This window comes from Mesocricetus auratus, unplaced genomic scaffold (assembly GCF_017639785.1).
Source record: "Mesocricetus auratus isolate SY011 unplaced genomic scaffold, BCM_Maur_2.0 Super-Scaffold_100023, whole genome shotgun sequence".
NCBI lineage: Eukaryota > Metazoa > Chordata > Mammalia > Rodentia > Cricetidae > Mesocricetus > Mesocricetus auratus.
Window position 1 is genome coordinate 21018097 of NW_024429204.1, and position 121896 is coordinate 21139992.

The window sequence follows — 121896 nt, forward strand, 5'->3', positions numbered from 1 at the left end:
GAAATGCAGAGTTGTGGAGCCCAATGGATAAATTTATAAATCTACAATTCCCATACCTAAGGCTCACAGATCACTGAGGAAAAGTGGCTGCCAAGACTGTGAGAGCCAGAGGATCCGGGAGTTGCCTGTGAGATTGTGTCTCCTGAGGATGCCAAAAGAAATGTGCACAACGTCTTACCAATGTGACTCCCTAAACGTTATGTGAACAAGACAGTAGGCATGCTGATATGACTGGGGGTGAGGAGTAAAACCTCACTCAGCCTCACACAGAGAGTGGCGGGCAGCTAAGGCGCAATGACACTGGAAGGTAGAGTCCTTCTTCTTCCCCGGCAGGGAGGAGGACATCAATCTGGCCACCCAATACTCTGTGGTCAGCACGGAGCTTCCAATAGCTCATCTGCTGTCCACTGCATTCCACAACCTCACTAAATCTTTTGCCAATGTGCTGGGGACCAGGAGTGTAGCTCAGCTTGTAGAGTGCTTGCGTGTGGGCACAAAGCCCTGGATTCAATCCGCAACATCATGTAAACCAAGCGTGCACACCTGCAATCCCATGATTCTAGAGGTGGAGTCAGCAGGGTCAGGTGTTCAAGCTCAACCTCAACTTCATGGAGAGTCTGAGGCAGCTTAGGATATATGAGACCCTGTCTCAAAAAAAAAAGATTAAGCTAAAATATGGTTAAAGTTGAGCTGTTCTTCCTACATAAAGTCTCTATCAATTATAACTGTCAGCTCAACTCTACTCCAATACACACGATATATGGTTCACTGTGACTCCAGATAAACGATGGAGTACCCTGTAAGCACCCAGAAGTGTCTGTCCATATCAATGGCTCATCACTAATGAAACACACTCATAAGAGAAGCCATGGCCTAGGTGTTTCCAAAGTCGATTCTGCCGCCATCCTCCTTCCTTGCCTCAGACCTCCAGATCGCCTTTCACGGATGGATACCACCGTCTAACAATAGCTGGACAAACAGTAGGGCGGTTGCCTGTTCTCGAGTGCCGATTGCTTTCCATGTGACTGTAGAGAGTGCACTGTGCGAGTGGAGTCTTCATCGCAGATTCCTGACAGGGTCAGAGAGAGGGTGAGTTGGATGTGCTCTGGTATCCACTAGGGCACCCGCCCAGGAGTAGTCAGCTGATGAATCTAGGTTCAAATCCCTAAGGTCAGACCCCAGAGCTAAGAATCTCTGCACCCTGTGCTGTCTACTGACAGTCTTGGACCTTTGTATTACCTGCAATAGTGCAACACAGGGGATGTCCAGACAAGCATCCCATTTCCTGTCCCACCTTGCTCTTGGTGCTAGTACGCTGAATGTTTCCTTTTAAATGAAGTATAAGAAACTGCCCGCATCCCTCCCAGGCTGGTACTGGGGAGAGGTGAGCAGGATTCTCTTCTGCCATCCCTTTTCTCCCCAAGATAGTGAAGCCTGACGTTCAGCTGTCTGTGGAGGAGAGTCCTCTCCCACCAGGGACACCTGCACTGAATTATCGTATGACCAAGCAACCAAGGTCTATTGTATTAAGCCGTTAAAATGTTAGCTTCTGTTACTGAAGCTAATGGCACTCTGATGGATATAATATTGATGTGTCTTGATTAATGATTGAGATGAGAGAGCCCAGCTCATTGTGGGCGGTGTCACCCTGGGCAGGGGCGAAAGAGAAACAGGCAGAGCTAGCCAGCAATCAGCACTCCTCAGTTCCTGCCTCCTGGTTTTTGTCCTGAGTTTTTACCCTGACTTCCCTCAGGGTAAAACGACAGATTGTGACCTGAAAGTTGTAAGATGAAATAAACCCTTTCCTCCCCAGGTTAAAAAAAAATCTCTGCCCCTACAGCTAGAAAGTGGGCTTCCAGGATCCATCCCAACGACCTCACCTACTGCTGCAAGTCTCTGACCCAGTGTCCCTTTTGCTTAGCCTGGAGGAACTTACTGCTCTTTCATGTGATTTCTGCTCCCTCTTAGCTGCTCAGGATATGCATGATGCCCAGTTTTTCTCACCTTCTCTGCACAGCCAATATCACCATCTTCCAGACTCAAAATGTCATCTTCTAGAAAATCTACAGCTCCGCCACTGAACCCTCCCTACAGTTAGCAAGCTTCCTTCTGGTTGCCAGAGTATCTTCTTGGCATTGCTAATACACATTACACTTCATCCTTGGCATTTAAGTGGGGGACACAGCAGTGCCTGCCTCTCGAGGACTCTGAGAGAAAACATCTACGTGGGGTCCACGGGTCGTGTGTCACACCTTCCCTCCGCACTCGTCTGGGAAACTGTGGCATAGCAGCCTGTCTGCCCTGCAGACCCATGACTCAGGTCAAGGCTTTGTCTGCCACACCAATGACAGATTCTCTCCCTGGTTCCTCTCACACCCCTCAACTGATGTAGTGGGCCTTTGTGGGCCTCACCAGTGGAGCACAAAATGCACCCACGTGCTGTGGAGAGCCCCTCCATCAATCAAGGCCTAAAGAACGACAAAAATGCGTCCTAAGACCAAAATAAATAATTGCCAAATTAATCATCATCTGCGCCTGGTTGTCACTAGAGACCACGTGCCCCCCCATCCCACCTCTGCCTGCTCACCAGGCACAATGAACTCCCAAGAAAAGGGCCTGAAGTAGGATGTGAGAGCCTTGAGGACTCAAGATGGACTGAGGTGCTGAGGAGCTGATGGAATGATCAACTCAGCTGACACAGAGGCTGGCTAGGCGCTGAAGACGCAGCGGGGACAGGTTCTCGGTTAGAAAGCTGAACACACACACAGGCTCAGAAACAAGATGGACAGCTTTGGCTTGGTCACGTAGCCTAGGAGACACTACTGTCCTTGGCCCTTGTTCAACTCTGGCATACGGTGAGAAGCAGGTTACAGTTACAGAAGGAGGAAGCAAGATAATATTTACATGAAGAAAAATAGTGTTTCCTGTGAGGAGCCGCCCTCGCTATCGCTATTGCCGTTAGAAGATGGCGCTGACATCCACTGTCAGTTGGAGTTAACTGTCGCTGTCAGTTGGAGTTAACTGTCGCTGTCAGTTGGAGTTAACTGTCGCTGTCAGTTGGAGTTAACTGTCGCTGTCAGTTGGAGTTAACTGTCGCTGTCAGTTGGAGTTAACTGTCGCTGTCAGTTGGAGTTAACCGTTTAAACTGTGCCTCTCCCGTGACGTCATCTGGGGTGATGTGCAAACCACCAATCCCGGCTCTACACATCTCACTCGGAGCTCCTAGGCTTATATAAGGGGCTGGGTTTCTTAGCTTGGGGTCTCCCTCTAAGAAGCTGATCATCTATCTCTCAAGATGCATTAAAGCTTTACTGCAGAAGGATCCGAGTGTTCTGCGTCGTTCTTGCTGGCGAGACGGTAGCGCGGGACATCTGGTGCCGAAACCCGGGAACTCTTCAACATCGCCGGCGCCGCGGGAGACCCCTCGGAAAACGGGGCGGATTCAGAACTGCAGGGACGTAGGTTCAGAGAGGTATGCTTTATCCTGAACAACCCTTTTCTCGACTTTGGCCTTAGTTTGTCATCACCGTGGGACGGGTCAGTGGAGGCTTTGGTGCTAGTCCTGTTTGTCCTTCTCCTTCATCGTGGCTGGTGCTGACAGAACGGCGCTGTCCATCTGGCGCTGTCCGTCTGGCGCTGTCCATCTGGCGCTGTCCATCTGGCGCTGTCCATCTGGCGCTGTCAGTCTGGTGCTGTCAGTCTGGTGCTGTCAGTCTGGTGCTGTCAGTCTGGTAACGGAGTTGAGCGCGTTTTTTAGATAAGCTGTCAGCGCGATGGGGTCGTCACAGTCAGTGGTTACAGCCTTACAGACTGTGCTAAAACAAAGAGATCTTAAAATTGCACCACGAACACTTCAAAATTTTGTGAAGGAGGTAGATAGAGTGGCACCATGGTATGCTTGTTCCGGGTCCCTCACTGTGGCCTCATGGAACAAGCTAGGTAAAGAACTAGACAGGAAGCATGCAGAAGGAGATCTCTGCTTAGGTACCAAAGCCATTTGGAAGCTAGTTAAAAACTGCTTGGAGGATGAGGCCTGTCACCCTGCTATAATAGAAAGTCAGGGAACCTTAGAGGAAGTTCAGGATAGCATGTCAGAAACTGAACGGAGTGAGAGAATGGGAGCTCGCAAAAGAAAAGACATGTCTAAGAAAAAAGGCCCTCCCCAGGAAGTTAAGAAAGGGGGAGAGAAAGAAGGGAGTTATCATTCACCCCTTAACAAATCTAAGAAAAAGAAAAAGCCAGAATCTAGTCTATACCCTGCAGTAGAGCTAGAAGCCTTGGAGCTAGATAATTCTGATTCTGACACTCTGGATTCTAGCGAAGAAGGTGGTCTAGAGGAGGAGGTGGCACGGTATGAGGAAAAAGATATCACCCTGATAGACACCGGCCACTGAAAACAAAAATGAATGTGAGGCCACCGCCTATAAATCCGGCGGGCTCACGCCTCTCAGCGCCTCCGCCATATGAGCTTCGGCTGAATACTGGTACTGACTCCTTTTTACCTTTAGAGGAACGGAGAAAAATACAAATGGCTTTTCCAGTATTCGAGAATGTGGAAGGCGGAAGAGTACATACCCCCGTAGATTACAATCAAATTAAAGAATTGGCCGAATCCGTTCGTAATTATGGGGTCAATGCTAACTTTACCACATTACAGGTGGAAAGGCTTGCTAATTTTGCCATGACTCCCACTGACTGGCAAACGACAGTGAAAGCAGTGCTTCCCAACATGGGACAATACATGGAATGGAAGGCTCTCTGGTATGATGCAGCCCAGGCACAAGCTAGAGTTAATGCCACGGCTGAAGATGAGAATCAGAGGCAGTGGACATTTGAAATGCTGACAGGTCAGGGTCAACATGCCCTTAATCAAACCAACTACATCTGGGGCGTCTATGGTCAGGTGTCGGCCGCCGCTATTAAAGCATGGAAGGCCCTCACAAAAAGGGGAGAGTCCAGTGGACACCTTACAAAGATTGTCCAAGGACCCCAAGAGCCATTTTCAGACTTTGTGGCCAGAATGACAGAGGCCGCCAGTCGCATCTTTGGTGATTCAGAACAAGCTATGCCCCTGATTGAGCAACTTGTCTATGAACAAGCAACCCAGGAATGTCGAGCGGCTATCGCCCTCGCAAAAGCAAAGGTTTACAAGATTGGCTCAGAGTGTGCAGGGAGCTGGGGGACCCCTAACCAATGCAGGACTAGCTGCCGCCATTTTACAAACGCACAGGTATAGAGATTTATCTAATCGAAAAGCTTGTTTTAATTGTGGGAGAATGGGGCACCTTAAGAAAGATTGTCAAGCCCTGAAAGAACAAGAGAATCGAAGCTTTGCTATCGTTGTGGTAAAGGTTATCATAGGGCTAGCGAATGCAGGTCAGTCCGGGATGTAAAAGGGAGGCTTCTGCCCCCTATTGAAGAATCCAAGGTACCCCAATCAAAAAACGGGTCACGGGGCCCATGGTCCCAGGGCCCTCAGAAATATGGGAACCAATTTCAGAAAAGCAATCAAGAGGAAGTAGAGGTTTCCGAGGAACCTCCGGAATGGACTTGCGTGCCGCCTCCGACTTCTTACTCATGCCCCAAATGAATGTTCAACCGGTCCCAGTCCATTCCCCTGGACCTTTGCCCCCTGCCACCATTGGGCTTATTCTGGGCCGTGGCTCCTTAACTTTACAGGGACTCATTATATATCCTGGGATTGTTGACCCATATCATAAAGAGGAGATTCAAGTTCTCTGTTCTAGCCCTCGGGGTGTATTTTCTATAAAGCAGGGAGATAGAATTGCACAACTGGTGTTGCTGCCCTCCCTCGGGGATGGAGAAACCTACACTTTACAAAAAAGGGCTATGGGATCTTCTGGAAGTGATTCAGCCTATCTGGCTATACCCCTAAATGAGAGACCTACAATAAAATTGTTAATTAATGGAAAAGAATTTGAAGGGATAATGGATTCGGGAGCAGACAAAAGCATTATTTCACTCCATTGGTGGCCGAAGTCTTGGCCCACTGTTGTTTCATCTCATTCTCTACAAGGTCTTGGATACCAGTCCTCTCCTGCCATCAGTGCCTCAGCCTTAACCTGGCGGGATGCTGAAGGCAAACAGGGATGTTTTACCCCCTATGTGTTGCCACTCCCTGTAAATTTATGGGGACGAGATGTGTTACAAGCCATGGGCATGACCCTAACTAATGAATACTCCCCCAGGCATCAGCCATTATGGCAAAGATGGGGTATACAAATGGTAGAGGCTTGGGTAGGCAAGAACAAGGCAGAATAAAACCCATTACACAACACGGAAATCGGGGTAGAAAAGGACTGGGTTTTATTTAGGGGCCGTTGAGGCTTCACGACCCATACCATGGAAAACAGAGGAGCCGTTATGGGTCTCTCAATGGCCTCTATCCTCTGAAAAATTAGAGGCTGTCACAAGATTAGTGCAAGAACAGGAACGGCTGGGGCATCTAGAGCCTTCTACCTCCCCATGGAATACACCAATTTTTGTTATTAAGAAGAAATCTGGGAAGTGGAGATTACTCCACGACCTGCGGGCCATTAACAATCAGATGCATCTTTTTGGCCCTGTTCAAAGAGGCCTTCCTTTGCTTTCTGCACTTCCTCAAGATTGGAAGCTTATTATTATAGATATTAAGGATTGTTTCTTCTCTATTCCACTTTACCCACGGGATAGACCAAGGTTTGCCTTCACTATCCCTTCTCTTAATCATATGGAACCAGACAAGAGATTTCAGTGGAAGGTACTGCCGCAAGGCATGGCCAATAGCCCAACAATATGTCAGCTATATGTGCAGGAGGCTTTGGAGCCAATTAGGAAGCAATTTACATCTTTAATCGTTATCCATTATATGGACGATATTCTTATTTGTCACAAAGAGTTAGATGTTTTACAAAAGGCTTTTCCCATGCTGGTGGCTGAATTAAAACAGTGGGGATTAGAGATTGCCTCAGAAAAGGTTCAAATTGCAGATACAGGGCTCTTTTTGGGCTCAAAGATTACTCCCAAAAATATAGTTCCTCAGAAAATAGAAATTCGCAAAGACCACTTACAAACATTAAATGATTTTCAGAAACTTCTGGGAGATATAAATTGGTTGAGGCCCTTTTTAAAAATTCCATCTGCTGATCTAAAACCCCTCTTCGATCTCCTGGAGGGTGAGCCTCATATCTCCTCACCCAGAAAATTTACCCCTGCCGCCCACCGAGCCTTACAGATGGTGGAAGAGGCCTTACAGGAAGCACAATTACAACGAATTGAGGAGTCACTACCTTTTAATCTGTGTGTTTTTAAGACAGCTCAATTGCCAACTGCAGTCCTGTGGCAACATGGACCATTACTTTGGATTCATCCAAATGCTTCCCCTGCTAAGATTATTGACTGGTACCCTGATGCTGTTGCACAGCTCGCGCTTCGCGGAATAAAAGCAGCTGTTACACATTTTGGCAGGGATCCTGATTCCTTGATTGTGCCTTATACTGCTGCACAAGTTCAGACCTTGGCAGCCACATCTAGTGATTGGGCAGTTTTAGTTACTTCCTTTTCAGGACAAATTGATAATCATTTTCCAAAGCATCCAATTTTACAGTTTGCCCTAAACCAGGCTATAGTGTTTCCACAAGTGACAGCTAAAGACCCACTCCCAGATGGGACTGTGGTGTACACTGATGGATCAAAAACTGGTATGGGAGCTTATGTGGTCAAGGATAGGGTTATATCTAAACAATATAATGAAACTTCACCTCAAGTTGTAGAATGTCTGATAGTACTGGAGGTTCTTGAGGCTTTTCCAGGACCCCTCAATATTGTATCAGATTCCTCTTATGTGGTTAATGCAGTTAATCTCCTTGAGATAGCTGGAATAATAAGATCCTCCAGCAGAGTTGCTAACATCTTTCAGAAGATACAAGCTGCCTTGTTAAATAGGAGATTTCCTGTTTTCATTACCCATGTCCGAGCACATTCTGGACTCCCAGGTCCCATGTCCTTAGGGAATGACTTAGCGGACAAGGCTACAAAGCTGGTGGCCGCTGCCTTGTCTACCCATGCACAAGCAGCAAAAGAATTCCATAAGCGCTTTCATGTGACGGCTGAGACCTTGCGCCGTCGTTTTGCTCTATCCAGGAAAGAGGCTAGGGAAATTGTTACTCAATGCCAGAATTGCTGCGAATTCTTACCTACTCCCCACATGGGAATAAACCCACGTGGCATTAGACCATTGCAGATGTGGCAGATGGATGTTACTCATATTCCCTCTTTTGGAAGGCTTCAATATGTTCATGTTTCTGTTGACACCTGTTCTGGCGTAATGTTTGCCACACCCCTAACAGGGGAAAAGGCCTCATATGTGATTCAACATTGCCTTGAGGCCTGGAGTGCTTGGGGAAAACCCAGAATTTTAAAAACAGACAATGGACCAGCATATACCTCTCAAAAATTCCGACAGTTTTGTCGGCAAATGGATGTTACCCATCTAACTGGCCTACCTTATAACCCTCAAGGACAGGGCATTGTGGAACGTGCCCATCGTACACTCAAATCATATCTGATTAAACAAAAGGGGAGTATTGAGGATGTTCTACCCTCGGTACCAAGAGTTGCTGTATCCATGGCACTTTTTACCCTTAATTTCTTGAACTGTGATGCCCAAGGCCACACTGCGGCTGATCGCCACAGTTTAGAGCCTGATAGGCCAAAAGAAATGGTAAAATGGAAAGATGTCTTGACTGATCTCTGGAAAGGCCCGGATCCTATTCTTATAAGATCCAGGGGAGCTGTGTGTGTTTTTCCACAGGAGGAAGAAAACCCCCTGTGGATCCCTGAAAGACTCACTCGAAGAGCTCCTTCACAACTCCAGAATAAGAAGGATGGAGGCCAAGTGGGTGATGAAGACTCTCCTACTCGGGATGATGGTTCCTAGTATGATGGGAGAGTTACGGTGGGCCATCATGTCTACCTTCCCCTACCGATGCCAGTGATGCAGAATGCCCAGGTGTTCCCTAGATTTTTCACAAATAATAGAGAGTTGGGGCTTGCCTTTTTGCCTTTAGATCCTCAGATACAGAGTTTTCAGGATGAGAGAACCTTGTCATTAGTAGGAAGCTTGTGCTTTACTGTGATTTCTTCATTAAAGGATAATTTTATTCATATGGATCCAGAAAGATCTAATGCTAATCCTTTTGAATTAATGGAAGCTGTACTGATCTTTCTCCTATGATAGTGAGAAGGGACAGATTACTTTTGATTGGAAAGGGGCATTAGGCAACAGTCTGAGTGAGGGACAGAGCTCTGGATCATCTGATTGGTCCTCCTCCAATGTTAAGTATACCCCTTTTAAGAGAACTAATTATTCAGCTGCCCTTTATTTGGGTTGTGAGTAATGATACCTTAGGTAAGAATCAGAAAGAAATAAATTGTTCTGCTTAGAATTGTTTTTATGCATTATGCTGGGATGCTATTAAGCACCCTTTTGCTTTGGTAATGCGCATGCCTCGATTTATTCCAGCTCCTGTTGAGGCGCCAAGTAATTTGAGTTTGTTTAGGGAAAAGCGAGATTTTTGGGATCTCTGCTATTATTGTGGGCCTGATAGCCACCGCCGCGGTTACTGCTTCGGTTACCGCCTCGGCCCTTGCACTTTCTGCCACTGTGCAGACAACTCAAACCATTAATGAACTATAGGCCACTGTGACCATGGTCCTAGATAAACAGGCCACTGCCAATTCTCAGATACAAGGAGGCCTGATGTTGGTAAACCAACAGATTAATTTGGTTCAGGAACAATTGGATATATTGTGGCAGATGGCCAAATTGGGATGTGAACAAAGTTGCCTGGCCTTTGTGTCACTTAGTACAATATGAGAATTTTACAAGAGCAGCTAACCTGTCACAAGCTCTGTCTCAACATTTATTACAGAATTGGACTTTTGAGTTTGAGCAGACACTCCGTGAGTTGAGAATGGCGATCCTGCAAGTGAATTCGACGCATCTGGATCTTTCTCTGATGGAAGACCTCTCCCCTGGATTTCATCTGCATTTTCTTATTTTAAGGAATGGGTGGGGGTAGGATCATTTAGCCTAGTTCTCTGCTGTGGAATAGTGTTGATGCTTTGGATGGTGTGTACGCTCAGAGCCCAAACAAAAGGAGAAAGTGGTGGTGGCACAAGCACTTGCTGCCTTAGAACACGGAGCATCCCCTGACATTTGGTTAACCATGTTAAAGCAATAGGTCGCTGGCCTCCCAGCTCTTGCACCCCACGAGGCTAGTCTCATTGCACGGGATAGAGTGGGTAGGCTTCAGCAGCCCAAGGAGTTGCAAGGCTAAGCACTGCACAGGAGAGGTCTGCGGTATAACGACTTTCTCCTGGGAGATAAGTCATCTTGCATGAAGGTTCTATGTCATGATCTCCTTCCCCCAGAAAAAAGACATCGGACTGGTCAGGACTTCCTCTGGGGATAAGACCCTGGAGAGGAGCTTTGTACATGTTCCGAATTTGCACATGGGGATTTGACCTCTATCTCCACTCCAAAGTTGTGGGTGTCCTATTGCTTCAAAAATAAATGAATAGGGGGAGATGTGAGGAGCCGCCCTCGCTATCGCTATTGCCGTTAGAAGATGGCGCTGACATCCACTGTCAGTTGGAGTTAACTGTCGCTGTCAGTTGGAGTTAACTGTCGCTGTCAGTTGGAGTTAACTGTCGCTGTCAGTTGGAGTTAACTGTCGCTGTCAGTTGGAGTTAACTGTCGCTGTCAGTTGGAGTTAACTGTCGCTGTCAGTTGGAGTTAACCGTTTAAACTGTGCCTCTCCCGTGACGTCATCTGGGGTGATGTGCAAACCACCAATCCCGGCTCTACACATCTCACTCGGAGCTCCTAGGCTTATATAAGGGGCTGGGTTTCTTAGCTTGGGGTCTCCCTCTAAGAAGCTGATCATCTATCTCTCAAGATGCATTAAAGCTTTACTGCAGAAGGATCCGAGTGTTCTGCGTCGTTCTTGCTGGCGAGACGGTAGCGCGGGACAGTTTCCTCCTTAACCACTCTATGAGTAAAAACTCACCAAACAATGGTAGTGGACTAGAAACAAAACAAAGAATCAGTTTGAGGGACCAAGCCCATGGTGGAAAGTCATGGAACTGACTCCGCTAACCATAGCATAGCTGAGCTCAAGAAATGTTCCTGGGGTCTCAAAAGACACAATAGATCTACCATGTTTCGGGCTGTACCACTGCTAGGTACTGACCAAGGCACCAGATCAACGCATCGCAAACACACTTGCACATCAGGGCTTACTGCAGCACGACCATGCTAGCTGCTACAGAACCAATCTGAGCGTCCAACAACAGAGGAACGGACTGAAAGTGTCGACCACAGTGGCTTCCCCTGTGAGACCTCAACGATTCCGACGTCAGTTGACATTCCAACGTAGACGAAGAACGAGTGTCATGCAATTAACCGCTAAGGGAAGGAGAGTTGGCCTTCCCTGGAGAGGAGCACCCTGATTGGTTGTCCCATGCCACGTGGCCAGTCCTAGAAACAGGCATTTGCAGGGGATAGTCAATGTACTCAGCAGGTTGTACTGTGTTTACTCGTTTATATGTATGTGTAACAGCGATGGCTAAATAAGAGAGGCCATGAATTTCAGTCAAGGGGAAACATGGGAGGGGGAGGGAAGGAAGGCAGGGGAAATGATGAAACGATATTTTAGTCAAGGGGAAACATGGGAGATGGGGGAGGGGAGGAAGGTGGGGAAATGATGAAACGATATTTTAGTTAAATTAAAAAATTCAAACCTGAAATTAGGTTTTTCCAAAATTATGGCTATGGCTTATATACACAATGGTAGGTTTTGTTTTTGTCAGTCGTAAGTAAAACTTACAGGGAAATGGATGAAACTGTAAATAATCAATCATATTAAGCAAATTAAGCCAGTCTCAGAAAGACAAATAAACTTGTGTTTCCTAGATCTTATAGGGACGCATAAAATCGTGTAGGAACATGTGACATGAATTTATCAGTGCAATTGTGTAGGGGACAAAGGTAACTCATAGTGGGCAGCCCGGTGAGGGAATTGAGGCTAGGATGCATGGAGGCATAAGCTAAGAATGCAATAGATGCTTGAATGGAAATTGTAAATCTAAGAGTAATAACAGAATTATCCCAGTGAGATGATTATCCTCAGAGCCGATTCCCTTCCTCCAAACCTCAGAGGGTAGCCCATAAATTAAACTATCTTCAAAAGTATCTACAGTCTGGGTCCTGGTTCCCCCACTTGTGAGTGGAAAGGCTCATCTGCAGCTCCTGAGTCCTTGTGGGGAGTGGGGATGTGACTCACAGTTATTCAGTGTCTGCTGGGTGGCTACGCTATGCTCCAGCTGTTGCCACCATGGCAATGAGCAAACCAAACTTTTACAGCCCCATCCTCCCAGAGTGCAGAAAGTTGATGAGTCTCAAGGTCAACTATGTAGGAAAGCAGACGGCCTCCACGTGAACGAAGCATTCGATACAAGATAGGACCCGAAATAAATGTTCTGCGCTTATGCTAAGGGAGATACGCTCCTTCAAATCCATGTTCACCGACACGCTGGGCTGAAAGAAGGTGGGGGCGGGCGGTGTCTTAAGCCCCAAGATTCACTACTAGAGGAAGCCAGGAGACTTTCTGGCTTGTAGTCTCAGTCAGCACCATGGCAAAGTAAAAAGTTCTTTGAAGAACAATGGTGGAGATAATTTTGTCACACAACCCCATCTCTGATGTACTTTCTCACTGAATTCAGTGCTCCAAACACCCCCAAGGCCATCTTGCATAAGGGATGGAATTATGTTGAAGTGTAACCTAAATAATTTAGGTGCGGGTCATTGGAACTGGGACTGGGAGAGCCATGAACACTGGAACCAAAGCTGGAACATATCTACCTTGCAGCAAGGCCACCAGATTCCAAGTCTGCAAATGAAAACCAAAGAGCTTCCCAGATTGTCACAGATGGAAAGAGGGCTGTGTGACCATGGACCAGCAGCAAGAAGGAGGGCTATGTGACCATGGACCAGCAGGCTTCCGGTTGGGCTTCATCAACAGTGAGCCGCAGGTGTTGATCTCCCCCGGGAGGCAGTGGGTTGATGCAGCCCCCATGGAGACTGCGCACAGGCGTCTTCTGACCCGTCACCATCAGCTCCAGGAAGTGCTCTTTTCTGTTGCTTGTCCAGGCCTAGAAATAGTGGTAGCTGCTGGCTGGCCCTGTGCTCTGAGTGGTAGCACTACTCTTTGGCTGATTAAAAAAAAACATCCCTATCCTACATTTCAAAAACAACTCATTTATTAGACATTCATCAAAATAACAAGAAATTCCAGAACCCTGACTGACAGAGACAGTGACTAATAATGTTGGCAGAATGAACTCAAATTGATTAGCAGTCTCAAATTGCATTCTCCTGTTCACATGTCATGTCATTATAATCCAAATGAAAGATCCAAAATCTGATTATTATAATAGCCTGGAGGACATGTTAAACAAATGTGTGTAGGTTCATCCCAGAGGCATCTAGAGACAGGGTCCTAACACTTCAGGCTCCAGATAAACTATGGACCAGATGGCATTAACTTCCTGGCTCACTGGAAACTGTTAAGGCTTTTGTTGACCCTGTTGACTCATGGGTAGTTGGGGGGGAGACCTCACATTTCTTTCTTCCCTGAGGAAAAGGGTAGGAAGAAGAGAGGAAGCCCTTTCTCCCCTCATGGGGGGACCAGTGTTGATGAAACGAAGCCATGGGACCGGGAAGGGTGGCTAGAGGTCTTCTATCATGAGTGCGCCCGTCACAAGGAAGAGTGTTCTGCACAACAAAGTCTTGGGAGCTGCTTCTGAAGGCCCAGCAAAAACACACAGAAGCAGTTTGACTGGGAGCCTACTCTAGAGTCCGCCCTGTCTTACTGGCACAGTGGGGACGGAAAAGGGGTTCACTTCCTGTGAATTAGGACTGCCTGTCACACGTGTGGATGCCTCAACTGACTCACCATGATTATACCAGGATGGATTTGACACTCTCCCTTATTTCCAATGGCAATCCATTGGCTGGAACACGAGGAGGGCCTGGATCCTGGGAAGAATTTGCTCAGACTTCCGGCTGATCCCCGGCTGCAGGTTATCCTTGGAAACACTCACCTTAGACCCGCGGCCAGTGCTTCAGCCCGGCCACCGGATCCCTTATCCCATCTGCTGTCAGCTCCTTTGCAAGGTGAGCTCTGAACGAAGGGATTGATGAAGGAGAAAGAGAGTTTTCAACACAGCACATGCCTCTGAATTTGCTCTCAGGAAAGCCCATCCATTAGCTCAGAGATTGAGTCCCTTGGTCTGCACCAGAAGCCTGCGGGGACCTAGGTTACCGCTGACACGGATGTGGCCAGCAGCGAGCCCTTTCTGAGATGGGAAAGGGAGGAGAGCCGACCCCTAGGCTGGGAAACACAGGCTCCATACATCTGCCCTGAGCTATCTACCTACCAGCAGCAAATAAACAGCAGTAACATAGTCACCTAATGTTGCTTAACATTTGTCATTTTCAACGCCATGAATTTATGAACTGGCTACCGGTATCACTTCCATTTTAGGGCTGTGAGATTAAGAGACCCAAAGGTAAGTGAGTACCTTAAGATCACAAACGAGTAACTGCCTGGCTGTGTCCAGTGCCCAGGGAGTGATCTCCAGGCTGTAAATTAGCCCCATGGGAGCAATGACAGTGTCTACGCTCTACCTGATTTGTATCTAGCCACTCACAGAGTCCTCACCAAGGCCTCCGGGGTGCTCTGTTCCACGTAGTGACTCAGGAAGGACACAGAGATTGAAGGGGCAGAGCTAGCATGTAATCCTCATCTCCCCATTCCAGAACGGTCTTTATGAAGATAACCGGGAAACTATCACCAGGGGCTAATAGCAACAATGTCTGCTACCTACTACTAAAATCATTAGGAAATGCCAGACTCCAGTGCGACCTCATTTGACTCTGATTCGGAAAGAAACAGATGCAGAAGGTACCATGAGCCCACAGAGCGGCATTCACCCCTTCCTTATACTGGGGAGCTGTGAAATCGAGGCTTCTTCATGAGGAGACCATGTAACTCCCGAGACATACTTTCCCATGGCCTCCTACCCTGTCCCTTGGTTAAACAGCCCCTCCTAAGATTCTCAAAAAAACAGAAGGGGACCTGTTTCTGGCTGCATCTGTCATCTCTGTCTCTAGCTCCCAAGGACACAGGTTCTGCAGGACCCAGAGACCAACTGGGGTGCCTAGACTGATTGGCATCTGTGTGTGCATCCCATCACGTTCCGGCTTCAGGTGGGGCCATGAATGGCTCCCAGCCGTGGATTCAGCTCTGCTTAGCCAGCTCCTATCTGCAGGTCAGGCTTCAGCCAGACTAAGCTGGGTAGGAACCAGAGTCACAGATACTAGCTCCGGATCTGTGAGCTCTGGCATTCTCTATAGCCATGGTGTTCTAGTTTCCTTCCTGTTGCCATAATGAAGTGCTCTGACCAAAAGTAGCATTGGAGGAGGGTACTGACTTATCCTTCAGGTCACAGTCTATGATTGAGGGGAACTGGGACAGGAACTCAAGGCGGGAACTGAGGAGGAACACTGCTTGCTGGGTCCATGCTTAGCCAACTTCCTTATATCACTCAGATCCACTTGCCTAGGGACTGTCCACAGTGGGCTGGATCTCCTGCATCCATTAATAGTCTTGCCAACACCCCGACCAGCCTGGGCCCTCACTTGGGTTTCACTGGGCTCTGTTTCTGACAGAAGCAAGGGGGCTCCAGGCCTCTGTCCTTTGCTCACAAGACCCCTCTTCCTGGAATCCCTCTCTCTCTCTCTCTCTTCCTCTCCTTCTCTTCCTCCCTCCATCCCTCCCTCCCTCCCCAACTCAGTCTGGATAATGAAAGGCCATTTTCATGCAAGCGTGTAATACAATGCAATTTCTCTTAATAGAATAGAAATGCCTCCATCCGCGAGCGCCCCATTCTGAGTCAGCTTCCCGAACATTCTCACAAGTCAAATGCTTCCGTTCCTTCCTGGGGTGGGGGGTCCCCATGACACTTGATTCTAACCACTTGGCATTTCCCTGAGGTTGTTTTCTCTCTTGAATATGGATTTCTTCTTCTGACTTCACTGCCAGTGTGAAAAGGTCAGAACGCCATGCAGATAGAGCTGGCACACGGCTTCTCAATAACATTTATACAATTATGGTTGGGTTGTCAAGGTGGGACTGTATTGGACTAGAAGTATCAAGTACAAGTGTAGAATGGGGAGTTTTTAAAAAGCTCCTTAAGGCTGGGCAGTGGCGGTGCACACATTTAATCCCAGCACTCAGGAGGCAGAGGCAGGGGCATCTCTGTGAGTTCGAGGTCAGCCTGGTCGACAGAGTGAGTTCCAGGACAGCCAGGGCTGTTACAGAGAAACCCTGACTCAAAAAATAAATGAACAAACACATAAGTAAATAAACAATGGTTCCTTAAGATTTGTACACTTATTAGATAGGACATAAGACAAGTGGATCAGAGAGGCAATGATAAAACTTGTGTCTCCTCTTAAAGTTATCCCTCTTGCCTTGGATCTGAGTCTCATGCCCCGCCCCCACAACCGGCAGCTCACAATTGCTTTTCGCTCAAGGCATCAGGCGTTTCTGACCTCTGCAGGCACCTACCCTCATGTACACATCCAACACATGTAGACACAATTAAATATAAAACAATTATTTTGTAAAGGCATGGTTTCAACTGGGTGTTGCCAACTACAGATTTTGTGACAGTCCCTAGCACCTTCCTCCTACCGTGGCCACGATAAGCCTGGGTGGGCAGTGGGAGTCAACAGACATCCCCGGGGCATAGAGACCTGCACAGCAGCCTTCAAAGCCCGAGTGTGAGTGGCTACCCCTCGCCTCACTTTACCTCTCCCAGGAAGAATGAGACCTTTCAACTCTTACAGACGTGGACTTTTATTCCCCTCTGTGTCCAGATGAGTCATTTTGAGAGAAAGAGGAAGGAAACCCATGTGTCACTCTTGGGATTAGACACACATTTGAGCAGTACATCAAGTCACAGCTTAAACAGTGTGAGACTTCTCCCGCTGCGGGTCGGACGGAGGGAGAGTTGGTGAGTGTCCACCCCAGTAAATCTCAGAATGTGCAATATGGGGAGTGGGGGAGCTCCTCAACCATTGTGTGTCACCTTGAAGCTCTGAGAGATCGCTCCGAAGGGTTGCCACCTGCCACACGCTGTGAGTAGAGACTGTCACGGGGGAGATGTAGAGACCAAGATTGTTACTGCAAGGCCTCAAACCCAGGCGTACAGACTTTTCTTCAGGAACCTTCTGATGGGAACGACTTCCGTGTCCTTCTGGAAGAGGAGACCAAGCAGGAACCAGGTCCTATTTCCCCCTCCTCCAGCAAGCTCAGGGGAAACGGTCTCCAAGAATATGAAGAAACCAACCCACTTCAAGTGACTGTTGGATCTAGAACCCTGGAGCCCTGCCGGGCTCTCCACCCTCTGCTGGCTCCACTCAGATCTGTCTGTGAGACTAGGACGAATCCCCCAGCAAGGGCAGCAGAAATCCTGCCCTTTCCCCCAGGAGTAGAGCCACAGAGGGCGCTCTCCCCAGTGAACCAAAGGTACTTCTGGATATCCCCCCTCTCCTGGTCTTCCTTGTTACCACACGAATGTGACAGCCCAGAGTTCCCCTCTTTAAAACCTGTCCCAGTTGGACTAGCTCTTCCATCCTGAAAGCAGAGTCTAGACAGTCGGACAGTTCAACACAGTACAGATCTGAGCAGTGACCCGATGACCCAGAAACCAGACAGCAGCACGATGGCCACCCTGTCAAAGACCCTAAGGTCACCAACCAGGCTCCTAGTCGTTGACAGCCAGCTAACATCCGTGCCCAGCTTCTGCCTCTTGAGAAGCGAGTCCATGAAATCTTGTGAGCTCACGGGATCTTTATTTAGATTAAGGACAAGGCACCCTAGGGGACATAAAGGGGACACCTTCAAAGGAGAGGTGTTTCTTCCCTTCTGCTCGTTTGTGTTTGTTTTTCTGCTTGATCCATTGCTTCTGGGCATGACTCACCAGGCCTGGCGAGGGGAAACATCTGCTGCGTTGTCAACAGAAAAGATGGGTCTTGTAGCAGTTTAAAGAAAAAGCTGGCATAGACGCTTATATGTCTGCCTCCCGCCCATGCAGCCCTCCAGTGAAGGAAAACACTCTAGTGTAGTCAGATCGATCGGGCAGAGGACCATGCACTGGGTTTACAGGTAGCAACCTCCCTCCCCCTTCCTCCTGGTTTGAAGTTCTAAGGCAAGTGGTGTGGGTGGCCTCCCCGAGGGTGGCCTGGCTAAGATTTGCTCCCTAGAGGGCATTTGCCCCGCTACAGGTCTAACCCCACAGGAGACACCTCCCCTGTCTGGCTCTGTCAACTCCAGTGCAGGTGTGTGAGTGTCTGCAGCAGGGATGCTCTCGACCTTGATCTCCTACCACTTAGACTTAGAAAATGAGCTGAGCAAGTGCTCAGGGGACAATGGACGTTTGTCAGCTCTCTGAATGAATGCGTGCAGGTTGCAAACATCAGGACCCAGAGGTTCCACTTGGTTTTGGATCTGTGCTGTTTTAACAGAGTCTCCGAAGAGAGCTGGTCAGGCAATGTCATGATCACATATTAGTTCCCATGTTAGGTTGTCTTGATGGCCAAGGTGGTTTTGGCCATCAGTTCTGGAGCCGTCTTGGGAAGCAGGTACTCCTATCTGCCTCGCAAGTGCCAACACTGAAACATAGGCTAAGTAATCAGCCTCAGCTACTGACTCATGGGCTGGACCTTCCCCTCCAACCTCATCCTACAGACCGACCTCCGCCCGTCTCACCTCTGCTTAGATCACAATGCAGTAGAGTCACCCTACTGAGGGTCTCTTTTCTCTTCCCTCTCCTCCTCTTCCTCCCTGAGACAGCCTCACGTGTCCTAGGCTGACCTCCAACTTGCTCTGATTCTCTGAGGGTGGCTTTGAACATCTGCTCCTCCTGCCTCCATCTCCCGAGTACCGGGCTTACGGTCCTGTGCAACCACGCTCAATCTACCCCATGCTGGGGATCAAACCCAGGCTTCACCCATGCTAGACAGACACTCTGCCACCCGAGTCACCTCCCCAGCCCCTCCAGTATCATTTCTAGAATCCCAGCGTTCCACCTGAGCTTAAAGGTGGGGCACATAGCCCCTGATGGCCAGGGAGGAGTGGGTCCATTCTCTTTCCTCTGGCTTGTCTTAAGAACGGGGGTGGGTCATCAAGAAACATTATCAACCCATGCTAGCTACAAGCCGGCCTTTAAAGGCTATGTCCCCGAGGACAAAGGACAGGGGCTGCCTCCAGAAGCAGCAGGTCCTGGGCATTTCAGTCACTTTTGCTAGTCCTTGGGGTAGGGAGGGCATCTCACTCAGGCTCTGGGTTTCCTGTGACTGGTGGGCTGTCAGGAAGTGTTTGTTGGGGGGTAGGGTCCCCTAGTCTTGCTCTTACATGTGCAGTCACCATGAGCACATGTTGGTGCCCTGAGCAATAGGAAAGACCGGCACTGGCACCCTGGCCCCGGCTTCCGCTTTTCTGAGAAAGTCTGAATCACAATAGAGCTCTGTGATTCAGATGCCGCGCTGAGACGTCAAAGGTCACAAGAAAATAGTCATCTCACGCTTCCCGGAGGGGGGGCTTCTCCCTAAGCACCTGTCCTAGCTGTGGTGGCCACACTCAGAGCTGAGGGTTTCACTAGGAGAGGCACGTCAATCAGTGCAGCCTCCCGGACACAGGCTGGGTGTTTGGGTGCACTGGTTCATCACGTAAAGCCTAACAAGACATGAACTTGCAGGAAGCCATTTGACTGGATTTGAGAGACTCTAATTTCCCTTTGGGTCTCAAGTTAACACACACATCAGAAACCCCCCAGGGTCTGTTGTAACAGCTTGCTGGCTGCCAATCCAGATTTCAAAGTCAGTATGCTTGAGGTATTGCCTATCCATAAAGCTGCCCAGTGATGAACTCGCTGCAGGTCCAAGACAGAGTCTGAAAACGCCTTCAGCATAGAACTTCAGTTTCATAAAACACAGCCACGATGGAAATGGGCCTGACAGACAACACAGAAAGAGACTGTAAGGTATCCCCACTCACTGACTTCTCTGGCTGGCACACATACACACACACATATACATACACACACACATACACATAAATGTACACACACACATACATACATACAGTTACACACACACATACACATACACACACATACACACAAATGTACACACACATACACATACATACACACATGCACACATACACACATACACATACATATACACATGCACACGTACACACATATACACACACACACACACACACAGAGAGAGCGAATGAGAGAGAGAGAATGAGAGAGAGCTAACGCCTCCACTCACTGATGAGCAGGCATGTTCTTGGGAACCTCATAGGCTTCCACTCTGCAGAGAACAATACTCCCTGAACAAGCACTAACCCAGTGGCCTCACCCTCCACAGGGTCAACAATCGGATATCCTGCATACCAGAGATTTACATTATGAACCCTAACCGTGGCAAAATGACAGTTCTGAAGTAGTGACGAAAATGATTTTATGGTTGGGGGTCAGCACACCAGGAAGAACTGAGTTGAAGGGTCACAGCATTAGGAAGGTTGAGAACCACCACACTAAAGCATGGTTTCAATTTATGCCATTAATATAAGTTGGACTCCTGTGACCTCAGAAAGCCCTTTCTCTGCTGTTTGGTTTCCTAGCAACCTAAACATTAAGGCACATGGACGCACTCAACTGGTTCCAGGAGGTCAACACTGGAACAACCCCGCCAGGTGTTGGAAGGGCTCTCTATGTCTCAGAAGAGTCTCAGCTACTGCCAAAAATAAATAAATAAAGGTCTGTGTCCCATCCACAGCAGTCCACGAAACCACAGGCAAACGACAGCTTTGTCACCAGCCCAGTGAAAACCGCAGTCAAATGTCTAACCAAGCTGCTGTCAGAGACACCAGCTCAGCATGTGTAATCAGAAAGAAAACCGGTGTTTTTAAACTTTCAGGTCTGGGAAATAATGCCATGTTTAGAGGTCAACGGTGTCAGGTGACTGCCATCTGCCAGGTCATGTGAGATGGACCAATCTGCTAACCGTGGCCCAGTAACGGCTGATGTTTGAAAGGAAGTGGGAATGTAGGGTTTGGACTCAGCCCAGAGTTCAAGGGCCAGCCTGGCTACTTGACCTTGTGCGTATCTTCCCACACCGAGCCATCACCAGGGCTGGTGAGATGCCATGGGGAGAGCCATTTGCACAGTTCTGACCATCTGAGATCCATTTTTGGACCCCACAAAACGGGAGGAGGGAACCAACTCCTGGGAATCGCCCTCTGGCCTCCAGCTGTGCACATGGCACGCATACTCGAATATTCTGCAAGTTCTGTTCCTTTGGAGAACCCTGACTAATACAGCCCACCTGGCCACTGCAAAGACTTCACCTCCACCCATCCTCCAGGGACTCATGGGACACTGGACACAGTAACTGTCATTCTCCCTCAGACACAACAGGTTCCCTTCCACCTGAAGACCTTTGACTCACTGTCCCCATTCCCTGGAACACTACCCCAGGTCTCTGCATGGCCAGCAACTCCCTGCCATTCACCACATCCGAGCTGCTAAGTTTAGATTACGGAGCAACATCACCGGTATACCTGCTTCCATCATCGCCACCCACAAGTCCGCTCTCCTGACAGCCAGTCTCAAACAAGGCAGTGATCCAGTGCCTAAGACGTCAGACAAGCACACTGCACATTTTTAGAAGACAACGCTTGGGTCGTTTATTGATTGCCTGTATTACCCGTTATTTTCATCGTATTTTGGGTCTGTAGGATAAAAATATCATTTATCACCGAAATTTGAAGGTTCTTCGAGTGAAAGGTTGTGCTAAAAATAGCAGGGGTTAATGATCCAGGGGCTCACAGTAGCCCTAGTCATCCATCTTCTAGACTGGGATGTAAGTTCCATGAGAACAGGGTCATGGCCCCCACCCCCACCTCCCACATCTACAACAGTATCTGGCACACAGTAGGTGCTCAGTAAGTAGTGCTGAGAGAGTATCAACCTTTCTGGTTCCGATTATTTTCACTATGGAAATTAAAATCCTAGGTATGGTCATCTTAACCTAGGATAAATGAAAAATAAGTCACAAATATCTTTTGAGCCTCAATAAGATGGGGGTATATTTTCTGCTGTTTCCTTGGAGACCTAAGTTTTAGAAGAGGCCATAATCCCTAAAAGTGAAATTCAGAGCCGGGGTAGTGGTCTAGTGCTGTGGGTCTTAGACAATATTTTTTCATTTCATTTGTGTGTGCCTACGTGTACACGTGTGTGTGCGTGTGTGCATGCGTGCGTACATGTGTGTACATGCCCGTGTGTGTCTGAGCATGTGTGTGTGCATGTGAGTGTGTATGCGTGAGAGTGTGTGTGAGTGTGTGCACATTTGTGTCACAATGCCTGTAAGGGGGTCAGGGGACAAGTTGGACTTTGGTTCTTTCCTTCCATCATGAGGATCGCAGGAGTGAAACTCGGGTCATTGGTCTTGGTGGCAGGCATTTCACACTCTGAGCCATCTTGCCAGCCCCTGGTCCAGTGTTCTGAAACCCAGTTGAATCTGAGAATCACATGGGTGCGAACGAAATCGCCTGGGGTCTGGCTCAGGCCGGTTCACGGCATTTAGAGTTTCTTGTGGCATTCTGACACACACAAAGGCCTAACATCCCTGAATTAAATAAGCCTGCACTATCATTGTTCTCATTGTGTGGCAGAAGTGACATAAGGACATTGTTTGGCTCATAATCTGGGAGGGAAATGGAGTTGAAGAGGTCAGAACGAAATGCAGGGGGAGGACCAGAGTGTGGTTCCCAGCACCCGTGCCGGGCAACTCACCTGTCACTCGGCTCCAGAGGGTCTGATGCTATCTATCTTCTGGCCTCCACAGGCACCTGCACCCACATGTACTGTTGTGTGACAAAATTTTTCCTTTGTTGCTACATACACACCTACTCACCCCAGATAGGGAACCCACAACACACCGATGGCCAACTTGGTGAACCACTGAGTTTTGGAGCTCTAAGAGGAATGTGGGTGAGGGGTTGCTTACAGGAGTAGAAACAACTCAGAAACAGCTGCCTCAGCAAGGCCCACCTCAGCATGGGTGACAGCTCACAAAACTTAGGAGACCTAGAGTGTAGATGGAGGTTTCTGTCCTACCTGATCCCGCAGCCGATTTGCCCCCAAATAAACACACGGATGCTATATTAACTATAAAACTGTTGGCCGATGGCTTAGGCTTCCTATTGGCTAGCTCTCTCTTAACCCTATTAATCTGTGTATTGCCATGAGGCTTACCTGTAATCCAGCATGTTTCTCCTTCAGCAGCTTGGTGTCTCCTCTCTGTGTCCTCTCTCCAGAATCCCCCTCACGTGGTAGCCCCGCCTATACTTCCTGCCCGGCCAAACAGTGTTTTATTCATCAACAAACAAGAAAAACAAATACACAGAAGGACATCCCCCATCTCTAGAGCGCACTGCACAGTCTGCTGCACCCCAACAGGCTGGAGATCGGCCTCTCCACACGACTGTGTTCTAAACCTCTCTCCAGGCAGCAGGGCTGGTTTCTTTCTGCTTCTTCCAAGAAGTTCGTCCGCTCTCAGAATCTTCTTTGCGTTAGCTCTTTTGGTCTGCGAGGGTTATTCTCTGCTTTTGTTGCTTACTCTGGCAGGGAGGGGCCCGATGACCCCGGTCAATTTCAGGGACTTCCTGAAGCTGTTTTGTGTTGTTTGTCTTCCTGTTTAAGGAGATTCCCTGAATGTTTCCTCTCAGAGGAAACGTATACAACATATGTGTATATTAAAAATATTTATTTTTAAAGGGAAATGGTCCATTATAGTGGGGAAGGCATGGAAACAGGATTGGAAGGTGGCTGCTGGTACTGAGTCTACATAGCATCATGATCTTTAAAACAACACAAGGTATCCCTTATTATCCCTGCTTTGGGAAGTTTGAAGCCAACAGTTGAAGTAGCAGTTGGTTGAAGGTCATATGGCTACTGAGTAGCTAAACCAGATCCTGGATTCAAATGGTCCAGTAACTTCTCCTCACCACACTGTCAATACCTGTAGGAAGGAGTCTATCCAGTAAGAACTATATAAGATGTTCTAAGCTCTATAATAACCTCCCCCTTCCTGCAGCCAGTCACTGGGCCCAGAAACCCCAAACCACGGGCCCCTGGATCCCAGGAGACAAGCTGTGCAGGCACAGAGGGATGGTGGGGCCTAAGGAGTGGTTACACGCCACAGGCCAGCCAGGCAGGATCCAGCTCAAACATCTCAGCCGGCTGCCTGTAGTTTCCTTGAAGATGCGCAGCGAACAACCAGCCCTGGCTGCGGCGAGACCTGCTCACCGAATTCGCTCTCATGACTTCTCCTCCTGGAGGCCTCGGGCTCAGAAAAATGTAGTAAGAGAAGAACAGAAAGGAACAGCAGCTCCCCAAACAAATCCTGAGATCCAGTGCAACCCGAGAGCGGCCCTCGCTTCGTCCAATGACGCCAGCCCACGCGAGTAGCCCTCGCTGCATCCAATGACGCCAGCCCGGAAGTGGTCCTTGCTGCATCCAATGACGTCAGCCCGGAAGTGGTCGTCGCTTCGTCCAATCATCTTACATTCATTGCTGCAGCTCTCCTAGGGCTACATGGGGACCGACAGGAAGCTATTGTCTGGAGAGCAAGTCTGAAACCACCGCTAAGCTGTCAAGGCTCTTTAAAATGCAATTCCGTGCCTGGGGAAATAACATAGACAGTAAAGGGCTTGCTGTGCAAGCATGGGTTCGATCCCCAAAACCCACATAAAACCCAGGTGTGGTGGCCTGTGCTTGTAGTCCAGCACTGGGAAGCAGAGGCAGGAGGATCCCCAGGGCTCACTGGCTAGTCACCCCAGGCAGATCAGTGAGTTCCAGGCATGCAAGGGACTCTGTCTCAAAAAACTAAAACAAACGAACAACAAATCCAAGATGGACTTCTGAAGAATAACACCCAAGGTTGACCTCTGGCCTCCACACGGGCACATGCACCCGTACCTCTACACACACACACACACTCCTCCAGTTTAGACCTTCTATTTAAGCCTCTACCAAGACAGAACTCGTAAGGAGCGGTGACTTGCGGGCTGGAAGAGGTTTTGGGATCCAAGAAGCGCAGATCTGAATCTGCCTCCGTGTGGTAGGCGCTATGACTTTCGTTGAAGGATTTCTGACAACATGAAATGAGATTATGTTCCAGTGTGGCGCATACAGCAGGTGCTCATGTAAGAGTCGTAGAACTAAATCTTGGGCACATGTAGGCCTGTTCCTGGCTGACACAGCTGTCCTGCCCTGGAAGTCAGCAGTCTGTGGTGGTGGCATCCTACCCATCCTGGTTTAGCTGATACCTGTTCCAGGAAGGAGTTCTTGATTTCCAAGACAAATGAGACAACAGACACAGACATGGAAATATAGCCATGAGGTGATCTTATGCAAAAGCATTGTTTGACTCTCTGTTGCCTAGGCAACAGAGTCTAATCTTCTTAGGGAGGACAGCGAGGCTCTTCATATTTGAATCTTTGCCTCCAACCCCCCCCTCCTTTCTTTTGCATTTCAACTTCACACATCTGTGGTTTTCTCCATAAAACGAGCAAACTCCCTCAGCTACGTCCTAGGGACAGCAACCCGGAAATAAAGGTGGGTGAAGCAGCCTGCACTTGGGACTCTGGGCCGTGAGTCATGCCGTATCCCTGCACTATGTGTTTTCACTCAGCAACAGCTGAGCTAGTGGAAAAGGCCTCCGTCCCAAGGGCAGTGTGAAACTCGAGGGTTCTGCCATCACACTGCGTATTACACAGTATGGTGCCAAGACGCAATCAGAACTGACCTTGTCACTCTCCAGAAATGTCACCTGGGTCATGTCTGTGAAGCCCTGTTTCCTCTAGAGAAGAAAAATGGGAATAACACTCCAAGATATCATGAGGATGGTCTCCGGGCATATCGGGTACTCAGTGAATGGTTACTATTAGAATCTCTGGGGCAACAGTTCCTCTGATATACCACTGGAAGTCATTAAGCATTTGGGGTGAATTTTATGTAACGCCTGAGAGACTAAGCCAAGCATCGCGGATACATCTCCGCTTAGCATTACAAGATCAAAGTTCCGTCCCCCACCCTCACCTCTCCTCTCCAAACCTTAGTAGAAACTGTAGAGTTGGTAGACACTTCTTTGGAGGTCATATTTTGCTCTTGGGGAAACTGCTTAAGAATTCCTCTGCTCCCACCTTGACTCTTGGGGTCTTGTTGTGTGGATGAAAAGGTCAAGAGTCAAGAAAAGGACCTGGTGTCCAAGCATAGCTGGTTAGGAGCGTGCGGCTAGGAGCGTGCGGTTAGGAGCGTGCGGCTGGTTAGGAGCGTGCGGTTAGGAGCGTGTGGCTGGTTAGGAGCGTGCGGTTAGGAGCGTGTGGCTGGTTAAGAGCGTGTGGCTGGTTAAGAGCGTGTGGCTGGTTAAGAGCGTGTGGCTGGTTAAGAGCGTGTGGCTGGTTAAGAGCGTGTGGCTGGTTAAGAGTGTGTGGTTAAGAGCGTGTGGCTGGTTAAGAGCGTGTGGCTGGTTAAGAGTGTGTGGTTAAGAGCGTGTGGCTGGTTAAGAACATGTGGTTAAGAGCGTGTGGCTGGTTAAGAGCGTGTGGCTGGTTAAGAGCGTGTGGCTGGTTAAGAGTGTGTGGTTAAGAGCGTGTGGCTGGTTAAGAGCGTGTGGCTGGTTAAGAGTGTGTGGTTAAGAGCGTGTGGCTGGTTAAGAGCGTGTGGCTGGTTAAGAGCGTGTGGCTGGTTAAGAGCGTGTGGCTGGTTAAGAGTGTGTGGTTAAGAGCGTGTGGCTGGTTAAGAGCGTGTGGCTGGTTAAGAGCGTGTGGCTGGTTAAGAGCGTGTGGCTGGTTAAGAGCGTGTGGCTGGTTAAGAGTGTGTGGTTAAGAGCGTGTGGCTGGTTAAGAGCGTGTGGCTGGTTAAGAGTATGTGGTTAAGAGCGTGTGGCTGGTTAAGAGTGTGTGGTTAAGAGCGTGTGGCTGGTTAAGAGTGTGTGGTTAAGAGCGTGTGGCTGGTTAAGAGCGTGTGGCTGGTTAAGAGCGTGTGGCTGGTTAAGAGTGTGTGGTTAAGAGCGTGTGGTTAAGAGCGTGTGGCTGGTTAAGAGCGTGTGGCTGGTTAAGAGCGTGTGGCTGGTGTTGGCAAAACCCCTGGGCCTCTCCGCTCCTCAGACTCCTCATCTGCAGGATGGGGGTCAGCTGCCTCTGAAGGAAGGCAGTGAGAAGGTAAGCCTTTGAAATCTATGAAGTATGACTCAGGTCTAAGGTTCTGGAAAGTGCTTCTTTTTCCTCTTGGCCTACTTTACTACAAGCTAAAAATGTCTATTTCTACATTCCAGAATGTACAAACAACTGAAAAGCAGTAATTTTATTTTTGTAACTCATCCGGTAGCAAAACCTGACCTGAGTTCCCATGCGTCTATTAACAGGACTGCCTGCCCACCCCGTTATATCCATATTCACGTTTTGCTAAAGAAATGCTGTGTTTGAGTGGCCGTCATTCCCCCTGGGGGTGTAGGTGATGTACAGCATGGTCTATTCTGGGACACATCCAACCCACAGTTTTGCTTCAGATGTCATGGGCTTATCTTCTCATAGTGTATCCCAAGCTGTCACATTCGGCATCACGGGCGTGATGCTATTCCCTTGGTATTACTGTGTGCTCCATACATTCTTCATTGAGTCAATTTTTAGACCTCATTCAAGTGAATTGTTTAACTAAAGTATAATATAACACATATCTGACTATACATAAAATGTTGGTCTATGTGACAACCCAGTCACCTACATATCACTGTGGAATATACCCCATGAGTTTAGTAAGGGGCTGCGAGACTTCAGTGACACCATTGAGGTCTGAATTCACCCTTGGCATTTGTAGTGACCATAAACAACAGCACACAGTTCCACAGAAGACTGTATACAACCATATCAGATGCAAAGTTCTGTCAAAGAGCTACAGAGAGGCCTGAATGGATGGAAAGCACATCCCAGCTTTGGACTAGCCACTCACAAAGCATCTCACATAGACTTGTGTTTGAACACTTGGCTATCAGCTAGTGGCACTGTTCTGGGAGGTTGTGGAAGCTTTGGGAGGTACAGCATTGCTGGAGGCATGCGCTGGAGGAATGCTCTGGAGGAATGCACTGGGGGAATGCACTGGAGGCATGCACTGGGGGAATGCACTGGAGGAATGCACTAGAGGAATGCACTGGAGGCATGCTCTGGAGGAATGCACTGGAGGCATGCACTGGAGGAATGTGCTGGAGGCATGCTCTGGAGGAATGCACTAGAGGAATGTTCTGGAGGCATGCACTGGAGGAATGCACTGGGGGAATGCACTGCAGGCATGCACTGGAGGAATGCACTGGGGGAATGCACTGCAGGCATGCACTGGAGGCATGCACTGGGGGAATGCACTGGAGGCATGCACTGGGGGAATGCACTGGAGGGACACACTGGAGGCATGCACTGGAGGAATGCACTGGAGGCATGCACTGGGGGAATGCACTGGAGAAATGCGCTGGAGGCATGCACTGGAGGGATGCACTGGAGGTAGGCCTTAAGCTTTACAGCTCAGCTCTACTTCTCACTGCTTGGAGCTGAGGAATCCCAGCTGGAGGATTGTGTGGCCCTAACTTCCCCACTGCGATGGACTGTATCCCCTCAAACCATGACCCAAAATAAACCCTTTCTCCCTGGTTCCTTGTCAGGTATATGCTCATAGTGACAAGAAAAGTAACTAATACATTCCTTCACAGTCATTTGCATCTGATCCCCGTCTTCACAGATAGCATCAGTACTCCTAGTGCAATTTTAATATACAAGTCCAGGGTCAGGCAGGTTAAGCACTTGCCCTATGGGCTGGGAAGTTACAGACGAAGCTAAGAGTCAATTCAGTCCCTGCTGTCCCCAGGGCTCTCTGTCACAGCAACCTGCCATCTTAACTGCCCAGGCCACTGGTCTTTACTTCCGGAGTCACAAAATCAGCAGACTCTCAAACTAAAACATACCCCGGTTTCTCAGCAGCCGTCTGTTCCCAACTTTCTAGGACAAGACTCTTCTTTGGTAGTGGTGAGGTTCTCAGGGTTTATGGAGTTTTTCAATTCTTTACAGGAGACTGTGAGGAATTCTCAACTGTCTCGTGCATTTCCCCAAGTAAGGAGAATGGGACTTGGTGAAAACAGGGCAGAGGATAGAGAATGTGTTCGAAGCCCACCCAGGGCACCATGATTCGGCCCCTGTATCAGCATTAAAGATGAGAATGAAACTACGATGGCTGGAGGAATAGAGAGCTTGAGATTATCTGAACAAGAAGAAAATGGTGATGGTCAGTTCTGATTGTCTGTGTGGCAGCATTTGGAGTCTGTGACGTAGAGGGGTATTCCAGAAAAGATCCACTGAGGGAACGCTCTAGCTCGGCATGGGTGCCACCTTCCCACAGAGAGACGTCAGGGGAGAGCAGCAGCGCTCCAGTGCCTGCTGGTGAGTAGGGCTGTGGGTGTGCATTTAGAAAGACGTCTGAAGGCTGCACCATCAACCAAAAAGTGGAAGGAAAGACCCGACTCCACAAAGCTGTCTCCTGACCTCCACATGCCTGCTGTGCCACGAGTATCCACATGTGCACACCACACACATACACACACCACACCATGCACACACATACACACACACATACACACATACACACACACACATCACACATACACCATACACACACACCACACCATACACACACCACACCATACACACACATACACACACATATATACACACCACACACACACATACCCACACATACACAACACACACACACTTACACATAACACATACACAACACACATACACCACACACACCACACACACACATCACACATACACCATACACACATACACCACACACACATACACCACACACACACACACACACATCACAAACACACAACACATACACAGATAAGTTTAATTTTTTTCCAAAGGTCTAAGGAGAAAGCATGCTTGCCTGGCTGCCTTCACGTCTTGTTAATGGATGCATCTCTTGCTGTTGCTGCTGCTGCTGCTGCCACCACCCTCTGCCAACAGTGGACTCCAGCTTCTACAAGCCTCCTGACTGAAATCGGGACTCCAGGAATCTTCCGAGGCAGACATCCAGCTCCATGGACTGAGCTCAGCTCAGCCTGGGCAGCTTACACGTGGGCACCGTGGGCTTAGCCAGCACACATCGTATAAACCAATCTGGTACGTCCCCCACCGCACACACACTCTGTAGATTCTGTCTTCTAGTGACACTGCCTAGTGCAGAAAGATGTCCCGCCATGATTTTCTCCCCTCTGTTTTTAAAATCATAACTGGTTGGTTGTTTTTATGCTGTGGTCCTGGCATTATTGTAAGGAAGTCTGAAGGCCTGGTGAGATGGCTCAGTTGATTCCCAGAACCCACATAAGGGTTTCTGTTGCTACAACGAAACGCTGTGACCAAAGATCAAGTTGGGGAGGGAAGGGTTTATTCAGCTCACACTTCAGCATTGCTGCTCATCACTGAAGGAAGTCAGGGCAGGAACTCAACAGGGCAGGAACCTAGAGGCAGGAGCTGATGCAGAGGCCGTGGAGGGGAGCTGCTCACTGGCTTGCTCAGCCTGCTGGCTTACAGAACCCAGGATTGCTAGCACAATGCTAGCACAACGGTGGAACCACCTAAGATAGGCAGCCCAGTCCCCTGTCCATCACTGATTAAGAAACGCCCTACACGCCGGGCGGTGGTGGCAGCTGTTGCATCCGGTGATTACACACTTGTCTCCCAGAGCAGCGTGACCGAGGAAGCTGCACACATTCCGCCAGCCTAGACACGCTATTCCCGGGATGCCCTGAGGATAAACCGGAGAGCGGCATCTGAAATGTGGCCTTTTCCTTTCTGTGAGCAAGGGAATCGGAGGAAACAGGAATGAGTATTTCCTGCAAACAGTTACCGCGTTCATCTGCATCTTTGACTTCCTGGATACTCCCCTTTGATCGGAGCTTCACAGAATGGCCTCCCCATTACATCTTCAATGGAGGGAAACAGCCCAGGGTTAAGCAGCAGGCAGCAAAAGGGGACAAGAACCACTTCGGCTAGAACTCTGCAAACATGGTGTTGCCCAACTGCTTGTATCATAGGAGTTTGGGTGACCCTAAACATACAGACGCCAGAAGAGAATACCTGGGGAAAGGTTTGAAAATACACGTTTTGATGAGTGCCCTTGGTACAATTTTGAAAAGCACTGACATTGGACCGTGGTATAACCACACAAGAGATGCTTCGAGCTATTAGAATATCTCCTAGTGTCTGCATCAGAATGCCTGGTAAAGAGATGCAGAAGACAGGAAACCTAGCAATCGTAGAGTTGGTTAATGCAGGTGAACACAAGGTCACGTGTCCCAGAGCACAGTCAGTCAGATAGTCTGAAGGAAAGAAGTCAGTGAGGGAACTGGGTCAGTCAAACGTCACCATGGAAGGGAGAAGGCCAGTTAGTCCCCATCCCTCCTGAGGAACTGGTGACAGTTAATGGCAGCACGCAGGGAAGAGAGGTGGGACATCTGTGGAGCTCACAGGATAACCTGCAAGTTGGCTTTCTCCTGCCTCGTTGCCTCTGGGGTCAAACTCAGGCTGTCCGGCTTGGTGGCAAAGGCCTTTACCTGCAGAACCATCTCAACAGTCCCTAAGAGGTGACGGTTTCTTCAGTGCTGTGGTCACTGGGAAGGTGCCCATGCTGCGGTGAATAACCTCTCACCCATGCTCACGCAGCAACTTTAACTCAATTCACTGGGACATGGACACGGACACACATACACACACATACACAGAGAGACACACACATATACATACACACACATACACATGCACATACATACAGAGATACACATACACAGAGACACACATACAGACACACACATACACACACATGCACATACATACAGAGATACACATACACAGAGACACACACATACAGACACACACATATACATACACACACATACACACACATGCACATACATACAGAGATACACATACACAGAGACACACATACAGACACACACATATACATACACACACATGCACATACATACAGAGATACACATACACAGAGACACAGACACACACACACAGAGATATACACAGACACACATACAGAGACAGACAGACACATACACACGCAGACACACACACACAGATACAGACACAAACATTCACACACACAAACACTCCCATGCACACACAACATCAAAATAGGAGGAGAACTTGCTGGGAAGAAATTTCACAGGAGTGGGAATGAGAGAAAGTAATGGGGGTAGACATTGCTAAAATTCATTGCATGGACTATGAAACTGGCAAAGGGTTAGAACTCGGCTGCTCTGAAGAGCTGTGGTGGTCTCTGTGTGACTGGAGGGACAGCAGGACATGTCTCAGCTGCTCTGAAGAGCTGTGGTGGTCTCTGTGTCACTTGAGGGACAGCAGGACATGTCTCAGCTGTGCAAGCTACTTTCCTTCCTTCGGGAAAGAGGCAACGTCAAGTTTCTATCATTAAGATGCACGAACAGGTATCTCAACTCTACTATGCCTTGGTGGTTTTCTCTCTTCCTGATCCTGTTGCAAATCTCAAACAGAAGCTAAAAATAGCTGTTGATGAGCCCGCTCCATTTCCGCTGTCGAGTCTGCCTCTTCAACTGCGACTTATGTTCAGGATGAGTTTAGTCAGTTAATTTCAATCAAACCCACCAGGCATTTTCCGCACACACGCACTTATTCTTCAGAAGTATTATTATAACTGGTTTTGTGATCTACTCTTCCGTTGAGTCGATGTATTTACTTATCTATCATTGCATAACAAAACATCCCCAGACATCACAAACGAAAAGACCCATTTGCATGTCCTCACTCTGTGAGAGTCAGCCTTAGCTAGACAGGGCTTCTGCCAGGCTTGGTGGCTGGTGGCTGAGGCTGTCTAGGAATGGGCTGGCTTGGGGCGGAGCTCATCCTCAGATGCTGGGAGGGTTAGGGCTTTTACTGACCTCTTCACAAGGTTCTCCAGCAACAGAGAACCCTTACAGCTCATTATTGTCATATTACAGAGAGAGGGGGAGAGAGCAAGCGAGGGAAGGAGGGAGGGAGAGAGAGAGAGCACACGCAGTAGATAGCCATTTTGAAATCCAGCCTGGGGCAGGTCACCCCATTCCGTCTGCTCTAGAGACAGCTGTGGTCCCTGAGGGTGGTTCTGCACCATTCCTGACACTGGCTTCCAAATATTCCTTCTTTTAGGAAATCAAACAGCTTATTTCTATGACTAAATAGATTCCCCATCCTGGATCCTGCGTTTTGAGTCAAGAGGCCTCTTTTCATTTTTAAATGTCTGTTCTTTTTAGTCCAATTCTGGTGTGTTCTCTCTCTCTCTCTCTCTCTCTCTCTCTGTCTCTCTCTCTCTCTCTCTCTCTCTCTCTCTCTCTCTCTCCCTCTCCCTCTCTCCCTCCCTCCCTCCCTCCCTCCTCTCCCTCTCTCTCTCAGTACTAAGTCTTGAACCACAGCCTCATTCATGCCAGGCATAACCTCTGCCACAGAGCTAAGTCCTCAACACTCTTTTTACTTTTTTGATTTTCCAGACGGGTCTTGCTAAACTTCCCCCGCTGGCTTAATCTCCCTCTGTAGCCCAGGAGGACCTTGAACTCTTGATCTTCCTTCCTCAGCCTCCCAAGAAACTGGGATTACAGGCTTGTGCCACCAGGCCTGGCTCTGGTTTGCAAATAAGATTTTAGCTCAGCAAACGCATGGGAGACTCTTATGAAGCTTTCCAGGCTCCATTCCATTAGGAAAGCGCTGTCAGATTTCAACGGCAATAACCCTCTCCATCCATACGCAGGGTGCCAGCACTGTGGGAAGATGCCCTTGTATTCTTAGAAGCAACTGAGTCTAGAGGCTCGACGGAGATCCACTCCCAGTAGATCTCACAGCCCTGGCTTCAGGAGCAATCCCGTTATCCCTGGGCTTTGGATTTGAGCCCCGCCCCCATCCCTCTACTCCCCAAGCAAATTTGAGAACTCTGCCGACTGGAGTGATAGGCTGGTTTCTTTACTAAATCCATAAGACCCGAGCTGGAAAGCCATCTGCTTTCATTTTCCATGCTTTTCTCTGTCTTACGTAGCCAAAAGCAGGCAGCGAGCACTTGCTACATTGTGTCTGGAAACAGTTTCTTAGGCTAGCAAGTTCTTTGGCCATCTTTTCTGTCTTCCAGAGTCAACAAATTGCCAAACTTCCAACTGCTGCATACCATAGGTTGTCTCTCCTCCAGACGCTACACTACTTCCTCACAGGCTTTCAGCCTCCACTGGGGGTCCCCCGTGGCTCCCCCAGATCCACCCACTACCCAGTTCCAAAGCCAACAGTACCAGTTTTGTGTTGTTATGCAGCTGCCTACATCCAACTTCCTGTCTCTACTGGCCAATGAGTGATTAATTCATCAACCAATAAGGAAAACATATACAGAAGAGTATCCACCATCAGCAATGGTTTTACTTCTTGCCTTTCTCTAACTTAAAACTCTCCACCAGGTTCCATATTTTGTTCAAACATTTTATTACCAAACTGAAATGAAAAGAAGATTCCAGAGGGATCACAGCAAGTGGCCACCTCCTTCTCAGAGAGAATGAGCTGTCCAGGGCATCACCATAAATGCCAAGGACAGAGAAATGAATCCACCAAGAACGCCATTGCACTCAGGAAACAGGCTGAAGCCTAGCGTGAACAACATAGAAGTGTATTAGTACCAGAGGCCCACAGGTCTAGGGGGACTTAACACGCATTCAAATTGATGTCTTGCCCTGGGAAGCTGCCCTATATTTCACTTATACTTTTCCTAAAGTAGAGTAATTCCAGAGTTGCATTTAATAGGTTATTTTACATTAGGTCTTTCAGCAAACTACAGATTAATACAAATTGAATCAAGAGAGTTCACTGCCCAGTATGTTAAATTATACAAAAGGAAGAAACTTTAATGTATTCCAAGATCTCACACTGCGAGCTGTGTGAGGCAGTCAGAATACAGAATTGTGGGGCTTGCAGAGTGTGGAAAGGTTGTCAAGCTCTGTGCCAACATGCTCCCGGGGACAATTTTGTTAACCCACTCCTCACAACACTGAACACACAATAGGGCGAGTGCAGAAAACGTCTGTTGTGGACGGAGCTGGGGGGTTCTTGCATTTTGCAGAGACAAAGAAAGGCAGAATCTCAGTTAAGCTACTTATTGGCTTTCAGATGGGAAGGATATTGCAGGCAGATGTCACTACGGAATATGAGTGTAGCCAGCACCCAACCCCAAGATGTAGCCTATTGGGAAAACATGCCAGACCTCAGGTTGCATGCAAGAGTGGTGTGTGCTAACCATAGAGAAAACACACTGAGACGGAAAGCCTAAGCAATCCAGAGCCGCCCACTCGACTCATCTACAACAGGCTTCTGAGCTCACATCCGAGCTCAGAGACGGAAAGGAACTTAGGAAAAATTAGTTAGGATGGTTTTAACTTTGGCCATCGACTGCCCTCCCAAAGTGGTTCATTTTCTACCCAGAGAAATACAAACTGATAAAAACCTGGTGCTGATCTGCAGAATATTCACCCGTGAACTGAAAGCCCCGGGTTACCCACCACTCCTTAACTGCTGAACATACATGCTATCACCTTAGAATTATAAAAGCATTTTAGACATGGATCAGGAGAGTGCCAGTCTGCACTTCCACTGACAGAGAGTCTGGGAAACAGGAAAGAACCTAAGAGATATACATGGTACCCCAGAGAAGAGGAATGAGGCAAGATCTTCTGAAAAGATGGGGAACACGGCGAGGGGTGGGGGGGAGTGGGAGCTGGGAAGAAGAGATGGGGAGAAGAGGAAGAGAGAGTAGGTCATGGGGGAACAGGAAGGTTGAGTGGGGGGGGTAGAATAGGGGGAAGAGGGAATCATAGGATCGAATACAGATCAGGTAACAGTGTGACCTCTAGTGATCTAAAAGGATGACACCAACTGGCAAGCTAAGCAATAGTGGAGAGACCACCTCGAATGCCCATTCCTGATAATGAACTTGATGTCTATAACCATCCGGGAGCCTTCATCCAGTGACTGATGGAAGCAGAGGCAAACACCCACAGTTAAACACTGAACTGAACCCATGGAACCCAGTGACAGAGAGAGAGGAGTGATGAGCAAATTGGCAAAGAATGGGCTGGCAAAACCAGCAGAGACAGCTGATCTGAACAAGGGGGAGCTCTTGGACCCCAGACCGACAGCTGGGAGACCAGCATGGGACTGATCCAGACCCCCCGAATGTGAGTGTCAGTGAGGAGGCCTGGGCAACCTATGGGGCCCTGGGCAGTGGATCAGTGTTTATCCCTGGCATACAAACAGACATCGTGTGTCCATAACACAAAGAGGGATGCTCTCTCAGCCTGGACTCTTAGGGGAGTGCCTGGACCCTACCCTGAGTGAAATGACAGACTCTAGATATCACGTATGTAGTGGCAATAGGGTGGGAGGCTGGGGGGGATGGTGGAAGGGTGTGGGAGAAGGGGAGGGAGAGGGAACTGGGATTGACATGTAAAACAAGCTATTTAAAATTAAAATAATAAAAAAATTTAAAAAAGAATTGTAAAAGCATGAAGGGAAGGGAGAGGAGGGACAGAGACAGACTGACTCGGCTATCTCTACAGTAGCAATAGATTGTAGCATGATCCATGGCTTCTGAGGTTACATTGCTCTCAGGATGCAATTTATAACATTATGTAAGTATCAAGCCAACTTCAGAAGTAAGTAAAGCTCTACGAGCTGACTGGCCTGTTTCTCTAAAGAACCTCGGTCAGTAACTGGAATCTCCAGGCTTTTAAGAACTTACTGTTTAGGTTTGGGGAGAGAAATGGGAGTTACACTCAAGGCTGCAGATACTCTGGCTCTCTGTGAGGACAGCCAGTTGATTTTAACACCCCTGCAGAGATGCCCCTAGAACAGTGGTTCTCAACCTTCCTAACACTGCGACTCTTTAACACAGTTCCCCATGTTGTGGACACCCCCAATCATAAAATTGTTCTCATTGCTACTTCCTAACTGTAATTTTGCTACTGATATGAATCGTAATGTAGATATCTGGTATGCAGGATATCTGATAGAGGGCTCCTGTGAAAGGGTGGTTTAATCCCCAAAGGGGTCGTGGCCCACAGGTTGAGAACACAGCTCTAATGCTAGAGCAATTCTGTGGAAGTTTCTAGACTTCAGTGACCAGGAAAGCCAAGCAGGTGCCAGGTGGAGGCATTTCATTCTCCTGCACCCTTAACTTCGCTCAGAGTAATCTGAAACCGACTATCAGACTATCATAGGAGTAAAGGGAGCAATTTCAGGTGTCAAAGAGCTTTCTGGGCCAGTTGTGGTGAGATGTGCCTTCAGTCGCAGCCTTTATAACATGGAAGGGGGAAGGTCAGGAATCCAAAGCCAGCATCAGCACAGAGTGAGATCATTCAAGGCCAGCCAGGGACGCATGAAACTCTGTCTTAAAGGAACCATCCCCACCCCAGCACGGCATCTGGAAGGTTCAAGGACAGAGAACAGTGTAGACAAACCCTGCCTCAAAAATGAAATAAAGATAAAGTTAAAAAACAAAACTCAGTTGATTGCTTCAGCAAAGAAAAAGCAGTTTATAAAATCTAGTACCCATTTATGATTTAAAAATAAACCTCATACCAATAGGAAGTCCTGTTACTCTGAAAGAAACATTTTTTAAAGCAAGCAAACAAATAAAAACAAAAACCTATAGCAATATGTTGCAGTGAAATACTGAAAATTTCTACTCTGAGGTCCTCCTGCTCAAAAACTAAAAGGCCCACAGTATATTAAGACCTCAGCCAAACTACTAAGCCAAGAAAAGTGTCTTAAAATAGAAGAATCAATGTCTCAAAACCAGAAGGTCATGTGACTACACGTGAGGAACAGAAAAGACCACACCAACTATGTAAACAAGTAGCTTAAGCAAAGCCATTGCACACAAGTCCGATTAAACACACACACACACACACACACACACACACACACACAGAAGCTATAAACAGAAAAAAAATGAATGCTTTTTACATATGACAGGAACAGTAAATAGCCAGAAAGAAAAATCGTGGAAGAAACAAATACTTAGAAGAAAACTAGAGACCTAGTTTTACACACACACACACACACACACACACACACACACTCGTACACAAGCACGCGTATACACAGACACGCCTATGAACTGCTATTCAAGATGAAGGATGAATTGTGCACAGGGAGTAGAAGACTTGTTGAAAAAGCCTGCCAGTCGGTGGTGGTGCACACACTTCCAGCCCAGAGAGTCTCTGAGTTCGAGACCAGCCTGGTCTACTAAGCAAGTTACAGGACAGCCAGGACTACACAGAGAAACCCTGTCTCAAAAAAACAAAACAATAAGAAAAAAAAAAGAAAAAGAAAGTATACATATCTCCCTAAACTAAGTTGTGAAACAGTGCAGTGATAAAAAGTGTCAGTATGTTTTTGTTGATTTGTTGGGTTTTAATCTTCAACTGGGGGAGGCAGGCTGGTAATCTGCAAGTTGACTTCAAATTGTATGAAGAAACACAAGGGACCAGTTGGGGCACTAAGCAGTGTCAAAGAATTATTTGGCAAAAAATAGCTAAACTAACTAGGGAAGGAACAGAAAATCCAGGGGGTCAAACGTGCATGGTTACCAGTTTTCTACGTCACTCATGAGTATTACCCATTGCAAACACATTGACTCGTGGGTTGTAGGTCAGAAGCCTTGTGGACCTGGTGTGTCCCTCAGCATCAGGTTTCACTAGGGCAAAACCAAGGTGGTAGGGATTGTCACTTTCGGGGGGGGGGCTCTAGAAACTCCAATCCTTATTCCTGCAGGTAGCTGGGGATACAGGATGAAGTTCCCTGTTTCCTTGCTGAGTCTCAGCCTCTGGAAGTTGAGTATTCCTTAGATCATGGCCCCTTTCCTCCCTCCTCAAGGCCAGTATCAGTGATGGGGTCCTCCATGCTTTCTCTATAGCATCTCTTTCAATTCAACATTGGACAATCTACCATTAACTCCATATGCAAAACCATGTAATATAACACGTCCCCAAGGTCCAGGGATTAGGACGTAGCATGCTCAGTGTGCAGAAAGGTGTAGGGCATAACCCTTGTTGACCTTTGGTTTCCCTTGCCCGACTTCTGATGACCTACAGAGCCCTCTTCCCGAGAGCTCCTTGGCCCTTGTCTGTTCTGTGAAACCTTCTGCTTTGCTTTCCTTTCCATCCTACACAGCCCCTTTTCCAAGGTTCCCAAGGGGAAACCACAGCTTGGGACTCACTGGTGTTTCTACCAAAGCACTCTTGGTTTCCTGAAGCCAGCTTTTAAAACGATGGTGTAAATATAAGACTGGTATTGGGGTTCAAGCTTCAAGCTGGAGATCAGAAAAGCAAAGCAGCCGGGCACCAGCTCTCACCTCTCCCTCAGAGCTGATCCAAGCTCTCTAGCAAGCCTCAGACTGCTGCCTCTCCTCAGTGTGGCCGGAGAGAATCCTGAGACTGACTCCTGAAGAGTCTGCTCCTATCTCTTATATATCTCTAGTGCTGGGATTAAAGGCATGAGCTCCATTACTCTTTTAGACTGATTCAGTCTCGTGTAGCCCTGGATGTCCTTGAACTCAGAGATCCATCTGTCTTTGTCCCCTGAATCCTGGAACTAAAGGTGTGTACCACCATCGCCTGGTCTCTATAGCTTGAGGCTGACTTTGCTTTCTGAATCCTCAGGCAAGCTTTAATAAATCATAAACAATATATCACCACGTGATAGAGCCCAAACCACCAAGGAGAGCCGAAAGCCTCCGAGCTGAAGGCAGTCATAGAAGCCATCTCACCCCTAGATACCCACCCATATTAGAGTCTTCCCTGTATCAATTTCTTCAGTAGATGAGCCCTAGACTTTAGCCAGCTTTTGCTGGATAGTCGTGGTAGATTTTTTCTGGGTGATGATCATTGCTACAACTAGTGACCACTGTATCCCCACTCCTCTGCCTGGATGGAAATTGTTACTGCATGCTGGGTGTGTTGGACCAGTTGTTTTTCATGTGTGGGTTACCTGACACCAAGCGACCACACAGGACAGGACTGATGGCGTTCCTGATAAACAGTCACTACTCAGAAACTTGAGCCTTGTCCCAGACAGGTGTCTTCACAGAGGGGACAGGTGAGACATGAATGTGGCAGTCACGGGGGCAGATTTCAACACAGCTAACTGGCCCTCCGAGGTCCTTCTAATTCCTTGCTATAGGCTTGGTCATCCAGAGTGAAGACATCTGGAAACTTGCAGATGTAAAGTTGAGAGATGTGATGTGTCAGGGTGATTTAAGTCATTTGGAACCATTTATCTTTCTATATTCCTTCCTCCTGTGAAACATGGATAATGCTGGGACTCAAACTGTTTTAGGTCATGAATTGCCTTTATGATGAAACAACAGGAATCTAGGTCTTAGACCTCTCTCCAAAGTGTAACCCCTTTACCAGCGCTGGACAACATGGCAATGTTACGCAAGACACAAGTTTTGGTCTTCTTTCAGCCATTGTGTTTCTGGAGTTTTCTTGTTATATGATCAGGACAGGTCAAACCACAGTTCTCAAAGCAGAGATGTGTTCTGCGGAGTTTCATTGTTTGTGGTTGTTTCAAACCGTTTGTGAATTCAAGACATTTTCCCTAAAGCAGCAAGGCATTATTACTCTTACACTGGCATGAGCGAGCGTGTGACTGAAGCTAGGAAGGGTGAGGCAGACGGCCATGAGCACAGGAATTTGAGCTCAACCTGGGAAACTCAAATTGATAGGAGAGGAAGGAGGGAGGAGCAAGGGAGAGAGGTGAGGGAAGAGGGGGGAGGGACTAAGAAGTGGGGGCAGGGGGCAGTGTGGATCCCAGCAGACCATGTGCGCTGAGTTTGGGCCCAAACATACAGTCAAACAAAAGACCACTAATATATACTCATTCCCTCCTTCCTTTCGCAACCAGGTATCTGTGTGAGGTTTTCTCTTCCCCAAACCAAACAACATCCAATGGATCAAAACAGATGAGAATCCAGCTGTCTCTAGCAAGCCAGACGTCAAAGACACTTAGAAGAAGTATAAAATTATCCAGTTCTCACTCGCTTTTGAAAAATAACTTCCATAATATATGCATCATTTACATAAACATAAAGTTGGTTTGCAGTTATACTAATAATTTTTATAACCTGTTAGTTGCCTCTCCAACACTGTTAAATATTCATAAAAGCTTCATACATAAAAGCCATTCGGGGAACCTCAAATGTTTGGAGAATAAAGACATCTTGAAAACAAGAAGCTTAAAATCTTTGGTTTGTGGTACTAAATTTAAAACATAATCGCAAAACTGTTTTCTTATGAAAACACACGCGCTGCTAAGCCTAAAGTGGAGAAATAACAAACACGGAAAGGGGTTGGGGAATGGGAATGGGAACGGGAATGAGAATGGGAATGGGAATGGGAATGGGAATGGGAACGGGAACAGGAATGGAAATGGGAACGGGAACGGGAACGGGAACGGGCAGTGTTTCAGAAGTGTAGATCAACAGCCTTGGTGTGAAGCTTCAGGGAGACAGAGACCAAGTGCAAACAGAGTGGTGGCCACTGGCTCCGACATACATGCACTGCAAATAAACCAGGAAGGTACTTTCCTTGAATAGAGGGTCTCACTACGCAGCGCTGCCTGGCTTGAAACTAGATGTGTAGACCACGCTGGCCCTGAACTCTCAGAGAACTCACCTCAGAGCCTCCGGAGTGCTGATTAAAAGTGTGCACCATAGTGCCTGCCCTTGACACTGACTTTTAAATAGGGAATGCATGTACATACCAAGTTTCTCATTAGGCATTTGATTACCTGCAATAAAAACAATGGCCCAGAGAGCTGCCTGTGGAGTAACCAGCCTCCCTGAAGCAAAATGTGAAAAGGTCAGAAGTGACAGAGAAGGTGACACAGGAAATGAGACAATCTTAGGATGGACACAGAATGCTCCAAAGAGCCGGTACCAGGGGAGAGAATCAGAGTCACTCAAATAGCCAACTGAACATCTAGTAAGAGCCAGGTGCTGTGCAGAGCGCCTGGGGTCTGTGAGTAGGGGGGAAGCGTCTCTTTCTCAGAGATGAGATTTACAGCCCAGCTAATCTTTTTCTTATGAAATGTGGGCTTTTTCTCTGCATCAATGTAGAAGAAAGAACAGGCAAAAATGTTAGTGAAATAACCACATTAACTTTCATTTGTTCTCCCCCAAGAAGGAAGGAAAGGAGGGGGAAAGTTTGCTAGATTGGTGTTTTTAAAGTCACAGCATGTAACATAAACTGTATCCTAACCACTGCTTTTGTTGTCCTGAGGTTGAGGAAAAGAAAGCAAGGGAAGAAGAGAAAGATACACAAGACATACAACAATGGGATTTGATGAACGACAGGACAGAGGAGAGCGGTGCTGCAGGGATTTCTGGGTCAGCAGTGCAAACAGGAAACCAAGGTCCCTCCCTCCCCACCTGCTTTTGCATTAGCAACCTTTTAAAGCCCATTCTGTGCGGCATCTACATGGCGTGCTGTGCTAAAACACTACGCTAAATGCTACAAACCCTACAGCTTGCTTGCCGTTAGCAAATGCCAGGTCAGCTAAATTTCACACTTTCCACATATCCACTTCATCCAACTACTCTGGAGGGTCCCCGCTGACGTGGGAAGTCCTTCTGTGTTTGTGTAAATAAAGCACTGTTGGCCAATAGGGAAGCAAGATAGGTGGGACTAGGAGTCTAGGAGGATTCTGGGAAATGTAATGAAGAGAGTCGTCGCCATGTGCTCTTCTGGGAAGAGGACGCCAAGTCTGCGTTCTCAGAAAGATAAGTCATTATAAAAATATATATTAGTAATTATGGGTAGGTAATTAAGTCAGAGCTAGCCGATGAGAAACCACAGCAAACAGCCAACAGCTTCATAATTAATATAGTGTCTTGTGTGTTATTTGGGGGCTAAAGCGACAAGGGGACCCAGGCAGAATCCTGCAGCACCCCGTACCTTCTCCCTCACATTTAACCATTCAGTTAAACAATTGTGAAAAGACAATATACGAGCCTTTTAATCTTCAGGGAGGTAAAGGGAGCTCTGGGACCTTCCCACCTGAGCTTATGGAACGTCACTGGCACCATGCAGTGCAGTGAGATTCCACACAAACACCAGCGAGGAGTCTGTGTCGTCAGGAGACCCTCAAACGGAAACACTGCACGTGCCTGTCTTGATTACTCCCCTACTGCTAAAAGTAAAACAAACAAAAACAAAACCAGCCTAATTCTAACGTCAGTCCTAATTCAGGTATCAGCCGTGCACACTGCTTTCCTGAAAACAAGCGACTGCTACGTGGTCATGAGCACGTGACAAACCCTAGCTACTTACAGACTATCTATAGACTTTGTATCCCAACATCACTTCTCATGCTTCGGGGTCACTTTTTCTACTTGTATCAGTTTAATGTCCCACGGATATTCATCCTATCACTTGTGTGCTACTATTTAGGGTTAATCCATCTGCCTAGTGAAACGGAGAAAACATTCACAATGTACCCCAGGGTGAAATCATAAGCCTGAGATTTATCATCGGTTTCCTGGGACGCGGCACGTTCCTCTGCACAGACTTTTGTACTGTGTGCTCACTTCCCCCAGGCTTCCCTGGTAACCCCGTTTATGATCACTGGCCTCTTCTCACCCATGTCAACCAAAAGATTTTTTAAATTAAGTATGCATTTATTTTTATGTTTTCTTCCCCAACCTTTGCTTCCTGAAGAATGAATGTTATGAAGACAGAGGTACCAAGCCTGATTCCATGGCGCAGGCCTGTAATCCCAGCACTCCAAAAGCGGAGCCTCGAGAGAGGCCCAAGTTTAATATCAGCACCGCGAGACCTAACGTCAAGGAAAGAAAAGGGAAAAACAAAAACACCTCCCAAACAAACAGTAGTTATTGGTGCCTTGGACTGTCCCTAGCATACCATATGTAACCAAACACCAGACTTTATCAAGTAGACCTTGAGATTTCAAATAGGAATATGCTGTACACAGGACATAACTAATTCAAGTCCACTGGTAAGCAGCGATATACCTCCACCATGCCTCGATCACTCAGTTTAAAACAGGATAATGGCACCAACAACACTGTTGTGATTAACTGTGGCGATGTGACACTGCAGCACACAGCAAACAAGGCGGTGTTGGTAAGAAGGGGTGGCAGTGTCGATGCCACCATCATCACATTAGAGTCCAAAGCCCGTTTACCACTTCCAAATAATTCGTGGTAAGAATGGGAATCCACTGTCTTAGTCCACGCAACCAAACCAATCACACAAAAGCAGATTAAGAGTTTCCAGAAACCAGAGCACCTCAGAAGAGGTGAGGGAGGTGGAGCATGATAAACTCTAACTCTATTCACAAAAGACCTCATTACAGTAAAAATGTCCATAAAGAAAGTGGAATTCTAAAATTAGGCAGATTTACTTCAAAACAGTTTACTCAAACTTCTGCTGTAAAATAGAAACTTCTATTGTCCTTGTTAGCTGCTGGGAAAGGAAGGGCCAGTTTCTCTAAGAGCGAGTATCGCTAGCCCCTGATCAATCAACCACACTCCAGTGGAAGGCTACACAGCCAAGAATTTTGGCAGCACAACTTCGTGGGGGGGGGAGGTGACGGGGGCTCGGAGTAGGGAAGAAAAAGAGCCTGGGAAGTTTGGGAAGGGAGTGTGAGTATGATTGAAATGCATTTGATGACATTTGCAAAGAACTCATAATTTAAAACTGTTCCACTGCTTTCCAGCGTCCTCCCGAAGAGAAAAGCGTGATGTGACCTGAGCGGTCCCTGCACAGCTTGGGCTGAAAGCACCTGGCCCTCTGACTTAGCAATCACTCACAGCTGTCTGATGGGGTCTTTCCTCTCTCATACGCCAGAGGATTCCATGTCAATGGAGAGAGAGAGAGAGAGAGAGAGAGAGAGAGAGAGAGAGAGAGAGAGAGAGAGAGAGAGAGAGAGAGAGAGAGAGAGAGAGAGACTGCTCCAAGCAGCGTCTGTTTGTCACCTCATAACAAACCTGAATTTATCAATCCTGTTTCCTTCAGTGATAGAATAGCCCAGGCCCTCTTAGATTAAGAAAACCAAATTTTAAAATCAAAGCCACATTCCAAATGTCTTAAAAGATATTTTTGTTCAATTCTTTCATAAAAACATTGGTCACTATTTAACATACAGTGGCAACAAAATGTACCCAGTTTACATGCATCAACAGGTCAGTAAATGATGACGCGAGAACGACACGCACTCTGAGCAGGCAGTCCTCCCCAGCCGTGATGTGCTCGCTGGAGCTGTGGTGCTGACAGAGAGCAGCTGCCATGAGGCAGGGGTCCAGTTTCAGCTGACGTCAGATGCTCTGGGATGAAAACACTGAACCAGGGTCCTATGGAGTCATCAACTTACGGGGAGGGAGCCATCTTCAGAAATCACACTGTACAAAGAACTGAGTGAGATCGGGCGAGAGCTTGACTGGCTGAGGACAAACGGACTTTGATGACGTATGTCTGCTTTTGAAAATTAAGGATTTTAATGATTCAAAACACTCTACTGATTAAATGTGATTCCATGTTTTACCAAAGTTTTGAATGTCTTCCAATGTGAAAGTTACATCTTTCCTGTGTTGACAACTGAGACAGCTGAAGATTTAACGACACTGGCTTAATTCTGTTACCAGAGATTCTGGCAGTAAGGACTGGGATGTATTTAAGAGAAAGAAAAAGGAAATCAGCGATCAAAAGTCCTTCCTAACCTCCAAGACAGGTTTCTGGAAATGGGATTTAGTAAGAAGGGAAGTTAAGCACCACAATACAACACTTAAAAACAAAAGCAGATACAGGAAAGCCACCAAAACCCAAAGGACAGACACACACTCACAGAAAATGAAACAACCTGGAATCCTCTTCCTGGTGTCCACGTGTTACGTGGAAGAAAATACAACACAGGTCTGCCTGCAATCTCAAGTCCTGCAATTCTAATTTGATCAAAGGAAAATGTTACTTGAGTACGTGAGAATTGGATGGTTTTTGATACTATTTTTTCTTAAACTCTATGATAAATGGACAATACTAAGTCATCCCAAAGTGCAATAGGGACAGTATGTGACACGTTTTCTTACGGAAGAGAAATCTTCTTTAAACAGAGCTTGAAGTAAGTATGTGTGAACCAAACCCCGAAACAAGGTTTGAAAGGCATAGGCATGCTAACTTAGTGTTTTTCATCTAGTTAGCCAACATGGATCATTTTAATTCCCCCAAAGACTGAATCCTAACTTCCTTTTCTCTCTTCCATATGTCCAATTACTCTGTGACATGCAGCATGTCAGCATGTGTGGGCTCCATGGGAGAAAACTTAGGACTCCCACGTGATTTAGGTCAGACTTACAGGCACAGACACAAGTAGCTTTCACCAGCCATGTGCTACAGTCACCACAAAGAAAAAGGCTCCAGAATGGGAGAAAGGCTTTCTCCTCATGGTATGCTTGACTACAGTATACAGCAAAGAGCAAAATATGAAACACATTATTTTAAAAAAATCCAAAAAAAAACCACAGCACAAGATCTAATGAGATTAGGATTCTGAGCATGGACTACTTAGACTCCTTCCCTTCTGAAGAGATAATAGCATGTCAGGGGGAAACCCTCCCAAAGTAACAGAAGAAATGCCTCGGGAACCTTCCAGACACCACCTGACTCTGCCTCATTCTCTATAACCCTCCTTGAAAGTTTCCATTTTCTATCTCCCTCCAAAAAACCTAAAACGTAGCATATTTTCCAAATGCCATCCCAAATTCCTTAGTCCACCCTAATTTCTTAATCCCTGTTTCAAGGATAGTAAGCACTGACACTGTCTTTCCCTCACAAACCAGAGCTCACGGTGAGATTATTCAAAGCTGGGAAATTAAAGGGAAAACGTCAACTAGAAATAAGTACACTTGTTAGCATATATGGTATATGTAAAAGGAAGGCCAGCAAATCGATCTTTCTGGTTAACCTCTGGCCCTTAAGACAGCATGGTTCAAAAGGAAAATGAACCCGATATACTTAAAACACTTACAAATCTCTATTCATTTCGAATAGATAGATATGAAAGCTTTAAAAATGAGTGAAATTATGATTGCAAATGTTTACTGTGAAGTAACATCGAAGTGATGCCACCAGGCAGGGTTAAAACTTCAACTGATATTGAACATCTGAAATAAATTGGAGAAACCCTAGCATAGAATTATAACCACCAAGAAAAAAAACATAAATAGGTATTTCCATGCATGTACATATTACATAACAAATAAGCAAACCTCAAGTCAGTACAGTACAGTATCAATGACTACAAGTTAAATAATATGTTGATACACAGAGAGGAGGAAAAGATAACATGTTGACCGCCACTGAGGAAAAGCATCCCAACAATTGACATAAAATGATACCAAATGGTTTTTAAAAAGATGTCTTAAGACCAAGCCACAATAAGTTAGTGTTTCCATAATACATGCTGAATGATTTGATCCCGTATCTATACACTGCTACTGTCTTCACCACTAAATGCTGTGACAGTATTTTTTAATGACTGAGGTACATTATAGGTATTCTAAGATGACTAATTTGTTGTTTCCAGTTTTTCATCTTCTTCACCTCCTCCAAAGAAAAACAAAGGGAACATTCCTAGAATGCAGCCAATAGTCACGCCAACAGCCTTGCCCTAAGGAGACAAAAGAGAACATTTCTTAAATGTCCTTAACAGAGGTATCATTGCATAAACACTGATGACAACAGTCCATTGCCACCACTGAAACTGCCACTACAACTATATTCCTGTTGATTATAGAACCTAAGTATTAAAATAAGCTACCAAGTACACAACTTGCCATTTTAAGTTCAGAGAAACAAGAGAAAATTCATCATGAACATGACATCAAAGAAACATCCAAGTAGAAAATACTTTTTTAATCGCGTATATATCCAATGTCAGGAGACAAGAACACAGGAGGGGAAACATCCCACTATTCTCAGTGTATCTGGATTTGATATCCTTGTACAGAGTCCTTCAGTACCAACCCCCACCAATGCTTAGCTATATGAAGATACAAACAGAAACAGTGTGGCTCTCGGCCTCAAGCAATCTACACTGTAAAACCAACATTGTGAAAAGTGTAAAATTTTAACTTCCAAAACTGATTCTAAATTTTGCATTCCTATGATGACTATCAATTTTAAATTAAATTTTCTTTTCTTTTTGTTAATGTTTCTTTTAAAGACAGGGTTTCTCTGTATAGCCCTGGCTGTAAATTCTCTTTTTTAAAAAAATACCTATTGTATTATTTTTAACTATTTGTGTGCATATGTCTTTTGAGTGGATATGCACATATGAGGGCAGGGGGTCCACAGAGGCCAGAAGAGGACACTGGATACCCTGAAACTGGAGTTAGGGGCAGCTAAGAACACTGAGTGCTGGGAACTGATCTTGGATCCTCTGTAAGGAGTACTCGTTCCTAACATCTGAGCCATCTCTCTGGCCCTTCAATTAAGTTTCCTTTTTTCATACAATCATTCACTGAGATTCTGTTACGTACTAAACTCTCTGTGCTCGGTAATCACATGGAGTTCTCTCTCCTCTGGAGCCCCAGTTAGAAACACAGAGACAAAAGAAGTCCCATTTGACATTACAGGTGCTGCGCTAGCTACATAATCTGCAGCACTGAAGGGAATGCTTCCTCCTGGATACCATGCAGTAAGCAATCAGAGCGTGGAGCACCCATAATAACTTTCAAAGTGACATCAATGTTCTGACAATAGTCTATACAACACCTCTTCAATCTGTTACTATGGCATTTTGTCGTTTGCTATAGTGGTAGTACGCCTGTGTTTAACATTAATTGTTAACTCTGTCAATCTCACTATGTGACTATTTTAAAAAGAACTACAGTTGCAGAAACATAACAAGAAGAAACCTGCTCTTTCCAGACACTAGCAAAACCAGTCCTCAATTCCTTACTTTGATCTCATATTTTGCTCGTTTATATTCAACACAGACTATTCTATTTGGCTCCTGATTGCCCTAGGACATAACCGCTGCTAAAAGCCCCCCCACCCACTCTGTTAAAATGCCTTTCACTATGACCCAGGGTGACCAAGGGTCCCTACTGCTCCCTTTAGAAAAGCTGGAGCAGGGTGATCCTTGCCTTTACTAACGTCTAAGTCCACTACTATTTGATTTTCCTCCCCATCAGTCCACAGAAACGCTCAGGAGTGAGCACCATGGGTAACTACAGTATAATGGGGATGAGTTCCAGAATAACCAATGGATAGCAGAATCTCACGGTGCTCGAGCCCTTAATTAATCAAGCTGGGCAATGTTTGAAAAAAAATCAAGTGTATTTATGAAAATAATAGGGCGGTGGTGGTGCACGCCTTTAATCCCAGCACTCGGGAGGCAGAGGCAGGCGGATCTCTGTGAGTTCGAGGCTAGGCTGGACCGACAGCCTCCAAAACAATCAGAGAAACCCTGTCTCGTAAAACAAAACAAAAACAAAACAAAACAAAACAAAAAGAAAATAATAGAGAACAAACTATTTTTCTGACAATATCCAAGGCCTGGGTAACTTTTCGTAGCAACTCCACTCAAATCAATTACAGTCTCATACTGCCATGCTAACCACCAGCTTCATGCTCACAAGCCATGCAACTTACCAGATGTGTGCTAACACGAGTTTGCCACATGTCAACTTGCTTTGGTGTGAGATCAGGAATTGATAAACCTAACCTGGAAGCCAAGGCCTCAACATAACCTGCAAGGCTTCAAGAAAACAGAAGAAAGGAGAGTTTAAAGAGGTTTGCAAATGTCTTCATAGAATAAAAACCAATCACTACAAAGGGAAATGGGAGTTTTGTCTCTGTAGTCATCACTCCTGACAAACGACAAAAATTCCACAACTTCTGTTTTTATTATGTATAGATTAACTCTGGTTTAAAAATAGTTTCAAATTCACATTTAAACACAGTGACTCAGAGTATCTATTCTTTATCATTATCTTTAAGAGATCAATTAAGGTACATACTTTTTTATAAATAATTAACATGCTGTACTTACTACAAACTCAAAGAAAAGTATGTAAACATATGATTTAATTTGATAACTATGATCAGAAAGTAACAGTTTTTAAAATTTGTCAGACGCCTAACACTTTTAGCCTAACAGGGGATTCTAAGTTACCCCCACTGTTGGATAGAATCTTGTTCTAAGTACTGTCAGAAGAAAAGAGCCTGCGAGTTACACACACTGGCAATCACAAGGTAGGGTCTGGCTTCAGATGTGAAGTGCTTTGAAAGTGAGAACACATAAAATGTGGTATTTAAGCCGGGCGGTGGTGGCGCACGCCTTTAATCCCAGACTCGGGAGGCAGAGGCAGGTGGATCTCTGTGAGTTAGAGACCAGCCTGGACTACAAGAGTGAGTTCTAACAGTTGACTCTACTAACACATCAGAAAGCTACATAGAAGCTGCAGTATTGTCAATATTAAGCTTGAAGTTTGAAAATGGGAAATGGAATGTCAAAGAGGCTGTATCAAGATAAGATTTATGTTAAGAATTCTAGGATTATAAAATCCCAATCATGGCCCTGAAGAAAAAGACAAAACGAAACTTAGTTTTGGCCCCAAATTCAAACCCAGATCCTAATACTGAGGGTCAGATCACTTATAAAATGTCTCCGCCTACTGTGCCTAAAATAGAGTCCTACTAGATCCAAACCCAAATCTCAAAATATACCACTTGAGTAGCCAAGAAAGGAAGCCAGTGTCAGTGACAGAACGAGAGAGATGTTTGTCCTAATATTTCATGCCAACTTCTCAGCTTCCCCAAGCCCGGGAAGCAGCCCAGGCCATCTGCCACCTGGAAGAAAGTGAGAATTGGGCTTCTCCAAGAAGCCATCCTCCATTTGTGTTATCATTCCTGCCATATGAAAAGGAAATGGCCAGGAAAACATAGGCCTTGGAGGCTGGGGTATGGCTCAGTGGCAGAACACACCCTCAGCATGCATGAAACCACATTTTCAATCTCTTAACATTGGAGGGAGGGGGAGGGGCGGAAGAGTGGAGGGAGGGAAGGAGGGGCGGAGGGAGGGAGAGAGAGAGGGAATGAGTAGAGGGAGGAGGAGGGATGGAGGAAGAGGGATGGAGGAAGAGGGATGGGGGAGGGGGGAGAGAATATTGGACATTATTTCCTTTGTAGGTCAGAACCTTTAAATCTCTTCATCTATAAGGAAGTAGGAAAACGACAGAGGTTTACTTTTAATCCTCTGTTCCCATCGGAGATGCCACAAAATAAATCTTCAGTAAACAGAAATTCCATTCTGCTTATATTTTTATCATTTTAGGATATAACAGTGTATGTAACATAGTGACATAGTTTTACCCATTTTTTGAACCAGTGATTCAGTTTTATACACTCATGGCTGACAACTATATTTGATTTCCACCAAATATTTAGTATTACTAACTTAGAAAAATTAAACTAAAAATTTTAGTTTTAGACCCCAAAGAAAAATAACTGCTTGTTAATTAGAGAAGAATGAAGACAAGAACATACAAGTACGTAACTGCAGAAACGAATCATGAATGGACCTACCCAAGTCCAGCTAAATCTGAGACAAGATTTCCCAAAGCAGCAGCTGGAAATTTGAAAAACACACAATGAGTTGTCAAAACAAAGCCAGCAGAGAGATCACGGCATTACATCATGTGAGAGGCACTGAGCTCTGGTCTGCTGGGGCTAACATATTTCTCTGCTGTTACAACCATATTCGAAGCAGCTCAGGGATAGCTTTAGGTGCCAAGAGTTTAAAAGAGCACGATCCTAAAACTGGAATACCCAGGCTCCATTATAGAGTGGCTACCTGTAGAGCAGAAAATTTCCATTCTTACATCAACACTAAAATTTTGTAATTATGTCTTTAGTGTGATATTTGTTTCCAGGAATTTGGATATCGGAAATTTAAAAGCAAAGCTGTATAAGCAACTCCAAGTTCAAGAAAGTAAAGGAAGGAAAATGCTTCATTTAAATGTTCAGTGGTAACACTGAATTACAAGAAAAACTTGCCTTCACATAGACAATTTAGTTGAAGAGTGTTACCCACTAACTAACATAAATTAGTTACAATTTCTCAGGGGAAAAAATTGCTATATATAAGAAAACTAGGAACCAGAAGAGTAGGATTGAAGATACCTAAACAAACAAACATCTCAGTGAACAAATTCATTTCAAACAAATTGTCTTCTAAACCTAACTTACTGACCTTTTAAAACAACATGCAGACAAGAGAATTTTAATATTAGCTATTATCACATACCTGCCATTGTTGAAATCCCCAAAATAATTCCAATAGATAATTCAATTTGGGTTCCCTGAAAAATAATTGGGGGAAAAAATCAAAGCTGACATGACTATCAAAGATATCAATGTGCTAATAAAAACAGACTGTGTGGTAAAATCAACACGCTTCTGCAACACAATCACACACAAACACCTGTAAATGTGCACAGCATGAGGTGACTCACTCAATTCTTACACATATACACATTCATGAAGAAACAACCACTAACATTTCATCCACTAAAATTGAGCCTTCCTAAAAATAAACTGCAACACATGTAATACCCAATTCTTCACTAAGAATCTGATCTCTACATTCTTAATTCTACTTTGTTTCACACAGAAATATGCTTTAGAGCTCCTTGAACCGAAAGTTGAACACATGGATGCTAAATTCTGAAACATACTGTGCCACTAGCTACTCTATCAGGGTTTGAAAGACTGAACGATTTTCTAGGAAAACTGCCATTAGTAAGACCTTCCTCAAACTGTTAAGCGGTGCGCTATCATTCACATTTAGTCTGGCAGGCCCTCCCTCAGTAAGAATGAGGACCGCTGCATTCCACTGCATTTACTTACTGGCCATCAAAGAGCCCCACATTTATCTTCCCCTTGGGGAGAGAGGAGGGACTCGTGTGTCCCACCCACTTTACAGAGGTGGAACTGAAGAGACTCCCCTAGGCTGTCACACAGAGGAGGAGGCCCTAGGTCTACTTTGCTAATTCAGTTCAATCCTTCACGAATGTGAACCCAGTTTTCAAGAGCTCCCTAGAAGACTGTCTAATGTGCTATATAAATTTTTCCACTGCCCGGTCAGTACAGAGCATAAAATCTGGGTGACATTTTCCTCAATTCTCTTGTCCCTGCTTTCAGCTCTGCCTCTGAAAGACACAATTCTTGTTGAATATGACCAAACAGCCTGATGCGCCACTCTTGCAGACACAAAAAGTTATACACTTCTAAAGATACCTAAAATAACAGATTTATGAGGGGAAAAAAAGGAAGCACAAACAGAAAAAAATAACAAGACACCTATCTTTCTTATATAAATGCTAAGATGGCAGAGCACCACTACGTCAGGCCACAGAAAATAACAAATTTGACAGCACCCTCAACAGCCATGACTCACTGTCAATGACCCAAGAAGAGGCTCTTTAAAAGCATGCATCTGAAGACCATTTGTGTGAGCTGGACACAGCTCTGTGGGTAAAGTATTTGCAAGCATGGAGACAGCTCTGTGGGTAGAGTATCTGCGAGCATGGACACAGCTCTGTGGGTAGAGTATCTGCGAGCATGGACACAGCTCCGTGGGTAGAGTATCTGCGAGCATGGACACAGCTCTGTGGGTAGAGTATCTGCGAGCATGGACACAGCTCTGTGGGTAGAGTATCTGCGAGCATGGACACAGCTCTGTGGGTAGAGTATCTGCGAGCATGGACACAGCTCTGTGGGTAGAGTATCTGCGAGCATGGACAAGGTTCCCGGTTGGAGCGCCATCATCCCCCACAGAGTAACAGTAAGTATTGTGTGCTTATCATTTGGTGAAGTTTGGCCTCAAGGCCCTGCTAAGAATGTAAAAACTTCATAAAAATTCAAAGATGTTTAGGGGACAATGCCCTACTTCTTTCCTTTGCTATGTATTTCAAAAAATTAATACAGATAGGAATTATGAATAAATCTAACAAGTTATCAAAGCAACACTTTATCACCTTAATTATACTTCTCTTACAATTAATCTGTTCTAAAAATGAACCTATCCTAAATTGAATTATAAAGCAAAGCAATTCTTCAAATGACTAAAATATAAATTATAAAAAGCAATTCAGCAATATAAAAGTATAATAAACTATATAACCGAAGGCTGAGTATTCCTAAGTCTACTTCACCCTATTCTAACTGGCTATAGAGAAACTTGTTCTCATGACTACAAAGAGGGTAGCAGCCAGGAATGTACATCTAACATACAGCAGGACAGGGCAGAAGACTCAACTTGTCCTGTCTGAGAAACTCGTATCTGCTCCACAATGAGCTTTGAGACATGATACAGGGGCAAAAACAAAACAAACAGGAAAAACCGCATTGCTAGGACAGTCGTGACTACTCGTTCCTCTCAGAGATTCTGTCACTGTGTTACATATCCACTCTAATGTCTGGAGTCAAATAAGTCACCTTACTGGAAGCTGTCACCCTCTCTGAAATAGCCTTCAGCTACGAGGCAGCCGAGACCATCACTCTTCACCTGGTGCTGAAGTCAGGGACTTAAATGCTTACTGTCATTCAGTGTAAACAGGTTATTGGTAACTTGGAGTTGAGAGTCTCGGGTCTGGAAAACCATTCTACTCTGATATACTAAGAATGAGGCTCAGGCCTGAAGAACACAGAAGGACAAAACCAAGTGACTGCAGTCTCTCAGTGCTCTGCTGGGTTTGGTCGAGTCCCAACAGCTGTCTACACACAGACATCTCCTGAGCTTCCTACAAGACAGGGTCTGAGGACAGCTAGAAGTCACTAGCTTCCATTCTCTTCACCCTTCAGACTATCCCTACAGCCTTATCCAAAGTGTACGTCTCCACAACTCTCCCTATAGCCTTATCCAAAGTGTACGTCTCCACAACTCTCCCTACACCCTAAAGTGTACGTCTCCACAACTCTCCCTACAGCCTTATCCAAAGTGTACGTCTCCACAACTCTCCCTACAGCCTTATCCAAAGTGTACGTCTCCACAACTCTCCCTACAGCCTTATCCAAAGTGTACGTCTCCACAACTGCCAATAGCAGAGGGCAGTTGTCAACAACCGAGTGAAGTGTGCCTTTTTAAGGAAGTCTGTTACAATGGTGCCTCGAGCACTAACATGTGAGTGAAATCATGGGAAGTGAAATGTTTGACACAGAAGTGCTCTGCACCCTGCTCACGGCACACAGTCACGTACAGCTTATAAACCCAACACAAAGGAGCAAACTACAAGCAGGTATGTTAGCAGCCCGAGAAGAGCAGTGAGGTTTTAAATACTTAAATACTCTCAGACATTTGTATATATGCACATCCATTTTATTCTTATATGTGTGCTAGGAAAGCATCACAATCCTAAAATCTTGACTATTCTAGAATTACATCTTAGGGGCACTAACTTAATGTGCATCGGCCTTGGGAAGTCGGGACTTTGCCACAGCAAACCCTGCAAAGGAGTTTATGACTCCAAGTTGTGCACAGGCCAGAGTCACTCTGTGACTGTCACCAGCAGCCCCTGAACCTTGCTTAAACCAGGAGCAGCTGGACTCTCTGGGGACCAGGTCCTCATTTATCTGGATGCTACTCTGTAGAAACCAGATCATCTCAAATAAACTGACTTAGATACTCCAAGCAACACCTGCAGCCTATAAAATAATTACATAAATTACTTTGTAAAATCTCTATTTCATAACTAAATCTATTTATGTTCATTCATAGTGCAGGTAAATTCTAAAATACCAAAAACAGACTCTTCCATCTCCCCTACCTTCCCACCCCACACTTCTCCTGTCTCTCATCTTCTGAGTGGTTTCCTCAGTAATAGTTAACAGAAAATTCTTACAGTTTGACTCTGTGAGGCTCAAAGCAAATTCTCAGCATTCTAATTCAGAGAAGCTTTTTTTTTCAAATGAGTCTAAGAAAAAAAACAAAAAAACTACCCTTTGGACGCCCAAACTGGTACCCAGAAAGCAATAAGTAATTTATGCTTTCTCTTCTTTCAAGGGTTTAGGAGGCCCTCCATCTCTTTAATGTTAATATCCAGGAAAGACGGCTGCATGAAGCGTCCTAAAGGCACATTTAAAAGTTACTGCCTTGACTGAACTATGAAAAAAAGCATTATCTTTCTATAAAATAAAACAAATCAGCATTGGGAAAGTCTTAACACACTTGTGTTTCAATCATTAATTTGTCAGGAAAGTGTACCAGACACTGGTATCCACTAACAGAGAAGAAAGGCAAAGCAGGCCCTCCTGAGATTGCAGTGATCACAGCAAAGGGGAGTTCTTTACAGCACTGCACATATACCATAATACACCACACAGCATGACAAAGGCAGAGGGTGCTGATAAGTGAATCTTAGACATTTTGGGTTAAATGTTGAGACTAGATTATGCCCCAAAACACTAAGATATTCTAGAGTGAGAAAATGGAACAAGGAACTAATCAAAACCCTCTATATGTGATGACAAGTACCAACACAACTAAAAAACACCATTTTATATACATTTGTGTCTTAATAAAAATGTTAAAATAGAACAGAATAAACCATACAGAATAAACCATAAGCATTTGTCTACATGCTTTGTCAAAAGTTTATGATTAATACACATGATACTCTAAAACTGAACTTGCTCATTGTTAATTAACTTGATAGGTATAATATATAAATTACTAGAAATATGTAGAGCACACTAATTTCTTTATTAACTCAAAATAGAAGTGATGAGAAGACTTACTGCAACAATCATAATTGCATTATCCAAAAAGCCAAACCCTATGAAAGGTATCGCATTGTGGAAGAATACTGAAAAACATCAAAACACAGAAAAATATATTTTAAAATTTTGATAACTTTAGAATGACCAAAGCAGGCTGCGTAATTAAAGCTTCCAAAGAGACCTGATAGCAATCACAGACCCTTTTGTTGCTGTAAGTTTACTTACAGAAGCTATGCAGGGACACAAAACACAAACATGTAACACATAAAAACAATCTTAGGCCTTTATGTTTTCTTATCAGCAATGCAAATACACACATGTAAACATGTGATGACCCCACTTAACCCGCCCACATCAGTCTATTTCTCTTGTGCTGAGGACCAGCACAACAGTGCTAACCTCTGTATTTTAAAAATGCCCACACTCAAATTCTAAGCAAGTTATTTGACTGCTTTTATTTCCTAGTCAACTTTTTAGTAAGTTTTAGGAAACAGCAGTTGCTGTCATCTGGCATCTATGGGCAGTCTTTAATACCTCAGAATTCCTAAATGCCACTGAAAACTGTAAAAATCGGTATTTGTTCAATATCAAACTGTGACTTAAAGGCCTCTAAGATAATTCTTACTTCATCTATCTGATATATAACCGGAAACCTGGGACATTACAAGTCAAAGCAGGAAAAACGTGCTTTGTTTTGTTTTTTATACTCTAGCTTCATATTTTCAAATTTGTGTCTTCAACATACTGTGCAATGCTGAGTACGTAGCTGACGATCACTAACCTACAAACGAAGCTGACTCCATGTTCAGACAATGATTAGAAGCAGGGAACAGGAAGACTACTCTATGTGATCATTAAAACCTCAGGCAGAGCCAACATCAGCCCAACTGACAACTTTCTTCAACAAACATCAAGAATCTGAGCTTTATACTATATTTAAAAAGTCCTCCCTTAAGCCAGTTGACTGCATTTATTAGTGACTTCAGATTCTTTTTTCTTTTGGTGCAGTTAAATATGTGATGTAACTAAAACATAATCCAGAAGTTATGAAAATGATATTCTATGGTATGACTTCTGCACCATCAGGGAAAGCTAGTAGGCAGTAAATTTTTAAAAATTAACACTTCTACCCACAACTGCAATTAGAGAAATATCATCTTCAGCATAGTAACATGCACCATCATGTGTAGATTATTATAGTTACATTGGTACGATGCACAGTACACAATGGATATAACCAGTCATTTCTGGTCTCTGCTTGTCACAGTAGTAATGTTCATGATGAAAGATCAGGATACTCCACTGTGACTATTATTGCGAAAGCTATCAAGATGGAAAAAGTCAAACGCACGTCTGTGAGATGGGATTCAACTTAAGAGCCCACCTTACTTCTCTAGCTTTTCACCTAAGTCTGTTAGGCACCTACTGAATACTTGACTTTTTAGAGCAGGCAACTTCCAAAACACATACACGACCCTACCTCCCACCTACAACATAAACTTAATAGGCAAAACTTAATAGGCAAAAATAGGAAGTTTTAAAGTCATCCAAAGAAGCCACACGGCGAAGGAAAACCTGTCTAGGCATATCTAGACACAGCCTTCTCCGTGGTTTCTTAAACACAAATATGGCAGAATAACCAAGAAATCAGCTGAGGTGACTTAGTATTGGAACAATATAACAACATCTCTAAAATTAGACAGTTACAAATACCTTACAGCAAGGTGTTAATGGCATTAAGATTGCACTAATAGTTTATCCTGGTAGAAGCCTGGTCAGTAAAGCTAAGGCATACGGTCACACTAGTCAACTAATGAACTATGAAGTAGGTCTTTATGTTTATACTTAAATAAATCTGCCATATAAATAAAAAACTACTTTTAATTCAAGTGGGGAAAATAAAGTTTCTCAAAGAAAAAGTATGTACTGGGCGCCCTACTGGGAACTCGAGATATAAAGACATATAAAACTTGGTTTCCACATTTAGACATAGAAACCTAACCACATAAACAGTTAATCTCACATCACCCACAAAAAATGGTAACAGTACTGTATTCACTATCAGTACTGGGTTAGGAGTCTGGGTTGGGAGCATCAGTAAAGATTACCTGGCAAGAGAGATCTTAATGAATTCTCAAATGTTTTGATGTTTGAGGGAAGTTACTAATTCCTAACAATTATATTCTACCTATGAGAGGGGAAAAGGATCATCACTAGTTTCTTCTTAGTCATTTGAATTTGCCTTCCAGTGAAGAATGGTCTCCCATCAATTCACTATTTCTTTAATTCCCTTTGGCAAACACGATTCTATAGCTAAGCAGTTGTTAGCAAATCACATCTAATATTCAATTACCTACTTAATTACCACCTACTCAAAGTTACCGCCACACAGGTAAATGATTCTCTTCTACTGTCTTTTACCCAGACCCTAAGCTTTCACATCACTCCCATACTCCAGGCCAGAAAACAAAGAACAGCAGGGCTCACAGTGAGGCTACCCAGAAACATTTTCTGCATCAGAGAACACTTAGCCTGAATCTAAAACTAAGTTCTGCAGTTACCCAACTTAAATTTTGCCTAGGAAGTAAATATAACACATATTTTCCTGCAAATTAAGAAAACTTGTAACAAATTTACTTTAATTACTACATAAGAACATTAAAAAACTAATAGCTATCCCATATTGTGATATGTCTTCAACCAAGTTTAGAAAGTACTCCTACATGAAAAATTGAGATAATACATTCTATCAGGAAGGTTTGATTTATTGACTTTTGCGCTATTGTAAGAAACAGCTCCTTCAGGTTCAAAAGAGAAACGCATATTAATTTAACAATTATAGAGCCATTACCGTATCTCAGCTGTCCTGGAGTGGGTGGTAGAGCTTCCAACTTTTCTAAAGGGGTAGAAAGGGAATGGAACAAGAGTTAGTTACTATTGTATAGCAACAGACTTACAAAATGGAAAGATATGCTTAGGTTAGTTGATCAAAATTATCCATTTTAAAGAATATTGGTTTGGAGTAAATTACAAGACTAGGGGCTAAGCAGCTTCAGTCAAATGCTGGAGGTCACACACATGGAGTTCTCTTTTATTTACATCATGGCATCACTGTGCAGGGAACCCATTTGCATCTATTATAGCAGAGTCACTTGTCTTCAAATGGAAACTCTGGGTGACTTAACAAATACACACAAACCAATATCAACAGCAGAAAAAGAGACACTCAAATATACTTATATTAGTTTGCTTATTTATTTAGAGACGGTCTTATTATGCAATCCAAGTTGGCCTGGAACACTCAATCTTCCTGCCTCTACATTCCAAGTGCTGAAATAAGAGCCCTGTACCACCACAGCCACTTGGTAATTACATTTTAAAAGCAATGTCATTACAACAATGGTTTTACTGGCTTGTATAATGTCCATTTAACAATATGCTGAACTTTTGCATTTTCAAAACTATACTACTAGAATAAGTTGTCTACACACTGAAACAACCAAAAAAGGTATAGTGTTATTATTTAAAATAACAAGTAGTAATATATTATTTATAAGGTATGGCAGACATTTGATCTTTAGTCAAAAAACCAAGAGGCAATATGTAATGTATGACCAAGTTTTCCAAGTATTAACAAAAGTATCACGTCTCATGCATTTAGAATAACAGGCAAATATAGATGGTTTAAATAGATTTTGAACTATTACAAAATGCAAAAAGGTCCGTCCCTCAATCAGAGCGTCTAACCATGTGTGAAGGCAGAAGCGGTCAAGACTCTTACCCCTCCCTCCTCATGCAGCCATGCAGAATGAGGTGCCTTCCCCAGAGGGCTCCCACTGGTTCCCAGTGCAGCAGTGTACCGAGGTGGGACGCTGGGGGGTGACTGGGTCCCTGGGCCCTGAATTTATCAAGTAGACCCATCCTTTGCAGAGCTGTGGAACCGTGGCACTGCTGGGAGGTGGTGGCAAGTAGGACAAGCTCGGAAAGGTCTACCTTCTGGTGCCCAGCCCCCCCCCCAGCCTCTGCTTCCCCACCACCACAGGAAACAGCTCTGCTGGTGTCCTTCTGCCCGGTCGCTAGTCTGTCTCATCGTCACACAGAAACAATGGGTCAGCCAACCACAGACTGACCCATCCGAAACCGTGAACCAAGATGAATCTTTCCCTCAAGTTCTTTTTCGTACATTTGGTCAAAGCAGAAAATAGCTGAATAATACAGTGGAGAAATATTTTACAGCACATTTTGAGAAATAAATACTAAAAACAAAGCCCAACAAATAAAACCAAAATCAAAAGTTACAGGGCTAGAGATCTAGCTCAGAGATAGAGTGCTTGTGTGTCAGGTACAAAATGTAGGTTCGGGACTGGGGAGGGTCAATCTTTGCAATCAAAGGGAGGAGGAAAACTGAAAATTATAGACCAACTTCCTTCATGAACACATTAATTAGTAGTAGTACAAATACTAAAATACTTTAATATTAAGAAACTAACCCTGCCAGGCAGTGGTGGCATACACCTGTAATCCCGGCACTCGGGAAGGCAGAGGCAAGCAGATGTCTGTGACTTTGAGGCCAGGCTGGTCTACAGAGTGAGTACTGGGACAGTCAGGATTACATAGAGAAACCCGGTCTCAGAAAAAGAAGGAAGGGAGGAGAGAGAAGAGGGGGACTGATTCCTGAGAATGCCAAAAGGGGGCTGGAGAGACAGCTCAGAAGGTAAGAGCAGTGGCTGCTCTCCAGATGGGTTCAATTCTCAGCACCCACTCGTGACTCACAGTCACTGTAACTCCAGCCCCCTGAGCTCTGGCGACCTCTTCTGACTCCTACGAGAAGTGATAGGCATAGCTCATGGACACACATATCGGCACAACACCATACGTGTGAAATAATACGCCTAAAATAAGAGTTGATTTTTTTAAATGTAAGAATGGAGAACCCCCGTTTTCTAAGTGACCGAACAAACCAGGAAAGCTTACCCAAGGAATGGCTCATTTTTATTCCCTGATGGCTGAGATTTACACTGCCCGCCATTAGAATTCTCACTGGTGCTGAGTTACCACTTATCTAAGAAATGTAAAACTGAAGGGGGCTGCCACACAAACCACACGTGAATCAGAAGAGAACCTTTCCCCCTCCTACTCCAGAAATAAAACTCCGTTTAACCCAGATGCTTTTGAATTTGTTATATAAATATGTAAGCAGTATACTATGTTCATGTAAAGAAAATGGCAAGTTAGACAAGAGGGGGACAAAGGAAAATGAGAAACAGAAAAATGCAGCTTTTTTAAGGAAATAATTGGAGGTTTGATATCAGATAGCTTTTTTTGAAAGCTTGAGAAGAAACGCAGGCAGCACAGGAAGCAGGAGCCTGAGGCTCCGATGCTGGAGCACAGGTTTGTCAGCCCCTCCGCTCCATCTGCTTTGCTGCTCAGTCATTCAGAGCTCTCTGGCCATTGGGTCGGATCACAGCGCAGTGCAGATCACCTGAGACAGCAGAGAAATCACCCCAGCTGCACCCACGTGTTGCTGGACACTAAGGTTCCAGAACCCCTTGGTTATGTCCTAAAGAGTTTACTTTGAATTCTCTCTCAGCCAATTGTTTAGTTGTTTTTTTCTTCAGTATCTAAAGTGGCATCCGATGAGAGAGGAAATTACTAACTGTAGGTTAGGTTCTAATGAACTGAACTCCAGTTAATTAGGTTTTTTATTTTTCTATACTGGAAAATGTCCAAGAAGCTCTTCCAGCAGCCTAAAGACATCTAGTGAACCTGCCTTTAAAGCCTGCACTGCACTCAGTGAGTGAGGGAGCAGGATCTCTGCAGACAAGACCAGCCAGATCTACACAATGAGAGCCTGTCTCAAATAAATAAGAAACAAATAAAACCAGGTATGGTGGCACACATCTTTAATTCCAGCACTCAGGAGGCAGAGAGAGGCAGGTGATCTCTGTGAGTTTGAGACCATCCAGGGCTATGTAAAGCAACCTTATCTCAATAGACAGACGGACAGAAGATAGACAGACAGCCAAGATCCAAAGACATATACCAGAATGAGGGCAGTAATATTTGACCTGAGCCTGCACTGTTGTAGACACCGTGTGACATAAGCACCGTAAAGCAAACATTTCCACTTTACTGCTCACATCTGCTTCAACCCCAGGGGGCACCCACGAGACACTACCCATAACACCAACCCCAGGATGCACCACGAGACACTACCCATAACTTACAGCTGAACCGTGACTCTGATGAAAGTGTTTTACCACTGACACTGAAATGTACCCTTTGCATAAGAACTCAGATTACAGTGGAAATGCACGTGGCACTGTACTCTACAGGAACGGAGGCGCCCGTGAGGGAGGCAGGCATACGAGTGCTGCTTCAGGTCAGAGCCTTTGAGAAGCCTGAAACGGCAGGAGGACACAGGCGCAGCTGCACTGCAGGAGCAGATAAAAGTCTGCCCTATCACTCACAGTGGACACTTGAAGAACAGACTGGAGAAACAGTCCTAATGTCAACCAACGCGACTGTGAGAGGAGAAAAAACAAAAACACTAACAGCTTTCATAGCAAACAGGGCTGAAAGTTAAAGAGCTTCTTTACTGTCTTGGCAGTGGATGGTTCTCTATGATAAAGCACAAAAAGGACAGCCTACTCTAAGAATCTATGCGGACACAAGTCCCTGGGGCTTAGTGCTTCACTTTCAGAAACCGGAAAGGGATTATCACAGAAAAAAATGACAGATTCAGAGGCACTGCTTTCTCTCAAGGAAGCAAAGCCATCCTCGAAACCCCACACACACACACACCAATAGACATACATACACGCCACACACACACACACACCACATAGACATACATACATACCACACACACCACATAGACATACATACATACCACACACATACCACACACACACACACCACAGACATACATACATACCACACACACACCACACACACCACATAGACATACATACACACCACATACCACACACACGACATAGACATACATACACACCACACACACACCACATAGACATACATACACACCACACACACCACATACACCACATAGACATACATACACTCCACACACACACCACATACCACACACACACACCACACACACTACACACACACCACATAAACATACATACACATACCCACACACACATACACCACACACACCCACACACACACATAGACATACATACATGCCACACACACACCCCACACACATACACCACATTCCACACACACACACACACCACATAAACATACATACATACCCCCCCACACACACACATACACCACATATCACACAAACCACATACACATATACCACACACACACACCACATACATACACCACATACCACACATACCACACACATACACCACACACACACCACATAGACAAACATACCACACACACACATACACCACATAACACATACACCACATACCACACACACCACATAGGCATACATACATACCACACACACACACACACACACACACACCCCACACACATACACCACACACACACCACATAGACATACATACCACACACACACAATACACTACATAACACACACACCACATAGACATACATACATACATACCACACACACATACAATACACACAATACACACACACACACACACACACACACACACAAGGGTCTGGGGACAGATTGAGCATGCCATGCCAACATAGTGTCTTTGACATGTGGTTACAACATATATAGATTATTTTCCCTTATTGGTAAGGCAATATTTATCTTCCTGGTTTTTTATATAGCAACACAATAGAAATACAAGAAAGAAATTTAAATATTTTCAAGTTCCAGTGGTCAATTTTTTAAATGATTAGACTCTAACCAAAATAAAGAGAAACCCAAGGTTACTGTAAGATTTAACCTATATAATATCCCCTTTTTCATATTTTATCAATATTAATAAAATTTATAGAATGTTTAGAATAAGCTGTGCTTGTTGGTGTATTTCTTTTCCAAACGTTCTACAAGGCATGTTTTAAGACTGAATCAAAGGACTGTAGTAAGAGAAATGTGAGACCGCTACAATTTCCATGTTTTACTTTCCACTGTTGAATTATAAAATACATTTTCAGCAACTGGCTCTGGGAAGCAGGAATGTAGTTCCAAGGCATACAATAACCGTTATTATCTAATAGTTACTTTAACGTTAAGCCCACATTAAACTTAACCATACTTTCTACCATATAACTCTAAGCTTGAAATGATAGATGTTTCAAAAAAAAACCAAGTGTCTTAGTACCAACTCTATTTGGTATTGTGCTCTCATCACAAGATAATTCTTAATAAAATTGTTTATTTCAGTCTGTTTGCCATGACTGTTAAAAATATCAGGAGAGACGTTTTTTCAATCATCTTTAGGAAGTTTAAATAGCAAAGCGGCTGAGGGCAGATAGGTGTCTGGCCTTCTGAACACGGCCTCTTCCTAGTCCACCCAGCCTTCATCCCAGGGAGGAGAACCAGCAGCAAAGTCTACTAAGGAACTCAGGAGGGGGAACTAAGACAGAACTGACGTTTTAAACAGACTAAGACTCTAGGCATAATGAATATCTGTTTAGGAACAGAAAAATCAGAAGTGCATGATAAAATTCACAATAATACGTTAGAGTACAAATTGCAAACCATGATGCAGGCAAAATAATTTAGCTAGTTATATTAGATAACAAAAAGCCATGCACCAAAAAAAGGATTTATAACACTACACCAATATGGCTAGGTAAACACACTTGCAAGAAACAACAACAGCAAAGAACACTCTTTAGAAACAACAAAGAACTCAACTGAGCTAGTCAAGTGTAGTTAACACGTTCTTCTGTACAAAGGTTTCAAAATCGTATTTTAACTAAATGCTTTGGGTTAAACCCATGAAAGTATCTGAATGTTGCCCTGTAATGTTATTTAACAATTGGAAGTGTTTACTGTGAGATATGTATTATATTAGCAAAGATACTCCTCCTCAGAGCTTAGCAGAACTGCACATGCCCGCAACCTTCTGGGGAACCTGACTGGCAATGCAAGCCTGGACTGCACCCAGCCTACCAGTACCCAGGAGCTCCTGGCCAGTGACAGCGCCGCTAAAACAAGAGCTGACCTGGTGTTGACAAGGTTACAGTGCTCAACTAGACACTAATGTACTGATCTATTCAACTCTACCTTAAGTAATAGTTACCATACTAAAGACAAAATCACTTTATCTTCCTCCTGTCTTTCATTTCACAGTGTCTGTCTTTTAAGATAACCAAACATACTCTTGGTGCACAGTTGCCTTTACATACGCAGCTATGTACGTGCAACAGTTAACAGATGTTTCTTAATGCACACTCCCCTGCCTTTTTGCTTATGAATAACAGGAAATTATTACATGTAATGTTTCCTTTTTGCAGGCTAATACAGTAAAGCAATTGACTTTAAGAAAACTCAGATCCTGCTACTTTTACTTACAGTGGGCATTAGCTTTTTCTTTTTAAAAAAAATCATATTGGGATGTATATTGCAGATGAAAAACTTAAACTGAGCTAGAAAATCTACCTATTGTAAAATACCACAAATAGTACATCTGTCTGCGAGTAGGGTTACACAACCACTCCCTAAGACATTCATTTTACAATAAAACCAGAAAAAACAGAGATTGTTTTCAGGTGATTACTACCCTTTTCTCTTTCTGTCATTCCTAAAGTAAGGATTCTTTCACAGAAAAATGAGTGGCCAATGGACTCTCTGAAGTAAAGCTCGTGGTTCTCAGTGGGATGCTGCTTCCCCCAGAAGCACATGCACGGGTATTTAGAATATGATTAAAACAATGGGAAATGCTACTATCATCAGGGATTCTAAACTTTTTACCAATACCGAAGAGTCCATCACAACTGAGAACTATCCCATCTAAAAGCAAGGAGCATGGCCACCCGGAAGTGTGGACAGAATTCTGTGCTCTGAGGATGTGAAGATGGAGCCACAGAGATGATGACTTAATCATGCTGTACAGCTAGCTGGTCTACAACCTAGACTCTAGGTTCAAATTCCCTTTGATTTAATAAACCTCCAACAGAAAAATAAGAACAGTTAAAAAATAACAGAATGCAAATATGTAACAAAGACATTGGCCATGCATTTGTACTTCAAACAAGGAAGAAAACTTCAATTAGATACCACTATCCTCTTCAAGCGGCTTTCCCTCTCCTAAGATATAATCTCTCTCCATGTAATTCTCAAGCATCTGCAATTTAAAAGAAATGATAAATCTGATACACCTCACTGCCACTCATCATGAAAAGGGAAATAAAAAGCCGTATGACTCACCATGATCACCAAATAAAACACGACATGAATGGGGAGAGGCCCACATTAAGATCTCTGCAGGCTTCAGTCTAGGGCCAATCTCCATCTCTAGCCCTGAACAGATCTGCTGTCCTGAAATCACACTGAACTAAAACTCCGCAGGGCCTGGTGCAGACGTCCGCCCTGACAATGAACTGACGCCAAACCCTGAACACAAACATTTTCACAGTGCACAAACAAGAGGTTTAGGTCTCTGCACTCGAAGATTCACTTGTGTTCTCCTCCTTTACTGCATACTGGTGGTTTCTGGGGGAGCTATCTAAATGTTTGCAGAGGTATAATGACCAGGGGCATAACTAGAGACTGAGTTTCAGGAGCGGAGTACCATGTAAACCCTTACTATTAGCTCAGTTCCCACTCGGTAGCCCAGTCCTGCTGGGGGTGAGTGCCGTCTGTCAGCTTGGGAACATAGCCTTTCTTTATGCCCACATTGGAAACAACCTCCAGAATCATTCAAAACCAAAACTGTTCCTCAAAAGACACTAGCATTCAATGTGTGTGCTTACCTGCTTACTTTTTTACATTGCCATTAGAGTTAGCAAAGTAGAATAAAGTGGAGGGCTTCACAGACAAGGAACTAACATGTCAATGTGAGTGCAAACACTGTGTACACACAAGCTGTGCCTCTATATTTCTCTGAAGCTCTGACAACTCAGTTTTTGTCTTTGACAAATACTGAGTAGTATTTAATCCTTAGCCTTACAAAACGTCTTTAACCCATAAAGCCACAAAATCATTAAGATACCTTTCCACATCCTGTAATGCACTCTTGGGCACTGCTAAATGTTAACGAGTTAACATTAAATGTTAAATAGACTATGAAATTGAAATCAGGGTAGAGAATATCAATTTTAAACTATTTTTCTCTGTGTGAACTTCAAGCATAAACACAATTCACACAGTTTCACCGTTACTATTATAAGCAATTGTATAGTTACCAGGTCTAAAACACAACAAGTCAGCCTTTCACTTCTGGCTTTCCCGTGAACTTATATACACTTACAGACTACTCAAGAGAAGCATGCCTATGTATGGGGAAAGCACTAAGATAGGTCTCATTTTGTAGCCCAGGGTGGCTTTGAACTAGTAAAGCCTTGTCTCCACCTCTTTATGGAACTGTTATTTTCTCGCCGTCACAAATGTAACCCTTTAGTTAGTTAAGCATGCAGTTATTACTCACTCACATCCACAGGCCAGGGTTAGGTAACGGAAACATTATGATGACAATCTAAAATATTAATGCAAGAAAAAGTTTTTAAGCATTTTATTTGAACAAGCAAGAAGCCCTGTCAAACAGATGCCTTGTTATTTGTGATAAACATCCGCAAAACAACAGTGTCAGATTGTACTGTACCAAAACTATCAGGGGTCTCTCCTGATGACACCTCCTTCGCACGCTTCACAATGACCATCTCGGGTTTAGGAAATCTGCACGCTAAAAATATTCTAAAATCAGAATGCAATCAAGCAATGAAGTTATTACAATGTGTGCAAAAATAAAATACATTAGAATTTTAAAGTGCTATACGCTCGCATATAGGCAGTCCTTCCTACGCATGGTGCTGTAAACTGGCAGTGCAGAATTAAATGATATTGTCATACATAATAGCTCACGGGACTAGGTGCAGCTCCAAAGGACAGCACTTGCCTAGTGGGTGAGGCCCTGATGTTATAGCAACAACCATAGGAAAACTTTAAATTGTTCTGTGACCTTGAAGATTTATCCCCCCACCCCCACGACCCAGGAGTAGTAGAACATGTCTATAACCCCAGCACTAAGGACACAGAGACAGGAGGACCAAGAGTTAAGGCCAGCCTGGACCACACAGTAAGTGCCAGGGCAGCCTGAGCTTAGAGAAACTTGTCTTAAAATAGAAAAAGGAAAAGGGGGAGAGGGGCAGGTGCACCTGTGTGGAAGCTAGAAGACAACTCCTATCACGTGACACTATGACCAGGCGTGACTGAACCTTTGTCAAAATGCCATCACCCTGGTCTCAGGCCTCTGGCTGTCACACTGCTTCCTGTCCCTCCTCCCTCTCTCCCTCCTCCCTAAGACAGGCCTCACTGTCACAGCTGGCCTGGGATTAGAAATGTGCTCTCACACTCCGTTCACACTTTTCATTTCTTTGATACGCCATGTTCATTCCCCGTCAATTCCTTGTTAATTCCCTCATTCCTTTGGTTGATGGTTGAGATGGGGTTGCAGTGCACTGCCCCAGGGTGGCTTAAACTCCTGAGTTTAAATAACCCTCTTGCCTCATGTCCCAAGGAGTTACAATTATAGTCATGTGCAACCATGTTGACTATCCACTCTGTAAAATGTTCCAGGAGTCTATCACTAGGAGACAAGAAGGAAACACAATTGCATGCTTTTCTGCCTGACAGTGAAGAACGGACACAGTAACCAAGTTGGAACACACTGTCATGAGACTGGTCACCATCATCCCACACATCTGTGTTTACAGCGTGATTTGTGAATTGAGGACCTCAACAAAATTTGTAGAGAAGTTTGTACTTCACACAATTATTCAAAGTTAATAAACAAATAAAACTGGAGCCCCGTTGTTGGAGACCGATGTTATTTAACTAAAGCATCATCATTTGAGTCCTGGGAATCATATAAAGCAGAAACAGCCTATGCAAATGAAAAATAGATTTTACATATGCAAAATAAGAATTATTTTCCTTAGAAGTTCCATGTTTTCTTTCTGAAGTCTTCAATTTTACTAGCATTTAACCATCACCCCAGGGTTTACTAACTGATGATGAAGCAAGTTCATCTGTTAAACCTTGCATTTAAAAATAAGGAATTTTACCACAGATTGACTAGAAAGTTTTTTTCAATCTGCCTTTCCACTTATGACTGAAAAACAAAATGAAACCTTAAGGGTCATCTAAAAAAAAAACCTCAGAGAAAATTGTCCCTGATATCCAAGAGTCATAGCCACAGAGCTGGCAGAGTGTAAAATCAGACACAGGAAGTAGAGAGCAGTAATGCATGAATTGACCTTCCAGCAGGAAGAACTATCTCCTGACAGAGAACAGCCTTCCAGAAGAGCAAGGCTTTGGGCTCAGCCTTAAAGCACTGTGAACTTTAAGCAAATGGGATAGGAGCAGGGAGTCATCTCTTTCCACAAAACGTAGTCCAACAGTAAGAGAGGACACTGAGTCGGAAGGCATTCATGCAAAAGGTGAGGAGGGTGGGGTGACGCACAGCAGGCTTCCCTGCTAAAGCAGGGTGTGGGTTAAATGCACAGGAGGGGTCAGGGGTCAGTCTGGGGCCAGATACTGAAACCCACGTGAGAGAGTGGAAGAGGTATGCAGGCACTGGGTGTCAGTGCCCGGAATAAAGTGAAAGATCACTTGCACAGGAAGCGGTGGTGAAGGTGGGGACAAGCGGGATCTGTAGGAAGAATAGTAAAAACCCAGAGACAGACATCAGGGCTCAAGCTAAAGACCAGAGAAGCAAAGCAATCAAGTCACCAGAGAGTTCTCACCTCTACCAATGCTCAGACCAAAGGGGCGATCCTGTCCTCAGACTGCACTGCATCCTCACACTGCATCCTCACACTGACTGCATCCTCACACTGACTGCATCCTCACACTGCATCCTCACACTGACTGCATCCTCACACCTACTGCATCCTCACACTGCATCCTCACACTGACTGCATCCTCACACTGACTGCGTCCTCACACTGACTGCATCCTCACACTGACTGCATCCTCACACTGCATCCTCACACTGACTGCATCCTCACACTGACTGCATCCTCACACTGACTGCGTCCTCACACTGACTGCATCCTCACACTGACTGCATCCTCACACTGCATCCTCACACTGACTGCATCCTCACACTCACTGCATCCTCACACTCACTGCATCCTCACACTCACTGCATACTCACACTCACTGCATACTCACACTCACTGCATACTCGCTCACTGCATACTCACACTGCATCCTCACATTGACTGCATCCTCACACTGACTGCATCCTCACACTGCATACTCACACTGCATCCTCACACTGACTGCATCCTCACACTGACTGCATCCTCACACTGACTGCATCCTCACACTGCATACTCACACTGCATCCTCACACCTACTGCATCCTTACACCTACTGCATCCTCACACTGACTGCATCCTCACACTGCATCCTCACACTGACTGCATCCTCACACTGACTGCATCCTCACACTGACTGCATCCTCACACTGCATCCTCACACTGCATCCTCACACTGACTGCATCCTCACACTGACTGCATCCTCACACTGACTGCATCCTCACACTGACTGCATCCTCACACTGAATCCTCACACTGACTGCATCCTCACACTGACTGCATCCTCACACTGACTGCATCCTCACACTGACTGCATCCTCACACTGACTGCGTCCTCACACTGACTGCATCCTCACACTGCATCCTCACATTGACTGCATCCTCACACTGACTGCATCCTTACACTGCATCCTCACACTGGCTGCATCCTCACATTGACTGCCTCATCACACTGCAACCTCACACTGCATCCTCATATTGACTGCATCCTCACACTGCAATGAGTTCCTGTCTCCTCCCACCTTATATTCCTCTCTCACCCAACTGTACTCATGTCTCCACCTCCCTAGTGCTGGGATTATAGGGGTGTCATCCCAAATGCTGGGATCACCTTTGTGAGCTCAGTTCCTCTTTTACACCGCTTCACTCTCATAGTAGCCCTGGGTGGCCTTGAACTCACAAAGATCATCTGCCTCTGTCTGTTGAGCTCTGGGATTTAAGGTGTGTAACACCACCACTGTCTGGCCTCTGTGCCTGCTGGGATTAAAGGTGTGGCCGTCATGGCCTGGCTTCTATGGCTGTGACTAGCTTTGCACTCTCGTCTTCAGGAAACCTTTGTTGGATCATAAACAAATTATCACCACTGGTATCAGTGACTAGAAAACATCTACATTAAGAATAACAGGAGTCACTGCTCCCCATCCTCTGACTACTACACTCTTTCTACTCATTCTTCTGCCCTGAGCCTTGCTACAACAGACGTCCCAACGACTGCCAACAACTCGGCCACTTATTCCCTATAGACTCCCATCAACTGTCACGATTTGAACTCTCCCAGCACTTTGAACAGCTATGTACATCTGCATTTAACCAGTCATTACCTGACAGAGAAAGAAGCTTCTCTGACTACAGCTGGGAGCAGCACATATAAAAATAAATATTTAGAAAGAAGGTTGACAACAAGATCACTTAGCAAAACAATATCAATAGGTTCTCCCCTTGGGCCTATGCCTTCTCCAGACCTGGATTTTCAATGCCATGCATGACTTCAATCCTGTGGCGTAGGCCTCAAATCCAATCAAGAGAGTAGTTGGTTACCCCATAAACTGTCTTGCCTCTCTTGTATCAGCAGGCACATCTTGACTGGCAGGTCAGTATTGCAGCACGCAATAAGACCAAAGACGTCTCCCCTCTTCCCTGCACACCCCCAGCAGCCTGCACAGCACCTTCTAGCACTAGGAAAGCCAGCCAGCAGGGAGACAGAGTTTTCTGATCAGTTCAATTCCTACAGTCAATGTGGTATCTTCAGTGACGGGGTCACGCAGTCTAGTTGTGATGGGTAACAAAACAGAACAGTAGCAATAGCCGCTACTGTACGGATGACCCTGGGGCCTCCCTGGGCACGAACTCAGAAGATGACCAGTACACAGCACTGTTTACTTATGTCGTGTTACCTCTGTTCAAATGCCCCTTTTTACCTTTAATATACTTTTAGTTTACTAACTAGTAGGGTCTCATAAGATTTCTTCACACATCCCTAGTCTTGGTTAACCCTTCTCCAATGCATCCTCTCCTCCAGGAAAGTGCCCTTGTCTGTAGGAAGTACACACCAAAGTACTGTGAGCACAGTGAACTCTGGGTTGTACAATATAGTCCGCAGCTGCCTGATGTCCTTCTAAGAGATGGCTCTCGGCAGGGGCTATCTCATGGGGCGGGGGGGGGGGGGGGTGGGGGGTGGACGCAGGCCTGGAGAATGCAGCCTCACCAAGGTTCTAGACGTCCCAGAGCAGTCTACAGTCAGCAGCCCCTCTTCACATTAGTGAAACAAGGACTCTCAACCACCTCAGGACAAGGAAGGAGGGCCATCCCAACTCCAGGACTGCCCACAGAGGCAGCTGAGCCTTCTCCTCAGACTATACCACAACTTGATTTCCTTCCCTGACCAAACCAGGCCTGGGTCCTCCTTTCTCTCCTGAGGTAAGGACTGCAGCAACAGTACCCGATATGCTTCTTGCCTGTTAATCTTTGTCTCACTGACTGCTTCCCAAGGAACTGTCACCTATCACTGAGACAATAGGGCTTCATCCCAGGAATTCAATTTCCAGTGATTCAGGGAAGGAAAAATGTCTATTGAACGATACTTGGAAGTCTGTAATTGTGAGAGAGAACCAAAAAATTCTAAGTAATCAAAGACGGCACAGGAGGAGAACAGCGTTTCTCAAAAGCAATGAAAATGATCTCTGCCTGGAGGCATAATCCCTGAGGAAATACTTCCTTGGCAACAACAGGAAATAAAATGAACAAAAAGTAATCCAGCCATGCATCGCTTAATAGGGACAGATCTAAGAAAAGGGTTGTCAGGAAGTTTCAGCTGTGTAAGCATCACCGAGTGTATTTAAACAGTAATGCTCTCACCAGGCAATTTGTATTCTGGAGCAGCACAGTTTATGCGGCTCATCACGGCAATGACTTCAGTGTGGTCTGACTGATCCCTACAGGTACACTGGTCCCCAGGTAGCACTGCTGGGGTGACAGAACCTCTACAAGGAGAGTGGCTCTTAGGTCATTGGGAATACGCCCTAGGAAGGGATAATGGAAATCTATGAGATCCAGGGTCTGTCTGTCTGTCTCTCATGCACATCCTCCTCCTGCCCCTGCCCTGCCTTCCTTCCTGTTTGCAGACTGTGCCTCTTGTACCTCTATCCAGCTCCTAATGGCTGTCACAGAGCCCATGCTGCTCTCTGCACCATGAAGGAATGCAGCCAAGAGGCAGCTGCAGAGACTCAACAACTAGGCTAGTAAGTTTTATTTAAAATTTCCTGTCTCATATGTTCACTACAACAATGCAAATGTGGCATTGGGCACGGCATCATTTTGTGGCACCTGTTATACAATATTCATTTCTCAAAGATGATTGCTATGTAGCTATAAAAACCATGTTAACAAGTCACATTTTTTCTAATGTCTTCAAGAAGCAAGCCCCTTTGGAGCAGAGGAAAAAAATCTAGGATAATATATTTTTAAATATAAGATCATTCACATGTGCAAATACAAAATTCTACCATTTTACAAAATGCACCACATCTGCTTATATTACTCAACTCAAATGTACCCACATCTAATATCTGAATGGTTTCAATCTTCTGCTATCTTAGTGAACAAAAAGCTCAAACCTAGCCGGGTGGTGGTGGCGCACGCCTTTAATCCCAGCACTCGGGAGGCAGAGGCAGGCGGATCTCTGTGAGTTCGAGGCCAGGCTGGACCGACAGCCTCGAAAACAATACAGAGAAACCCTGTCTCGAAAAACCAAAAAAAAAAAAAAAAGCTCAAACCTTTGTCATTTAAAATACAGTTCCTGAACCTGTACAGCATGGAAACCCTGGGAACTCATGAGGACACATAAAGCCTTTAACCCTACTGAGATAGACTCTTCATTTATATCCTATTTTCAGGTAATGTGTGCATAGTAAACATTGCTAAACCAAGTCTACTTTCCACTGCAATACAGAGAACTACAAGGAACATTATCCAGCTTCATAATAAAACGAAACCAAAGTCAATTCACGTCTAAAGCTTATTTCAGACCCGCAGAGAACTGTAGTCAAAGGGCAAGCAACTGGAACCTTGTGGGGAGACGACAAGGGCAGAGGGGAGAGACATCAGCAGTTGTTTACCTGGGATAGACGCAACCGTACACCATTAAAAGCGTCCAGCTAGAATAGATGAAGAGCAGGGAAAGTCAGTGTGAAGGCTAATCGGAGTACAGAGACGCTAGGACATGCTTACACTGGGGGATTCTGCCTGCAGCTTCTTGAGGGTTTCTGCCCAACTACACACCATGAGCCCGAAGTGCTCTAGAAGTGCTCACCCATATAGTATAGAGCAACTCCACTGCACCTGGGTCTGACTGCCACTCAAGGCCAACAAACACGGCTTGAAGGACCTGGGCTCAAATTCAAGACACTATTCCCACTGTCCCCATCTTCTTAGGAACACAGACCCAAAACTATCTGAATTCATGTCTCCCAGCCATAAGACCACCTGATACCCCAAATTTACTTTTACACAGTTTCTGAGTTTGCACTGTTCATAGCTGATAATTTATCTAAACGCAAACTAGACACTGCTCACTCTTTCTGCATTTTGGTGCAAATGTAAATGCTGACAAATTCCACTCTGCCTATAAACTCACCAAGAACAGATCCCACCTGCTAAACAGCCACACGTTTTCTACAGAGTGCTGCCGGAAGAGTCTGGTTTGTGTGCATGTGAAATTTAAGCTTTTCATAACGAAAAACTGTAACTACTTGTTGGTTTCCTTCAATCCTATAGAAAGCACACAGTAGATTTCTGAGATTACAGGAATGGTAGATGACACTCTAGACAGCTGCCTACAAGGTCACTTTTGTTGCTGGTTACAGAAAGAATGTTAAAATCATCCTACCACAAACTTGTGTTTTGAAGTATAGTACAAGAAGAATATGCAATTTTCAAATAAATTGGGGTCAGAATGAGGTAGAGACAGAGAAAGACAAGCTATCTGAATTCACTAGGTGGGAATTATGACTGTGATGAACTCGACTCCTACTCAGGGAGCACCTGTGGAAATGAGCATATTAACAACTAACATGTCCTTTAAGTTCAGACTAACCTATGAGCACAGAGATCAGGGAAAATGTAGCCCCATTGCTCCCTTCTGTACCCCAGGTTCCCTTTACAAAGTTAAACCCTTCCTTATCTGTGTTTCCTTTTCAGCCAACTAAATCTGGCTGGTCCCCATGTGTCCATCATAAACTCCTGAAAGAGACACTGTTCCCTTCTCTTCCCAAAGCCAGAGAACGCCCCATCCACATGCCCTCTCGCCACCTTGAATGCCAGGTCATCCACTCATCTGAAATACTCTCTTCGTTGCTTAGCTTCCAGAACACATTACTGCAGTTTTTCCATCTCTCTACACATTCACAGCCATCTAACTCTGCTTTTCTTCCTCTCCCCATCCAGCAAGCACTGGTGAGTCTCAGAACAACTTCCTAGGTGCTTCTCCATTCATTCCACTCATTCAGTCTGAACTCCAGTGTCCACACACCTGACTAGGTCTCCATAATTACCTCACAAGCATACAATATACAGAAAACTATGAACGCAACTCAAACACTGGTTTCCTGACTTTTCCAGACTTTTACACTATCTTATTAGCTATGCTGCACACTGAGGTCCCTTATTGACAAAGTAATGATGCCATGTTTGCTAATATATATTGACAATGTATTTGTGCAAACAGAAAACAGACTAAGATATGTTACCAGCTAGTAATGCAGGCCTACAATGCCAACACTTACGAGGCCGGAAAACAGTGAGCATGGGGCAACCCTACCTCAAAAACGCAAGCAAACACACAGAAAAGATAACACTGGGGAGTTCTGGGTTTTGGCTATTTGGCTATTTGTCCCAGTACAAATATTCAAAAAGGAAGAATAAGACCTGCCTGAGGGTTAAAGTCAGCCAGCACAGGGTTATAACTCAAACACGACATGCAGAATGAAAGAGCTTGTGCGAAGTACTCAGCCTCTGTTTCTTAATCTAAAAATAAAGATAGCATCTTCCAGGAACAGTAAACAAGGTAAGTATATGAAAATTCAGTTCAGTGTGTCCAGTATCCACTAAATAACCTACATACAGCAGCCGTGAAGATGTGCTTACAATAGCAGTCCCTACGGCAATAATACACAGCAAAAATTCACAAGTTACATAACAAAATTCCAGACTTTCAAATTCGATTTTTTTTAAACATGCTAAATAGTCTATCCTGAAATTCAGACAGGAAACAGGAAATCTGAACTAAGCCAAGAACATCATTCTAACCTAAGTTCTAGCAGCTTAAAGATTCATGAAAAGCAATGCCCCAGACAAGTACTTTCTGGGTATTTAGAGCAATGATAATCCAGCCATAGCACTCTCAAGAAAGGCCCTCAGTGAGACAGCTGAGGCTGGATCTATAACCGCATGATGGATGCCACCGATTGGCTGGAGGGACAAATGGGTATTGGTCCATGAAGAGTACACTTTGGGGAGGGGGTGGAGAGATATAAGGTTTCGTCTTATTAATTAAAGAAAAATAAGCGATAAGCACCGTGGAATAGTAACAAATAGGAGGACAACACACATTAGAAACAGTAGCAGAAGTGCCAAGAAGCACACCTCCTCACAGACCAGGGAAGAGCCACCAGGGATGAATGAGACAGAGAAGAATGTGTGAGTGCCCTGGGGGAAGCTGGAGAGCAGGCTAAGCCAACATACTTCACTCTCTACACAGTCTAAAAAGATGCCACCAAAACAGCTGTGCTCTGCACGCATTTGGTGTAATGACTGGTATGTCTGCAAACAGAAGTAGCCGCACAGAAAACCACGGTACCTAAATACAGCACAGAAGCACTCTGGCATTTAGTGGAAGGCATGCTGTACACATTCTCACATTTTATCGAAGGCAGAGAAGGGGATAGGTTCAAATGCAGTACATCAAAGGTCAGGTGAATAAATGTTTCATGGTTTCCCTGCAGGACACTCACATTAACCAGATAGAGATGATTTTAACATGTAGCTACTTACTACATGATTATGTGCCTTAACTTAAAGAAAGCATAAAGCAATAAGCCAAAGACAAGGCTAGAAGCCTGTAAAGCTACATACTAATTAATTCAACTGACTTGAATATTACACTAATAAACTCTGCACTTGGGGATTTGGTCCCTGTTTGTTCCAGTGATTTTATAATCAGGCATGCCACAGGAAAGTAGACAAGAATGTGATTATGCAAACATCACTATTTTTAGAAAAACTAAATCTCTACTAATAATGACTTGATATCAGGTCATACCGAACATTCAAGATCATGCAGTTTCTTTCAGTTCCATGCAACCCCAATCATGATCCTATAAATCACTGACCTTATAGTGTTCCAACTTTCCTACCCACAAATGTGTTCATTAAAAACTTGCTTGTCATAACTGCAACAAGGAGGAAGAGGAGGAGGAGGAGAAAATACCAAACAGTAAATTAAACTAGGGTAAGATTTGATTTATTTAAAAGCTGTATTTTCTAACTTTCTAATGTTTAGAATTTAGTTAAATGGAAAAAACACAATCAAGGAAAATAGTTATCAGTGAAGTTGACTGATCACACCGACGAGAAGTTGATAGATAGGTCAAGAATTATCCTCTGTCCTTACCAAGACACAAGCACATGTGAAATAAAAAAAGTGTCGTAGGGGCAAAGGCTAACAGCAAACACAAGGATGATGAGAGGAGACCAGCCCGACCAGCAAAAGAAACAATTTCAAAGTCTCATATAAATGATGTCTCTCAGCCAGATTTTTGATATGCCTCTTTCTACAAGGCTCCACACTCTCTACCATCCAAGAAACACTTAGCTACAGTTAGAGACATTTTTGGCCAACACAACTAGGAGAGAGTGGAAGCAGATGCAGGCAGAGAACAGGAATGCTGCTAAGTATCCCATGAGAGAGACAGCCCCCACAGCAAAGAGTGACCCAGCCCAAAACACCAACACCTCGAAAGTGAGAAGCCCTGATGAAGCGAGGTACAGTGCGCATCTCATAATCTAAAAAGAATCATTGTACTGGCACGTGATACAATGTTGAACAAATGTTCAAAAAGGGGCTCTGTACCCTTATAAAACCTTCAACAGAAAATGTGTTTAATATACAGATATAAAGGAACTACAATTACTAGGCAGGATCACTCACATAAAATACTAAGTTCTCTTTCCTTGAATCTGGGATGGCCCTGGTGACATGTTTCTTAATCATAAGCAGCATGGAGCAAAGAAGGCAATGTGGGCTTTCCAGATGAGGTCATAACAAGTTTGTAAGAAGCTGGATGGGGGACCTCAGAGACGTCCTTATCCTCCAACCTTTGAATACACTGCCTACATCGTAAAGGGACTTCATAAATGTAATAGAAGATCTTATGGGATTATTCTGAATCATCTGATTGGGTCCTATATGTTGTCAAAAGCTTTGTAAAGTGGCATATGCAATGAGGTTTGTCCAGGGCATAATAATTGCTAATTGAAAACTAAATGTAGTCACAAGAGTTCTTACAAAGGGAAGGGGGGATCAGCTGAAGCAATGATGAGGCCAAGAGCCAAGGAATGCTAAAAGCTAGAAGAAGAAAGTCACAGATTCTCTCCAGAGACTCCAGAAGCTCTGGGCCTTGCTGACCAGCACCCTTCAAGACTCACTTTGGAACAGTAACAGTGTGTTGTTGTAAGCACAATGGATGTTGGGGACATTCCTCCTATATTCCTCTTTTATTATCTTAACTAAAGCATTGAAATGTCTTTATTCATGTGTCTCAATTGACATAGAAAATTATCTTTGAGCAAAAACTGAGACTATCCCAATCCTTCCCAGAGGCTTGTTTCTTATATAATCCCGAGGAACAGACTGTGGAGAATAGTCAGACTTTTTAAAGGTACGAGACCCCGAGTAGAGCAATCTCCATGACAAAACTTGGTCATGTGTAAGGACTCTAGTAGAAGTCCAAGTCCAAGAGCTGCCAGACTTTCATTTTGTCAAAGGTCCTTTAGGCTACTTGCCAATACTCCAAACAGAGGGGCGTGGCCTACTGTCAATAAACAGTCACAAAAGGAGAGGTGTGAAGACATACAGGTTAGAATTATATGAGTATTATGGAGTGCATAGCAGTAAACACAAACTTTAAAGGCACACAGTCACTGTTTATACAAAGAAACAAACTCTAAGCTAACAAGTCTGCTGTGGCAGAAAACTGCACTATTCACCCTGAAGTGTCTTTTTAGAGTAAGGCATGGACACAGTCCCTCCCTCCCACAAATTTCAGTCAAATTTGCCCCACTTGAGGAAACCACGGGGGTCAGCACACCCTGAGTGCCATGGGCGAGCCTCACTTTAGGAAAAACACCTACTTGACCATGGTATCGAATGTCAACTTGGCATTTGTCATACAAAAAAATATACATTTTAAACTTTTGAATACATTTAGCAATAGTATTCCCTAAGAGGCTTTTTTCAAATCTCATCTTACGATCTCTCTCCCAAAGCCAGGCCTGGTCTTACATAACTCTACAGTAACTTGTTCATTACACCTCAGTAAGGATGGCGCTCAGCCTCCACCATGACTGCAGTGGCTCCGATCTCCTGCACTACAAAGCTGGCTTCCAGACCTCATTCCTTCCCTGAGCACACACCGTCCTCCTCTACCGCCCCAGCCCTCCGGGAGCTCTGTCTTGAGAGCTATCAGCCCTACAGAAAGATCCATATAACAAAGAGGGGCACTGCCAGCCATGTGAGTGAGTCCTGCTGGGAACTCTCCAGCCCCAGCCAAGACCTCAGAAAGCCAGAAACCTGATTTCCACATCATGAAAGACTACAAATAAGAAATACCCAAATAAGTGACTCCAGGATTCCAGAACACTGAAACTGTGGGAGGCTTGCTCTACGTGTCTGTGCTTTGATATAATTTGTTTTATAGCACCAGATAACAACTAATACAATGTCAACTACCTCGTTTCAAAAGCAAAATACACTTTTAGAGGTTTTTAAAGTAATTATAAACAGAAATATTAGTTGCAAAAATGAGGAAGAAGATATTGCTTTAAAAATCTTGGCAAACGATAAAGGCAACTGCAATAACGTCAGCTTGTCAGTTCTGCTTATAACAAAAGTCAGCCTGTCCATGGAATGCAGCCTGCTTCTGGAAGGGAAAGCAAGTTGCACAGGTAGGAGAGCAACTGTTTCTTCAAATTGGGAAGAAAATCAGTTTGTAATTTTAAAATTGAAACAACCTAACTCACTGAGATAAGTGATCCCGCAAAGACTGCCTCACTGGCTATAAACTGATTCTGGACAGTTATCTTGTCACAAATTATACCACATGCCTACTGATAGACACATAAGACAGATAAGGACCCAGCACCAAATTTCAGCAGATCTCAGGACCCATCTCAAAGCAAAGATGACTTTTTCTTCTTTCCATAATGTTTCATCAAAGCCAGACTGCTTCCTTGGATGATCTAAGCACCTTCCAAGGGCACACAAGCTTTCTATAGCAAGGAACAGCCCTTTCACAACGAGGGCAGTTAGTACTGACATATTTAGCGTGCATCAGTTGGCATTTTAAAACATTAGGAAGACACGTGAGATGGCTCACTAGTGCCACCAGGCCTAAGTTCCTGAGTTTGATCTCCCAGACCAGCATACTGGGAGGAAAGACTGGATGACTCCTACATTGTCCTCTGGCCTCCAAAAGCATGCAGTGTCACACTCACACACAAAAATTCGTGGTTAAAACATAGTTAAAAATTAAGAAACACTGAAAAAAGGTAACTAAAGAAAAACTTGAGAGGTTTTCATTTGAAAAAAAGGAAACATTGGCTCCAGCAACAGTATGCATAAGCTGCACCTATTCCCTTTGCAGTGAGATCCCTCACGGCTGATGAGCAAGGTAAGTTACTAAGCCGTCTAGGCAGCCCCATAACTACATGGACTGGTGATGACAACTGTATGTGAGCCCGAGGCATGCCACAGATTAAGGCAGCAGCACTGTCACCTAACTCAAAAGGCGACGATTTAGTCAACAGTCAACAAAAATAGCTCACCAAACTTTCAAGCCCTAAGCTTATAAACAGGGGCACTAAACCACCAAATTGTTTCCTATATATTTACCCTTTACTCCACAACAAACACATTGAAGTTACCAGTGGCTTCCTCAAACAACTTAGATCACTAGGCTTTATCGATGCTAATGACCCCCATGGAGTTGAATTTTTAGGTGAGTTCAAGGAAACCTAAAACCACGTCAGATTTAAAAATACTATCTTCCCTAGAAAATGTGGTACTCCTACCTCATACACTGCCTGCGTGTGCAAAATTAGTAACTTAGGAGATAAAACTTGGCAAGCCTGGTATTGTGGAACATGCTTTTCAATAACCGCCATAAAAATATATTCACAGGGCCTTCCAATCTCCCAACATGTTGACAATGTAGCACTCCCAAGATCTAGCTTTAGTAAAAGGAAAACGGGTTTTTTACAAAGTCGTGCCTGAGTGACAAAATTTGAACTTCTAAGGCATGACTGTCAATATTGTTTTCCAGAGCACATTTTTAAACACATGGAAAACACACAAGACAAAACGATATGCTAGTATTCAGTTGTAATTGTCTATAATACTGTGATTTACTAACTGAACTGACTGAATTGCTGCATTTTCCTGGGGGGAAAAATTGTGGGTAAAGCAATGCTTGAAACTATCCACTACTTTTTATTGGTTCACAATCCCCTAAACTGGAAAAAAAAATATTAAAGGGTACAACTAATAAAGTTTCCTAAGTGGTAAAGGTTAGCCATGCTAATATGAGGTAGAACTCACTTTCCTCTCAGACACAGGCCAATGATAAACTTTCAAGATGCGTGAAAGACACATTCCAAATTAATGTGTTCCATACTTCCGAACCTATGGAGTGTTTACATGGTACTATATGGTACCACATAGCACCGACGTCAACTATTTAAAAACCTCCCAACACATTCGAATGCAATACAAAATGGTAGCTCTGTGGTTTTTGTGTACACAACAGAATTACGTAGCAAAAACGTATGTTCAGACTCAATCCATTCTGGTCTCTGCATCCTTTCGAGTCTTTTTCTGAACTTTTAGCCTTTTCCCCTACACTCCAATTCCGCACTTGTCTTAAAAATATCCTATCTTAACATATCTGTTTAAAAATAGTTTTCCTTCATCTTCCCCCGATTATTTTTAAGTACAAGTGTGTTTTTCATTTTCAAGTTACAGATTCCCTAAGCCCAACCACCCAAAAAACTCACTCACTTCTTCACGCTTTCAAACTCCCAAGGAAGCAAGCACTGGAGTCCCCTTGAAATCTCCAGGCTTCCAGTACCTACGCCGGGGCTGGCTCGAAACAGTCTTTCCACTTCCCGAGAAAAGACTCCCTTGGGCGGGTCCACAGCCAGATGTGTGTGACAATACACTGCCTCCATCCAGCATCCCTGCCTCTGGGCGCTACACCCCCTTTTGGGGAGGGTGGGGGGGATCCACGAACCTTCAAGAAAGTTTCCTCTAGCAAGCAAAGCTGGAAGCACTTTCTTAGACCAGACGGGGCATGGGTGCACGGTCTCGGGGAGACACCGGGGCTTAGGGGATGGGGTGCTGGAGAGAGGAGGCACGGGGCAAACCGAAACGCACCCCCGAGAGAGGCCGGGGTCACTTCGGGCTGGGGCTCTCGAATTGCACGGCTGGGGAGGCCCCAGCTGCCTGGCACGATCCGTGCGTGTCCTACCCGCCTTGGGGGTGGGATGGGGACACTCGGGAGGTTAAAAAAAAGAAAGTTCCCCTTTGGGCCGCCCGGGCGCGACCCCGCCCGCTTACCCTGGGCGATGGCGATGGACTCGAAGCGGTGCAGCTCTCTGAGCAGGCAGCTCCTCTCGGTGGAGTGCAGACTGTAGATGAAGTCGCGCGCGCCCTGCGCCGTGTTCAGCGCCTCCATGGGCTCCTTCTTGGGGTGGGTGCCCAGGAGCCGGGGACCGCGGGGGGCCCCGAGCGCCGGCAGCCCCCGGCCGCAGCCGCACCAGGACGGCGGGCGGGGCGCGGCGGTAGCGGTGGCGGCGGCGGCGGCGGTGGCGGCGGCGGGGCCCGGCCTCAGGCTGCGCACCGTGCGGCTCCCCAGCAGCGGCAGCAGCCGGGACATGGCGCTGGAGCGCGGCGCGACCCCCGCGGCAGTCCCGACGGGAGGACGGCTTCGGACGCCGCTGGACGGAGGCTCAGGAGCTGGGCTCAGCCCGGCCCCGCCCCGGGTGCTCCAGACGCCGGGCCCGGGCGCCCGGCACCATGCACTTCTGGCGGGGCCCGCGCGGCGACCGCCTTCCCCTGCCCTGCCCGCTCCGCGTCCCGCAAGGCCCCGAGCCCGGGAAAACTTTGTGCGAGGCGGCCGGGCCGGGAGCTCGGAGCGGGCGAGCGGGCGGGCGGTGCGGGCGGGCGCCTCCCGGCTGAGGAGCGGCGGCGCGGGCGGGCGGGCGGGCGGGCGGGCCGGGCGAGTGTGTCTGACCGTCCAGAGGGATGAGTCACCGCGCGCCGCCCTCCTCCGGCGCCGCCCTCCGCCGCCGGCCGCTTTCCCACCCTCTTGGCCTCGCGCTGTCCCCGCTCGGCAGGGCTGCGGCGCCCTCAAAGCCACAGCGAGCGTCAGTCAGGCCGGAGCCACAGCCGCCACCCCTAGCGGTGGAGTCCGGGATGGCGGGGCGGGGCGGGGCGACGGGGTGGGGGCGGGGCTGAGGGCGGGGCTACGCATGCGCAAAGTCGCTCCCCTGGAGTCTCCACCCACTCCCTTGCGTGGAGAGGGAAGCCGGGGGCTCGCACCCCGCCCGATGGCAACCGCCCGTGTCAAATGCACTGCGGGAGTTTAGAACCCGCGGCCGCCGGGGTGCTCCAGCCGCTGTGCTGCTCTCCGCAGCATCGTCCTAAAATCTGGACCTCGAAGGGCCCTGGAGGAGCTGCCGGGCGGCTGTGTGCCTCGCGGGGTCCCCGCACCTGCCCAGGCCTGTGGGACTTGGAGCACAAAGAGCCGCGCCCTCCGCCGCGTCGGTGCTTACCGCGGCCAGACAGCGCGGCGCTGAAACGCCTTCTCTGGCCGCTCCCTGGGGAAGGCAGGGCCGGTTCTACCCGTCCCGAGAGGAGGTGGGTTTCAGGCTGAGGCTTCAAGGTCTGGGGAGGAAACACCACCGTTCCCTGGCCCGATGACAGCTGCGCACTTGCAGACTGCTAATTCGGGAGCCAGAGGCCAAAATGTAGTAAAACTTTTTTTTTTGAATGGTCTCTAGGGATTTATGTCCCTCTTTTTGTCTCCAGATCATCAAGGCCCCGGTCAAGTGTCACCTACTGCATGAAGCTTTCCCTTCTTTGTAAGGGAGAAGATCACAGCTTTATCTGAACTTGTCTAAGGACACTTAGGCATCCTATCTTAGAAAATAAATCTGCTTTAGACGATAACTCCACTCAAGTGTGATCAAGATCCAAATCCCCATCTTTATCGTACCCACGGCCGCTGCCCGCTCAGAACCTTGTGTAGTAAATGTGCCGTCAGTCCGCCCCGTCTGTGGTTCTCAATCTGCAGATGCGATCAACCTCAGACCCAAAGTACTTGGGAAAAAATGCGCGCCTGCCTGGGGCCTTTCTTTCTTGTGAGTAGTCCCCTAATAGATCAGAGCAACAACTGCTGTCGTGCGTTTACACCGGCGTTGGTTACTACCAGTAACTGAGAGGTGATTGGAAGTATGTCTGGAGGCCAAATTTTTCGTAAACCCTTCCGTTCAAATTGAAGCATCCAAGAATTAACTGAGGGGAAAGACTCTCCAGGAATCTTCCAGGTCGTCAGCTGTAGTGATATGTTGTTTGTAATCTAACGAATAAAGCTCGCCTGAAGGTCAGAATGCAGAGCTAGGTCGCTAGTTAACCACACACCTAGTTAAAGGCCAAGGCAAGTTAGCCACACACCCTAAGCCATTGGTTAGCCACATACCTAGTCCCAGCACTCAGGAGGCAGAGACAGGTGGATCTCTGTGAGTTCGAGACCAGCCTGGTCTATAAGAACGAGTTCCAGGACAGCCTCCAAAGCCACAGAGAAACCCGTCTCGGAAAAAAAAAAAGAGTTAATCCACTAGTCAGCCACACACACACACTAAACCACTAGATAGCCACACAACTAAGCCACTAATTAACCATAGAGGACCGAGAGCAGAGCAGTGACACACACCTTAAATCCCAGCACTCAGGAGACAGAGGCAGATGGATCTCTGTGAGTTCAAGGCCACCCTGGGCTACGTGAGTGAACTAGTCTAAAAGAGAAACAGAACGCACAGCTTTTATCGCAGCACTGGGGATGACATGCCTCTTATCCCAGCACTTGGGATGTCATGCCTTTAATCCCGACACTAGAGAGGAAGATGAGGCAGGAGCTCAGGGCAGTCTCAGGGCAGTCTGAGGTTTGGTGGAGAGCATTGCAGTCTACAGTCACTCTGAGGACAGGATCGCACCCCCCCTTTGGTCTTAGCCTTGGTAGAGTTCTCTAGTGACTGGCTGTTTTGCTTTTCTGATCTTCAACTTGCACCCCAATATCTGTCTCTGGGTTTTTATTATTCATGCTACACCCAGCACTGGATTTGGACTGTGCTTCATGTACTGTGTGCAAGCCCCTGCAAGCTCTACAGCCAGCAGAGAAACAAACTGCCAGAGGCAAGAACAAAACTTGGTTCCGCATGACCTAGATAGTGGTGTTGGTTCAAACTTCTAGAGTCTGACACCAGGCTAGTTTATTTTAGACATACGTAGGTATAGTACTGTAGAGAGAAGTCTTCCCGCCAGCCTGGTTCTAGAGCCGCATCAGTCCCAAATAAACACACAGGAGGCTATATTCATTATGAAGCTGTTGGCCGTTTGCTTGATTTCTTACTGGCTAGCTCTGACTTAAGTATTTACCCCATAATTGTTAATCTAAGTATTTCTCTTACCAGAGAAAAGGGTCTGGACTTCTTATCCCTATGGCAGCTACATGATGACTCTCTGTGTTTCTCCTTCCCAGAGTCCTCCTGGACTCCTAGTCCCACCTATCTTACTTCCCTATTGGCCAACAGTGCTTTATTGACATATACACAGGACTTCCCCATCATAGTATAATTTTGGAGAAAAGTTTCCTGGTAACAATTATCCCAAACCATGTACACGATGAAGGTTAAGGTGGGATGCATGGAACCTCTTTGGTAAGTGCATGTGACCTCTACCATGAAGATGGGATTTGTAGTTGAAGGGCCTGGTGTGGTCTCTGAGCAAGACAGCGTAGAGGTTCCACTGACTGAGAAACAAAGCTAATGATAAAGGTCTGGGGAGGGAGAGTCTGGGGTGACCATTCTGAGGGGTGTAGGTGAGGTCTGGTGCTATAGATAGCAAAGGTCACCAGGTCATTAACAACGAGCCCTGTTGAGGAATATCCCTTTCCACTGTGTGAAGATGTGTCACTGTGGTTGATTTAATAAAGAGCTGAATGGCTAGGTAGGAAGAGGTTAGGCAGGACTTCTGGAGACCAAGATCTCTGGGGAGGGGAAAGGAGAAGTCACTAGCCTGATGCAAAGGGAGTAAGACATGCAGGAGGAGAGGGAAAGCCACGAGTCACATGGCGACGCATGGTGAGTAGGAACGGGTTGAGGTAAGCAGTAAGAGCTAGCGGGACAAGCCTAAGCTATAGGCCGAGCTTTCATAATTAATAAGTCTCTGCGTTGTTTATTTGTGAGCTGGCAGCCCAAAATAAAATCCATCCACCATCTGCTCCCAGCTTTCCAGGTGAAAATGTATACATTTCTTCCATCGTTGAGACAACCCTGTGTGACTAACATTCCTGGTTTCTCCAGTGCTTGTCTGTGATCATTCATGTCCTCCATGGTGCTGAGCGTTCTCAGCCTCTCCAGCATGCAGATGGCCATGGTGGAATGAACACACACACACATGCACACTCACACACACACACACACACATGCACACACACATACACACGCACACACATACACATGAACTCACACACAGCAGGAAGTGGTGGGGAGCACTTGTAATCTCAGCACTTGAAAGGCACAGGCAGGAGGATCAAGGAGTTCTAGGCCAGCCTTAACTACATAGCAAGTTCAAGGCCAGCCTGGGCAACATAAAAGGCCTCTTCTTTAAAATTCAAGTAGTATATTGTCCGTAGTCACTCTCAACTGTTGTATGATATTTGAGCAAACTGTATAAAGAAGTGTGGCTGTTTTACCCTGCCTGCCTAAGGCACCTGACTGGTTTAACAGAGATCTGAATATCCAATAGTTAGGCAAGGGAGGTTAGGTGGGATTTCTGGGGAAAGAGAGGAACTCAGAAAGAATCTAGGCTCACATGAGATATGCAGTGAGACAGAGGAGAGAGTTGCACATACAGAATGGAAGAGAGGTAAAAAGCCACGTGGCAGAATATAGATTAATAGAAACAGGTTAATCTAAGTTATAAGAGATAGTTGAGCACAAGCCTAAGCTAAAGGCCAAGCTTTCATAATTAGTAATAAGTCTCCGTGTCATTATTGGGAAGCTGGAGGTCCCAAAGAAAGTTCAACTACACCCAACAAATTAAACTTTTGTTGTCCACTGGCTTGGGGAGTCTGTCTGCATACTAACTGTGGGCTTATCCTCCTGATTTGCCCAGCTGACTAAAGAGACTCTACAATCCTGATCTGAAAAGCATTTGCCCATGTGGAGACTTACTGCAATGCCTCTGGTGTATAAAATAGTGGGAAAAAATAAAACGTAGATGCAAGATACTTATGAGACAGGTCGCGCCTAGAAGAAATGGGTAAGTGTTGAACGACCATGAAAGAATGATTTGTGTGGGAAGCATGGGAAGGGAGTAAATGTTAAATACTAAGAAATTTAAAAGAAGTGCAAGTGTACATGTTGCTTTCCACGTGGGATGGAGATACAGGGGAGGGGTGCAGAGTTTGCCCAGTGCATGCATGTGCCCGGATTCCATCCTAAGCAACCGGAGACAAAAAGCAAAATTAAAGGCAAAGACCACACTACCTCTTTATTGACACATGAACACCACATAGTCGTTAGTCAGTCCATTGTTCTGGTTAAACGTTGCTCTTTGAGTGAACCAAACTTTAGTTTTGCCCATGATGTTGCAACGATTCTTTCTTCAAGTCTCCAAATTAGCTGCAATCAGATGTCAACTGCAGCTGTTGTCATTTGAACATTTGACTGGTCTAGACATCCAAAATGACTCACTTGTATAGCTGACAGGTGACACTGGCAGTTGGCTTTCTGGAAATTCAGCCCTTCCAACATGACAAACCTGGCAGCTGGCATCCCCCAGGACAAGAATCAGACGGGAACCAGGCTCATGGCCTATTCTGGCCTGTCCTTGGGAGTCAGGTAGTATCCCTTGAATTAATTATATTCTACATTCTGCTAGCTAGAAAGCAAGCCCCCGCAGCCATCCCAGATTCAAAGGGATGGTCCTCTTGGTTCTTTGGTTGCTATGACCAACATGCCTTCAAGAAACAAAGGAGTCATGCTTTATTGTGGCTCATGGTTTCAGAGGGTTCAATCCAAGGTCGTGCGGCTTCAAGTGCTTGGAGGAAACATCGTGACAGCAGGGGCAGGTAGCAAAGGCCTGGGAGATGGGAAGCAGAGAGAAAGGGAAATATAGTCAGGAACCAGGGCAAAAGATAGCCCTGAAGACACCCCTCATTTCCAGCATGACAAAGGACAGTCCTGAGGACATCCCCTCACTTCCAGCATGACAAAGGATAGCCCTGAGGACACCCCCCATGACAAAGGATAGCCCTGAGGACACCCCCACTTCCTTCCATTAGACTCCATCTCCTGTCTTTTAAGGCCTCTCAGTAATGCTATCACATTGGTGAATCCATTAAGTGATTAATCTATTGATTAAGTCAGAGCCCTCGTGATTTAACTGTCTCTGAAAAAGCCATTACAAGCATCTAGAGGCATGCTTTACTAATTCCTTATCATCAATCCAGTTAAATTGACAATCAAGATTAAGTGTCACCGGTGTACAGACCCCACTTCTGAATGGGAAGGACAGAATTTTTTTTTTTGGTATTTACGATACAGGGTTTCTCTGTTTTGTTTTGGAGACTGTCGGTCCAGCCTGGCATCGAACTCAGAGATCCACCTGCCTCTGCCTCCCGAGTGCTGGGATTAAAGGTGTGTGCCACCACTGCCCGGCAAGGGAAGGACAGAATTTTAAGGCACGCTCTTAACCCTCTAGATAGACATGTGACTCATTGATTTGGTCTAGCTGTGTGATCTGTGGCCTGTGGGACAACTCAGCTTGGTGACATATTTGGAGGCTGCTGTTGCATCAACATAATTATCTGCATGACATTTGGAATTCTTCAGATCGAGCTGCTGAATGAAGGAACCTGAAGGCCCTTAAAGGTCTCTTGGAGGAGAGGACCTGAGCATACAGCTCTGGATGAATTGATAGCATGTGCATGAGGTCATCTTGGACCATCCAACCCCACTCAAGCTTCAAATGACAATAGTTGAAAGAATTATGCTAGAACTTGGAGTTGACTCTTCACTGTGGATTGGCTGTACCATCCCCATGATAATAAGTCAGCTTTTCCATCGCTCATCTGTCTGACAGACATGAAGACATCATGTTCAGCTAGCTGATCTATTACATGGAGATGCGGGCATCTGCTTTATAGGGCTGTGGTGATATTTCATCTACGACCTAACAAATAAGGCTTGCCTGAAGATCAGAGTTCGAAGCTAGAAACGCTAGTCAGCTATAGAAGCCAGGCGGTGGTGGCACACATCTTTAATCCCAGCAGCCACAGTCCTCAGTCATACAGGCCAGGCAGGGGTGGTGCACACTCTTAATCCCAGCACTAGAGAGGCAGGTGGAGTCAGGAGTGCAAGGTATTCGGTTTAGGCAGTCTGAGGAGCAGAGCAGTCTGAGGACAGGATCGCCCCTTCGGTCTGAGCATTGGTTGAGGTGAGATCTCTCTAGTGGTTGGCTACTTTGCTTTTCCGATCTTCATCTTGAACCCCAGTATCTGTCTCTGGGTTTTTATTATTTGTGCTACATAGGGCTGTGATGAAACCAACGAGTTAATGTAGAGTGAAGTCTTCCCCCTGCCTGCCGCTTTGGTTCCCCCTGCCCCCCCACCAGTCTGTTCCAGAGCCACATCAGTCCCAAATGAACACACAGGAGGCTATATTAATTATGAAGCTGTTGGCCGTTTGCTTGGTTTCTTACTGGCTATCTCTGACTTAAGTATTTACCCCATAATTGTTAATCTAAGTATTTTCTATTACCGGAGAAAGGTGTTCGGACCTCTTATTCCTATGGTGGCTACATCATGACTGACTCTGCCTCTCTTTGCCAGAATCCTCCTTGACTCCTAGTCCCACCTATCTTGCTTCCCTATTGGCCAACAGTGTTTTATTGACATATACATGGGACTACCCCATCAAGTTAATACATATAAAGTAGTTGAAACAGCACCGGATACAGTAAAAGTCCAGCAATGCTAGCCATCATTACCCAATTTCCGTAGAGCCCCCAACCCTATGTGACTACACCCTAATTTGAGAACTACCCAGCCAGCTGATGGATGTGAATGAATTAGACCTCCCTGCCACGCCCTTTCTCTGAAAACCTGAATGGTCTGGAGATGAACAAAGAGAGAGTAGCGGGCGTAAGAGGTTTTGTGGTCTGTATGTGCGTACTCTGGAGAAGTACAGAATAAAGCAGGCATACGCGTGGGCAGCAAGGAAAGGGCCTGAGAACATGTGACATGTGAGAGCAGCGATGCTAACAGGGTTAGCATGTGGCAGAGGAAGAGAAGGGGTGGGGCTCGAGAAGGTAAATTTAGCCCAGGCTAGCCCAGCCAGCTCTTTACTTCCAAATGGAACAAATATCTGCTAGTAACTGTGGGGACATCAGACCTTGAGCAGAAACCCACTTCCCCTTTGGTCTGGGAGTAGGCAGCTGTAAGACAATGTTTACTGAAAACAATTCAGTGCTATAAAGCTCTTGATAGGGCTCAGATAAGGGCTCCCTCACTGAAACACCAGGACTTTCACACCCCCTACGGCTAGATGCCTCTTCCTGTTCCCCTGCTGTGTCTCCCTGATTCTGGGGCCGGAGATTAAACCACCAGCCAGGAGGGTGAGAAGTCTGGAAAGAATTGTATGTAGATGGATGACAGAAGTCCTTAAAAAGGGAAGCTCTTTTTTCCTGGAGAGACTTCTCTCTCCTAAGCGGACTTGGAATCTCCTCCTAAAGCTGACTTGGGACGCATAAAGTTTTCTTAAAGCAACCGACCGGTCTCTGTGTCATCTATCCTGACCACCTCGCTACATTCTCGGATGCAGGCCGTACAGCAGGTAACCCCGTCCTCCTCCTGTAGTGGTTTGTATGAGAATGGTCCCTCATTGGCTCATATATTTGTTCTTGATTCCTAGCTGGTAAGTTGCTGGGAAGGATGGGAGGTGCGGCCTTTTGGAGGGGTGTCTGGATGTGGACTTTGAGGTTCAAAAGCCCGCACCAAACCTAGTCTCTCCCACGGGGATAACTAACTCAAGCTGAGAAGACTCTCCCTCTGCCTTCCATCCTGTCGAGCCCCTCAATGAATTGGGTGACGCCCACTAATATTTGCAAAGGTATCTCGTTGCTCAGTCTACTCATTAAAGTGCTGATCTTCAGAAACCCCCAGAGACACACATTCATAAGTAACACCTACGAGCTAGGCACTGCAAGCATACTTGTATCCCCAACTCTAAGGGGAGCTGTGGCTTGCTGGCTTCCAGCCTAGTTCAAAAAACACAATCCCTGGGTTCAAAGAAAGACCCTACCTCAAAGGAATAGGGAGAGAGGGGTGGAAGAGGACACCTGATTCTCCTTCTGGATTCCATGTATAAACACTGATGCATGCTACTGTACACCCATGTGCCTACCACACACACACACACACACACACACACACACACACTTAGAAGCACACACGCATGAACACACACACCACACACACACACACACACACACACTTAGAAGCACACATGCATGAACACACACACACACACCTTTCTTTGGGGAAATACTTTGTAACTTTTCCTCCTTCCAGCATGCCCTTTATATTTGAGATTGGAGAAATATTTTGACAAAGGAAAAATGGAAAGGTTTTGAAATGATTGAAAAATGATTCTACCCAGAGGCCAGCAGAAAGGTCAGTGGAAGGGTTTCAAAAGTCCCTGCTCTTTTGGAAGAAAAATGAGGTATTGATTAAGATTTTTTTTTCTGAACACCTTTTCAAAAAGATGTATCACCGTCTTCTGTCATATCTGAGTTCCACTCGGTACCCTCTGCACCAAGCACCCAGTAAGTCACTGGGAGAGAAAAAAAAACCTTTATAAGGGCTTTTCCAGGCTAATTTTATCAACACTGCCAATCATTGCTGTCAATCACCATTTGGTTCTCAGGGATCAACAGGATAGCTCATCTCTGCCCTTTGGAGTCAGAGATGGCCGAATGACTTGCTTTGCACAAAGAACAGGGACGTGGCATATTTCCCTCTGTGTGTCTCTGTTCAACCATCCAGCTCACTCTCCTCCTACCATGGAGAAATTCACATGTGTTGAAATTGAGGTTCCAGGGATTCCAAATTGCCTAGAATAATAGCTGTCTGGCAATGCGGTTCAACACTAAGCAGATTTTTTATGGTAGAGAAATACACCTCCTCCCTCTGTTGTCACTGTGATTGGGGTTACTTGATTTGTAGCTAAGCGCACACATGGGCAATAGCTAATCCTTGGGGCCTCCAGATGCTGGTTTTATGAAGCTGAATGCTTTCTTTCACTCTTGCTATTTCCTCTGTCTAAAAGGACTTATTTTGGCTCCAGAACATTGTTTTCCTATCTGGGGTACAGGAAGATAGACTCCATTTCCTCTCTCTGGTTTCTAAGCTATATGTGACTTTGGAGCCATAGATGTAGATTTGAGAGTCAGCATTGATAAGGGAAAAGTTAAATCCAGTGAGCGGCTGAATCATCCATGGGAAATGTGCAAGTGAAAACAGTCCACCTGGTCCTGTGGGCCTGTCGTCCCAGATGCTCAGAGGCTGAAGCAGAAGGGTTGCAAGTTCAAGGTCAGCCTGGGTAGCTTGAGGAGACTCAAAATAAAAAGCACAGAAAATGGAGAAGGATGAAGGGAACGATAGTAGCAGGGCACCTGCAAACATGAGGCCCAGTGAGAGAGAGACAGACAGACAGACAGACAGACAGACAGACAGACAGGAGGGAGGGAGGGAGGGAGGCAGGGAGAGGAAGGAAAGAAGACACCGAGGAGGAGTTAGGACAGAGATGGGGTGTTGGTAGGAAATTAAGGGATAGACAACAGAAGAGGAAAACATGAGAGAGAGGGGGGGGGAGGGAGGGAAGGAGGGAGGGAGGGAGGGAGGGAGGCAGAGGCTATAGAAGCCAAAGAGGGATGAGGTTCCCTGAGGTATGCATAAGCCTGGTTCAAATGCATCAACTAGGAGCGGCTGTGGTGGCTCAAGGTTAAGAGCTTGGAACGCTAGTGGGGAAGACTGGGTTTCAGTGCCCAGCACACAAACAAGGAGGCGCACAACCCCCTGTAACTCCAGTTCCAGGGATCCAGCACCCTCCTCTGGCCTCTGTGGGAACTGCGTCCAAATGCACAAACCCCACCCCAACCTACCCGTACATAATTAAAAACAAATCTTCAAGCGTATCATCAAAATCAAGTAAATTAGGATGAAAAGCTGCCTATTTCATGATTTCCGTGTAGTAAAAGATGCTGAGATTAGTGTAAATTATTTTTTTAAGCAAACACTCATCCAACGGAAGAATAAATAAACAACAAAGTACAAGATGGAAAACAGAGGAGTGGGCAGCAACCTGGGCAGTCCCCAGACAGGTGACAAACAAAACCGAAATGGAGCAGAGCCAATCCAAGCTAAGGCCACAAGGAACAAGATGTGAGGACCACTTGTGAAAATAGAGATATTGATATACTTGAGCTACATAACAAGTTAAAAATATTTAAAAAGAAGATGCATAACCCATGCAGCTAGGAATTTGCCCCTTTCTCATATAAGGGAAGATGTAGATGTTTCCTGGTTAAGGGACACCAGCAGGACCTCTGTTGGCAGGAGATGCACACAAAAGTGAAAGGGACCCTGGGTTCTGACCTCCAACCTCTGGGCCTACTGTCATTCTCCTGCTCTGCTTCAAGAACACTGGTACCCGCTGGGCGTTGGTGGCGCACGCCTTTAATCCCAGCACTCGGGAGGCAGAGGCAGGCGGATCTCTGTGAGTTCGAGGCCAGCCTGGTCTACAAGAGCTAGTTCCAGGACAGCCTCCAAAGCCACAGAGAAACCCTGTCTCGAAAAACCAAAAAAAAAAAAAAAAAAAAAAAAAAAAAGAACACTGGTACCCACGCCACCGAAGGGTTCTTTTCTGAGCATCCAACAAGAGTTCAGCCAGGCGAGCCTACAACAAACCCACTGCTTAACCAGTCCTACCCATCATAATTTCCAAACAGTGTTTTGATGTCCACTTTGCCATGGAATTATAGTTTCAATCCATTAATTATTGTTGAGAGAATCATTGCAATGGGGAAACAATTATTTTTATTAGCAGGAGAAAGCACTTACACACAAGCTGGGAAGATCAGAAGCGTGGCTGGCTTCCGAGAGAGAGAGAGAGAGAGAGAGAGAGAGAGAGAGAGAGAGAGAGAGAGAGAGATAGAGAGAGAGAGAGAGAGAGAGAGAGAGAGAGCTTTTGCTTTTGTTTTCCTTTACCCTCACCTGTGCCCATCCCCCTGCCACGCCCCTTTTGGGTTCTGTGTGACTTAGTTAGGAGGTGCTCATTCAAACTTCTAGAGTCCAACACCAGACTAGTTTATTTTAGACATGTTTAAGTACGGTATAATTTGGGGGAAAAAAGTTTCCTGGTAACAATTTTCCCAATCCCATGTACACAGTGAAGCTTAGCGTGTGACTACATCAAACTCCTTTACAAAGTACTTGTGACCTCCACCATGAGGATGGGATTAAGGGCTTAGGGTCTGGTGTGGTCTCTGATGGAGACATGCTATAAAGTACATGTGACCTCTCCTCTAAGAACGGGTTCTATTGCCCTGGAAAGAGAGTGGTCATGCCAAGAGCAGAGGACAGCAGTCTAAACACGCCTTCCCATAGACCCTCACATCTCCTAGCTCCTCCTTTCTACCCTGCCTGGCCCTGATGGGGTTTGACCATTAGGATTGACTGAGCTGTGTCACCTGTCTTGACTTGCAAAGCCGTATGCACAAAACTCCACATCGTAAAGTGGATGCATGAATCTGATTGGAAGCTGCTTGTCTAGCTGAATCTCTCATTACTTCCTTGTCCTTGGGCCAAACGCTGCTCCCTCAGTACTCTCCATGACCTCCATGCTCCACACCATGGTCCAGCCACCATCTCCATTTGTAGCACCGTTGACCTCATCCGCTCTACCTGTCTACTCTTCCCTTTCCTCCAAGCGGGCAGGTCTGACGCCTTCAGGGGGCACGTAATTCCTGGGGATGCTTTCCAGGAGGGATGAGTTCTTCTAAGGAACCCCTCCACCCTCTCTGATGTACTCTAAGGCACAAGGAGCCTCCCTTTACACAACCTGAATGATTTCTCCCTCAAATCCATTCATCTTTGTAGGTAGAGTTGCAGCCTGCACATGGAATCCTCAATACGTTCATTGAAGTTTTAAACTATGCAGTCAATCAACATTAGATTTTATGACACGTTGTCATTCAAAAGACAAAGGAGAGGAGGAATCTCAGGTAACTGTCATAATAGCACCCATTAGTGTTACCCTGGGTTCTAGCAAGGTATGAAAATGGTTAGTAGATTGTGCTAAAGAAAAAGTAAGCAATATAAAATGGCATGTCCGTGGCATGAATAATAGGAGCAAAGCTGTGAGAGTCACAGAGAATCCACACTAAAACCCAGCCTTTGCCTCTCAGAAGCTGCCATCTTTGGACCAATTGACATCTCTGAGCTGAGTTCCACTCTTGGAAAAGTTCAGAGAATTATGGAAGCCATGTCCTGAAGCTGCCGGTTTGCATTCATAGCTCATGGGAAGAAAGAGCTTTGTGTAACAGCTGGGACACATTGTAAACTTTGCGTAATAGCTGGGACACATTGTAAACTTTAGGCTCTGGTTCTGCTCTCAGGGTTGAGAGCTGTCACTGACTGTTGCCAAGAGCACTGGCGTAGGAATCAGATATAGTTCTTATACAACTTCTGCACGGGAAAGAGCAGAGCAAGACGAGGATTCACGAAGCTGTAGACTCCCAGATATAACACAGCTAAATGAGACTACGTTTGCTTCAGACTCTATCTTTCTAGACGTAGGAAGTGGCCCTGCTTCTGGAATCTACTTCCCTGAAAACCTGCTCCACCCTTACAAAGACCCCAGGGGCAGGCATGGAGAAGGATGGGGCTCAGGAGACGGAGAGCTTGGCTTTCTCCATCACTTTTAGTTGCTGTAAGGAGTTGGGGGATTATACTTGGCAAGCCATGTCACAAATCAGTAGCTGCCCATGACTCAGCATTTAGGGCACGGCTGTGCCCTTGGTACATTGCATATTTCACCTCAATCTTCCTAAGGCTTCCAATGAAGCTTTTGTTATCTCTAGTTTATAGATGATGATGACTGTTCACTTTCGCAGACTTAGCATAATCAGTGACTGTACTAACCCTTGAGTACTTCTCCTCATCTCCATTTATAACCCTATGAGGTAGGAGCAATTTTAATCTTCTGTCTTTTTAATGAGAAACTAGACGTACCAATAGGTTAAGTAAATTTCCAAGGGCACTAAGCTAATTAAGTGATAGAATTTAAATCTTTGGTTTCTAGAGCTCTAGAATTCAAATGTTTTTCCCTGAAAAGCCTTAGTCAAATTCCAGAACGAGCATGCTGACCTTAAAACTGAAAAACATTGAGTTATTACAGCCTTGTTCTTTTGTGAGTTTCAAGGTCTCTTGAATTCAAATTTCTATTTTTCTTCTTGATAACCGCAGTGGCAACATCCCTCTGTAAATTATCCATTACCTGCCTCTAGCTTCATATGTAGTGATTTATTAATCTGCAGTTTGAATTTTCCCCTTATCGTTATCCTTTTTAACCATCCCAAATAATTGCTTTGGGTAATGTCACCCTTGAGATATTAGAAAATATGTCTTTGGGGAAATTTTTCAATGAGATAAGACTTAAACACAGGGTTCATTAGGAGTAACCAACCTGGCATGTCCTTATCAGTCACCAGGCAACTGTTGGTTCTCCATTTTTCTTGGGCTTTCTCCTAGTATGTACTTAGGATCCTAGGTGTGGACCAATTGTCCTATTGACCAAGAGCCAAAATGGCCAATTAAGCACAGACCTTTCATTGTCTCCAGAAACAAAAGGAACGAAAGCACAGAGGACTGGTGTGTTTCTGCCTCATTCACTTGTGTGTCCTGCCCTCTGTCCTCTTCACTAACTGAGCAGTGACCCTCACCTCCGCTCCCTACACCCATGGTCAGAACCACGGCGGGGCATCACAAGTGCTCCCAACGCCTTCCGTGTCTACCGCACCCCTCTGCTCTTCCAGATCACTCAACCTCAGCCCTCGCCACCTATGACCCTCTCAGTGCCTCTGGTCTATAGCTTCTGCCACATGGCCAGCGTCCGTCAGACCGCCCCGCCCGTGTCCTTCCCTTTGAGCTTAGTTTGGAGCCCAAGACTTCATTTAACTCACCCTGGTTCCTTCTCCCTCTTCTGTCTCCATCCCACCTGTATGGGAAAAAAAATGTGAGCAGGATGAACTCATCTTTCCAGACAGTACTTTCTTTAAGCAATGGAACACGGCTGGAACCATCTCTGCCTCTTTGCCGTAGCTCTCAAGCCTTTCCCTTCCTTCATCCAGGTGCATCCTCAGAGATTTGGTTTTTTTTGTTTTTGTTTTTTTTGTTTGTTTGTTTGTTTTTTATGAGGCAGGGTTTCTCTGTATTGTTTTGGAGGCTGTCGGTCCTCCAGCCTGGCCTGGAACTCACAGAGATCCGCCTGCCTCTGCCTCCCAAGTGCTGGGATTAAAGGCCTCATTCACAGTAACAAGTCGTCTACCACTGAGCTACATCCCAAGCCCTTGTCCTTAAATATTTGCATATGTCCCCTTGGTTCTGTTCCTCTGGAGAGTCCTAGTTAATAGAGCTGCCAAACCCAGTGTTAGCATACACATGCATTTTTGTTTGCATATATTTTATAATTTTCCAACAACCTCAAATGAGTGTGCAACAATGAGCTACTCCCTCATTCTTAAAACAATTTTAAAAAGTTTCCCTCTGTGAAGACACTCTCCTGAGTTTCCCACGTTCTCACTGAGCATTTCTTCTAAGTCTTCTATAAACACCCCATGTATGTACCCACGTAATTCTCTTTCTACCTCCTCTTTCACCCCGAGTGACTTCTTAGCTGCAACTGGTCCTACATGCCAGTGACTCCCACGTTCGCTTCCAGACTACCCTGTCAGATTTGTGTGTTCAGCTGCTCCCTTCGCTTCTAAACTTGGGTTCCAGAGTCTACACTGTTTACCCTCAATCTACCCTAAGTAAGCTGCATGTCTTAGGCTTTTATTGCTATGATAAAGCACCATGACCATGTTAAGCTATAAAAGAAAGCATTTAGTTAGGCTTCCATTTCCCAAGGGTTAGAGTCTGTGGTGACAACACAAAGGCGTGGTGACAGGAATAGCTGAGATCTCCCATCTCAAACTGCAAGTAGGACACGGAGAACAGGATGACTCTTGGAACCTCAAAGCCTGCCCCAAGTGACATACTTCCTTCAGCAAGGCCGCACCTCCTAATCCTCTGCCGACTGAGAATCAGTATTCAAATATCTAAGACTCCTGGGGACATCCCATTCAAACCTTCACACAGCCCTAGTATGTACTCAAGTCCTTGGGTCAAAATCCTCCGTGTGCAGTGTCTAGAATAGGCAAATCCATGAAGGCTAGAAAGCAGATTAGTAATCTCCAAGTTGTACCAGGCTGAATGGTGTCCTTTCATCACAAAAGATATGACCATTGTGGTGGCTTGAATAGGTATGCCCCCACAAACGCAAGTGTTTGAACACCCACAGGCAGTGGCACTATTAAGAGGTGTGGCCTTGTTGGAGTAGGTGTGGCCTTGTGGAAGGAAGTGTGTCTCTGTGGAGGTGGGCTTTGAGGTCTTTTATGTTCAAGCTACACCCAGTGTGACACCCAGTTTTTTCTGCTGCCTGCAGATCAAGACGTAGAACTATCAGCTCCTTCTCCCTGCACACCACCATGACGATAATAGACTAAACCTCTGAAACCGTAAGCCAGCCCCAATTAGATGTTTCCCTTTATAAGAGTTGCCATGGTGATAGCGTCTCTTCACAGCAATAGAAACCCTAACCAAGACAGCCATGTTCTAAGTCCAGGAGTCCATGAATGTGATTTTATTAGGGAAAGGGTCCTTAGAGCCACAATTAAGTTAAGGATTTCAACACGAGATTGTCCCATAGAGTCCAGATGGGTCTTAAGTTCAACGGCAAGTGTCCTACATGGAACACTCAGAGAGTGAGCAGGGTGAGGGGACAGCATACAGATGAGGACAGATGCTAGAGCTAGGCAACTGCAAGCCAGAATCTGAAGAGGCAAAGTAGGCATCCCCTGCAGCCTTCTGAGTAGGGCCCTATTGGCACTGGACACCAGGCTCTGGTCTCCAAAACTGAAACGTTCATTCTGTTGGTTTAAACCACCAGGGTTGTGGTCATTTCTCCCAGGAAAGCAATGCAATGGCTTGAAGAGGGAGGAATGGAGAATGACTAATAATAGGCATCTCTTTTTTTTAATGGAAAACACTAAAAAGATGGATTTTATTTGAATTACAAGAACATACACATTTCTCTATTCTCTCCAAAGATACCATTTTGGCCCACACACGAAACTGATGAATTTTGTGAATGCTTAACGCATGTAAACATGACCTCTATCACTGCTTCCGTGAGCTCTTTGAAAAGCCAAGTTTATGAAAGCAGCTTCATGGGACACGCAAATGGAGTGAGACAGCAAAGCCCTGCTCTTAGGCCTCTCTTTTGAATGATGTAGTAGGTTAAAACTGGATTATGTAGATGGTTGCTAACTCTGCAGATATGCTAAAAAAAAAAAACCAAAAACTTGAAGTAACACCAAATAAGTGAGTTTTCAAGTATATAAAGTATATGTCGACGAAAATGTTAAAATATAACCGTAGGAGTTAACTTTTGACACTCTTTATTACCTAAACCCCTTAAAACGTTTTTTTTTAACTCTCCTCTGGGACATGTCTCAAGTTCAATTCCTGTTCTTAGCCTCTGCATCACTCTCTGCATCCAAGACCATCACTGTAACCTATACAATCACAATACCCTAACTAACCTCCCCAATTCCATCCAAACCAACTTCAAATCCTTATTCCTTTAAGAAAACACATAATTTCTTTTCAGGATTGGGTATGTTTTAAGATAGGGATTTTCTACGTACCTCATGTTGGCCTGGCAATCACTGCTGCCCAGGCTAGCATTACCAAGCCTGGTAAAATGATTCTTCCAAAACAATCCTGAGGTCTATAGGTGCTCGTAACCTTTGATGCCCTCTGCTGGGATGCCCCGGCAGCTGGGACTTCTGGGAAAGAAGTATTTCCACACCATTTCCATTTCTTCACAGCACACGTTCCTTATTCTGGTATTTCGCTTTCAGATTCTGGTCACAGCAATTCAAAGTTCAGCACCTGCTGCCGGCAGCACGGGCGTGGCCGCTGAAGCTTGCAGAAATGTCCCCTTCCGTTTGGACCCAATCCTGTGCACAAACCCGAACCAATAAGTGCTCTGTCAGGTCTCATCTCCCAAGCCCACTCTCCCTGAAGCTTCTGTCTTGACATCCCCGCCCTCTGCCTCAGTGGAATTCAGACAACTGAGCATGAACCAGACAGTGAGACAAGAGATACGTGCCATAAGAAACAAATGACACCACAACAAAAGTTCAGATCCCAGCGACAGAGTGTGATTTCAAGCAGGGTGCTAAATGCTGAACCCCATTTTCTAGGTTTCTCGTTTGAAGTCTGCAGAGGAGTATCTCCCACAGGTTAGTGTGCTAAAGAGGCAATACTCCTCTCTCTTAGGCTTCAGTATCTGCATAAGGCACATTAACGAGATAAAAGAAAACACCCACAACGTTTAGATACGTGATACGGGTAGGGAGAGCATGGAAGGAATGGCTGTCTCCAGAACAAAACAGGGGTTTCCACTACGAACATATGGGGTGGGGGATTCCGCAAATGGGTTTCTAGATCAGAGGTGAGAGGAGGAAGTGGGGTGCTTGTGTTTAATTACGTATGTATGAGTAGTCCCCTGTGGGTACTTTTGGTGGTGGTAGTGTGGTGGTGTGTGTGTTTGTGTGTGTGTGTGTGTGTGTGTGTGTGTGTGTGTGTGTATGTCTTTGAAATTTTTCTCTGACGTTCTCCTTCAGACAAGAGGAAAACTCCCATGAGGTCATACATGGAGAGAGAGATGGGGAGAGAGGGAGAGAAGGAGAGAGGGGGGAAAAAGGAATGGGTGGAAGGGAGGGAGGGAAGGAGAGAGAGAGAAAGTCCATCCAAATTGGGTGTGAAAACTGTTGAATTTCTTGTTTCATCCTACAGGTTTCCAATGAGCTCAATGGAGTTGAGCATCATGGGTAACTTAATGGACACCCCCATCAGCATCTGAAGCATCCTAAACCCAGACCCAAAATGTAAACAATATGCAAATTAGTAGATGGCATTTTAATAATAAAAATACTGGAGGAATCCTGGGAGAGATACAAGGTAAATCAGCTTTCTTTTTGTTAAAAAGATTTAGATTAACCACAAAGAGTCAATTTTTTTAAAAAAGGTTTAAAAAAAAACAAGATTAGATTAAATGTACCCAAAGGTCCCTTCCATTATAAAATTCCGATTCCGGCATTAGATGCTAGGCATTGGAAATAGGTGTATAAATTTACAGAGGAACAAATGAGGTACATATAACAGGGGTACAACAACCTGATATTGATGTTCCCCAGCAAGGGCTTCCGTGAACCCGATGACGACACCCATCCTCGTGGATCATCTCTAGCTCAGAAACAGAAGACTCGAAAGTCCTCACACGTGGAAACTTACACGGCACGCCTAGCACTAGAACAGAGAGAACACCAGCTCGGGGCCGGAACTGGACTGTCCTGGCTCTGCCTACACAATCTCTGTGAATTTAAAGACATCGCTGACTTCCTAGGAGTTCAGGTTTATGTGATATTTAAACTAAAATTCACAGGGTCGTTTTTAAAACCTCTTGATTTCTAAATTCCTGTAATCTAAGCTCCCCTGCATAGTTAAGTGAGTATAGACCATTACTCCTTCGCTTCGAAAAGCCCACTGCTTCCCTTTGTTCTTAGACTAAAACCCAGACCCTCCTGTAACCTTAATCCCTTGTCTGATTGGCCCCGCCTACTTACCGCCCTAACTCCGCCCACCATCTACTTTCTCCCTGTGCTGGGCGAGTTGCCCCAGAGAACTCTGCCCCGGTCTTTATCATTTACATTCCATGCAGATGTCACTTTGGGAGAGATATCAATTCTGCAATACACACACACACACACACACACACACACACACACACACATGCACACACGCACACACGAACGCACCAAGCCATGCTCTCTGTCATTTCATCTTTGTCTCATTTTCTCCATTGCATTTGCCATAATTGTAGGCATTTTGGGCGGATCAGGATGGGCCAGGTATTCTGGCAGTTGGGAGTCACAGAATACTGAGTGTTACACAGCTCAGGTGGAAAGGTATCCTGGAGCTCGGGAACCAAGGACCACCACAGGTTGCAGTAAGCTTAGCTGCTTACAGCCTTGCCTCAGGGAAAGGCTTCTCCGGTGTATCCGCTCTGCTCAGGCAGGACAGGGTCTTCCAGCTGGGGATGTTTGCCCAGTGTAGCAGTTTTGCTCGGCAGGTTTGGGGGGGGGGGTGCTACAGTTCAGCTCTGCTCCCGGAGAGCTGAGAGCCGAGTGCAACAACTCAGCTCTGCCAAAGGAAGGTTTCCCCGGGCAAAAGTGTTACAGCCCTGCCCGCTCTGCTCTGCCCAGGGTCGTCTCTGCACCGCAGCTGCTGCAAAAGAAGATCTTCACCCAAAGCTCATTGAAGGGGTTTGTTGGGAGGGAAGAATCCAGGAGAGTTGCTGCCCTCTGGCAGAGTGGCAGAAGACAGCAGGGTAGTGGGAACAGCCACAAACTCAACAGACACAGGGTTTATATAGGGCTTCCAGGGTGGGGATTGGTCAGATTTCAATGCTGAGCTCAGACTGGCTAGAGCTCTGCTGGAGGATTGGTTAGTTTTCTGCACAGGGTTAGGGTCAGATTTGGCTCTGGTTTCAGGGCCAAAGTGTGTTTCTTTCTCTGGTCCTTTTTAGCCTTTTTGCTCCAACTTTAGGGCCAGGGTGCATTTCTTTCATTGACTCTGATCCCAGGGACAAAGTGTGTTCCTTTGGCACTGGTTTCAGGGTCAGGGTAATTTCTTTTGTTATGATTCCAGGGACAAAGTGTGTTTCTTTGGCTCTGCTCAGGGTGTGTTTCTTTGGCTGGCCCCTTTTCCCTACAATGATCAAATGCTACCTTGTGCAATTATGTGTAACAATTACCTAAATTATCCTATTATTAATAGAAACCCGGGAGTCAGATATGGAGCTGACTTGATCAGAGAAGCAGTGGCGAATGACCAGTGACCTCTTTTTGCCCTCCTTGATCAAAAGGCCCTTGACTCTTTCAAACCCCTCCTTACTACTTCCTGTGCCTCACTATGTGTCCTGGGTCCTCCAAAACCTCCATGGCTAATTCTGGTCAGCTAGTAGCTTGCTCTGCCCTCTGATTCGAGGTAAACTTTATTGGCAGACTCTGGAGTGTCAGGGTGCAATCAACATATCTCAACATTTATGTGATAACTTCTTATATGAGAGGCTGGTCCTAGAGTGCGGGACTAAATGATAGTGGGAACTTAGTCCACCTTATATCCCATTTATTTCCCAGTACCTAGCCAGACCTGGCACCAAAGCAGATTCTCATAAATAAATGAATAATAAATAAATATAAATATAAAAAATAAATAAAAACTTCAGAAGTTCTCTCTGCACCCCCCCTTTACAGGGAAGAATGTAGTTTCTCAGATATGAAACCAGTTTTGGAAAGATTAAAAAAAGAAACAAGAAGCCAATTTAGTTTTAAACACAACCAGCTAAGGTAGGGCAGATGTTCAGTGGTACAAGCCTGCTTAGCATGCAGAAGGTGCTGGGTATAATGGACAGAACTGCAATAAGAGAAAAAAAATAAAACCTTTAAGAGGTCTAGAAATAAACATAATGGTGATGTTCTTGCCTAGTATGCATGAGGCTCTGGGTTCAATCCCAGGTACTGGGAAAAAGAAAAAAATATATATATATATATATAAAACAAAGAAAATGAATGAATTGGGGTTTGCAATTACATCTCTTTAAAGAGGTCCTATTCACCAGGTATTCAAATAACAACCTTTTCCAATAAGCAGGACAAGCTCAGATGGATGCACCATTGTATTTATTTAATTCTAATGCAACATTTTACTGCTAACCAGAACAGTCTAGCACAATAGTCACTGTAACTGGTTTCCTGGGTAAGTCTCTGTATTTCATTTTTTGGACCTATAATTTTTCATCTCTTCAACTTACTAACTGTATAATCTAAAGAAAACTGTTTCCCCATCTGCAAAATGAGGGTTTAAAAAAATCTGCCTCACAGGGGTGTCCTAAGGTTTCAGTGACATCATTTATCAAAGAAGACATGTAGCACCCTCTTCACAGTTGGCAGACAAAAAGCATTCTCTGTCCGTGCCCAAGCCCCTATGGTTATGGGCTCCTCAACAAACGTCAACGTGATAATAACTGTATGACATAATGACATTTTCCAGACCCGAGAAGAGTTGCTGAATCTTAATTATAGCCACTTCTAAAAATATCTAAGACCTCTTGCTTAATCTGACTTTGACCTTGACATATTTCAATACTGACTGTGTTTGGAGGCTCACTTGTATTCTTGAGTAGCATTCACTGAACAGCTTTGGCTGAGCAGTATATTGTTGCTACTCAAAACATGGCTGCTTTCCCTTTGAGTAGCCTTCAGTTCATGTGTGCAAATGCAATTTGTAACTGAGAAGATCAACATGAATAAAGACAGACGGTGGTGTGCCATCAACAAGAAATCATGCACAATAACATAATAATAACAACAACCCTTTTTGTTGTTCTTGTTTTTGTTGAGATAGGGCTTCTCTGTAGCTTTGGAGCCTGTTCTGGAACTTGCTCTGTAGACCGGGCTGGCCTTGAACTCACAGAGATCCACCTGTCTTTGCCTCCTGAGTGTTGGCATTAAAAGCATGGGCCACCACTGCCTGGCCTGCACAAAAACTCTTAATGATTAATAAACCCAATTAACTTAACGAACTATATACTGTGGCAGGATCCAAAGCATCACCTGTTTAAGCAGAACAACCTTTGAAACCGTTGCCCTTTGGGTATCTTCTTGATAAAAGAAAGTAACATAATGAGGAACTGGGTTATCCTGGTTCCAAAGATCAATTCATTACAAATCAGTAAATCCTTAAAGTATTACTTTACTAGAAATTCCTTGAGGGCAAGAATGACGTATTAATTTTGGGAGTCACAATTATCTGAACACATTAAAGTGTTTAATTTTTAAAATTATGTGAATGGTGTGTGTGTGTGTGTGTGTGTGTGCACATGTGGGTGCAGTACCTGTGGAGGCCAGTAGGGGCATCACATCATATTCCCCTGGCACAGCAATTAACTAGCAGTCACATATCACCAGAAATGATTCCTGGAACTGAAGTCAGTTCCTCTACAAGAGCAATATACTCTCTCTTAACCACTGAGCCATTCTCTCACCCTATATCTGGACATATTAAACTAATGATCATCTTCAAGAATCTTATGTTAAACAGCTTTTTGTTACTATAACAAATGCATGAGGTAATCAATTTATGATGAAAAGCTTCTTGTAACTCACAGTTTAGGAGGCTCTAGTCATGATTGATTGGCTACATTACTTATCACAGTAGGAGCATGTGAGGGAGAAAACCTACTTCATGAGACAGAGGGGGAGGGGCTGGTGCCCTCACAATCCCCTTTGAGGGCAGGTCCCAATGACCTAAAGATCTCCCACCGGGCCCCACCTCTTAAAGACTCTGTGTCTGAGTAGCCCCAACCCCGGGAACCACACCTTTAGCACAGGGCCTTTAAAAGACATTTAAGAACAAAAATAAAGTATTCAAGTTAAAAGCAAGAATCAGGAAAGCCCGAAAACACAAGCAAACTTTTCTTTGCCAAAGATTTCCTATTTCTTAACATCAATTTCTATACAAAACATGCTTGCGTTTGTTTAGAAATAGACAACACTTCAGGAGCTAGCCGGCACTCCTGAAAACACAAAGCAACACTGCTGGGCGCCCGGTGGGGAGCAGGTGGAGTGATGGGAGAGAGAGTGAGCTCATAGGTCGTGCAGAAACGGCTTGTGCGAGATGAAGTGGGCCCGTCTGGAGATATCTGGGTGGTTGCTGTTCTTGCTCCTTGGGAAAAGGTGAACTACACTGCCCATCAACAGAGCCAGTAACAAACACAAGTGCTAGTGGCGTGTGCCTCCTTCCTTTAAGAAAACCGACCACTGTATGAGTCTCTGGGACTCCCAGAGCTGCATCCTAGCCCGGGCAGAAGAGCAGCACCTGCAGAATGGAGACCCACATCTGACTGGACGGGTCCTGCGTGTTGATTTCTCATCAGTAACCTATCTGCTAGGTCATGATCAGAGGCTCCGACGTTTGGCTCCACCGCAGCCTCAGGAAAGGGAGAAGGGCTGAGTTAATGATTGATAATGCCTACCTGAGGAAGCTTCTGAGTATCTATGGAGGGTGGCAAGCCCTGAGAGCATGGGGCATCTACAACCTTCCCCGTATCCTCTTCCCCGTTGGAGGCTGTAGCCATTCACATGCCTTACATTAAAATGGCAAATGTGCCAGGCGTTGGTGGCGCACGCCTTTAATCTCAGCACTTGGGAGGCAGAGGCAGGCGGATCTCTGTGAGTTCGAGGCCAGCCTGGTCTACAAGAGCTAGTTCCAGGACAGCCTCCAAAGCCACAGAGAAACCCTGTCTCGAAAAACCAAAAATAAATAAATAAATAAAATAAAATGGCAAATGTAAGGAAATTTGTTTCTCTAAATTCTGTGGACTGTTCTAGAAAATCATGGAACTTGAGATGGAGCCCTGAGAACCCCAACTTGTTGTCACCTTGTGAGAACCACCATCTGGCGTCTTGTGGAACCAAGCCTTTTGAATAGTATCCGATGCTGACTACAGAGAAACAGTGTAACCACAGAACTGAAGGGAAACCCCTCTAGTTAGTATCCACAGCAGAGTTGCACAGTGTGGGGAAAACAGCCACATGTTTTGGAAACTAGAAGTGTATAGGAAAGGAGGGTTGTTTGGTTTTCCTCTACAGAAGGAGCAGATGAACTTGAAACGCTGGCAAGCCTACGATTTCTATCTAAGGCACACAAACGTCTAGATAAGACACAGCTCCTCGCTCAAGGAGCCCATGCTTTTGTTGGGATAAGGGGTGTAGAAGCTGGGTTCAGTGCGTGACGTAAAAGGTGATGCTGTCTTCTGGAACTTGCCGTCTCCTGAAGCCTGTCCCAAAGTGTTCATAGTAAGGGCCCAACAAACATTGTTTAGACATTGTGTCAATGTCAGCGGTCATGGGGACAAACATAGAATGAATGATCAATACATGGTATTGCCCACTGGCGCAATTAGAAAGGGGTTAGAAGTCACATAGGTGAGGCAGTTTGGGTTGTACCTGACACTGTTGCAAAGATGTAGCCAAGTGAATGCGCAGACGACATCGGAAATAATGTTGACCTTTGTCACACTAATACTGTGAGTGTGTGTGTGTGTGTGTGTGTGTGTGAGAGAGAGAGAGAGAGAGAGAGAGAGAGAGAGAGAGAGAGAGAGCACTTTACATCCAAACCCCTTATATAACGGGGAAGGCAATTTGCACAGTCATGTCCACATGGGAAGCGACACACCCAGGAGTGCTCTTAGCCCTCTTGACTCCCCACACTTAGGCATCTCCCCCCCCCCTCGACCCCACCCCCCACCCCACTGCTCTGTGCTGCTTTGCTGGAGAATACTGTGAATAAAGGCTGGGCAAGCAAGATGGAGCCTGACTGGCCTGAGTGAAAGGCTTGGCCGTTACAGACACCGCATAGCAGTGCCAACACTACAGCTCACAGGGTAGACTTGCCTGGCATGTACTGACTGTAGGGAAAAGGGACCAGTCAAAGAAACACACCCTGAGCAGAGCCAAAGAAACACACTTTGGCCCTGCAACCAGAACCAAAGAAATGTACCCTGACCCTAAAACCAGTGCCAAAGGAACACACTTTGTCCCTGGAATCAGAGTCAGTGAAAGAAATGTACCCTGGCCCTAAAATTGGAGCCAAAAGGCTAAAAAGGACCAGAGAAAGAAACACACTTTGGCCCTGAAACCAGAGCCAAATCTGACCCTAATCCTGTGTAAAAAAAGTAACCAATCCCGGAGCAGAGCTCTAGCCAATCTGAGCTCAGCACTGAAATTGGACCAATCCCTACCCTGGAAAAACTTCCCCAACCCCAGGAACCCCTATATAAACCCTGTGTATGTTCAGCTTGGCTGGTCCAGCTGTCTTCCAATAAACACCTTTGGATGAGCTTCGGGGTGAAGATCTTCTTTTGCGGCTGCGACAGAGCAAAGGCGACCCTGGGCAGAGCAGAGCAGAGCGAGCAGAGGCGACCCTGGGCAGAGCAGAGCAGAGCAGAGCGAGCAGCGCTGTAACACTTGCCCGGGAAACCTTCCTTGGCAGAGCGGAGTTGTTACACTCTGCTCCCGCCCGGCTCCCTGCTCTCCGCTCGGCTCTCCAGGAGCAGAGCTGAACTGTAGCAACTTCGCCCGAGAAACCTCCTGCGGAGCAAAACTGCTACACTAGGCGAACATCCCCAGCTGGAAGACCCTGTCCTGCCGGAGCGGAGCTGACACACCGGAGAAGCCTTTCTCTGAGGCAAGGCTGTAAGCTGCCAAGCTTACTGCAACCTGTGGTGGTCCTTGGCTCCCGAGCTCCAGGATACCTTTCTACCTGAGCTGTGTAACACTCAGTATCCTTGGCTCCCGAGCTCCAGGATACCTTTTGTAGGGAAAAGGGACCAGTCAAAGAAACACACCCTGAGCAGAGCCAAAGAAACACACTTTGGCCCTGCAACCAGAACCAAAGAAATGTACCCTGACCCTAAAACCAGTGCCAAAGGAACACACTTTGTCCCTGGAATCAGAGTCAGTGAAAGAAATGTACCCTGGCCCTAAAATTGGAGCCAAAAGGCTAAAAAGGACCAGAGAAAGAAACACACTTTGGCCCTGAAACCAGAGCCAAATCTGACCCTAATCCTGTGTAAAAAAGTAACCAATCCCGGAGCAGAGCTCTAGCCAATCTGAGCTCAGCACTGAAATCGGACCAATCCCTACCCTGGAAAAACTTCCCCAACCCCAGGAACCCCTATATAAACCCTGTGTATGTTCAGCTTGGCTGGTCCAGCTGTCTTCCAATAAACACCTTTGGATGAGCTTCGGGTGAAGATCTTCTTTTGCGGCGGCCACAGAGCAAGCAGAGGCGACCCTGGGCAGAGCAGAGCAGAGCAGAGCAGAGCAGAGCAGAGCGAGCAGCGCTGTAACACTTGCCCAGGAAACCTTCCTTGGCAGAGCGGAGTTGTTACACTCTGCTCCCGGCTCCCTGCTCTCTGCTCTCCGCTCTCCAGGAGCAGAGCTGAACTGTAGCAACTTCGCCCGAGAAACCTCCTGCGGAGCAAAACTGCTACACTAGGCGAACATCCCCAGCTGGAAGACCCTGTCCTGCCGGAGCGGAGCTGACACACCGGAGAAGCCTTTCTCTGAGGCAAGGCTGTAAGCTGCCAAGCTTACTGCAACCTGTGGTGGTCCTTGGCTCCCGAGCTCCAGGATACCTTTCTACCTGAGCTGTGTAACACTCAGTATCCTTGGCTCCCGAGCTCCAGGATACCTTTCCACCTGAGCTGTGTAACACTGGGTATTCTGTGACTCCCGAGTGCCAGAATACCTGACCCACTCACTCCTGTTCCATCCTGTCCTGACCCATCCCGACGAAACGCTTACATTTGGTGCCGAAACCCGGGATAGGCTCTCCTGGTGCCTGTGCTCCCTTTCATGGTCTGAGCCGCACTGGGATCCTATCCCTCATCTTCAGTCTACCCGTGACTTGGATAGGCTCTCCTGGTGCCTGTGCTCCCCTTCGTGGTCTGAGCCGCACTGGGACCCTATCTCTCATCTCCAGTTGGCCTGCAGCAGACTCGCCTTCCAGCTCACCAATCGCTTGACACTACATCCACCATCAACGATTGGGTAAGTCTCCCCTTCAGTTCCCTAAGTCAGGGATACTTGTAGAGACGGAGGTACCCCAGCCAAGGCCCTTAAGGCTACAGCTGACCCTCCTCACCTTACCCCAGCCTACCACCCTTGAAATTGCAATCCTGCAGTTTCCTTAGGCCCCACCGGGTCATTGCGTCCCTTCCTGACCTCCTCCCTTGGAGCTGGCTGTCGTTGCACAGCTCCTCTAGGCCCTTGCGGCTTCTACGATTCCAATCCTGACCCTTTCCTTTGGATGAGACCCTTTTAGAGCTCGGTTTCCGTCTCACGCCTTCTGGCCTCTAGAAAAGCCCTGGTACCAGGCGCCGAGTCTCTTCTGGCTTAGCCGGGCTAAGCCTGACCCCCGTTGAGTTGGGTGACGACCCTCTGAACGGCTTGGTCCTCTTTCGGTGGTCCTCCCTGAGTCCTGGGGACGCCCTTGACTACAGGCCGCAGTGACCTTTTCCTTCTCATCCATGGGAACCGTGTCATCCGTACCCTCCCATTCCCCCTTGGGATGCCTCCTAGAAAACCTCAAGTCTCTACACCTGACACCTGAACTAAAGGGTTCTAAACTTATTCGCTTTTGCAATAAAATTTGGCCTAAATACCATTTAGATAATCAGTCCAAATGGCCACGTAATGGCACCCTCGATCCCAATATTATTCGGGACCTTTACAACTACTGTGAGCGATTGGAGAAATGGAAGGAGATTTTCTATGTCCAGGCTTTCTCTCTGCTACGCTCCAAGCCTTCTCTCTGTGCCTCATGCTCTCCCACTCAACTCCTTTTGGCTAGGAAGTCTGAACAAGATGATCCCTCTACTACTTTTGATCCAGCCAATGAGCCTTCTCCCCGTCGAACAAAACCCTCAGCTCCTCCTCTTGTGCTGGCCCCTCCGATTTCCCTTCCTCCCTCTTCAGTGACAAGTCACCCTAGTCAGCATTCACTGGCACCCTCCTTCAGCTCACCACCAACAGTCCCTAGTCCTCCCACTACTCGGTCCCGCTCCACTAAGGGACCACCCCTTTACCTCCCCAACCTAAACCAGCTCCAGTTCTCCCCTTGCGAGAGGTTGCTGGGGTGGATGGCTTAGTCAAAGTTCATGTCCCCTTCTCATTGACTGAACTCTCCCAAATAGACAAAAGGTTGGGATCCTATAGTGCCAACCCTTCCACCTTTATTAAAGAATTCCAGTATATTACCCAGTCCTATAACCTTACCTTCCGTGATGTTTACATGATTCTTACCAACAATCTCCTCCCTGAGGAACGCAGGCGAGTTTGGGAACAGGCTAGAATCTATGCAGATGACATCCATCAAACTGATGATACCTACCCAGTTGGATCTATGGCAGTTCCTGACCAGGAACCTGACTGGGATTACAATACCCCAGGGGGCATTCTAGCTAGGAAGCGGTTTTTAACTTGTCTCCTGGCTGGTCTCCGTAAGGCTGCTCTTAAAGCAGTAAATTATGAAAGGATCCAAAGGGTCATCCAGGACAAGGATGAAAACCCATCCCAATTCCTAGACCGTCTTACAAAGGCCCTCTTACAATACACCAATGTGGATCCTGAGACTCAAGATGGAAACCAACTCCTTATGACCTACTTTTTTTCCCAAAGTTACCCTGATATTAGGGCCAAACTCAGACGTCTAGAAAAGGGCCCCTTAACTCCACAGTCAGAAGCCCTAAATGTGGCATTCAAGGTGTACCATGGAAGGGATGAAAAGGCCCAAAAACAAAAATACCTGATGATGGCTAAAAGCTCTTGGCCAGCCAAAACAAAAGCCCAGGCTCCCAAAGGACAAAGGCTCCTACGTCCTTGTTTCAAATGCGGTCAGGAAGGCCACTGGGCCCGGGCCTGTCCAAACCCTCGTAAACCACCAGGACCATGTCCAAGGTGCGATCAAGAGGGACACTGGAGCATTGATTGCCCCCATGTTCCTGACAGCATGGGGACATCAATCCCAGATCGCCCTTCAACTGACCTCCTTGGCCTGGCCATTGATGACTGACGATGGGGCCCGGGCTCCCTTGGCCTGACCACCGCCATCTCCGACAGGGAGCCTCGGGTAGTTATCATAGTATCAGGGAGGCCTATCTCCTTCCTCCTGGACACTGGAGCCACTTTTTCAGTCTTGACAAATTTTTGGGGACCAACCACTCTTTCTTGTTCCTCTATTGTCGGAGTAGGAGGACAGCCCTATCAGGCCCAACAAACCCCACCACTTAACTGTATCTTTAAGGGTATCCCCTTACTCATTCCTTCCTAGTGATACCAACCTGTCCCATCCCATTGCTGGGAAGGGACCTTTTAGCCAAAGTGGGAGCCTCCATTTCTTTTGCTCCTCCTATCCGTTTGGCCTCAGGTTTGCCAGCTGTTCCCCTTCTCCTCCTCCTACAAACCACACAGTCTAACACACTTCTTCCCTTACCATCCTCTCAGGTATATCCTCAGGTATGGGACACCCAAAATCCCTCTATAGCCAAACATCACACCCCTCTAATCATCCGACTACAAAACCCTGCCAAATATATAACTAAGGCTCAATACCCACTTTCACTCCAAAGTCTCAGGGGACTCAAACCTCTCATCTCTGACCTCCTGAGAAAAAGTCTTCTTTGCCCCACTTCTTCCCCCTTCAACACCCCCATACTTGCAGTCAAAAAACCTAATGGAACCTACCGCCTGGTTCAGGATCTCCGACTTATTAACTCAGCAGTAGTGCCCCTTCATCCTGTAGTTCCCAATCCTTATACTCTACTCTCCACCATCCCTTCAAAAACTTCTCATTTCTCTGTCCTTGATCTCAAGGATGCCTTCTTTTCTATTCCTCTGGACCCCCAGTCACAAAATATCTTTGCCTTTACTTGGACTGACCCAGACACTCACATTTCTACACAACTTACTTGGACAGTCCTACCTCAAGGGTTCCGGGACAGCCCCCATTTATTCGGTCAGGCCCTAGCCTCTGATTTATTCTCTTTGTCTCTCCCAAAATCCAAGTTGATACAGTACGTAGATGACCTTCTCCTTTGTAGTCCATCCCTAGAAATAAGCCAGGCCGACACCTCTACTTTGTTAAATTTTCTATGTAGCCGAGGATATAGGGTATCACCCTCTAAGGTCCAGCTGTCCATTCCTCAGGTAACTTACCTAGGACTAACTATTACTCCAACTCATAAGGCTATTACCCTAGATAGAAAAACCTAATACAATCACTTACAGTCCCCACCACAAAGGATGAAATCTTATCCTTCCTAGGAATGGCCAGCTTCTTACGTTCTTGGATTCCTTCCTTCTCCCTTCTTGCTCGCCCTCTGTATCAGGCAGCCCTTGGCCCATCACATGAGCCTCTCCTTGCACCTGTTACCAAGCCATTTCGTCAGCTTCAACAGGCCCTCCTACAGGCTCCAGCCTTACACCTTCCAGACTTAACGCGTCCCTTCTCTCTCTATGTTACTGAGAAAGAGGGATATGCCCTCGGGGTCCTGGGTCACCAACTGGGACCTTCCTTTGCACCAGTCGCATACTTATCAAAAAAATTAGACCACACTATCCAAGGTTGGGCACCTTGTCTGCGGGCTCTGGCTGCAGCTGAACTCCTCATACGAGAATCAAAGAAGTTAACCTTTGGGTCTCCTACTACTGTCCTCTCTCCTCACCACCTGTCCCATCTTCTAACATATAAGGGTCTCCAAACATTACCCCCTCCAGAGTTCTCTCCCTTCAGGTAGCATTAGTAGAGGATACAACACTTACCTTTCAGCCATGCCCACCTCTTAATATTTCAAATCTTCTCCCCCAACCAGTCTCAAAATACTCCCCATCTCACTCTTACATTGAGACCCTAGAAGAGTTACTACCTCATCCTACACATATACATGAGGGAGCTCTACCCCAAGCCACCTATACATGGTATACGGATGGCAGCTCCTTCCTAAACCTGTCATACCATCTCTTATTTCAAACCTTAATCTCTACATACAAGCTATTAAATAATGTCTTGCCTAACCGCTTTGAAGAATGCTGGTTGTGCGTCCCTCCTGGGTCAAACTCACAACCACCCTTTGTGGCCTCACCCATTGTCTTAACAGATTTTCCCACTTTGCCACTTCTAAACTGCTCTGAGCCAAACATTACTACCACCCCTTATCTCTCCCACATCTCTCTCTTCGGTATCTCAGACTGCTTTAGCTCAGCAGGAACACACCTTGTGGGCATTCTAGATTCTAAAGACTGCAACAATACCATAACGCTTAATACTACCACACAGCCCCTATGTCCAAATATTCACAATGCGTCGATTCTCTGTGGCACACAGGTATACCACTGCCTGCCTGCCAGTTGGTCTGGGACATGTACCCTGGTGTTCCTCTTCCCTAAATTAGGAGTGATACCTGGTGAAGAGCCCCTACCAATTCCCATCACTCAGTTTATAGCAGGACGACATGACAAGCGAGCAATTCAGATCGTACCCCTCCTGGCAGCTCTGGGCATAACTGCAGGTGTGGCCACAGGAACAGCAGGATTAACCATTTCCCTAACGATGTACCATAGGCTTTCCTCACAATTCATCCAGGATTTCCAACAGGTAGCTCAAACCATCCTCACCCTTCAGGGTCAGATAGACTCCCTATCTGCTGTAGTACTACAAAATCGGAGAGGACTAGATTTACTAACAGCAGAAAGAGGTGGACTTTGCCTCTTTCTCGGGGAAGAATGTTGCTTTTATGTTAACCAGTCAGGAATAGTAAAGGATAAAATTCAACAACTTCAAACAGACCTTCAAAAATATAAAAAACAACTTGATAGCTCTGGCCAGTGGATCACTAATAATCCAATATGGAACTGGATGCTACCTTTTCTAACTCCTCTTCTCTCTGTTTTCTTAATTCTACTAGTGGCACCCTGTCTTATAAATTTTTTGTCTAGATTCCCTCAACAACAAGTTGAAAAAATTTCTAACCAAACTTTCAACCAGTTGTTATTACAGGGTTATCAGCCCCTAGCTAAGGAACCAGAAAGCTACAACACCTGGACACATCTGGACAAAGATGAAGATTGCCCCATGAACCTCGACGCCCCCATTCAGCAGGAAGTAGTCTAATGATAACACCGCCCCTTTTCCAAACCCCAGTTTTATTAAACAAAAAAGGGGGGAATGTAGGGAAAAGGGACCAGTCAAAGAAACACACCCTGAGCAGAGCCAAAGAAACACACTTTGGCCCTGCAACCAGAACCAAAGAAATGTACCCTGACCCTAAAACCAGTGCCAAAGGAACACACTTTGTCCCTGGAATCAGAGTCAGTGAAAGAAATGTACCCTGGCCCTAAAATTGGAGCCAAAAGGCTAAAAAGGACCAGAGAAAGAAACACACTTTGGCCCTGAAACCAGAGCCAAATCTGACCCTAATCCTGTGTAAAAAAGTAACCAATCCCGGAGCAGAGCTCTAGCCAATCTGAGCTCAGCACTGAAATCGGACCAATCCCTACCCTGGAAAAACTTCCCCAACCCCAGGAACCCCTATATAAACCCTGTGTATGTTCAGCTTGGCTGGTCCAGCTGTCTTCCAATAAACACCTTTGGATGAGCTTCGGGTGAAGATCTTCTTTTGCGGCGGCCACAGAGCAAGCAGAGGCGACCCTGGGCAGAGCAGAGCAGAGCAGAGCAGAGCAGAGCAGAGCGAGCAGCGCTGTAACACTTGCCCAGGAAACCTTCCTTGGCAGAGCGGAGTTGTTACACTCTGCTCCCGGCTCCCTGCTCTCTGCTCTCCGCTCTCCAGGAGCAGAGCTGAACTGTAGCAACTTCGCCCGAGAAACCTCCTGCGGAGCAAAACTGCTACACTAGGCGAACATCCCCAGCTGGAAGACCCTGTCCTGCCGGAGCGGAGCTGACACACCGGAGAAGCCTTTCTCTGAGGCAAGGCTGTAAGCTGCCAAGCTTACTGCAACCTGTGGTGGTCCTTGGCTCCCGAGCTCCAGGATACCTTTCTACCTGAGCTGTGTAACACTCAGTATCCTTGGCTCCCGAGCTCCAGGATACCTTTCCACCTGAGCTGTGTAACACTGGGTATTCTGTGACTCCCGAGTGCCAGAATACCTGACCCACTCACTCCTGTTCCATCCTGTCCTGACCCATCCCGACGAAACGCTTACACCTTTCTACCTGAGCTGTGTAACACTCAGTATCCTTGGCTCCCGAGCTCCAGGATACCTTTCCACCTGAGCTGTGTAACACTGGGTATTCTGTGACTCCCGAGTGCCAGAATACCTGACCCACTCACTCCTGTTCCATCCTGTCCTGACCCATCCCGACGAAACGCTTACATTTGGTGCCGAAACCCGGGATAGGCTCTCCTGGTGCCTGTGCTCCCTTTCATGGTCTGAGCCGCACTGGGATCCTATCCCTCATCTTCAGTCTACCCGTGACTTGGATAGGCTCTCCTGGTGCCTGTGCTCCCCTTCGTGGTCTGAGCCGCACTGGGACCCTATCTCTCATCTCCAGTTGGCCTGCAGCAGACTCGCCTTCCAGCTCACCAATCGCTTGACACTACATCCACCATCAACGATTGGGTAAGTCTCCCCTTCAGCTCCCTAAGTCAGGGATACTTGTAGAGACGGAGGTACCCCAGCCAAGGCCCTTAAGGCTACAGCTGACCCTCCTCACCTTACCCCAGCCTACCACCCTTGAAATTGCAATCCTGCAGTTTCCTTAGGCCCCACCGGGTCATTGCGTCCCTTCCTGACCTCCTCCCTTGGAGCTGGCTGTCGTTGCACAGCTCCTCTAGGCCCTTGCGGCTTCTACGATTCCAATCCTGACCCTTTCCTTTGGATGAGACCCTTTTAGAGCTCGGTTTCCGTCTACGCCTTCTGGCCTCTAGAAAAGCCCTGGTACCAGGCGCCGAGTCTCTTCTGGCTTAGCCGGGCTAAGCCTGACCCCGTTGAGTTGGGTGACGACCCTCTGAACGGCTTGGTCCTCTTTCGGTGGTCCTCCCTGAGTCCTGGGGACGCCCTTGACTACAGGCTGCAGTGACCTTTTCCTTCTCATCCATGGGAACCGTGTCATCCGTACCCTCCCATTCCCCCTTGGGATGCCTCCTAGAAAACCTCAAGTCTCTACACCTGACACCTGAACTAAAGGGTTCTAAACTTATTCGCTTTTGCAATAAAATTTGGCCTAAATACCATTTAGATAATCAGTCCAAATGGCCACGTAATGGCACCCTCGATCCCAATATTATTCGGGACCTTTACAACTACTGTGAGCGATTGGAGAAATGGAAGGAGATTTTCTATGTCCAGGCTTTCTCTCTGCTACGCTCCAAGCCTTCTCTCTGTGCCTCATGCTCTCCCACTCAACTTCTTTTGGCTAGGAAGTCTGAACAAGATGATCCCTCTACTACTTTTGATCCAGCCAATGAGCCTTCTCCCCGTCGAACAAAACCCTCAGCTCCCCCTCTTGTGCTGGCCCCTCCGATTTCCCTTCCTCCCTCTTCAGTGACAAGTCACCCTAGTCAGCATTCACTGGCACCCTCCTTCAGCTCACCACCAACAGTCCCTAGTCCTCCCACTACTCGGTCCCGCTCCACTAAGGGACCACCCCCTTTACCTCCCCAACCTAAACCAGCTCCAGTTCTCCCCTTGCGAGAGGTTGCTGGGGTGGATGCCTTAGTCAAAGTTCATGTCCCCTTCTCATTGACTGAACTCTCCCAAATAGACAAAAGGTTGGGATCCTATAGTGCCAACCCTTCCACCTTTATTAAAGAATTCCAGTATATTACCCAGTTCTATAACCTTACCTTCCATGATGTTTATATGATTCTTACCAACAATCTCCTCCCTGAGGAACGCAGGCGAGTTTGGGAACAGGCTAGAATCTATGCAGATGACATCTATCAAACTGATGATACCTACCCAGTTGGATCTATGGCAGTTCCTGACCAGGAGCCTGACTGGGATTACAATACCCCAGGGGGCATCCTAGCTAGGAAGCGGTTTTTAACTTGTCTCCTGGCTGGTCTCCGTAAGGCTGCTCTTAAAGCAGTAAATTATGAAAGGATCCAAAGGGTCATCCAGGACAAGGATGAAAACCCATCCCAATTCCTAGACCGTCTTACAAAGGCCCTCTTACAATACACCAATGTGGATCCTGAGACTCAAGATGGAAACAAACTCCTTATGACCTACTTTTTTTCCCAAAGTTACCCTGATATTAGGGCCAAACTCAGACGTCTAGAAAAGGGCCCCTTAACTCCACAGTCAGAAGCCCTAAATGTGGCATTCAAGGTGTACCATGGAAGGGATGAAAAGGCCCAAAAACAAAAATACCTGATGATGGCTAAAAGCTCTTGGCCAGCCAAAACGAAAGCCCAGGCTCCCAAAGGACAAAGGCTCCTACGTCCTTGTTTCAAATGCGGTCAGGAAGGCCACTGGGCCCGGGCCTGTCCAAACCCTCGTAAACCACCAGGACCATGTCCAAGGTGCGATCAAGAGGGACACTGGAGCATTGATTGCCCCCATGTTCCTGACAGCATGGGGACATCAATCCCAGATCGCCCTTCAACTGACCTCCTTGGCCTGGCCATTGATGACTGACGATGGGGCCCGGGCTCCCTTGGCCTGACCACCGCCATCTCCGACAGGGAGCCTCGGGTAGTTATCATAGTATCAGGGAGGCCTATCTCCTTCCTCCTGGACACTGGAGCCACTTTTTCAGTCTTGACAAATTTTTGGGGACCAACCACTCTTTCTTGTTCCTCTATTGTCGGAGTAGGAGGACAGCCCTATCAGGCCCAACAAACCCCACCACTTAACTGTATCTTTAAGGGTATCCCCCTTACTCATTCCTTCCTAGTGATACCAACCTGTCCCATCCCATTGCTGGGAAGGGACCTTTTAGCCAAAGTGGGAGCCTCCATTTCTTTTGCTCCTCCTGTCCGTTTGGCCTCAGGTTTGCCAGCTGTTCCCCTTCTCCTCCTCCTACAAACCACACAGTCTAACACACTTCTTCCCTTACCATCCTCTCAGGTATATCCTCAGGTATGGGACACCCAAAATCCCTCTATAGCCAAACATCACACCCCTCTAATCATCCGACTACAAAACCCTGCCAAATATATAACTAAGGCTCAATACCCACTTTCACTCCAAAGTCTCAGGGGACTCAAACCTCTCATCTCTGACCTCCTGAGAAAAAGTCTTCTTTGCCCCACTTCTTCCCCCTTCAACACCCCCATACTTGCAGTCAAAAAACCTAATGGAACCTACCGCCTGGTTCAGGATCTCCGACTTATTAACTCAGCAGTAGTGCCCCTTCATCCTATAGTTCCCAATCCTTATACTCTACTCTCCACCATCCCTTCAAAAACTTCTCATTTCTCTGTCCTTGATCTCAAGGATGCCTTCTTTTCTATTCCTCTAGACCCCCAGTCACAAAATATCTTTGCCTTTACTTGGACTGACCCAGACACTCACATTTCTACACAACTTACTTGGACAGTCCTACCTCAAGGGTTCCGGGACAGCCCCCATTTATTCGGTCAGGCCCTAGCCTCTGATTTATTCTCTTTGTCTCTCCCAAAATCCAAGTTGATACAGTACGTAGATGACCTTCTCCTTTGTAGTCCATCCCTAGAAATAAGCCAGGCCGACACATCTACTTTGTTAAATTTTCTATGTAGCCGAGGATATAGGGTATCACCCTCTAAGGTCCAGCTGTCCATTCCTCAGGTAACTTACCTAGGACTAACTATTACTCCAACTCATAAGGCTATTACCCTA

At 46.0% G+C, this 121896-nt stretch overlaps 1 protein-coding gene and 1 long non-coding RNA gene across 3 annotated transcripts; both read right to left on the reverse strand.

Annotated features, from left to right (window-relative positions):
• Positions 1-45482: 45482 nt before the first annotated feature.
• Positions 45483-85165, reverse strand: Tmem65 (transmembrane protein 65). 2 transcript variants are annotated; one of them, XM_040730310.1, is made up of 8 exons: positions 84310-85165; positions 68923-69003; positions 60030-60074; positions 57197-57264; positions 52707-52761; positions 51986-52028; positions 50051-50156; positions 45483-48062 (listed from the first exon to the last, which is right to left on the reverse strand). In XM_040730310.1, the coding sequence occupies exons 1-8, from the start codon at positions 84626-84628 to the stop codon at positions 47961-47963; spliced, it is 819 nt and encodes a 272-aa protein (XP_040586244.1). In that variant the 5' UTR covers positions 84629-85165; the 3' UTR covers positions 45483-47960. The 2 variants fall into 2 exon arrangements, with proteins under 2 accessions (XP_040586244.1, XP_005082800.2); XM_005082743.4 differs by lacking the exon at positions 68923-69003 and having other exon boundaries at positions 84310-84956.
• A 4335-nt stretch (positions 85166-89500) lies between these two features.
• LOC106022208 lies at positions 89501-104034 on the reverse strand. Its single transcript, XR_005870560.1, has 4 exons — positions 103604-104034; positions 102067-102381; positions 99280-99314; positions 89501-90117 (listed from the first exon to the last, which is right to left on the reverse strand). It is a non-coding gene; the product is annotated as an uncharacterized LOC106022208 (long non-coding RNA).
• Between the last annotated feature and the right edge of the window lie 17862 nt (positions 104035-121896).

What these genes read in the sequence shown, in the direction of transcription:
- Tmem65 (XM_040730310.1), bottom strand. Translation starts at nt 84,628, where the DNA reads ATGTCCCGGCTGCTGCCGCTGCTGGGGAGCCGCACGGTGCGCAGCCTG. An exon ending in AGAGACCCCTGATAGTTTTG is followed by an intron (nt 60,075 to 68,922) that starts GTACAGTACAAT and finishes CTACCCCTTTAG; the next exon opens with AAAAGTTGGAAGCTCTACCA. An exon ending in TCCAGGACAGCTGAGATACG is followed by an intron (nt 57,265 to 60,029) that starts GTAATGGCTCTA and finishes GATGTTTTTCAG; the next exon opens with TATTCTTCCACAATGCGATA.